General features: G+C 38.8%; 1 protein-coding gene and 1 long non-coding RNA gene across 2 annotated transcripts in view; both read right to left on the reverse strand.

Moving 5' to 3' along the window:
• Positions 1–30,902: 30,902 nt before the first annotated feature.
• ST18 (ST18 C2H2C-type zinc finger transcription factor) lies at positions 30,903–90,986 on the reverse strand. The gene is made up of 18 exons (XM_058529005.1): positions 90,797–90,986; positions 83,566–84,360; positions 78,548–78,682; positions 76,772–76,862; positions 75,612–75,716; positions 73,368–73,561; positions 70,678–70,889; positions 62,180–62,425; positions 55,425–55,540; positions 49,670–49,732; positions 48,786–48,854; positions 46,213–46,275; positions 46,031–46,111; positions 44,859–45,080; positions 42,414–42,502; positions 35,593–35,696; positions 33,518–33,661; positions 30,903–31,282 (listed from the first exon to the last, which is right to left on the reverse strand). Exons 1-18 carry the CDS (start codon positions 90,972–90,974, stop codon positions 31,142–31,144), a joined length of 3,048 nt encoding a protein of 1,015 aa, XP_058384988.1. The 5' UTR covers positions 90,975–90,986; the 3' UTR covers positions 30,903–31,141.
• A 26,615-nt stretch (positions 90,987–117,601) lies between these two features.
• Positions 117,602–144,179, reverse strand: part of LOC131396652 (uncharacterized) — a 130,959-nt gene continuing 104,381 nt past the window's right edge. The window contains exons 3-7 of the long non-coding RNA XR_009216605.1: positions 135,437–135,482; positions 126,666–126,816; positions 125,839–125,942; positions 119,719–119,773; positions 117,602–117,632 (exon numbers count right to left, since the gene is read on the reverse strand). This is a non-coding gene — a long non-coding RNA (uncharacterized LOC131396652). The remainder of the gene's footprint in view (positions 117,633–119,718; positions 119,774–125,838; positions 125,943–126,665; positions 126,817–135,436; positions 135,483–144,179) is intronic.

The following is a 144,179-nucleotide window of genomic DNA, read 5'->3' on the forward strand; positions in this document are numbered from 1 at the left end:
AAACAGATTGTCCTCCTATTATTAGATTGGTGTTAATAAGTATCCAGGCGCCAAATGGCAGTTTGGAGAATTGCTGAAAGGAGACTTTCAGACCAGTTCTTCCATTTGAGGCATTCTGGGACTAAAGAAATGTGTGGAATTGAATTAAAAGACTGGTAAAGCAACTTGTTTTCTCTTCTCTGTTACAAATAAGTTTATCTAGCCTTCTGATTGAATCTCAGAGCTGGAGGGGAGGGGAGAAAAGGAAGTGACATTTACCAAGGCCAAGGGGGCTGGGGTCCTAGTCAGTCAATAGGGATTTAAGGGAGTTAAGACGCTGTTCCTGCCCTCAAGGAGCTCGGTGGCTGCTTCACGTCGCAGCAGTGCCCAGAGAGATATAATTGTTTTATTGGATGAGGACATGGGGCTGAGCGAGAGGGGTTGAGAGCATGAAGGGAAGTTGCCCACGGTCTCCCCCCCAGTGTGTGGTGTGGGGTCCCCACCCAACTTGGCTGGAGGGAGCACAGGATCAGACGCAGCAGAAACCGAAGTTTGTAAATATGTTTTAATGGGTGGAAGAACATCAACAAGGCATTTGTTATTCATTGATTCATTCATTTAACAAATACAGTGTACTGCCAACGTAGCCATACTAGGCATATGGAGGGAAACGGAAATATAATAGTGAGAAGAACAGATGTGTCCTTTCTCTTAAGAGTTTACCATCTAAGAGGAGATAATAATTATGAAGGTAAAATGCAGTGTGGAAAATACTGTGACCAGAAATACTATGGGGGTCTTCACTCCTTAACAACTTACTCCAGTAACTTAGCCCAGCAAAATCCCTGAGCCTCTCAATCTCTTTTTTTTTTTAATTTTTTGTTTATTGCAGTAACATTGGTTTATAACATTGTATAAATTTCAGGTGTACATCATTATACTTCTATTTCTGCGTAGATTACGTCATGTTCACCACCCAAATACTAATTACAACCCATCACCACACACATGTTCCAAATTATCCCTTTCGCCCTCCTCTCTCCCCCCTTCCCCTCTGGTAACCACCAATCCAATCTCTGTCTCTATGTGTTTGTTTATTGTTGTTATTATCTACTACTTAATGAAGGAAATCATACGGTATTTGACCTTCTCCCTCTGACTTATTTCACTTTGCATAATATCCTCAATATCCATCCATGTTGTCACAAATGGCTGGATTTCATCGTTTCTTATGGCTGAGTAGTATTCCATTGTGTATATATACCACAGCTTCTTTATCCATTCGTCCCTTGATGGGCACTTAGGTTGCTTCCAAGTCTTGGCTATTGTGAATAATGCTGCAATGAACACAGGGGTGCATGTATCTTTATGCAATGGTGCTTTCAAGTTCTTTGGATAAATACCCAGCAGTGGAATAGCTGGATCATATGGTAGTTCTATCCTTGATTTTTTGAGGAATCTCCATACTGTTTTCCATAGTGGCTGCACCAGTTTGCACTCCCACCAGCAGTGTATGAGAGTTCCCTTCTCTCCACATCCTCTCCAACACGTGTTGTTTCCTGTCTTGTTAATTATAGCCGTTCTGACAGGCGTGAGGTAATATCTCATTGTAGTTTTGATTTGCATTTCCCTGATAGTTAGGGATTTTGAACATCTTTTCATGTGTCTGTTGGCCATCTGTACATCTTCTTTGGAGAAATGTCTGTTCAGGTCTTTTGCCCATTTTTTAATTGGATTGGTAGTTTTTTTGTTGTTGAGATGCATGAGTTCTTTATATATTTTGGAGATTAAGCCCTTATCAGATGTATGGTTTGCAAATATCTTCTCCCAATTGTTAGGTTGTCTTTTCGTTTTGTTGATGGTTTCCTTTGCTGTGCAGAAGCTTTTTAGTTTGATGTAGTCCCATTTGCTTATTTTTTCTATTGTTTCTCTTGCCTGGTCAGACATGGTGCTTGAAAATATGTTGCTAAGACCGATGTCGAAGAGCGTACTGCCTGTGTTTTCTTCTAGAAGTTTAATAGTTTCAGGTCTTACATTCAAGTCTTTAATCCATTTGGAGTTAATTTTTGTGTATGGTGTAAGGTAAGGGTCTACTTTCATTTTTTTGCATGTGGCTATCCAGTTTTCCCAACACAATTTGTTGAAGAGACTTTCTTTTCTCCATGTATGTTCTTGGCTCCTTTGTCAAAGATTAGCTGTCCATAGATGTGTGGATTTATTTCTGGGCTTTCGATTCTATTCCATTGATCTGTGTGTCTGTTTTTGTGCCAGTACCATCCTGTTTTGGTTACTATAGCTTTGTAGTATATTTTGAAATCAGGGAGTGTGATACCTCCAGCTTTGTTCTTTTTTCTCAGGATTGCTTTAGCTATTCGGGGTCTTTTGTTGTTCCATATAAATTTTAGGATTCTTTGTTCTATTTCTGTGAAAAATGTTGTTGGAACTTTGATAGGGATTGCATTGAATCTATAGATGGCTTTAGGAAGTATGGACATCTTAACTATGTTAATTCTTCCAATCCAAGAGCACAGAATATCTTTCCATTTCTTTGTGTCAATCTCCTTTGATTAATATGAATGTTGATTATCAAGGGCTGATAGCCAATCTCGACCAAATCAATAGGTCAAAAAATGCGTGATTGCTGGGTTATCTTGGGGGCATATATGATTCTTCTTGTTCTAGTTCACTCATCATAACTCTCCAGTTCTGTCAGGGAACACAAGAAATTGCTGAAACTAGACTTGGTAACTGATTTTCTTATCTGCATGTTTGTTTAAAGAGAGAAAATATGAAAATAAGTTTCAAACTATCTGTGTATTTCAATTATTCATGTCTTTTTTGGCTGCTCTTTTTGTTTCTGAAGAGGTTTATCTGCCTTTCCAATAATTTGTCTCAATATTATTATGGAGTAGGTATATTAACAGTCCTGATGTCTTTTAAAATTGGAATTAACTTGAAAGTTTTAAAAATTAATCTTGAAAAATATACAAATATAAGTTTATAGTAGTAAAATTTAAAAGTCCATATTAAAGAAAAAGAAGCATAAATATATTTCAACAGTAATTTTATTAACCAGAGGTAATCATTGGTTACCTTTTAAGTTTACAATTTTTTTCTTAAAAGTATATCAGAAAAATTTTTTCTGGATTAGTGCATATAATTCTAAATTACCTCTTAAGAGTTATAGCATTCTATCATATGAATATGCCATAACTGACTAAACTATCCTTTTATTTGACAATGACGATATTTCTATATTTTCCTTATAAACAATGCTGCAATTAAAATCTTTGCATGCATATTTATTTTATTAGGTCTCATTTTTAGAAGTAAAATTGCTAGGTCCAAGATACTAACATTCTTAAGGTTTTTGACACATCTTGCCAAATTTTCCTCCAGAAATGTAGCAATTTATGCTTCTGACAGCAGTGTAATAGAAGGTTTATTTCCTAAAACCCTTGTCAAGACTACTTTTATTTCTTTTTTATCTTTAGCAATTTGACGAATAGTAACTCATTTTTAATTTAAAATATTTTGAATACTAGTATGTTTTATTTTAAAGTATAATCTTTTGATTTTTTCTTTTTAGTTTTATGCAGATAAGCACAAAACAGGGGAAATTAAACACACACTATAAGTACTGAGCATGCATGGATTTAAATAATGACTTGAAGGAAAGCTTTTTTTGGTTTCACACCAGATACGAGGTGAGAAATGCTACAAATTAGGCTCACCAAGGTTAAGAAGAGGCAGTGAAGGGACCCCAGCCTTGGTCATTATCAAAATTGGGCCTGTTTAACAAGGAATTTGTGAGAATAAGTGAAACCTTTGGCAAACTCCAGTATGAACTGTCAGAAGATGCCTGGGGAAGAAGAATGAAAGTGAGCCGAGGCAGAAACACTGGGACAGAAAAACGTTAGGAAATTATTACATGAGGCAAATTAGGATGCTATGATAACTCTCAGAAGTTAAAAGAAAAGTGAACTGGAGTCTACTGTTTTGGTCCTTTCATAGTTCTAACCACGATCTTCCTACCTTCTTCATGGATCTCCACCCCTGAAATCTGTGCAGGAAGGACTCACCGACAACTTATTGTTTTCTGCTTATTTCAAAAATGCCTTTATATAAGTATCTTTATGTTGCCATTAATACAGGTTTCAGTCTACATACAATGCACCTAACATAAAGTGGCCATCCCGTCTAAGGTAGGAAAGCAAAAAAGCTGACTAATGAGAATGAAGAATTGTGTGTTTTCATCAGAGGTCCAAAAGACATAAATACCGGAGTTAAATAAACACCTACTGTATCCCTACCAGGCAGTCTAGAGCCTGCACAGAGAGGAGGTCAGTCCAGGGTGACAGAGTGGGGCCTCCCACTAGTCTAAAGCCAGCCTCCACCCTAGAGAGAAAAACACAACTTCCTTTTGGGGAGACTTCTTACTGCAACCCAACTAACAAAGCAACATCCACAAAGAGGCAGTTATGGCTGTTCGCAGATGCGCAGGTGGGAAACACTAGAAAACCCTGGCCGAGAATACAAATAGCTTCACTTCTCTCTCCAGATTCCCCTGCATCGTTTCAATCCACCACCGACAATGCCAGTAAAGTGTATGTTACCAAGATTCATAGAGATGTTCGTGGGGTGTGGTTGTATTCCCTTTCTCATGGGAAACAGTCCTGTGGGGCTGGGAGACCCTGACTGCTGTCTATCGTTTTTAAATTAACCACAGCAAGGTCTGTTAACATCTTTCCCTGAAATATTCATTGTGCGTATTGCAAAAGCAAATTTTGTAATTTTTGTGGCCTTTTAAATGTTATTATTAGATCGGAGAAAGAGATTTGCCTATTGATCACCAATCAAATACAGAATGACCAGTTGTACAGTGGCTCATCATTTCTGTTCCAGGAGAGGTAATATGAGGATGTTCAGAGCACCTAAACTCTCATATGGTTACATGTTAAACCTTCTCTATTTGTTCTCCAAAAGAGAGTATGGCTCAGAACTAGTCTGGACTTTTTTTGAAAAACAGGAAATCTCTCTAGCAGATGGCTTAAATGAGTCTATCAGAATGCTGAAACTAATGTAAATAATATCTAAATATTTAATAGTATTTTGGGTAAAAGATAAATGGGTAATAGAAAATCTTCCACTGTCCTCAGTCTCTCATTGTCACAGAATGTCTATCTCCTTGTTTGTTTTCAAAGAATCAATATTTAGCTTAGCACAGTGAATTTGACCAACACCAAAGGCATCTAGCCATAGCACTTTAAAAACCAAACTTGTGATAGTTGAATTACAATGCAAATATTGCTTTTTGTCTCCATGCATAATGTCACAAAACCTAATTTCTTACTCATGGTATAAATCAGAAGAAATTTACCATTGGTTAAAGTTTATCCATTCTAACATTAGAAAATGCCCATCTTTTAGGAATTTCAACACATATGGCAAGTTTTTTTTATTGTGAATTTGATATTCTAGTATAATCCATCATTACTAGAATGTTAGAGAAGTGGCTGAATATCTAGAATGAAGATGTTGATTTGATCTGTTCCTGTGTAAATAAGCTTTCATGTGGCTCAGCCCCAAATAGAAAATGCTATTAGTGTGGAATTATTAGATTAAATGAGTTTACTAGTTTCAGAAAAATTTTCTTGCTGGACATAGAATTTCTTTTCTTTGTTCCAGTACGTTTTTTAAAGCAAACTCTAACCTTAATTTCACTTTGATCTGTTTTATCCATTATCTGGTGTAGCCTTGACCAGATAACTTCTGTTATGAGTATGACCTTCTGTTACCAGCGCTGGAGTTGAAAAGGAGTGATTTAGCGAGAGACGCAAGAACAAGAGAGTAGCAGTAGATGACTGCAGGGTTGAAATCGTTTCACTAAGAGAATTTTAATAATATGTCCTTAAGAGAAAAAGATATCCAAGAGATCATCTAATCCAACCTCTTATTTTATTGCTGTAGGAAGTTAAGTCAGAGAAAGTAAGTGGCTTATCTGATGTTAGTTGCAGATCCAAGACCAGAATATCTGTCAATTGAGTTTAATTCAGTGTTCTTTCTACCTTGAGTGATATCAATTTCACCTCTCATCTGTCTATCTGTCAATCATCTATCATCTATCTCTATCTATCTATCATCTATCTACATCTACATCTATATCTATGTACTCATAGTTCTCTATGTATGTGTACGTGTGTGTGCACATCTGTGTGTGTGTAATCTTCTCTTCTGAAAGTACTTAAATTTGGAAAAAAGTTTAGAACAGTTTCCCCCAGGCTATGTAACCTAGAGCCTTGAAATAAACTAAGAATTTGAAATAATATAAACATGGCTTACTAAAAAATTAAATTGAATTATTCTGGATATGGGATTTAAATTACATATCACTCACATCAAAATATTTTATCACCTATATGTCATAATTAATTTTCTATTAATTTAATATTTTGTTGCAAAGTCGCCTAACCTGCCAAAGAAATGAAGTTGTGTTGGCAAGGCTGGCCAAATAAACTACCTGTGGGAAAATTGCTTCAGAAATGAGGCACACTAAAATATTAGGATTTAATAAGCTAATGATAGATTAATAAACCTCTGTTTGGCCCATATGTACATTTCTCTCTGACCTAGGTAAAACATTATTGATATATTTTTACTTTATATGTTGTAGATAAAGAATTTACTTCTCAGATCTATTTCCTGATGACAATAATAATAATAAAATGTTAATAGCCAATCTGCCAAGCACTGTTTTAATTACACAATCAATTAAATTAGGAGTAATAGAGCCTATGTTACTTCTTTTTCTCTCCCAGCTTTATTGAGCTATAATTGACATATAACATTGTTTGAGTTTAAGATGTACAACATGATGGTTTGACGCATGTACATATTGTGAAATGATTACCACGATAAGGTCAATTAACACCTCTATCACCTCACATAATTACATTTTTTTTATGAGGTGAGAACATTTAAGATCTACTTTCTTAGCCACTTTCAAGTATATAATACAGTATTGTTAACTGTAGTCACTATGCTGTACATTAGATACCCAGAACTTACTCATCTTATGACTGAAGTTTGTACCCTTTGACTAGCATCTCCCCATTTCCTCCAACCACCAGCCCCTGGCAACCAACAATCTACACTCTGCTTCTATGAGTTCAAGCCTATGTTACTTCTAAAACTCTGACTCTTAGCCAAACCATTTCCAAAGGTGAGGAGCGATTGATGGAGGAAGTCTGGCTAACTGGGAAGATTCTAATCACTGGAAATGCAGGAGAACATCAGTTTCCATGTTGTACAAGGGCAGAAGGGCTGAGGAGCACTGATTAATTCAAGAAGGTAGAATGTGTCATTCCTGAACAATTCACTTATGCATTATCTCATTCACTTCGACAAAAATTGGGGAGGAAAAAAATCTACTATTTGTCTAGACAACGTGCTCAGCACTTTACATGTTACCTCACACCAACTTTGAGAGGTAAATATTTTTTTGTCCTGTTTTAATAAGAAGGCCATCCACCCTGGGCCTGTACCTTTAAGCCAGTCTAGCACACTCAGGTACCCACTGACAAGCTCCCTTGCTTGTTCCTTCAACCCTTCCCTCTTTTGATCTCATCTTGAAAGCAGGGATAGCTTTCCTTTTATATCCCTACTCTCATGACTTTGGACTTAGTACTGGATCTTCCTGGCTTGCTTTGAAGCTCCTTAAGGATTTTTCTACTGCCTTACAGCTTGCTCAATTTGGTCTGTGAAGAACTGGGCTGGTCAGCTCTGTGCAATTCCTCTTGACAGGATGTTAATTCCAGCAAGAACCCAAGACTTGGATAGATTCAGCTAGTGGGTGGTTGATTAGACAAGATTCTTTTGGTTGAAGTGACAGAATCCCAACTCAAATGAGCTCAAATAAGGATGAAAATTAATGATTGGAGAGAGGGTTCCAGAAATACCACACCCTGAGATCCCCTTTAGCCTCTGTTTGCCATTGAATTGTGCATCTCCTTAGATCTGTGGCTGCTATAACCTGCAAAGTTCTAGGTTTGGGTGAGGTCTTGGGCTCCCCTGAATGCCCCTCAGCAATTAACTCTATAGTGAAGAGCTAGGCAGTCAACTAGCCTGCAGCTTAATGATGGAAACTGAAGGGCAGAAGATGCTGGGAAGATCTTGGAGTTGAGGGATTTGTGGACATGAGGGGGAGACTGACATCAGCCCAGTGTGATAGGTCCAGACTGGTGGATGCCTAGACAGAGAATGCAAAGAAACCAAAGAGCAAGAAGCTGGGGCTCTGGGAGTATCAGGAGGGTAATGACAGTTTGTTCTGCACCCTAAGTCCACAGTGAGAAAGGCAGGGCAGACAGAGAAGTGAGCCCAGTTAATCTCTTGTTCCCCTATCAACAACTGGCTCAGGGAGAAGTCTGTACAGGGCATTCCAGGGAAACCATCCTTGCTCCTAAGGGAGTGTCATAGGAAGAAATGGACTGTCTTCATCCTCCAAATGACATCAGGCCTGGAGCTTTTGAGAATAAAGATGACACTTAGGAGAGAGAGCAGAGAGATGGGAGGAACCCGGCTCCTGGTTGAACTGAGCCAGTAAGCCAACCAGCCTTGAAGCTTGCATGCCTCTAGACGTGGTGTTATGTGAGATAGCACATATCCTGATTGTTTAATATAGGTTATGTGAGATAGCACATGTCCTGATTGTTTAATATAGGTGTATCCAGGGCACAAGAATCTCCTTAATTCAGCCTAAATGATACAACTTGATACTACATGACAAAGCAAATAAGGTAAATGAGATTATTTAACTGTAGAAATGAAAGATGGAGGTAGAGAGAGAGGGTGAGAAAAGGCAGTTATATTGAGAGAGAGAAGGAGAGAAAGATGGAGATGGAGAATCTGTAAGTATCTGTAAAAGGGAAGAAAGTGTTAAGAGCACTCACTTAACAGAAATCATTATGAAGTATATAGTGGAGTTTCGGAAAATGTGTGACCCTAGACTCTAAGCTGTAGAAGTGTGGCCTTCACCAAAGATGTGGGGGAAAGTACAACTCCTCAAATTACTAGTGATGCTCAAATCTCTTTAAGGAACACTTTTACGTATGGCATCTCTTAGTTATTTACTTAATTGAAAATCTGCTTAACATGAAGAATTGTATATTTTTTTAATTGACGGCTTTTTTTAATGAGTTTTTTTTTTTTTTTTGAGGAAGACCAGCCCTGACCTAACATCTGTTGCCAATATTCCTCCTTTTTTCCCTTTTTCTCGCCAAAGCCCCAGTTGATAGCTGTATGTCATAGTTGGCACGTCCTTCTAGTTGCTCTATGTGGGACACCACCTCAGCATGGCTTGGTGAGCCGTGTGTAGGTCTGTGCCCAGGATCCAAACTGGTGAACCCCAGGCCGCTGAAGCAGAGTGCATGAACTTAATAGCTACGACACTGGGCCAGCCCCGAGAATTGTATACTTTTAATAGCAAGGAGATGTGATCACCTATATTTGTTATTATTATTTTAATTGCTTGAAAGTTTACTTCCAAATTCTCCAGGCAGTATTGCCAATTTTCATACCTATGGAATGCCTTTCTTTCCCACCAGTAACCAGCCTTGAGGAAAATGGAATTTGGAAAAATCATAAAACTTTAGCTCCTTAGTAAGTACTTGAGTATTTACTGAAATTCGTCACATTGAGAAGACCTGAGTGAGAATACGACAAATCACAAAATGACAGAAACGTCACTATTTCATATTTTTAGCTAATCTAATAATTTTTAATGCTAGGATGGGCTTTTGAAGGCTGACTTATTTCTCCCACTGCTTTTTAACATGTTTATCAAACAGATTTTTTTTTCTACCAAAAAATGTGTCTTTTGTATCAGGCAAGTTTCCCAAACTTACCCAAAACTGATTAAATTTTCTTTTACTTGGGCTAAGAAAACTTTTTTTGTATGTTAGTTTCAGAACTGGCACACCAGCACTAGTGCAGGGAAAATTAAAAGCACGTGCTGATTGCCTGCTTTCGTGGCTGTAATGCACACTGCAATTATCTCCATGTGGGGATGTTTGTCTCAGCGCCCCACAGCTGCTCGTGGGTGAAACAGCAGCTACACATGAGTAGTGCACAGATGTTCCTCTGAAACATTTAAAAAAAATAGGAGAAGTAACATAATAATTAGTTTATCAGCTTGCTGCTTATATCTCAGTCAGGGTGGACTGTAGATGATGTCAACTTTGGGACTGGCCTAAAGGTTGAATTTTTTAAAGAATTCGATATGATATAAACAGAGTAAGTTATGCATTCTAAAAGTATGTGGGAGACTGTATTGGTCTGCTAAGGCTGCCATAGCAAAGTGCCAAACACTGGGGGGCTTAAACAACAGAAGTTTATTGTCTCACAGTTGTGGAGGCTGGAAGTCTGAGATCAAGGTGTCAGCAGTGCTGGTTCCTTATGAGGGCTGTGAGGGGAGGATCTTGGCTTGTAGAGACATCTTCATGTTCACATGGAATTCTCCCTGTGTAGGTGTCTGTATCCTAATCTCCTCTTCTAAGGACACCAGTCATATTGGATTATGCCCTACCCTAATGATCTCATTTTCACTTAATTATCTTTAAAGGTAATTATCTTTAAAAATTCTATCTCCCAAATAAGGTCACATCTTGAGGTACTGGAGGTTAGAACTGCAACATATGAATTTTGAGGGGGACACAACTCACCCTAGAACAAGGATAAAGTGTTTTTGTTATAAGTAATTTGTATACGAAAGGCCAAAAGCAAAATTACAGTATGTGGGCAATACCAGGTCCCAATTTGTTAGATATAAATGAACTTAGATTTTGTGAAAAAAGAATACTGCTAAAGTCATATGGATATTTTTCAATGATTAAGAACTTATACAAAGTAACAAATGACTTTAGCAGTTTCATCAATAATTCAATATCACAAATGTTTTTCTCCTCGAGGTGTGTAAGAGCAGTTTTCTTTGTTCAGTTTTTCAGTTCTGTTGGCCTGACAGAATTCTCTGCTGAGCTGCACAGCTCCTTTGTAAAGCGGATAACTGTGCATGTTCCCCAGGATGATACATGGGTACCTCAAACTCGGTCCTAACCTGAGTTACAGGTCCAACTATTCGTCTCTGCTTATGTATCTCACTCTCCCTTCAGTAATACAAGACAGAAACCAGTGGTTATCCTAAAGGCAATCTCCCTCACACCACATTTCTGAGATAAGACCCATCTCCATCCTTCCTCGTGACTCCCATCAGACTCTGGGCGAATCTCTTGTCTACTTGCCTCTCTAAAACACCAGGCCCCTTTCCTTTTCTCTGAGATATTCCTTGTTAATGAACATTCTCTCTATTGCAATAGTGTGAGTAAAATCATCTCCTTGACTGTCCGGTGCATTTTGTATCTGACAGCGTGCTGCCATGACTCCATAGCATTGGACCTTGCCTTGGAATCCTGTTCACTCCACCCCAGTGACGAGACCTTCAAAGGGCTCAGTTCCTGATTGGCCATCTGGGGACCCAAAAGCTGACCCGCTTCTGGTCCTGTGCTCTGACTCTCATCAGAACCCCCCACTGGAAGCATTGTAAAGACGTGGTTTTGCTTCCTTTTGTGTACTCACTTGATTTCTGGTGCCGGCTTCTTTTGGTTTTATGGTCTACCCATTTGGTGATCTCTCTAAATGAATTCATGGTTTATAGAGATCTTATGTCTGTTGGGTGAAAGACAATAAAGAATCTGATTTATTAGTCTGTTCTGTTTGCCTATTTTATCTATTTTGAACTCAAATCAATTAAGGATTCATACCCTTTGGGAAGAGAACAGCTCTTTGATATGAACCAGTGAGTCTGTAATTCTGTGTTTACCTTTGACCTCTGGGTGAAATTTTGAATTGAAGGTAAGCTTCCTTTCTCTGTGTCATATGTTTATATGTCTATTATTTGGAAAGGTCTTTATCTCTCATTGTGTGAGCGTGTAGCATTTTTCTACCTCCAGATGGTATTAATAAATTAGATTATAAAGTCTCTTAAATTAAAACAACTATACTCTGATTGGCTTAGAGATAAATAAGCACTTATATAAATTAAGTATTTCTAAAGTTCCCAGAAATTAAAGAAATTTAACTTCCAGTACTCCCAATGTTCTCAAAAAATTGTATTCTTATAGAAACCAACTCAAACAAACATTCTGCCGATTGCAACAGGCTGAATAAGATCATATCTTTAATTGTCTAGTGCATTTTATCCTTGACACCACTGATCTACGTTCTGGCACAATAGGTTAGTTTTTATTTTCTGGAATTTTGTATAAATGGAATCATACAGAATGTACTCTTTCTTTTTTTGTCTGGCTTCCTTTACTCACCATAACGTTGTTATGTGTACCAACAGTTCACTACCTTTTATCACTGAGGAGTATTCTATTGCATGAATATACCACGGTTTGTTTTTCCACTCACTTGTTGCTGGACATTTGGGTTGCTTTCAGTTTGGGACGATTACAAATAAAACTATTATGAACACTCATGTCAAATATTTTTATGGGCATATGCTTCTTTTGGGTCAATACCTAGGAGTGAGAAGGTTGGCACTAAACAAACGTAAATCTTTAGCTCTGTACTAATTCTCCCCTGTTAGAATTTCTTGAAATTGACCCTTCACTGTATGACCAAAGTAATGATTTTAGGTAGAAACTTCCTATAGAGATTTTCCTAGGTTAACAGGATGACCTTAATAATACTTTTGAAAAGAGTTAATGTTACCTGTAACATCTATAAGTTTCAAATAATATTTTCAATAGCATAGAATTATTGTAGTGAGATGCCATTAAGAATTATACTGATTGTAATAAACACAAAATAATAGGTCAAAAACATAATTGATACAGGAAAGTAATATGATGAGGTTGATGGTGGGGGATATGAAATATAGATAGTTGAAAGAAGATAAAAGAGGTTAAAAAAGATCTCAAAGCTGTTTTTCAAGCATATTTCTTTATGGATAGTATCTGTGCCTCTTATCAGTTCCTGCCCATCAGCTTGTAATCACTTTCAAGGCTCTTTCACGAGAAACAGAACAAAAGGACTCCTCTGCACTTACTTGCCTGCCCTTCCAGCTGCTGGCCTGTCTCTTTTCTTGCTCTCTTCTGCCCCTGACACTAACAGTGCTAATGCTCTGGGAAGGTCTTAGATGACCTACAGACGGCCTTATTCAAAGGACAGATATCGATTACCCTCTTATGGGACCTCTGCTACATTCGATATTGTTCATCAAGGTCTTCCTAAAAAATTTCCGCTTTCCTGGCTTCTCTGGTACTGTTTTCCCCTGTGCTTCTGCTACATTTCTGACTGTTAGCTCTTGGTCTTTTTTCATGGACCTCTCCCACGCCCTCTTTAACCATCACATTTCTCCCTGCTCTTTTCTTTCCGTACACTTTTGCTTTAAGGCCATTCCAAGGACTTAGGCTTCCTTTGAGTGAATTACAAGCACAGGAGCCCCTTTAAGTGGACGAATTGGGAAAAGGCAGCCATTTCTTCTCCTGGTTCCTGAGGACTAGACTACACCCTCATTCGTTACCTTGCTGACCACCGAGCCAGGACAGAAACCACACAGCTGTGCAGTGGCCTCCTCTCCGGGCAGTGTTTGTCGTGCTCACGAAGCTTCTCTGCTCCTTGCTTTTCTCACTGTTTTGGGAAATGCAATTTGGGAAATGAGGGAGGGTAAAAATGTTTAGTGACTTTCTTACTTTAACTCACCACCCCTTTGTTCTACTCTGATATATGAGATTGGCATCTATAATTAAAAACAAGACTCATATCCAACTTTCCTATTTTCTGAGAAGAGCATTTGCACAAAAGTACCTAGTGATGTTTGCTAGATAAAATTACAGATTTTTTTTCTTCAAAGTAGCATATCAGAAAGGTTTTAACTGATAAGATTTTTCCACTCATCTCTCCAGTGATAAAATTTTTATAAAAATATATAAGTGTTAGGAAAATTATTGGGGAAATATTGGTGGGACATGAGGGGAAGAGATTTGCTACTATAGGAAATGGCTGCTGATGAAAAATGTGTACATTTAAAGATTAATATTTCATAAAATCTCTTTTTAATATGTCTTTTTATTTCCTAATTTTCGGCGCAATTTTTTTCTATATTAACTTGCTAGTATATTTGTGTGCCAATGAAGAATAATTTGCAAAAAAAAACTACAACCATATATTAAATAATAATGAAAAACATCATCGTTATTTCCACTAGAGGTCAGAAAAAATAAACATGGCAGTGACTTTTTTTCCTGTGTCCTTCATGAAATATAATAAAGCAGAGCTATTTCCAGTGTATAATAAACATAGTCACTTGCCTTGCATTTCTCTCAGCTTTTCTATAGAGCCAAGAGAGAATAAGTCTATTACTGTAAATTATATAGTCAAAATTGTATCGGCTTATTACTCTGACTTTTTAAACAAAATAAATAGTTTATGGATTAGTAACAAAATTGTAAGAATTTATAATGTGATATTGTTTACTCAATTGTTGCTAACATCACTATTATAAAGATAAATGAAGTTTCATATATTTTTAAAAAGACATACAACATGAATCAGAGAAAAGAATTTGTTCAAGAATCTTTTATAATAACAAGACTGCCACACACCATAGTAATGAATATATATTATACATTATATTATCTTATTTGATAGGTATGTTAAACTTTAAAACTCAGTAAAGTCTCTACATAGTACCAGCAGGTCTCCCTCGCTCCCAGGAAGACCTGGCTTTGATTACGGCAGCCATGTGAATTCAAACCAGCTCATTAACTTTTCCGGAGGGCACCACTGTGTTCACAAGTGGAGAAAGTCACACGAAACACGAGCAGCAGCTGCAGCTTCTGTGAGTGGGGACCGGAATTCTTGGAAGCAGGAATTTAGAATGAGAGGCCACCAGAAGAACACAGTCCCTTTGAGAATCTCCATGTGTATTGGAGAAGGTGCTGGAATGCCTGTACGATATGGAGTAGAGACTTGAGTTAAATCACAATTTCCTTTAATATCTGAATGATTCAGAAGCCAGAACTTGAGAACATTTATCATGCTTGTAAGTAATGCTGCCCGGAGCTGTTATTTTATCTTGTGAAAGACAGCTTAGTAAAACAGACCTTAGAGGTTAAATTTCAATCTTATTATTAGCTCATTCAACCTCATTTCCCAAGTGAGTGTCATTGATATGTTCCGATTGCTTATTCTAGACCCCAGACTCTTCCCCTGTTCTTATCCCTCCTCCTTCCTTCTCTCATTTGTCCCATTCTTGTTTACCTACCTTTTTTTCCAGTTACTTTCTCTGTTACCTTTTGCACTAGTTAAATCTGACCAATCAATATTTGCCCCAAAACCTCATCCCGCACTTGGCATATTTTATCCTCTTTTCACTCTGTTTCCTTCACTCAGGATGTCCATCTTCCATCCCTTTTTCCAAAATTCTATCCATTCTTCAAATCCCAGCTCAGATATTCCTGCTTCCATGACACTTTCTTTGACATTTAATCTTTTTGTCTGTTCTCAGAGTATACTGTTTTGCTGTTTTTTCCTCTACCACAGCACTTAATACATTCCGCTTTGCACTGTAGTGATTTAGAAAGAGGGCTTCTAGTTGCATAGAGTGTGGTTGAGGCAGGTGCGGGGGCCCCACCCCGTCTCTCACTACCAGGCTGAAGCACTGACACCCTTCGCTCCGCACCCTTTGGGAGTGTGGGTGGCCAGCAGCTCACAGCTCCAGAAGTGAGTTGCCTTGGCCAGGCCACGCCCTCTCCACAGGGCTACCGACGTCTAAGGACTCATCTATTGGGGATGGGTGGGCTTTAAAGCCCCAGCTGCCTAGCCTCAAAGTGGCACAGCTCTGCAGGGCCAGCGCAGCTCCGGAGCTCCCCTTGGGCTCAGCTAAAGTCTTTGCAGTGACTGTATCACAGTTCAGCTCCTCAGTCTGCCCATTCCTGCCCCCACAGGACTTATAACAAGGGCACTCCCCACTAAATTTCCTCCATGCGAATATTCACTGTCTCTTCCCCGGGGTCTCACTTCTTCCTTGTTGGATGTTGTTGGCAGCACGTGGTGTGTGTCTGTCAGTGGAGGTACTGAGGCCACGTTTGTTGAAATGAACCGAGCAGAGGTTCTTAGTTCTGCCCTCTATCAAAGCTCAGCATCAAAAAGGAATCTAATCTAGGTCTTGCTCTCACGACAGATTAGCTGCGAGTTGTTTAAAGGATTTATATAGGAGACCAGGCCTTTTATTCCTAGGTGGAAACGCAACAAATACTGAATTAAACTAAATCTATACCTTATATATTGGGAGAAACTGATGCCAAGAAGGTTAAGAAACTCATCCTAGATTATACAGCTGGTAAGTAACAGAGCCAGAGCTGTAATCCAGTCCTCTCCTCCTAGAGGACAACCTCCCACCATCTCATAAACAGCTTGTGACTTCAAGTCTCTCAAAGTCTTGATTCCAACGGGATCATTATAGAAATTCATTTTTAAAATATAAAAGAAAATTAATTTTAGCTCTACCTTGGACTTCATGTTTGAAGCCCTTCTTTGCCACCGAGCTAAAATTCTAACATTCCTTGTTAAAGTGGCTGATGGGCTTCTCCTGGTCCTCACTTTGCCTTTAACAGTTCTATAGAGTTCTCTCTGGCATCTGAACCCTTTTGCTGGGTAGTCTCTAGCTGCAGTTTGGAGAATTTCCTTTGAAGCTGGGGCTTGACTGTCTCAGGCATCCCTGCCCTGCATGCTGTGCTAGGATGAGGAGCCAGGAGACGTTGGGAGAAGTGCAGAGTCAGCCTATAGAGTCTAGGTTTCCATTTCCAGAGCTATAACCCAAAGCCATGTTTAGAATTCCTGATGGATCTGCCAAAGCCAGGCAGGGTAACATGGCTGGACCACATCCTGAGTGGATTTAGCATTAGGCATATGCCGAGCGAGTAGCTTCCTGGAACTTACTGTCTCCATCTTCCCTCTGATAGGGCACTGTCATGAGTCCTCTGAAAGGAGGAGGTTACATCCACTTGACAGCTTTGTGGGCCAGCTGCACCGGATGAATTCTCCCCACAGTTCTAGGTGGGAGAGTACAGGCAGGAGATGGCCCTTCCTCCTGGTTTGAGAGGATGCTTGCAGGGGATTATCCTCTGAGGAAGCTGCAGTGAGGTGATATCTGTTGGTGGTCCTTGGGAGAAATGGGACGTGCCACACAATGGCTGTATGTTATGCTTTGTCTGATCACTTCTTTGGATTTCCCAAATCTAATAAAAGTAAACTTTATTATGGGTATTTTTAGAAAAGGCCTGTCAATATTTTAGGGACTATTAAAGGACATTATTAAGAGAAATTGTTCCGGGTCTACAAAACAGAGAGAGGATATCAATTGATTAGAAATCTACTAACCAGAGCTTTTGACTAAATTAAATCAGAGAATAAATTGGACTAATTTTCAAATAGAATATTGTGTAGGCTTGACTGGAAAAGAATTATTAGAGCAAAAGAGATGGAAAAAAAAACAAATTAAAATGAGTAGTTGAAAGGTAATAAAACTGAGTCACTGTTGTCATGGTCTGTGAAATAGACGTAAATCCCCCCTTCCCATTTTAATGAGTTCCTCTCCAAAGAACATGTCAACCAACCCTTTTACTAAAGAGTAAAGCATTTATCTATACATGACATAAGCTTTCCTCACACTGTGTGCCCTAACTAAATCAAGTGTTTGAGGAATCAAATATAGAAACAGCCTCAATATCATAAGGGAACATTCAGAAAATGATACACGCTGTGATAGGAAATGAATTTTGAAATTAAGAGCATCATGGGAAATGTGTATAATTCAGTCATAGGAATAAGCTAAAAAAGGCTATTGAAAAGTTGATTTACTCATTGTTTAGTGCCAGATCCAAATGTAATTGCAGTGGAGAAATTAGCATTAGATTATTGCATAGCAGTTTTGAAAACCGTGTCTTGGCCAATTGTTTTTCTAAATCTATATAACGTTAGCTAACATGAGTCAGGCTGTAACATTTTTCAGGCTTTGCCTACTTAGTGCCAAACCTTTAGATAGAAAGTAAAAAAATAATTCATAGAGATGCCAATATTTTAGCTCTATACCAAATATCTTACCTAAGTACCTTACAGTTTTTGCTAATATAAAACATGATTTTACACATTTTGGGTGAAAAAAACAAAATGATTTGCCTGTTAAGTAGAATTTTGCAGGGTGGAGTGTAGAGGGTGACAATCTTTTAGTTGGGCTGCCTGTGGGTGCCTGGACCCTCTGACATCCTCAAATTAAGATCTGAGTGGACATTTTTCCAAAGAAGATATGCTGATGGCCAACAGGCACATGAAAAGTTGTTTGACATCACTAATTATTAGGGAAATACAAATAAAAACTACAATGAGACATCCCTGACATCCATCAGAATGGCTATTATTAAAAAAACAAGAAATGATAAGTGTTGGAAAGGGTGTGGAGAAAAGCAAACTCCCATGCACTGCTGGTGGGAATGCAAACTGGTGCAGCCACTGTGGAAAACAGTATGGAAAGTCCTCAAAAAATTAAAAATAGAAATACCATATGATCCAGCTATTCCACTTCTGGGTATTTGTCCAAAGAACATAAAAACACTAATTTGAAAAGATATTTGCACCCCTATGTTCATTGCAGCATTGTTCACAATAGCCAAGACTTGGAAACAACCCAACTGCCCATTGGTGGATGAATGGATAAAAAAGACGTGGTGTATATACACAATGGAATACTACTCAGCCATAAAAAAGATGAAATCTTGCCATTTGTGACAACATTGATGGACCTTGAGGGTATTATGCTAAGTGAAATAAGCCAAACAGAGAAAGACAAATACTGTATGATCTCACTCATATGTGGAAGATAAAAACAACAACAACAAACAAACACATAGATGTAGAGATTAGATTGGTGGTTTCCAGTGGGAAGGCAGGAAGGGGTAGGGCGAAATGTGTAAAAGGGCACATGTGTGAGGTGATGGATGGTAATTAGTCTTTGGGTGGTGAACATGATGTAATCTACACAGAAATCAAAATATAATGATGTACACTTGAAATTTATGTAATGTTAAATATATGATTGAGATAACCAGTGTTATCTCAATAAAAAAAAAACGATGGTAGAAATGGAAAGAAAAGCCAGAACTTATGATTATATCACATAACGTATTAGATAAGTTTTTTCAGGACACCTCAAGCCTTTCTAAAACTAAAAAGCATTACTGTACTGAAGATTACTGGTAATCACAATTGATATATAGTATAGTATGGTATAGTATAATATAATATAATATAATACTATATGACTCTACTTTTTAAATTTTCCATGTACTTTCACATCTGTTATCATCCAAGAACCTTGAGAACTGGGTCATATATTATTTTACATTTGGGAAAATAGACGTAGCAAAGATCTAGTCACATTCTAGATGCAACTCACTTACCCAGTTGCTTCCTCCATTTCTTCTTTCATTCAGCTCTACAGACTCTGTGCTGGGGAATATCCTTGGCCCTGGGAAACAATGACCACAGCAGAGATCTGGCCCCACTGCAGCTCACATTTCAGCCAGGACAACAGCCAGAAATTATAAAGTGCTTGGTGTGTCTGGTTCTGCAAAACTTATGCTGATCCCAATGGTGGGACTTTTAGGATCAGTGGAGAATGGAACCCTGTGGGACTGGTGTTTAGGGAAACTGGGCTTTTTAGCCCCCTCAAATTAAGTCATATCAATAAGTGCATATCAAACTTTGGGCATATGCAATCCTCTTAATGAGTGTTCAGTAATTGCAAACTTCCATTTTTTAGGGAGAGAAAAAGATTTATCAGAATTTAAAAAATAATAAATGAAAAGTGTAATTAAAAGCAATGATTTTAAAAATTGCAGTGAATGGAGTGCTATTATTTGAAGAACTTTCATCCCATTCTATCCTGGATAAATGAGCCATAGGTGACGCTCCACATCAAGTTAGCTCAGTGGTAGAGAACTCGAGATGCCTACATCAACATCCTTTCTCTTCCTAGTGAGTAAGAGAAGTCTGAATTCCAGTTCTTAGCTATGTACATTGTTATCCAAAATGAAAGACCTCCTCTAGGATTAGGTAAGTCCCTGTGACTAATTCTGGCCAATGAAAGTAAGTACAAGTGTTATACGTGGTGTATGGGATGGCTGGTTAAAGCAACCTAGCTGAGCTCTGTGGGTTCCTTTTTTTGCTCTTTTGCCTTTTTTGCCATCCTTCTCTTAGTCTCGGATGCAGGTGAGATGGCTGGAGATCTAGAAGCCGTCTTGGCTCCTGTGATAACCTTGAGGATACAACCCAGTGATAGGGTGATGGATGAGAGAGGCAGATGGAACCAGAGCCGCGTTAGACTGCCAACTATCCAACCTTGCGGGAAAGAGAGAGGGAGAAATAACTGTCTATTACTTTAGAGCTACTCTTAATGGGGTTTCACCATTATGGTCAGATGAACTAATCTATCTAAGTTTATTACTCTTTATCTGTATTAAATTGGAAAAGCCTAACATCATTATAAGTCATTAAGATGACAGCAATTGTTTGGTGGCTCTGGTAGGAAGTTCTGGATTTTGAATTGAACATGGACCCAGAAACAACGCTGAGATTTCTCACTCCTTACTAATTTCAGTGCTTCAAAGGTATTAAGGTGACAAATACCTCACACAAACAGAGAGGTTAAATTTTAACTTGGACAATAGCTGTAAATGAATTCTTAATCCATTCCTTGGTTGTATATGTCTCTGGAAGCATCTCGGAATGTATTTGATCTTAGTATAGTTTATAAATATATCCAATAATGAGCCATTAATTTCTTTCTCCAGTGACTGAAAAAACAATCAAGTATTGCGAGAGTATTAAATCCAGATGATTGAACTGTTTGATCCATAGTTTGCTTTATTTGGGAAATTCTGCTATCTTAGCCTCAACATTAAAAATTATGATATTTTGGCTTTAAAGTTGTAAGTTCAGTGTATTTAAGACACTGGATATCTTTGAAATTCAAAATTGACAAAGCTGCCTAAAATCTTAGAGATGGTTTTAATTAGTGTTATCAGGATAACGAAGAAATATATTTCTCTCTTTCTTCATTAAGAAAAAAAAATCTTGACTAGCACCTACACTTTCCCTTTATTAGAGAGCACCCTTCAGGGTAAAAAAGCAAACTCGCTTCCTAGTTCTTCACAAAGAATGCTAAGAATAGGTACTTTCAGTGTCCAGCGATAATTTTTCAGTTTCCACTATCCCTTCAACACAGCACTAAGATCAAGAGGCGTATTGCAGGGCCAGCTGCTCTCCGGGAATGAAGGAGTTTGTGGATTGGCCTTCAGGGTGAACTAGTTTTATTCCAGTACAAACACCTTCCTTTTTTCTTACTTAGCAGGTGCTCCATTACTGCTGATACTAAGTATAAATAATGGCTGAAAAAATCATCAATTCAGAAAAACCCTCAAAGGTTTGGGTGATAACAGAACAAGGCTCCCTCGTTAACTGTGTGGCAGTGTTTCACAGTGCTTACACCTGCGGGCTCCAGACCCACAGCGCCAGAGTTCAAATCCAAGCTCTGCCATTAGGAGCTTTGTCCTCCTAGTGTAAGAGGTCGCTATGTGCCTCAGTTTCCCCATATAGCATGCGGGAGAGTGTGAGTATCTGCCTCACAGGAGTATGTTTTTCTAAGTTGAAATATTTGTGCTGGAATTGCCACCTTTTCATCCTCACTTTAATAAATCAATTTTGAGCCCTTGATTCATCTGTGTATCAACAAGGCAATCAACCTAACCTTAAGGCATACCCGACATGAAAATAATTTGCAGAGAGGAACTGCACTGCATTAACAGAGTGTTAGCCTGTATAAACTAACACAGGCTATTCTATAGCTCATTTGCAATTTTTAAGAACCTAGTGATAAATGAGATTTCTGTAAAGATAATCATTTAGATCATATTTTAAATTTGTAAAATGCATGTGACGGATTTGTTTCTCTCCCTGTTCCTCTGAAGCTGTCACACCTCGCACAGACGGCAGGGCGGCCCCGGCCTCACTGCGGCCTGCTCACCGCACTTAGAGGCCCCAGCGTGCCCGGTCAGCGGACTTCCAGGGCATTTGCTTCCCTGGAGTAAACATCCTGAACGTCAAGTGCACAACGAAACACAGGTGTCAATGTTCTTAGCTCAGCTAAAAGTTATGATAATTCTACTTTTCGAAACGTGTCCTTGAGCTTAGCCTTCCTCTGAATTTCAATGCAATCCCTGCGTTCGGGCCCTCATCATCTCTTCGTCTTTGCAACGGCCTCCTGCCTGGTCTTCCCACTTCGTCTCCACCGTCTACTTCATCCCCCACCCAGTTCCGTATGTTGCTCAGTCAAGGATCAGGCTCAGTATAACGTGGCGGGAGATCTATAATATTTGGAGTCAGACAGACCTGGATTTAAATTTCAGCGATTCCATTTGCCCGCTGGGTGATCTTGGACAGGTTACTTAGCTTTCCTGAGCCGTAGGTAAATAAAAATATGAATATCTGCCTCATGGTGAGAGGCTTTCTAAGATCACACGTGCTCGGCATTTGGCAGGTTTGGTTTCCATTAGACGTTCCTCCTGTAGGTTCTGCCCGGCCTGCTGCTCATCAGTTTCTCTGCACTCGGGGCTTACGCGTCTGTCTGCTAAGGGCAAGGGCAGGGTGCACGCTTTCTAATCAGCCCCTTCCCAGATCCACGCAGTAAAGGAGTGCTGGATCGCCATGTCCAGGCCGATGCTGTTGTCATTGGTAGATGATGGGCTTGCTCCCGCCATGTTTTGAGAATGTGTAGTGTCCCCATGCCCAGGAACTCTTGCTGACTCTGGCTACCTGGTCCCCACACCTTTCCTGAGGCCATGTCTGTCAGCTCGAAGGCCTCAGGATTCCTTAAATTCACAGTAAAATCTCTGCAGATTTACCGTGGAGAGCACCACACAGCTTACTATACAAATTAACATGGCTTTACTGTTGCAGTGTCTCTATCCTCATGACTTTACTACTCCAGGAAATTCTGCCCAGGAAGATAAAGCTGCAAACAACTATACTGTTCATTTCAGGAACTTCCCGCAAATTCATTTAAATGAACATCAGAGCAGGCAACTTTCAATAGATAGCATCAAACAACTGTTTACTCTCCAAGAACTCCCTCCAAAACTCTCACCTCTTAACCGGTGACCACCAATTGTAAGTTGTATCGTGCACCTTACCCAGTGCCAATGAGGCACTGCCATCAAAAGAGTTGTCTCACACCAGAGTCCGAGCTATAAAAGACCCACCTTTGCATTACCCCTTCAAGAAACTATGGTCTCTTCCCATGATGTCAATAAACTCAGATTCCCTGATCCACAAGAGATAGCTGTTGTCTAAAGGAAAAGAAATCCTCTTGACATTTCTTTGGTTCTCTAACTTCTAATACGTTCTTTAAGCTTCTAATTCAGCACCATATGCAGATATGGACCAAAAAAATTAGTCTATTACAGTGATTTTTTAAAACAGAATTTGGTTTTGTAGATTGGTAATTGTTAAAAAAAAAAAAGCTAAAATGAGTATATTTTTCAGGTTGTGCAAGCATGTTTCACATATTTATAGATTTTATGGTGTGGTTAGCCACTTTGTTTCTTTGTCTGAACACATAAAAATTATAATAATTTTCAGATGTGTGCACAGTTTGGTGATTTCTCCCTCAAAAAACACAAAAAAAGGAGGGGCCTACCCGGTGGTGTAGGGGTTAAGTTCACATGCTCCGTTTTGGCGGCCTAGGGATCGCAGGTTCGAATCCTGGGTGTGGACTTACGCACCGCTCATCAAGCCATGTGTGGCGGCGTCCCACATACAGAATAGAGGATGATGGGCATGGATGTTAGCTCAGGGCTAATCTTCCTCAGCAAAAAGAGGAGGATTGGCAACAGATGTTAGCTCAATCTTCCTCACAGAAAAGAAAAAAAAAATGAGAAGAAAAGCCTTGTGATTCCTAAGCTATAGAAAAGGTAAAAAGTAGAATATTTTCTTGGTTTTTCTTTTTGACACTCTTTTGGCTTCTTGCAGAAAGAATGGTTAGACAGGACTGTTCAATAGAAATTGGTTGAGAGCCACACATGTAACTTCACATTTCCAGCAGTTACATTGGAAAATAAATAAAGAAAAGGAAAATTAATTTTAAAACAATATGTTATTCAATGCAATATTCCAACATATTTTTATTTCACCCTGTGGCTCAGCCATGATTCAGTGCTCAGCAGTGGCTGTTATGGACGGTGCGGGCAGTGCAGGAAGGCTCAACCGGCAGGAGGCCGGTGGGGCCAGAGGCTGAGGGAGGTGGGGGGTGGGAAGCGCAGGTACAGATAGACCCCTCCTCGGGGGAAGAGCTGGGAAGGGCAGAAGGTGTGAAGCCGTCCTCAGCTGTGTACAAGTTACTTAGCCACTTTGTGATTCCTTTTCAAAATGTGTGATGATTATAATAATTCATAATTCACAGAATTGTGAGAAATCAATAAGTAAAGCACTTGGGAAATTCCTGGTGAACATTAAGCATTGAATAAACGTTAAAACAGACACACATACACACACACAAACACACACATACACACACGTACACACACATACCTACACACGCATGTACACACACAAACACACACACATACACACACACACACACACACACACACACACACACCTCTTTAACAAATGTCAGGGAGCTTTGCAGTACCTGTGGGTACAGGGATGCTTGTCTCGGCCCATGAATTAACTTCTGCTGTTGCCTGCAAGGAATTTACATTCACTTTTTATTTATTTTTGAAAAACCATATGTTACCAGGGAATGATGATTTTTCTCATTCTTATTTCTTCTCTTTTCCTTCCTCTCTCTCCTCCCTCTTTTCCTTTCCTTCTTCCTCTTCTGGTTCTGTTGATTATTTATATTTTTACTATTGATCTAGACGATTCTCTGGAGATGGAAAGGGCATGTGGGAGAGAGTAAAAACATTCAGTTTTTCTTTATGTTTGCAGAAGTATCCAAGAGGTTGTTAGAAATGTTTAGAGTTAAGCTTTTAGGTTTTTGATGATTCAAAAATTGAGCCGTTTATGTACCCGCTTACTGAAAGCCTCAGGCTATGGATGTATATTCATGGCTTTGTGTAGGAACTACTCGGGTCTGTGGGATGCTGCTCCCACTGAGCACATCCCAAACAATCTGTTGATAAGACAAAGCTTATTTTACCTTGACGGAGTCTTGGCTTCTGAGGAGGGGGCAGGCAAGGGTGGATGTTTATGTGGTTTGGGGGCCCTGGTTTAAGGAGGGTCTTGAATGTGAGATTGTGATTAGAATTAGGCAAGTTTACAACATAACAGTTTAGAAGTGATGCACACAGCTTAACTGGGGTTTCAAAGTGTGTCTCGTAAAGAAAACAATTATTTCAGAGAGCCTGTTGTCCTGAGAAGGGGTATTTACTCTGAGAGAATGTTGACTAGTTCCTGTTCAGATGAACTTATCATTAAGATGTTCCTGGAACAAATAATGAAGATATTTTCAATGTTGCTTCCTGGGCAAGAATTTCCTGGAATAGCAAACTGATGTTAATGGAGATAACCCAGTAGTCAAGGCAGCTATCTGTGTCAAAGAAGACAGCAAACCATGGCCGGGGCACACAGCCAGGGCACCGGGGTGTGGATGCTTCTGGTCCTCGGGGTTTTGGTGGGGCACAAAACTTGGAAGTTCTCTCAAGTACATTGGTCTTGGGATAAATATTTGTGAAGATTTCTAATGGTTAAAAGTTTGAGCCTTTGAAAGCATTATTGGAGTGTCATATCCCCAAAGTGCCACTCTCACTTCAGAATATCTAGTCCAAACATCCGACCTTGGGTTCACTTCAAACTGAATAAGGTAATTGGTCACAGAAGAAAAATGACTGCATTTATATAAGATAATACATATTTGAGTGGAAAATTCTAAAACAACTGCTGTTTCTTACGCGCAGGGAACTTTACATTCTCTTTATCTTTTTAAACGTTTAACAGCTGGTAAAGTCAGTACAAAGTGTCCTTTTACTTGTCGGAGGCCGATCCAAAACTGTCAGGCTTACACAAAGCAGCTAACCACAGAATACAATAATTATGTTGTTCTGTCCTAAAAACAAAACAAAACAAAAGAGTGATTTACATTTTCCTTATTTTTTTGGCTATTACAACTCAATATTAAGATTTTCAATCTCAATTCGTCAAATAAATTATTAAGGTGTCACATTTTCAGGATATGCCTTTACAAGAAAAATACATCATAATAGTGTAGTTTAAATGTGAAAATGATGTTTCTTTGAAAAACTTTATCTGGAGTGGTGATTAAAGTGACCGCCTCTTGCCCAGTGACTGTGACTTGAGGCAGGTCAGGATGATGACCAGTGGGCTAGGGGTTGGCTCAAGGCAGCAATGGTGGCCTGCAGAAGGGACAGGAGCTCCTCTTGGGTCAGAACTGGGTTGAATCCTGACTTTGGTACTTATCTCTGGGGCATCAAGTAAATTCTTTATTCTAAGACTTAGGTTTCCATCAGTACAAGGTTTATCATAATACTCCCATTGCAGTGTGGCCATCAAGCCTGCGAGAGAGAATTCAGAGGCTCAGGGGCTCTCTGAGTCACTCAGTAGTGGTAGACAGGCATTATTTTTGCGTCAAGATTCAAGAATATTGGATATGCCTGGCCCCTAGCATATATCCTAATCTCAACTAATTCCTATTTTCTTTCTTCCAGGTTAGATGGCATCTGACAGGTGACTAGACAGATCCCCATGGGTTAGGTCTTAAAAATAGTGGAAAGAGGTTCAATCCTGGCTGTACTTTTTCCTAATTTTATGATCGTTAAGCAAGTTGCTAACTATTCTGAGCACCAGTTTCCCCATCAGTTTAATTAGGCCGGTGATATTTACTCCATAAATCCGTTTGAAGATTCCATGAGACGAAGTGTACAAGGCATCACTGATGGTATCTGACAGTGTAGACAGTTGTTAGCCAATTAAATCCTTTATAATTATCTGCTGAATGATGAGAGGAAATAACAGGGTACTATTCCCAGACCACACTAAAATGGCCATAATATGTAGGGAGAGACATAGAAAATATTAGTTTTATGAAAATTAACAAAATATTTATGTACCCTAACAAATTATTTTTTAAAACTTTTTCTAAGGAGGCAAATCAAAGAATCATTCACCCCTCTTTTCATTCAGGACATTGGTTCGAGTAGCAGCATTTCAATTCCATCTAAGAGCCCAGCACCTTTCACGGGGTGGTGATAATGGGGTCTGTAGAGCAGCCTGAAAACAAGCAGAGCAAAGCTCATTATCAATTTGATTTTCTGCCATACAGCGGAGGGACAGCACCGAACACAGTTTTGTTGCCTTGATGTAAGAGATATGGTTTGAATTGCTAGAATAAATTGTCTCTAATGCAAATCTGATCCTGTCATTCTCTGGTTTCAAATCTTTCTTTGGCATTCTGAAGTGTGCTTGTGGAAATTTGAACTCTTTAGCATGGCCTTTTATAATACGAGCCCCTCTCCTACTTACCTGGGCTTTCTGTCTGTTATCTTCTTACTTCTCACCAGGTTTTTGTTAATTAGCTTAAGCTGCTTGGTTGATGATTTGTCTCATCACCATGCCTGCAATGTTGTTCCTCAAACTTGTCCGGCTCATCTATAACCAGCACTTTTCCCAGGAAATCAGAATTAGTCAGGTAACCCTCACACTGTTTCCGCAGGAGCCTGTGGGTACCTCATCACAGTCTCTATCATTCATTTCATCTCCCACTAAGGGGAAGTCAGGAAGTGGGTCTGGCATTAACATCTTCTAATTAAGCATCATTCTCTTCTTATTTCCAATAGGACTGGTACTCCTCTTCTGACATGTTGGGTGACAGGGATGCAGACACTACTCATTGATGTAAAATCCTGATCGGGGCAAGATGCACATAATCTGCAAACGGTAAGCCAAGAACCTGGCTGAGCAGAACTGCATCTTGTGATCCATTTTCATAGGATGTCTCATAGGAGCATGTTGCACAAATAAGTTTGGTGACTAAAAGCAAGCTCTATTGTGCGTTAACTGCAGCAGGCCAAGCCCTGCTACGTGACAGTCCCCCCGAGTCCCCTGGCTTTCCTCTGGGGACCCAGACCTCTCCCTTCAGTCAATTTTGCTTCATTACATGGATTACATGGGTTTTACCACATTGAGTATGAATGGCAACCAGTCTTAGAGATCTGTAAATCTGGGCAGAAACTGGAAAATTAAATTAAGCTGTTTGACATTAGATGAGAAAAACACACAAGCAAAAGAGGTGCTGTCAAGAATTAATTATTATTTTTCTTTAATTTGAAAGAAATTCAAACTGACTTGTATGAATATACAGATATATCCGCAGCAATTCTGGATCAGGAGGGTGGGGCCTATATCTTATTGTTCACTAGATCTAGGTGAATTTCCTGGTGCTAGCAAAGGTTTTTCCTTATATCAAAGACATCCATTGTTCTGTAGCAGTGTACTGAACCAAAGGCCGTGACGATTTATCAAATGACAAAAAAATCCTGTCCATTTGGGGTGAAAAAATAAGCCGAGCCTATTGGTTGTCAGAACTGGCCCAGGGCTCAGGTGTCCTCCACCCCAGCCAGGCTCTGCTGGGACAGAGTTTTTCATGGAGTGGTGACAACAGTCTATATAGCAGCTTGAGAAAGATCACAGCAAAGCTCATTATCAATTTTTATTTCCTACCATACACCAAATGTACAGCACTGAACACAATTTTGTTGCTTTGATGTAAGAAATATTAATTGTTTGAAGAAACAGTATACAAACAAACTACTTCAAATTAAAAAAATGCATACATCATTGCCTTCTTGTTGTTTACAAAAGACCCAATTTACAGTATCAATCATTAACGTAGTTGAAAGGAAAAAAATTTCAGTGCACATTACAAAACACATCAAATACAAAGGAGGCAAATAAATACAAACATACTTCACAAAACATCCTGCTCAAACTATGCAAACACAAATAAATTAACCTGAAGTCATAGTAAATTATAGTAATAAATACATAGGTTGGTAAGAGATTTCTTTTAAATTAAATAAAATATATAACGAACTTGTTAAAATATTTAGCAAATTAAACCTTTGTCTTTGTAATAAGTGAACTCATTTGTATGTATCTATCAAGTACTGTATAGCAAAATGTTTGCAAGTACATACCTTTAATAGAAAATTTTGTTTGGTGTCCCATTTATAATAGACAGCACATATGGTAGCTCTTTTTCCTTTTAAATTGATTTTTAAATAAACACCGTTCCTACCTAAGAACAGACATCTCATTTTCACTAAACTAAGATTCAAGGGTTCAAATGAACCCCAAACCAAAGATCAGCCCCACTTAATACATAGCAATGACCACAGTGTCATGGAGTGGAATTACTGTTCATGGGACTTTTAATTTGTGCAGGTTACAGTAACAGCAGTGGAACATATCACGCCTGTGAGTGCCGTCACAGTCAATCTACATCTCCATGAGGCTAATAAAAAATAAACACTTTCGTTATAGCACAGAAAATTAAGCCCACACTAAGTTCAAGTGTCCATTTACACGGAGGCACATTGCACACGAGGTGTGTGTGCACACCAAAAAGGCAGTTTAGCTGGTTGTCTATACCTTTTTCTTAAAAAAAATAAATATAAAAAAACTTTTGAAACAATGCTTAACTACTTTACAATCCCTGAAATAGACATTGCCTTTACTACAGCAACTACTAAACTCTGATCCATCCAGAAATTCAAGATTGCAGCTCAATTTTACATGGGTGTGAGTGTCTGTGAGTGTGTATATGTGGGTGTGTGCCCGTGTGTGAGTGTGTATACTTTGTAGCACTTGTAGTTCTGCAGAAAGATTTTGATCAAATTGAAAGTTGTCTTGTTGCCTAAGGAGGGTGAACAATGTTACCAGTGTTCAAAGTAATTATTCAGATCAGAGTAACATTTTTTCACCTGTTACTATATTTTCCATTCCTTTCCAGTCAACCCAGTAAGATAAATGCTATTTCAGGGGATATGGTATCTACAAAATTTTCGATTTGGATGTGTTTGTATTTGCTCAGTACAAATCTACATCAATATTGTCACTTGTATATTATACCAACATATGGCAAGAAAGCCTGGCTGGTCACATCAAGTCTTATTTCTTGTCTTGGGATAAGAGTTGCCAACTATCTGATATGACTTGAAAAACAAACAGACAAATTTGCATCACTAACAAAGCTTATGTTTTTTAAAACGTTTCAAATAAATAATTCATATTAACTAAAACCGTACAGCTAAGTTGAATACTTTGCTGATTGCTATATTTAATTATTGCTAACAAATTCTGAACAGGCCGTCTCCCAGTGTACTGTGCTTCTGTGAGCGTGTATGCCCGCTAGTGGGCGCCATTTACCTTCTTATGCCTTCCAAACATCTCACCACACGCCGGTTGATAAATACAAAGCCAGTGAAGGGGGAAAGAAGTGTGCAATAAAAATCAAACTGGAGCATAGTGCAGTCCTTAAACAAGGATTTCCTTCATACTTTTTTGTTTTCTCATTTAAACACAGCAAGATACGTCATTTGAGAATAGTATTTCTATTTAAATTCTATTGGAAAATAAATTAATAAACACACGTGTAAAAATATGGCAGACTTCAAAATGCAGTTAAAAGATAAAAAACTCTTTGATTAGAAATAAATAAAATATAAAAATGTCACATTTATTTTACATTACTTTACAAAAAAAAAAAAAACCAAAAGAGTGCAATGAAGAAATAAAAGAAAAACATATGAAAATAAATAAGATCTAATATTTGACTGCATTGCTTTTAATCTACAGAGTCTATCATAGTTTTTCTTTCTTTTTATGTCAGCTGGGGGAAAAAAAATTAGTGCAATGTTGCAATTGTAAATGCGGTACAGCAACCTACGTGCCTTAGCAGCACAGGAGCCCCTGGCAGATCCGTCTGTATCACTGCTGTTGCTGATTTTGGTTGCCCGGCAGCGCTGCACTCCTACACATGGATGCCCTTCACTGCCTGTTTGATACTTTCCAGCAGAGCTTTGCATTCCGGGGAATAGTCCCGTTCCAGATTGCTGTACATGTCTGTGAGTGTATTCACATATGCTTCAAAATTCTGCTCACTGATAGGCCCCTAAATGGAGACAAGACACATTGAACCAATCACAGCAATTCAGGCTGAGGCAAAAGCAGGACCACGTAACACAGCAGAGCACCAGTGACTTCGGAGTCGGGCAGAGGGTGAGGATCCACGTGACTGTGGACTTTGGGCAGATGGAAAGAGGCTGTGTGTGTGTGGACTTCATCTGCTCACTCTTTACTCAATTAACGGTATTAGCTGATCCATCATACAGCATTTTGTGGTCAGCTTGGAGCCACATAAAGTAGATGTCTGGCTGCTGAGCTGGACCCCTCAAACTGCCCCCATTTCTCGAGAGGCAGCGTCAGCTTCAACTGCACGTGCTCAGCACAAAACAGACCTGCTGCTGGCAGCAGGTGAACGTCGAGGAGGCTGGGGAGGAAGGCTTTGCTTGTACCAGATGGTTCCTTTAACAGCACTGGGTTGGAACTTAAGGAATTTAAGATGTGAGCAAGTCGCTCACTAACCAGTTGTCTGGTGAAAAATTGTCCTCTTTCATCCTCAGACACCTCTTTGTCCATTATTCCCTTGCAGCATCATTGTAGTATACTTTTTTACTTCTCTGTGTTTCCAGGGAGAATATCAGATTCACACAATCAGGGTCTGCTCATCCCTTATTCTTTTTGTGTGTTTTGGTCTCTCCTTTGCCTAATGTGGTGCTTCAAAGAGAATAGACATTCTGTATGTGGAAATTGCACGCAAGGGTGAGAGGAAATGAATGACACACAGGGAATGCTACTCATCATTTTTTGGTGCCTCCGTTTTCCCATCTTTTTGAAAACAGATGACATATGCCTTACTTACTTCACAAAATGCTTGGAAGAAAGGACTTGTAAAAGGCCTAAATACTGTAGATATTAAGGATATTATTGTTATTGTTGCTATTTAAGGTAGGATTTCTAAATTTGAAGAGTATCTTGTGCTCAGCAAAGTTCTGATCTAAACTATCAGTGTTGTCTAGCTGTGGTTTTCTGTTCCCTTTTAACTTCTGCCTTTGCTGAGTCACGTGTTTCTTGGAGAGTCACATAACTGGCCAGGACCCAGCTGGCAGAGTGGATAAAGGCCATGCTGTAGAGCCAGCCCCACCTGACTGGTGCTTGCTTTGAGACTTTGATTAAATTGTGTAAACTCCCTGAGCCTCATGTGCCTCACCTGTAGGATGGGAATGCCAATGCTCAGTCTTTGGTGCTTTTGTGAATGTTCAGTGTGATTAGCCCCAGAAATTACCACTAGAGTGCCCTGTATGGTAACTACACAAAGTACAAGTTTTCTTGTAAGGCAACGATTACTTTTATGGCACTGGCGAAGGAAAAAATATTAAGGAAAACAAATTTGAAGTATGAGTTAAACATTAATAAATAATATCACAATAATATCCAATAATTACCTTAATACTGGCCATAAAGTAATAATTTATTTTCCTTTATATTCTTTATTATTACATTATTGATTTTTTAAAATTATTGATTTTCTTTAATGTCAAAAGACACATTTGGAATTGGTTAAGACAAGGGCTCTATGCTGGGAAATTGGGTAAATTGAGGGATTTATTGCTTTCAGGAAAACCAGTTAAATTGCCGCTTCTTTAAACCATTCTTTGTATAAAATACGTAGCTTTAGAAACCTTGTTCTAAAAATGCACACATTAAGGAAATTAAAAGTATTCAACAATGTAGCCCCACTTCCAGATGCTTATTGTGTTTATGAAAATGTAAAGGAAACTAATTTTTTTATGAATTTTAAATAGTTGCCACACCTCAAATATGTGTTTAGATTTTGGAAATAAGGATACCTTGCTCACTTTTGTGCTTTTTATTCCATATGAGGAGAACTGAAGTATGTTCTTCATACTTCAATGTAAAGTATAAAGGAAGCAGCAAGTTAAAAATTTTTTTTTAGTTCTTGAGTTGGGTAGATGATGCAAACAGCCGGGTCTCAGATTTTGTAAACCTGTAAGCTTTCTATCTGGAAACAAATTTTTAGCAAGGGAGCTTTGGCCTCCAACTTTCATATTACACTATAAAACAAGTTTCAAATAAACACTCATCTTTAAATGACTCCTACAGTGTAAAAACCCTTGGCCTTAATGTAATTTAAATGTACCTATCCATCATGTTCCAAGGAGGGAGGTCACTGCAGGTCATACATGATGAGGCGTGGTCCCTGGGATTGCACAGTGACACTGCAAACACTTGCAATGGAGCAGCCACGTTCTGGCCCTGGACTTACCATCTGCGGGAGCTGGATGTCGGCAAGGCTTGAAATGAGAGCTTGGCTCAGACCCGCCAGCTCCTTCAGCAGGCTCTCATTGTTCTGTTCTATAAGTTTGTTCTCCTCCTCTATCGTCTTTAAGTTGCTCTCCATAGATGTGATCTGAAGTGGAAATAACTTGGGAATATGAGAAGTAGGGTTTGGAAGGAGTACAAAGGGTTTGCCTCTGAAGGAAAATGTATCAACTGAATCTAAATGCCAAGGAATGTATACATTGTAACTTCTCTTCACAAAACTGCAACCCCATCATATTGCTCTAAGTTTGGGAATCACATTTCCAAATTTATTTCTTTAGCCCACACTTCTCTCATGAATTGCAGATTCCACGTCTCCACATGGCTATTTGATGGATATCTTAAGCTCAGTATGTTCAAGAGCAAACCTTTGCTATTTCCCTCAAACCTCCTCCATACACAGTCCTCTCCTTCCCAGTTGATAGCAACTTCAATGTTGCTCAGGCCCTCGAGGTATCCCTGATGGCTGTCCTTCTCTCACACTTCAAGTCCACTGAGTTCCTCCTTCAAAATGTCCAGGATGGGATGACTATACCCACCTATACTGCTGCCCCCTGGGCCCAGCTGCCAGAGTGACTGTGACTGCCTTTTCATGGGCGGCCCTGTGTCTGGCTTTGCCCCATGCAATCTCTTCTTGGCCTATTCTCAACACAGCTACCAATTTTAGTCTCTTAAAATGTAAGCCAGAATGTAGGTCAAAAGTGATCATGTTAACCATTGACTCAAAACCCAATAATGGTTCATTCAGAATAAAAACCAAGGTCTCTAAAATAGCCTAGCAGGCTCCGCATGCTACCTCTGGGACTTATCTCCTAGGATTCCCCCAGATCACTCACCTGCAGCCATACTCACTCTGCTATTTTTCAAAACTCTGGGCTTTCTCAAGGTTTGGGGTTTTGCACTTGCTATTTTCACTGTTTGAAATACTCTTCTCCTATACCTGTTTGGCTAACTCCCTCAATTCCTCAAGTCTCTGTCAAAATGTTTCCTTCACCCTGAGGCCTCGCCTGACTATCCTATTTTATATTGAAATCTGGCTGCTTCTCCCCAGCCCTTTCTCTCATACAACGTAATTTACGATTTTTTTGTTATTGTCTGCCCCTCCTTCTAGAATTTAAACTCCATGAGGACAGAGGCCTTTGCTTTCTTCACTAATGGTTCACGAGAGGCGTTCCCGTGGTTTGTAAACCGACGCATCAAGCTGTTTTTGTAGACCTGATGGCTATGAGTAGGCGATTATGACACTGGGCACGCTGGGTAAGGAAACCAAACTTGCATTTCCGGTGGACTAAACCCTCTGTCTTAAGCTGCTGTGAAGGAGGACTTCTGAGAGGCAGTATCACGGTGGTCTCAGAACCCTACGTTTCAAGAGCGGACAGAGGGAGAAAGATACTTCAGCCTGTACTTTGTTTCGCTATTCTTTCCCTTCTGACTTGTTGCAATAGAGTCATTGTCAGTGTTTTAAAAAATCCTAGACTGAACTTTTAATTTCCATTTGGATAAATTTAATCAGGGATGGGGCAGACCTTACATAGGAGAATGCAGAATTGAGAAATTGGTTGGATTTTCAGTAAAGAATCTATTCAGGAAAATCTCCAAAAAAGATCGTTTCTAACAAATATTGACCCATTTAGAGGTGTTCTAGAAAAATTAGATTAAAAAAGTTGCTCTGTTTTACTTGAATTTTGAATAAAACTAAGTACTCTCATATCTTCTCATGACAATTTCTCTAAGGCACCATATGCCCTACAGGACTCTGTAATTATAGAATGATCTGCTCTATTTGCTTATAAAGATGCACCCAATGCAAAAACATGAGTAGCTTTGCCTACAGCTATCAAATTAATGACGCCCCAGGGTGATCCGCTTATTCAAGTTTTTATAATAATTGTCTAATCGAGACATGCTCAGTATCATTGCAAGATAACAGTATACTTTTTACCACAAGGTTTAACAGTCCAGTGTTTTGCCTTCACTAAAGATTATGATTACTGTAAAGATAACTTTCTGCGTTTTTACCTGCGTCTGAAGTTTCATCATATCTGCTTCAATTTTAAGGTTGGATTCGTTCAATTCCTTTATTTCTTCATCCAAATGCCTAATTTCTTCATCACTCTCTAAACCTGTAAAGAATCATACTATCTTAGTTCAAAATGAAAATATAAGACTGTGACAAATCTGAGTCATTTTACATTTAATTTGTGGTTTGTGAAGTGAAAATTAGTTTAATTTGAAATATTGAATTTTTACTGAAATCCATATCCAAGATTCTAAAGAGGTGGGTAAGAGGAGTCGTAGGATTTAATTCCCTTGTAAGAAAAAAGGGTGGATAGATGTACCACCATTTACCGTCGCTTCCTTATGTTCCAGGTATGCTGCTAGACACGTTCATGTTCGTAAATGTTCTCTCACTAAAACTTCACTGCGCCCTGTGGGGCATGTTCCACTATACCCTGTTCACATATGAAGACACTGAGCCTTCGAAAGGCTAAATGAGGCCTCTCTAATCACCGACAGAGGCTATACAACCTGCCTGAGTCCAAAGTAAGAGGCGGAGCTGGGACTGAACTCCAAAGCCCAGGCATTCTCTCACACACAACACTGCAAGGACAGCGAGACGAGAATGATGCGGATCAATCGTATATCTGTCAACTGAGGGGACCTTAGGACCATTATCAGAGGCTGGGGTGCTGGGAGGTGGGGTAGAGTCCGGGCCACACCATTTGAGCTCTCTACATGGACTTGGATAAGGAGCAAATGCGATCTGGAGAAGAAACGTGGGCTTTGGAGTGTGAGTGCTGGCCTTGACTTTTGTTCCTGAACTTGGGCAACTTACTTCTTTGTACTTCAGTTTCTTTGTCTGTAAAATAGGCAGAAAATCTATGTTATGAGGATTAATGCAATAAAATATAAAGTGCTGAACACGGAGTATGCTCTCAATGAACAGGAGTTATTTTCCCATCACTATTTTATAGAAGGACTATGAATACATTTTAAAGATTTTAAAAAGCTGGGACTGGTAGCTAATACTGTGGATGCCAGAAGCAGGATTTAGGTAATCTCAACAGTCCAGAATGATGAATCTAAACCAAAGAGATGACAATTAAGAGGGATAAACTTTGGCATTTAGATTTAGCAATATTGATTTCATGAGAGCAGGATGGGGAGACTTGACAATTTGAAAGAGATCTAGGCTCTTACACTTTCCTGGGGTTACTAATCTGGAAAATAGTTCATTATCTACTGAAGATGCACTTCCCCTGCTCTATGACCCAGCAGTTCCAGTCCTAGGTACACACCGGTTGCACGCGTCTATTAGGAGGCATGCACAAGATGTACAAGGCATACTGTTCACAAAAGCACAACGTGGAACAAAGCCACATGCCCGCCGAAAACGGGGATGGCTCTTAGCAATATAATGGTAAGAGAAGAAAGTAAGCCCTGAAAGGTTACATACAGCATAATAAAACAGGTGGCTGTTTTGTAGGTACTTATTGTTTTATTAAAAGAAACTACCTACCTAAACAAAAGTGGACCAGTCAAGAGAATGTGTCATAAGACTGAACTAAGACTGGGCTCCAAGATTCAACATAAAAGAAAAGCAGACCACCAACAACCAAGATGGAGGTATTTTAGTACCTAGGTCAACTTGAATATGAGGCAACAGTTTGACAGCTACTAAGAAAACAATTACCCAGGACTACACCAAGGGAAGCAGGATTCACTCTGCACCAGCCGGCGGTATCTGGAGAATTGTGTTGCATTCCGAGCACCATATTTTACTGGCTAGTACTCTGGCAGAGGAATCTTCTCTCAGACAACTGGGATTGAAATATTGGTTTTCAACAACTTCAGGGAGCATAGAGTCTCAATTATACAGGTATTTTGAGTGCTATCAGCACTTGAAATTTTTCTGATTTGAGCAAATAAAAACTTCTATTGCTATATTTCTTTGACATATTGTCTTTCCTTTCTGATCTTTGGAATAAAATTCCACTTCAGGGAATGGTATTTTCTTACGTAATATCTGATGAAGCAGACAATAAACAAGGAAACACTCATAAAATATGAAGGGCTATGAAGGAAACAAGCAGGGTGCCATGAGAGCCCTCATTGGAGAAGACTCATTTAATCTGAGACTTTACTGATACGAAAGAGGCAGGCGTGTGAAAAGGTGGAGGAAGCAGAAAGCACAAAGGTGGGGTGGGAAGGAAATGGGAAGCTCTGCTCTGGGACTGTAAGAAGGTGCTCCTGAGTGGAGGCACAGGGAGTGAGGGGAGCTGGTCATGGCGGATCTCACAAGGAGCTTGGGTTTATTCTAAGCGCAATGGGAGCTAGTGAAGGATGTTAAGTAGGAAGTGATGTGATCTGGCTGACTTTTCAAAAGCATAACTGAGATTTTTGAGCAGAGAGTGGATTGAAGGGGAGACAGAGCAGAAGCCAGAAGACCAGTTAGGAGATTATTGCTGGGGTCCTGGCTAGGTCCATAGCAATGGAAGTAGGAGGAATAGAAGTGGACTAAAGATAAAACTTGTAGATAGAATTTGCAACACTTGAGGGATTGGAGGAAGGGGGTGAGACAATGGAAGAACCAAGGATGACTACCCGTTTCTGCTCGAGCAGCTGGGAAACTAGCGGTGCTTCTGGGATAAGGAAGACTCAAGGAGCAGCAGCTTGCAGCAGGAAAATGAAGAGTTCAATTTTGACTAAATTATGGATGCCCATGAGAAGACTCGTTAGGCCAGAGCTTGGGTTCTCGGTACTGAGATCTAGTTAGGATTACATTTCCCTGACGCCCAATGTGAGTGAAGACACTCAAGCCTCTTAATCAAGATGGGACCATTTGGAAGACAATAACAAAAGGCCCCTGGAAGCCTATGGGGGAGGTATGATTACGAGATGGGACCTCAAAAAAGAAACATGATAGAATCTAATATATATCAGGCACTCCATAAATTCTCATGAAATTAATAAATGAATGAACTAATGTTTTCATTATGATTTCTGGTATTTGGGGAGATATTTTAGCCCAGGAACAAATTCAGTCAATCTCTTTGAAATTTTTTTCCATGAATACATTACCTTATCTATTTCCACTGAGACACTCATCTGCCAACCTCGTCTCCATACATACAGTCTTTAAGAGCCTTCACCATTTAGTGGAGCTGAGAGGATGCCACAGATTGTGAATTTCACACTGCACTTGCAAATGCTAACTCATTTGATTCTCTTGAGGATCCCGTGAGGTAGATACACTTATTACCTCATCTGTGGATGGCAAAACCAAAGCATGAAGAGCTGGGATTCAAAGCACAGGCTCTCTGGGTTCCCGAATATGTTCTCTTAGCCATTATAATGCTATCTTTACTCACGGATATTTAATCTGTTTTGAAAGTATCAATAAAATGTGTGCACTGATGTTCCTTCACAGATAGACTTATGAGAGAATATAGAGTAGAATGTAGAGTATTGGATTAGACTAGCTAGGTATTGCTGATCAAGGAAACCATATAAACTTTCCACTGATATTTTACTGAACTAGTCAATGGCCTTGTTTCTTTATAGAGTCTACCTATTTAAAAGCAAGAGAATATGCTTTCTTTACATTCAATAATTCTAATTTTTACTTGGTACAAATCTATGCCTAATTTACATAATTAGGGATTATATAATTGCTAATAATATTTTCTTTATAAATTTATAAGTGATGTATCTCTGATAGATAGCAGGTATACTCAACTTAGAAGGGGCTTAAAGTAGTTATTTTTTTCATATTATACAAATGAAACAATTCTATTATATTTCAAACAAATTAGATTACATTTTGCGAGTGAACCTTTTTTAATACCGTGTTTACAAACTAAAAATTTTACTTTTTTTTTTACTTAGGGGGAAATGAGTTAATGTAAATTTGACTATTTTAGTTCGCAAAGGGGAAAGGAGAGTTAATATCCAGAAAGGAATGATGTATCACTAATTTAGAACATGCTACTTTGCCACAGGAGAAGAACTAGAAGGATCTACTAACTGTAAGAACATATACGCAGGTCGACTATCATAACTTTTACTGGTCCCTACAAAGAATAGAAAGGCAAGCATTTGTTCATGTACGGATGATCTAATTTTATTATCAAAGATAGTAATGGTCTTGGGCCGGTCCTGTGGCTTAGTGGTTAAGTGCGTGCGCTCCGCCGCTGGCGGCCTGGGTTCGGATCCCAGGCACGCACCGACACACCGCTTCTCAGGCCATGCTGAGGCCGCGTCCCACATACAGCAACTAGAAGGATGTGCAGCTATGACATACAACTATCTACTGGGGCTTTGGGGGAAAGATAAGTAAATAAAAAATAAAATTATTAAAAAAAAGATAATAATGGTCTTAAAAAAATTAGTGTGGCAATTTAATTATAGCAAGGATGGAGAAATGAAGATCAAGTCTTCTAAAATTAATGTAAGTATTTTTGGTATAGAACTTCCATGTTTTAACTGGTTTGTAGGTAAGATTCTCCTAACATGTTTCCTAATTCAACAATTGCATGAATGATTTGTACCTAGTTTAAATTAACATAGTACACCAAGAAGTTTAAAGTCGTATGCACTTTGATTTTATTTTTATTGATTGAAGGAATGTTGGGTTACACCTGCTTTATAAGCCATCCAGGGAGCAACTACTGCAGCCAAGCTTTAGGTGGGGGACTAGGGGATGGAGAGTTGTCAGAGCAGACCTTGTATCACTTTAGGTCCTGCGTGACCCTCAAGTGATGACCAGTCTGAACTCAGGTGGGTGTTTCTTCATGCACAAGTTTTTGTAAGTTCTCAAGCCTCTAGCTCCTTAGATTGTGAAAACACATAATTTTCCAGTTTTCTTGCCCACATAGAATCACTGCACTTCAGACCCTTGTCAATGTGTGCCCCCTGTCTCACTGCTGCTCCACATCCTTTGAAAGCTCAACTGAAGATGCTGGACTTCTAAAGGACCCTTCGAAGGGCGTGTGTTCAGTCCAGCTGCTCCTAGATACTGTAACAGTTTCCCAGCGGTTCCGCTAGACCAGCAGAGGTGTGTGGCACAGGCACTCTGTAAGGCTTCATTGTAATTTGCTGTAATGCAACAGCTTACTGTCCTGTTCTGTCTTTATCAAGAGCAGCCTGTGGCATGTGTTACATTTACTATATAGGTGCTGGTGTTCTCACAACGAAGACTCACAGAAAGTATTTCCTTCTCACACTCAGTTCCAAAGAGAGTTTTGCTCTGAATTTACTTACTGACAGTGTGAGTCTTCTAGAGATTACATTTTCCTTTTGCTTTGGCTTCTAGAAAGCTGAAAGTCAAATCTGAGATCCTTTTTCACCCACTGAAAGGGCTCGCTCCACATATTCTTTTACTATCTTCAGGCTTGCCCCATCTTGCTTTCTTATCTTTCATTTTCTTTTGTCTCAATTTTTGAATTAATTTGTGAGTAACTTTCTTTTTTGTAATGTAGCTTTGCACTTCCCACCCTTTAAATATTGCTTGAAATAAGGTGATGTATAAATAAATAAATATTAAATTTTGCCAATTTCACAGAAAATGTGCTGAGGCATTTGAGGAATGAGGAGTATTTCCAAGGAACAAGGAAAGCATCTGGAGAAAGAACTATTACTGAGCCTCTGAATATGGGAAAGAATGGGGAACGCAGCCCCGTCGCTAACAGCCAGCGCTTCTGTTCCTGCTCCGCACTCGTGAGCGCCCGCGGAGGGGAGCAGGCCCTACGGGGCCACTTTAAATAAAGCCTCTGACGGCAGATGAGGCCTCAGAAGGACAACAGCAGGAGGCCTGAGCGATTGCCTCCTCCCTCAGATATTGTATATCTTCTTTTTTTAAAAATCACACACTAATTTAAAAGATTGAGGAATACTTTCAGAGAAGTAAAGCAACAACAGTTAAAAGTCCCCAACTCAATTCTAGTCATGTGCTCAAGACGCCGTCAACCAAAATCTCCAAAGCACAAGAAAAGCTTTGTCATGTTCTCAGACGCTGTAGTGTGGTCTGCAGTGAGAACAACACACGCCTGAGATAAAGCCGACGGCGAGTCTTAGGAAAGTGCTCGAGAATCAAAGGAAAACGGAAGGATGCAAATACGGAGCTTGGAAACCGTATGTTCACGTTGATAAGGAATTGACGCTAAGGAACACGTAGGGAAATATAGACGTAGATGCTAAATTTAAACCTGGATTCACCATAAGAAAACATTTTGAGTATGGGCCAGCCCTGGTGGCCTAGTGGTTAAGTTCCGCACATTCCACTTTGGCGGCACCGGTTGAGTTCCCGGGTGCAGACCTACACCAGTCATCTGTCAGTGGCCATGCTGTGGTAGTGGCCATACAAAAAGAGGAAGATTGTCAGCAGATGTTAGCTCAGGGAGAATCTTCCTCAGCAAAAAAAAAAAAAAAAAAAAAATCATTTTGAGTATACAACAAAATTTAAGGATTCAAATATAGATGCCAGAAACTGTGTTTCTTGAAATCTGATAGAGGGCTTACACCAGGAACACACACATATATACATGCATGTTCAAGTAAAAAACTCTCATTGTGAAGACAAAGGACAGCGTATCTCAACCCATCAAGTATCATTGCTTGATTTTCTCTGTTAGAGATCCTCATTAAAAAGTAAGGAAAATAACCACGAAATTGCTTTTGAGATAAATTATAGTTTTAGCTCAAATTTGAAGAAAGCTTCCTTCTTGCATATGGAAATCACCCTTTCCCTACAGAAGATAATTTGGTATGCAGAACCCTCTGGGGAGCCACACTCTAGACCTCAGTGGGGATGGTCACCTCCAGCCACATGCTCTTCTCACCTCCAGTTGCTTTGAGCTTGATGGTCATTAGCTCTTCTGAGACCTTGCTCTTTTTGAGGGCTTGTGCATTTAGAGGACATCCAGATAAGCTGTGAAAATAGAAATTATACAGATATGTGAAACATATTGTTTCTTATAAAAATTAAAAATATTTATTCACTACTAAGTCTTTGCCTGCCTGCTAATTACATTATAACCTGCAATCTTTCTGTAGAAAGTAACAAGCAAATGTCTATTAAAACAAAAGCAAAAGGCCCTGAAATAATGTAGAAATATTTTGTATTTTTTTTTTCTTAATCAAAATACAAATAGCTACTGCTGATATGGTCATTTAATTAGTTTTGTTTAAATGTTACTATGCTGCATTCATATAAGTGCCTTTCTTTAGTATTGGTTACTTTATTTTCTGTAAAGCTAAAACTGTACATATATATTATGAATAAGAATTGTTCCAATTTAGTCAAAATTCCATGAGTAATAAAGTAGAATCTAGCTCTTCCTGTCTTTATACATGCTATAGTCTGATCTTTGCAGAATGACTCAAATTAATACAAATCCCAAACAATAACCACCCTCCCACGGTAAATTCAGTTTGGGTATGGGAAAGTGTCTAATTTATTCTTTAACTTTTAAAACATTATTTTCATTAGAATAATCTCTACCCTGGAAGGAGAAGGAAGGGAACCGCTGTGGGTGTATTCAGCCGCACCCACTGGCGGCAGGGCATGTCCTGGAGGGGTGCTCGGCACGGCTTCTCTCTCTCAATGTCAACTCTTGTATTTAAATTGCACCAAAATGATAACGACATTGAGCAAAACTTGTTTTCTTTGGTATATGATCAGATGATTTTGTTGTTCTAAGCAGCCATATTCTTCACCAATTTTTGCCACTCAGCATTGTGTTCTGAAATTCACCCCTGCTGGGCCTTCATCTTCACCGATGAGTGGCGGCCCCCCATGTGGATACTCGAATTTATTTACGCACTTGACTATCAGTGGGCACGTGGGCTGTTTCCACTTTGGAGTTAGCAGAGCAGTGCTACCACACACACTCTCAGATGTGTCTCCAGGCTCACTGTACAGGAGATTCTCTGGGGCGTAAGCCTAACAGCTCAGCGGCTAGGTGGCAGGGCACATTCGTTTGCTCATTTTCAACCTGACTCTTCAAAGGCAATTTGCTTCCTCAAATGGCTCTACCAATTACCCTCCCACCTGCAGTGCCTGAGAGGCCCTGTTGCTCCACAGCCTCACCAGGCTTTGGTGTCATCATTTAAAACTTCTACACCAGTTTTAAAGACAATTCTGTTGTTGCTAACTGAGGGATGTGCTCACCATAGTACAGCGCTAATATTTCGTTATCAGTGTTAAAATGGATATTACTGAGTCCAGGATAAGAAAGTAAACTACTGTGCAGTAAATGTGCTATTAGGCACACTTGATTTGTTACTATTGTTCCTGAATATGAAATGACGATTCAAACTCAGAATAAAAGTGTGCGCTACTGTGGATGTGACTATGCATTTGAAAACCATCAAAAAACAAGCCACTTAAAAGTTCAGGTTTTCTACATAAGCAGGTGTTGCTGCATATCCACTTACATCAGTAATTCCTAAAAGCTTTCATTTTCTGATACCATCGATATGTATCTTTAAAACTGCACAAAATGTCAAAATGCCCAGCTTTGCTCATACTTGCTTAGCGCTCATAAGCAAAGCATCAGGGTTCCCTACAGCTTCATAGAATTTCAGTCCGCATTATGCGCAGTGGCCGAGGGCTCCCATTGACTGGAGAACTGTGTAGTGAACCTTCTAGCTCCTTCCTTTAGGTAGAATGTGAACCAAAGAGCTGAGCTAAGATCACTGTTCCCGACAAATGGCTGGGTTGAAATACACGACACTCAGTGACAGAGGAATTAAGTCATTGTGAGACTATAAAGGGTTTTCTAAATCTCTCATCCTGTTGTACACTTAGCAGTCACTGTGTCATTTTCTTTCTGGCTGTTGGGGATGAGTCACATCTTCCCAGCAGCAAAATAACTACAATTTGGCCTGAAATTGAGCCAGTTCACAAGAAGAAGGGAGTGATATAAATATGTAAAGTGAAAGTTTACAATTACACAATATAATAGAGTAGATATCACCACTTGGAACTGAAGGGAACCATTAAAAGACTGAACCATTAAAAAATCGCAGCATAAGCAATATTTTAGAATACAAAAAACAAATGCACAGTTTCTAGAGCACTTGAAAATTGTGTAGTGAATTCTCAGAAATAGAGGAAATAACAGTTTTCATTCCTCAAACTAGTCACAAATCTATCTTGGAAGACTCATTGTTATAACATCTAAAGTGCCATGATATATGGCCTTGAGGAGGGTTCCTCCCCCACAAAGCAACCTAGGTGACAATCACAACAACACAACAACAAGACAGAGAACAAATGTTACCTTCTGTGGGTGACAAAAACATTATTTACATGGCCCAGCCCATTGCAGCCTGGCAAGGGACAGTGTGGTAGTTCTTGTTTGTTCAGTTTCCAGGAGAGGGGGGCCCCATTGAGAGGATTCTCCTTCTGTCTCTTGGCAGCCAGGGGACAGCCAGAAGCTGTGCGGTGGGATGTGTATTTACCTGATATGTGACCTTGGCCGTCACACCCTATCACAGGACATCTAGAGAGACACAGCAGAGACATTACCAGCTGGAAGAGACGTGAAGCGCTGTAACTGAGTGAATAAGGAGGCAGTGGCGGTTCTATACTATCCAGAAGGCAAATGGCGAAATGATAGAGTTTTAAAAGATGCTGTGGTAACAAGCAAAACAGCCATGTACTAGCAGTAATAATAATCCACAGGCTCTGAGCTAAGCAATTTTCATGCATTGTCTCATGTAATCTTCACCACAAACTTCCTGGGCAGAGTGTGTTACTATCCCATTTATTGGTGGGGAAAGTAAGGCTCACAGAGCTTAGGTAACTTGCCACCCAGTTAACAAGAAGTGGAGTCAAGTTCATGCCCAGACTTCTTATCTCCAGCCAACCACATAAGCACTATGTTATGTTGTCTCCTAACAAAGACCAAAGGCATAAAATGTTAACTGCCTTGCCCTATGTCACACAGCACACCGTTCATAGAACTGGAATTTTGGTTTCCAAATGTCTAAATATTGTATTTAGAAATGTTGTAGAGCAAGCAATTTAAATTTCTACATCTACATCTGCATATATCATCTGAGACTTGGTAGTATATTTCTCAGAGAAGGGAATTCAATTCAGATAAAATTTCATCTTGAGCAAAATTAAAGTTTCAGGGGAAAATGCTGCCATATTTGTTATTCTATAGCACTTCCACAATGCTACTTTCCTTTAAAACAATTGGAAAAAGTATGAACTTCCTTCTTTTTCTTTTGCATTGTCAAAGAACTGTGGAAACATAGATAGGAATGGGAAATCCTTCTCGAATTTCCAAACGCTCTAACTGCTGCTTTAAGGGTACTTGGGTTTGATAGGGTACCCCATCCCTGAAACTCAGTTGATGCTCAGTTGCATCCCAACCAACGTTCCACCCAATACACCATAAGCTACAGCTGGCCCTCATGCTGCGGCCTCAGTTGTCGCACTTACTTGAGTTCAGGGTCTTCTTTTTCTTCCTTTGTAGGAGTCATTTTGACACCACCTTTCCTGGCACGAGGGCAGCCGGACAAGCTAAAATATATACCACCAAAGAACAAAACAAAACCACGTGACCTCACTGGCCACTACTTCGGACACTGATTTCCATCTCTCAGAAATGAGATCGAGCCTACCTTCTGTGGGAAGCGTAGTTTCCAGTCACGTGCCCTGAACCGTCACAACCCGGGGTCGGACACCTGAAAACACAGAACAGACTGTGGTGGTGGGTGGTGGGGGGGAGCGGGTCATGACACGTTCAGATAGAACTAAGCAGACGGAGTTGCTTTTTGTGGGACTCTTTTTGCTTAAATATAATTCGTTTTTGGCTAAGAATCCATTTTTAAAGAAAATGTTAAGATATGTAACCATTGGGCGATGCTTGGTAGACAGTGTATTAGTCGTTATCCTATACTCTTTTTTTTCTGTTTTTTTTAAAATCTTATTTTGGAAGGAACCTGAAATTCAGCCCACAACTTATTGCTGGGCTTCTGTCTACATCATGTAAAGTTCTTATTTTTTGCTTAAGAAAAAAGTTTTCCAAATTGTTTTTGCGCATAATTTATTTTCTCTGATATGCTCCACTACCACAATAATCCATCAAATCCAGGTGGACGACGGTGGTACATGTGCCCTCCAGAAACTGACACGTTCATCTAGTTGCCAAAGAATCTAAGTCCTTCGCACCTGGTCTGTTCTGCCTCGTGGCCCAGCTTAAATGGCCTTTTGGAAAGTCAACCATTAAATTTGGAACGGTGAAGGTGAAAGAGGAAAGGGAATCCAATTCTACCTGTAATGCTGATTAGGACGAGGCGTCAAAATACACTGCAGTGCAAAAATTTAGACAGATTCTCACCCTTCTGTTATCTTTTTAAAAAGAATCCCCAATACTAATGAAAACACTGAGGCTGTCATAAAATGTTTGTTATTCTGAAGGTTCTTGTAGACATTATCTTTGTTATTAAAAATTTACTTGTACGCTCATCCTGGTTCAGATTTCTACCCAAACAAGAGTTTAAGAAAAATAATAATCCAAAGAAAAATGTGAATACTATTCCTCTTAAACTCTAACCCACTGAACTTTCATGGAAATGCTTTTATATCTAATCTGAGACAGAAAATAGGGAGTAAATTCTTTTTTGAAAGGAAATATAAAATCAGCCTACATCTCTTCAAGCTACCCAGAGAATCCTGCAGTGGGTCTTTAATCACCATTTAAAGGTATAATATATAGGAATTCTATATCGTAGGAAAGGCTTGACTGCTAGTCTTTTTCTGTTAACATTTTTAGTAAAATAGTAGTTCACTAGCATATTGCAATTATGGAAAAATCTGTGCCAAACAACGTTGTTTTGAAATTCTCCTTGAGTATCTAAACAAGAGGTCAATGAAATGTTCCTTTTTCTTCTTTGTATGGAGAAAACCCAAAGATGTTACTTATTAGGTGGCTGTATAAAACATACAAATACTGAATATTGCCATAGCACCTCTCAATCTACGTTTTCAATATATTATCAATTTTTTTCTAGAAATAATGTTTAGAGAAAATACCTAAGAAAAGTGATAGTTATTATTAAGATATGGCAATGTAGAGGTTTAGAGCAATTGAGTAAGACTGAATAAGTATTGAATAAATAAGATTAAGTATGCCTGGTAGTTCTGTCTTTTCAATCTGTTAATTATTAGTCTCTAGTTAACATTCTTATAGTTCAGTCTAGAAAAATGGCCATCAACAAAATGATTTCCAGAGTCTATAATGACACAATAAATTGTATGTTACCCTTTGAAAGTGAGAAAAGTTGTATATTTCATAGTTCCCTTTATTTCTTGTACTAAAATTCTGAATTTTTATATCTGTTTAATATCATGCCTTCTTTCATAAATTTATTTTTTGTAATTTTTTAAAAAACATCTAAACAAGTTAGAAAATGGAAATACTAACAAAATATTAAGATTTAATATCTGAAATTTTGCCTGTGATTTAGATATCAAACGTTGATTCTATTGTTTATACAAATGTTTTATTAATAGACTTAGTAACACTTGTTTTTCCTAAAATATTATTTGCAAATAAATTTCATTAATTTTGTTTAATGTTATTCTCCTTTCTAAATGTATGCCCTATTATATTTTTTAATGAAATAAGGTGGATTATAACTTTTTATTATTTTATACATAATATAACAAAATATGAAAATAAGTGATAAATTTGGAATAAAAGAAGATGAGAGTGGAAAAAATAAAGTCAATAAGTAAAAAATATACATGTGACTTTGAGATCCTTTAGACTAGGTAGAAATGAACCAAGATTCTGGCTAGCACCCAAGGCAGTCATACAATTCAAAATGCCCATAAGGTAAAATATTATGCAGTTTTCTCCTTGGATGACGAAAATGCTGTGCCATACCTTTACGGGTCTGATTTAGCATATAAATTCTGAAATTAACAGAAAAAGTATCTTGTTTAACTATTACATCATTGTTTTAAAAATTATTGTAAGATACAAAACCCATTAACTAAAACAAGCAAATTAACTAAATTAAGTTACAGTGATTTGGTTTTAGTCATTTGAACTTCTTGATGAGAGACTGTGTTGGTTATAATTTAGTGAGGCACGATTTACCACTCATTAGTGACCACACTGGTCCTGAACCAGGAGAGTCCTACCAGAGGGGACGAAGGGCAAGGAGGTCATGCTTCCAATACTTACTTAAGCTCCTGAGAGTTAGCAGCCATGAGGGATTTTAGAGTCTTATCTGCTAAAGGACATCCAGAAACACTGAAGAGGGATGAGAAAAACAAAAACACACAACACTGACATATACAAATCCAGCTCAAATGGCACCCTGAGTTTGTGGACATACATTATATTTAGTGGTGACTGGGGATTGGGAAAAATAACTAGGTTTGAATCTGGCTTTGCAACTCTAACCAATCTGGACTTGTGGGCACCTCAATTATCTCTCACAGACTAAGGTTTTCTGTTTATCAAATGAAGGGCTTAATCCAATGAGACTTCCCAACTCTAGAATTCAGCAATACAATGATTCCTCACACAGAGTCCATTCCCATTGCATCACCAAGGGATGGTGGCTTAAAGGTTTAAACCAGTGCCCAAAGGGAAAGCAAATCACAGCAATGAAGAAGGTAAGTGGAAAGATTAAACAAGGCCTTTTTGCACTGGTTAGCCTCTCTGACACCTTGACTTGTTATCTGTGCGGCTCTGAGGATGCCGAATCCCACAGGTGAACCATCAACCTGAGTCACTCTGCTGTCTTACCTTGGCTTCACTTGAGTCCCAGAGCTAGACAGAACCGAAGCCCTGACATGGACTCTAACTTTTGGTTTGTAACCTGGACTAAGGATCAGAAAGCCGTTTTTGACCAAAAATCATGATTTCTGTAGCACATAAGTGAAAAGACTAAAGCTTTAATCTAGCTTTATTTCTGAAAAACAGAACAAACGAAAAATCCGCCTAACTCACTCTCCACTTCACGATTCAGATAATATCTTCCTAGATTGGGTGGGAGTAAGTATTTAAATTAGAACAAGATCATGAAAAAGGTGACTGTGCATGACGAGGTCATTAGGTACCTGCGATGGGATGCATAGTTTCCTGTGACATGGCCACTTCCATCACATCCTGGCGTTGGACAGCTGGGTGAATAAAAAATACATAATTAGAATCAAGTGCATTACATGGATTCATTTGCTCTGTCTGATTGGTTATGAGGTAGCTTATCTTTTCAAGACAAGTTAACACAGTACAGGACATGCAGAAGCTAGTGAACTAAATAAGAACCGGTAGGCTAGCTAAAAGAAAACTGGAGTGATCTTCAGCTATTAGTTTTCAGTGTCACATCCAATTCTCTGATTCAAATGATGTAGGGAAGTGATGCTAAAATATATGTCCTAGTGATGTTGTGAGTCAACAAGCAGTGGTGTTTTATTTCTTTGAAAATATAAGTATTATAAGAATAAATATTATAATTCTATGCTTTATAATGATAGTGGCTCTTAGGAATACTGGCACCAATTATATAACAGATTTCAGAAAGGAATTTTTGTGAGTTTTTAAGAGAAAGGCAACATAATAACTTTATAACATTTTGGAAACCATCTGAAAAAGAAGAAAATCTTTGAAAATTCTACATATTACTGGAATGTAAACTGATGTTTTAGATGGGAAAGTTGCTGACAGTACAGAAATAGATAAAAAGTTTTGTTAATAGAGCTTGTGATCAGTTCCATCCAAGGCTTGAACCCAACAAAGACAATTGCTAATTAACCATTAACCTAAGCAGCAGGCTCTCCAGGTGGTCTGCAGAGCACCAGGGTCTGTGCTGGTGCACTTCATTCTATCTCAGAAGCTGGTAAACTCTGTGCATCTTATTCTTATGTATGTTTTAAAAATAATGTTAAGAGGGTAGTTATCCTGAGAAGTTTTGCTTCCATCGTTAATAGAGTCCTTGGTTTCCTAGTCATTTATTCTCCTCGGATGCTTCTCCAAGTTGCTCATTTGGAGTGAGCAGATTGACCCCAGTCAGAGGAAAAATCAGTTACGTCACCCAGGCTTCTGGTTTCCTGTGACATCTTGCCTAAAGCGAAGGCTCATCCATATGTGTGGAATACAGAATTTACCCTTTTGAAGGGACATTTAGGGACAGATTGACAACATCCAACATTTTCTGAAATACCACCTTCTAAGTATTTTTTTTTAAAGCTACTTTGCAATCATTTTGGGGTAATCTAAAGAAACTATAAGAACTAGAACATGTCCATCTCTCAGAGAGATGTCTGATTTTCAGAGCTTGATCCAAGCTGAATCATCTGGCTCTTCTCCCACCACTTTTCCTAGATGGATATCAGAAAGAAAAGTATGGAAGCTATAAATATATGTAAAAAAGTAAAGAAAAAAATGAACCATGATTAACATTTGAGCTGAGTTATCATGCAAGTGCCATTCACCCACTAAATGGAGAAACAATCTTTTCCGAACACTATACAATTAGAATATTCAGTGCGTGAGAGATGTGTTTTAATTGCCTAGGAATTCCCACTTTGGAAATATGTTGCCACCCAGTGTGCCAAAACAGCATTGCATTTATTTTATTTTATTTCTATGTTTTTTAAAAAAAATTACTCCTATTAATACTGCCAAGAGAGGCAAAGAAATGCCAATGATTTTTAAATCAGTCAACTATAAATTACTTAGGAAATATAATAATAAAGTGTGCATTTAATTAGCTGCTAATTAATTGTTTTAAGTTTGGTGTTATAAAGAGGTCAAGGAATACAGAAAGGGTTGGAGACAGCGCTGCAGTGGGAAAAGCTTCTGTTTCAGATTCTAATAGCTGGCTTATGTTACGAATTTCAACAAAAAATTTTACACGATAACACGTGCCATTACCAGTCGGGTGATATACTCTGGGAAGTTTTGCAAATGAAAGTATCAAAATTTAGAGAAAGAAAACTAGCTAGTTCCCTCTGTAAGTGGCACTCAAACTCTAAGCAAATTTATGCTAATCAATGACATCAGAAAAATCCTATTCCCGCCGAACAGTTTTTGTTAAGCAATTAAGGTACATTTATCTGTTAGAAACAAGACACCAAGCATAATAAGGACAGGGTGAAACCATAGAGTAGTGGGACTTTTACAAAACCAGTGTGCTCACACAGATCCATGTAAATCAGTGGAATCCACTGAAGCGCTCACCTGTCTGTAAAACGAGGTGAGAACATGAGGTCTCCAGAGCCTTAATTTTCTAGGAATTCATGATTATATTCCAAAAGTGATTCAAAATCTTTTGAGACCCTTCCTCTCTTGTATTTACCTTTGCACCAAGGAGAAATGCCCACTACAAAATGATCACACTCCATCTTTCTGTCCAAGATGGTAATGCAGGTTAATTATCCATCTTTTACACTACATTTCATTTGGAAAGACTCTGAAAATTTCCAAAAATCTACCTTCAAAGGATAAAAATTTGTCATTTTTGCAGATATTCAAAATAATACGCAGAAACAAAATCCACAAAAAGATTTTAAAAACTTGAATTATAGCTCCATGAGAGAGTAAGTATCTGGCTGACTCCACGTCACCTCTTGGGAAGAAACAGTGTTCAGTGAAATTGAGGTTCTAGTATGTTTAGTAACACCTGTCATGTTGCTTCCGCCACCACACTCTAGGTGAATGTTAAACTCGTAAGACAACGTGATATTTGAGCCAGTAATGTCTGCCTATGAAATCCTTGAAGAACGCAAAGTCTACAACTATTTAGAAATCACTCACACATCAATACAACAAACCGATGCTGGACTAGGAATAATTTTGTTGAATGCCTTCTATGTGGAAGGCCCTGGAACAACATTTGAGATATGGTCCCTGCTCCCAAGTCACCGTCCTTGTGGTTGGGGAAACAAGAGGCAGCACAGTAAATATCACGTACCAACGGTGTGGACATGGAAGAGAACGACATCAACGAAAGAGCACACCCCTGCCCTCCTGGGGCCTCTGTCCTGGGGCTCGGGGGGCGGGGGGAGGCAGACAATACAGGTGAAGCAAAATACAGGTGAAGCAAAATGTATAAGGACGTTAGATGGCGATGATAAATGCTGAAGGAAAAAAGATCTGGAAAAGGGGATGAGAGTATTGGGGCTGGAGGTGGGGGGCGGAGAACTGCAGTAGCCAGGAGACCTCTCAGGTAAGTAATGGTTGAGAGACAGCTGAGGCAGGAGAGGACAGTGCCCTACAGCGATCTGTGGGGAGAGCATTCTGGGCAGAGGGAACAGCCTCTGTGAGGCCCTGAGGCCTCCAGGAAAAGCATGGAGAAGAAGGGGGGGTCTGAAGGAAGGGGAGAGCTCATTGCTGTGTGGACTGTTGGAAATGGGCGGGAGGTGACGCCAGCCTGGGGGTCCTCCACGTGGAGGTGGTTCCAACCCTGAGGACCAGGAGGAGTGAGTGTAGACAGAGGAGAAGAGGTTCCAGGGCTGAGCTCTGAGGCATTCCCATCTTGAGGGGCTGCACAGGAGTCTGAGAAGGGGTAATAGGGGACTGGGGAAGAATGTCCCCAGGTGTGCTGTAGGAGCCAAGTGTAGAAAATTGATGCAGGAGGAGGAAGGGAGGGAGGGATCAGCTGTCACCTCCTGCGGCCCGTCAAGTAGGATCAAGAGGACCGAGAACAAACATCCGGACGGGTCCCTGGAGGACTTAAGGACAGTTTTGGTGGAGCGATGAGAGGGAAAGCCTGTCTGGGGAAGATTCAGGAGGGAAACTGAGTCACACAGTAGAGACAATTTTCTTGAGGAGTTTAGCTGTGACAGGAGGGAGAGACAGGGGGTCTAGGTGGAAGCCCAGTCAGGAGAGGGTTTTAATTTTTTTTATTACAGAAATTTAAACATATTTTTATGCTGAGGGATTCAGAAGAAAGGGTACAGACACTGGTGCCTAAGTGGAAGGACTACTCTTTGATAGAAACTCTCGTTAATTGGCAGCTTTAAATACATTCGAGTATGAGTATACTTTAACATGTAATCATTTACACACGGAAAATGTTTTCCTGCCTTTTGTTCACTCACTCACTCACTCACTCTCTCACGTTAAACACAACCCAGCCAGGACTATACTACCTGCTGAGGATACGAATGCAAAAAACACGATTCCTGCCTGTCTGCCTGAAAGGCCCTCCTCCTCCTTCTCCCCCTCAGGTAACTCTGCCCTGATCTCTCCAGCTCCCTGCAGGACTGCTGGAGGCTGAGGTGGAGAAGGCGCTCAGGACCACTCTGTCCTGGTGATGGCCCAGACAAGCTCCCATCCCTAAGGAAGTTGTGGGACTCACACTCTGAATTCTAAGGACCCCAGTCAGGGATCTTCAGGGTTAAAACAACATGAGGGTGTGTGAGGTGGGCCAAGTCCACAGTCCTCGCTGCTATCTCTGCAGTGATTTGGCGGCTACAGCTCTTCTGTTCCTGGACACACACTTCTCTGTGAATCTCCCCACCCTCTTCTCCCTTCCCTGCCTCCTCGGTTCACCTGCTGGCTGGCCTCCAGGATTTCAGAAGACCTCTTTTCCAAAGATTTGCCCAGCCTTTTCCGATTTAATCTCTTTGAACTTCCAGGGGCCAGTTTTGGAATTTTCTCAGCTTTTAGCTCCCATGGCAATCATTTTCTTAGTTCCCCTCCTCCGTCTCAAAGCGGCCTCATGTCTGTATTCTTTGTGAGCTTTATTCTGTCTCGGGTCCCAGCAGGATGTGTGTCCTCCAATTCTGTGTTGAGCACTCTGTCCTTTTTTATCCATACCCCCTCCCTCTATGTATCATCCGAAACTCCACATCAACATTTTAGATGATCTTCCTGAGTCCAGGCAGTCCCCAAGCCCATCCAGCCTCAGAATAATTCTGCACACTGCTCTTCCTATATACTACATAATTAGTTCAATTTTCTGCTCAAACACGCTGTGGCTTGTTCCCTAGAAACCTGCAACCAGGCCACTCTTCTCAGGGCCTCGTCTGCTCCATTGTGTGACTGCACACTCTCTCTCGAGGTCCCGCTGGTCCTCAGGGCTCAGCTCAGGTCTTCTGTTCCATGAAACTTTGTCCCTGCTCTATGCATCCTGACCTCTGCAACAGAGGTCTCAGAACTCTGCTATGGTTTTTTTTTGTGTGTGTGTGTGTGTGTGTGACGAAGATTGGCCCTGAGCTAACATCTGTGCCAGTCTTCCTCCACTTTATCTGTGGGACACCACCGCAGCATGGCTTGATGAGTGGTGTGTAGGTCCACGCCCAGGATCTGAACCTGCGAACCCCAGGCCACTGAGGTGGAGAGTGTGAACTTAACCACTATGCCACCAGGCTGGCCCCTCTGCTGCAGTTTTTACTAGTACTTATTGCCATCGGGTGCCCTGATCTTTAAACCCTTCTGAGTCACAGAACTCCTTGTGAATGCAATAAAAACCCTTAACTCGAATAACAATTTGCATTCAGTTTTATAAAGTTTGTAGACTTCCTGAAGACTTGACTTGGACCCTCTAGGGTCAGTGGATCTCAGATTAAGAACTTCTGATCAAAACATTAACATTTCCAATTGTTCATATTGTTTTGTTTTTTTAATCAATTAGACTTTTAATTTTTTTAACATGAGATCATGTCATGTACGCTGTTTTTTTCATAATCCTCTTAGTTTTGAGCATAGGTTTAGGTACATATAGAATATTTAACTATTGACGGGTTGAAATTGCCCTAAAACATTCCTAAAGTCAACTACATAAGCGAAGATATAATTATTCCAAATTATGAACTTGAGTCTCCTAATTCCAGAATCTCACAGAATATGCTATTAGAGGTCACTTACGTGATTAGTTCTTTTTTGAGATCTCTTGCATGGAGCTTGGGTTTAGGACTTGGTATGGAGGCCTCTCCAGGAAACTTTTTTTCCTCCAAATTTTCTAGAGAGCTCACTGGCTCTTTCTGGAAAAAGAAATACAGAAGCACAGAAGGCATTAGGGAACACTGGAAAGACAACTGTATTTGAAGTTGTCAGGGTCAAATTTGAGCTTTGGCTTAAAGACTTAGCTGAAATTCTTCATAGGATTTGTACACAAAATAAAATAATGAGTATAAGTTTATATCCAGATTGTTATGGACAGTGAAGAATGAGAAATTATAATTCATGGCAACACCTTTAAAAAGTTCACATTTTGGCAAATATAATTATAGAGGTATTTCTTGAGCTATTAATATTTCAATATATTTCAAGTTTTATTGTATAATGAACCTTTACTAGAGAACACAGGAGTAGTTCTTTATGCACACAGCAGTCATTGGTAAAACAAAAGAAATACTGCAAAAATGAAACACAAATTTTTAAACATAAAAGGAAGAAGTAAACTTAGGTTAACAGAATGTCCTTTCTAATATACAAATAATTAAGATTTAAATTATCTATTTAAATACATAATAACTGAGTACATAATATTTGGGCATTTAGTTTGATTTTTCTGGATAATTGCTTTTATTCTCACAACACTTGCTGTTTTTCTTGTTACCTCTTGCTAAATTATTATCTTGTAACGAACGCTTTTACTCATCGGATGAAATTTATTGCTGGATTACCATTAATTTTCATGGTCTTCTTTTAAGCTCAATACTGATCTTGATTTCATCAGGAAGACTCATTAATTCTTTCAAATCATTTATTTACCATCTGATATATTATCTTATAGAAAATCAATGATGGTTTTCCTCAATCACACAATTAGCTTACTTTCATCATTAAGTTTATATCCAGTAAATATAATACTTTCTGGATTTGATATTAAAATCAGATTAACTAATATAGAAGACTGTATTCTAATTCTCCAAAATACCAATCTATTTAAGGTGAGAAAACTATGTTGAATTATTCAAGGTAAATCTCATTTAAATCAAATGGATATAAAAATGTGATATCAAAGTATAATTTTAATAATCCTGAGTCTGCACTCAAAATTAATGGAAAAACAAAATCCCTGGATTTTCCCAACCAAAGAAAAATTCTAAACCTTGATCTCAGTCATAAAGGCAAATGTAATTTCTTTCATTAATTACTTGGATAACAATTAAATCAATTATTTTACACAAGAACCTACAGTGGTAAACTATCTCAAGTAACATATCTTCACTAAGTTAACAAAATCTGGTTTGGTAAAATTTTTTTCTTCATATTATTTATAGTGTTACATATTCCATTTTATTTTATTGAGAAACGTTTGATAATAGTAGCAGATAATAATACATCATTTCAAAATAAAAAGAAATGGGTGCTTGATAATAGTTGCCTACTAAGTTCTAAAGAGAAGTCTTATTTTAATGCTGCTTCCATGGAATCTATAGCACAATGGGTGAATGAATCTTTCCCTTTTCACGTTTTACAGTGTAAATGCCTAAAGTGAAGCAATTCCTAATCATAACACCTTAAACTTCTGATACTGCCATCCATTCCCTTTGGTACTGGGTAGTATTTTCCACTACAATTTATAAATGTCTTGGCTTTTTGAAAGTAGATATAATGCTAAATGCAATACTGTCAATGTGGAGCAGCCTTTGTTTTTCTGTTTAGGTGCTGATTATTTTTTAAAAAATGGCATAGAGTAAAAAAGAGCCATTTGATTACCTTCTTTATGATAAAGTTAAGAACAAAGTACCTCTCCGAAGGCATGGACATTTATAGACGAACACATAAAGGTTATCAGCTGTTGTCTGACTGCTGAATCTATACATTATGGAAGGCAAGGGAATAAGAGATTTTGAAAGAAACTATCAATCATGAAAGTTTAAGTTATTATTTGACTAAAATGCATACAAAAATAATGCTTGCAAAATATGTGCTGTTTAATCTGGTATAGTAATATGTGGTAATGTTTTAATAGGATAATTTTATTAAATATGACCTTTTAAATATTTTGTAATTTCTTTTTAAAATTATGAACTCTTATGTATGCAATTGCATTGTGAAATAATTGTCTTTTTCCCTTTTCTTTGCTCAGCATACTAGCCCTGGAAACTTGCAGAAAGCACATATATTAAAATACAGGTGACCATCACTAAAAGAATTCTTAATTTGGTTAAATAGCATTTTATATTGGATACATTCCTAAACAGCTACCAGTAAAAAATAAGTCAATATCATTTGTAAGAATTTTTTGAAAATTTAAAGTATCATTTTGAAAATAATTTTATCCTGTGGATATGTAAGAGAAAATGTGGCATATATGTGTATATTTGGAGAGTATATGGGTGCAATGAAATTCCTTTAATGTACAGATGGAAGTTTATATTGATTTCAGTAAAGACCGGAACATAATGGTAACATGAATAACAGATAATAGCATCTGGCATGTTTAACATTTTAAGCCCTGAAATCTTTGGAGAACTGACAGTTGAATGAAACTGACAGCCCTAGTTATTTCTCAGCACTTTCCTTCCGAGATATTTTGAGGTTTTTCCAGATTTAGGATTTTTTTTTTAGAGGGCATCTGGACAGGCTATTTCACTGAGAGAGACAGACAATATTTCCTGAAAATTACCACCAAAATTAAGCAACTGTTGTGCATATGAACCAGATAACAATGAATTAGAAATAACCGCTCAGTTTCGGGTTGTGTGCTTGTACATATGTGAGTGTCTTGTGGGGTGGGGTGCGGGTAGGTGGTAGAGGTGGTGACGCGAACGATGAGGGTGTGGGAGCAGCAACAGACCACGTTCCGGTCTTCGGCACATTGCCTGGGCCTTGTGCAGCCACCCTGGTAAAGCTCACTGGAAGTGACAAGCATGGACCAGTCCCTGTAACTGGTTTGTGTGGTCATATCCTGTAGATCTGGGTCCTGTGTCCTGAGAAGCACCATAGACCATTGTCCTCACCATACCTGCCACATACCATTTCTTCATTATTCTCTTTCCTCTCTAATTTTTCTCATTATTCCCTAGTCATTTCCATTTTTTGGTGTATTTTTTTTTCTTTTCCTTGTCTCCATTTTCTTTGTATCCATTTTCTCCCTTCTCCATTTTCTTCATTGTAGGGAAGTCTAGGCCCATTATTTAATTTTTACATGATCTACGACCAACAACTGTACCTCCTTGAGCCTCAATTTTTTCCTCTACAAACTTTGAGGATAATCCTCCTTTTAAAGATTGTTAGGATAATGAGACACTGGGTCTAAAGATCTCTTCTCTTTTTTCTTACTGAACGTGGTATCCTACTGCTACCTTCACAACAAGGACATTGAATACAGTCTACTTTTTCAAAATAATAATATAAGTATCACATTTCTCATTTTCAAGATTCAGAACAAGATGTGAAAAATACTCTCTCCTAGTAGATGACCTTGGCACGGACGAAGGAAGAAAGAACAAGGAGTGAGAAACTGTACTAGGGAACTACGGTGATTCAGAAGGACTTTTGTGTGTGTATCCCCATCAGCTATAGTGTCCCCAAGCAATGAATCACCCATGTTCAGATAACTATGACAATAAGCATTAAGCTTAAAAAATACTTTGTCAACTCAAACCCAGGGCCAGCACTGTGACTCTAGGAACTCACTTAGCATCTCCCAAGGCCTCTTTGTTATTCTGAGTGACACTGAATTTTCACATAGCTTCTCAATTCCAGATTTCAGAATACCTAGGTTGGAAACTGTAGCAGTAAAAGTCTATTGTCAGACCTGAAGTAAGTAAGCCATTCTGAAAAGAGGAGAAATCTAATCTAAACAAATCCATTTTTCCCATGAGTTTGCTGGGAAATAAAACGCTGTCACAGATATATAAACATTAGACATGAACATACTCCAGTTGAATCCATAAAGCTGCCAAGGTGAATCCAGATGTTTTTTGGAATTTTGCAAAAAATGAGATTGGAAATAAAGATGAAAATATTTGTGATGATACCTCATTTTCTGGCTGAGTGATAAGAAATGTAGCCGAGGAGGTCCCTGAGGTACTAACTAGACCCCCAAATGGGAAGACTCTCTCAGAATATGAGGGAGGCAACGCTGACGTTGTTGCTGAGGGCACAAAATTATAACTGATATCAAACAATACAAGACCCTAAATGGAAATGAGAATCACTTGACACAAATTTCCTTCGTTATTAATCAGGATTGGATCCGAATGTCTGACACTGTGTACAAACAGAAAGATTTCTGGTGGATGTCGACCATGGCCCATTTACAGCATAGCCACAAGGATGAGGTCAGAAAGCCTAAGTCCCACCTGTACATGGTAATGAGATGCTCTCAAACACAGTAGGTTTTATCCTAGCAGGATTCATCCAAGAATAAGGACACAGTTATGCTTACTTTGCAAAGCACTGTCCTTCACGTAACCTATGACTTTTACTGAACCCCCACCAACAGATCTGGTGCCTAGGATTAGGTTTCCCTTTAGTGGTGGGGGGTGGGCTATGCAATCCACTGGCTGGAGATTAAGCAGTCTTGTGAACTGGAGGGTGAATCTCCCTTTTCTAAAACTGACTTGCACGGAGTGGGATTGAATTAACAATCTTGACCTCATCGTGACTGTACTTCCCAACAACCTACCACCGCCTCCTGACTTCCGTTTCAGACCAGTCATGTGGAAGATCAGTTAATGTGAACATCAACAGATTTCTAGATTATAAAAATAGACAGATGGGGCCGGCCCGTTGGCCTAGCGGTTAAGTGCGTGCGCTCCGCTACTGGCGGCCGGGGTTCGGATCCCAGGCGCGCACCGACGCACCACTTCTCCGGCCATGCTGTGCCATGTCCCACGTACAGCAACTAGAAGGATGTGCAACTGTAACATACAACTATCTGCTGGGGTGTTGGGGGGAAAAAAAAGGAGGAGAATTGGCAATAGATGTTAGCTCAGAGCTGGTCTTCCTCAGCAAGAAGAGGAGGATTGGCATGGATGTTAGCTCAGGGCTGATCTTCCTCACAAAAAAAAAAAAAAATAGACAGAAATTGGGTGTAACTCTTGTTCTTTTGCACAAGCCTGAAATGCCAAGGGGAAACGTCGGGGAGGGAAGGGAGACACGTTTGCCAGTTTGTGGTTGTCACAAAAGGTAAAGCAGCTTCTTACACTTTGCATGTTCAGTTTTATATTTATTCGAGTCAACATATATTATTTTAAGGAGTGATTCTTTTAAAATAGTATTATGATAGACTAATTAAGACCATCCTTAAATACTTTAGGTGAATTTTAAAAAGCCAAGCAGAATAAAATGACTCAGACCAGTATGGCAGAATCTAACTAGAAGCTGCTGTTGTGTGATTCCCTCACCCTTCTCCGTGACCGTGTGGGCAGTGGTGACACAGAGCCTGCCTTGGGTCCTAGGAGGCTCCTCCAGGAACCTATCCCTGAGCCCCCAAGTAGAGCTGGCCATTCCTTCCTCTATACATTGTGTGCCTGCTCCTGCTGCGCCGTTTATCAGTGTGTTTGGTCACGTGCCAGTCCTCCTCCCAGACTGACACACGCGTGGCGGAAGCGTGTCCTATTTGGTTCTGCATCCGCAGGACCTATCTTATTGTCTGGACATGGAGATACCAGTCACAGTGTGCTGAAGAAAGGAGGGAGGGAAGGAAGGAAGGAAAGAAACAAGAAGGAAGGGAGGAAGGGAAGCAGGAAGGGGAATTGTAAACAATCCAATCTTGTGATCACTACTGTTTACGTCAACTTATGTTCTGAGTCCTTAAAGCATGTGCTAAAATCACATTAGTCTTCCCCACAAAGTCTCTGAACTTCAAAAAGGTGAAAAAGGTGGTGCACACTTCCAAAGAGAATAGCTATTTCAGATCTTTAAACATATCAACTGACAAGTCTATCAATGACTTTCCTGACAAACAGCAAAACAGAATCACTTACTGTAATAATTAGGGTCTCATTTGCAATTATATAGAGTCTAAACAAAGGAGGGTTCCGGCCATGAATTATTTTGAATGACACTAAGTCATGGCTAATCTGGCAAAGCCAGGTGGCTCAAACTATGGAGAGGAAGGGTAGATGAATTCCCACACAGTCACAATATCTGGCTTTCAGGAGTGAAACCACCTCCAAGGTAACAAAATACACAAACGCATCTCCTTGACTTTGGGATTGATACAACTTAGACATCCAACATTCAAGACTCAACGCCTCAGACAATGACCACACACATAGGTATGCTAACACAGTTCCTTCACGAAAACAATTTTGATGTGATTCTTACTTGTCCCTGATTTGATTTAATTTTCTACCTTCTGGTTCAGAATTAGTAAGTGGCATTTCAGTGTTGAGTGATACATTGTCCCTTACAGGCTGCTGTATCTGAAGGGATAGATAATATAATCTCTCATGCAGTGCACACAATTGAAGCCATAATGGGGATAAAATTCACCATAATGACATATCATTTTAGGCAAGTCACAGGAAAAGTTGGATTCATTTATAAATTTCTTCTGAAATTTAAAACCATCACTTTACCAAAATCTAAAACAAGGTACAGAATTATGTATCATCTAAATAGGAATGTGAAAGATAATTTAGGAGGAAAAAGCTAATCATACTCTCCAATCATGCTCTGTCTTAAACGTATTGATTGACATATCGAAACAATACCTCTTTCTCCTCCTCTGTCTTCCCATGAGTTTTGCTATAGTTGATAGGAGCATCCCAGCCCTCCTGATCACAGAGAGCCTTATAGAAGGCTGCGTTGACCAGAATGCTGCTTGTTTTGAAGGGGGAAGAGGAAGGAGTTGGAACAGAAGTGTTAGAGGACGTTAAGGGTGCAGCTCTGTCCAGGATCCGGTTTTTTTTCATGCTTAAGTCCAATGTGCCATTTTCATCCACTTCTATCTCGGCTCCCTGGTATATAATAGGAAACAGAAAAACATTTAAGCAGTTTGCAGTTATAGCCTAGCCATGTGGGGCTTTTAAGGGATAATTTTAAACGCAAGCTTTTATGTAAGTATATCTGATTTTAAATCTAGCTTTCTGATTTGCTTTGGTTAATGTTCAATTCTTAGGCAGACTTTTAAGAGCAGCCCCATTAGTAAGCCTCCTGTTTCCGGGTTTAAACAAAGTAAGCCTAATATAAATAAGATGTTCCAAATCCTAAATGTATTGGCTAAACCTGTTTTATATACACATATTTTTAAGTTTAGCTTTAAATCTTCTTTCCTAGTTTGCGGAATTATCACTCCCAGTGCATCATTTAAAACATTAATGCTTGATTTTATAAAAAGGCACAACACTATCTCCCAACTCCCCCCCCCAAATCACAATATTAATCTAACACGAGAAATATGCAGAAATAACCAGCTGGAAGAGAATTTTTATTGGACTATTAGATTAGTATGAAAGTGACATTTTACCCTGGGTTACTTGAACCAGAAAAGCTTTGTTAACTTGTGGGGGCATGTCTGGGGAGGCAGACAGGACAAACCAGGGTTCACTCTTCAAATAGCAGCTGCCTGCCTACTTGCAGTTCAAGTTCTACAGTGAAAACTTCAGAATAAAGGTGATTATTTTCCAGATATTTAGTATGAGACTTAAATTATACCTCACAACATTTCTCCTAGGGATATCTTTGGCTAAGTTTTCTTTTAAGGTTCGAGTCCTGACCAACCTGGATCTTCCACAAGACACACACTATAGGATGACTTCTGTGGTGTCATGAATTGTGAACACTGCCATACAATAACTCTCAGAATTTGAGAAGAATAAGCTTGTAATTTTCCTAAGTGGGTCAAATGAATACCTTTCTGGTATTTTCATTATCATCTACCAATTTACAATTAACTTCTGGACAATGTCTCTACTCTTCTTCCTTTTGGCTGGCAAAGCAGGAGTTGTCTTTGAATATGTTAGTAAGATCCCTAATGCTCATGGTAGTCAGTTACTTCCCAGGGGATTTATTTGAACTTCCCGTTTACGCTCTGCCCTCTCCCAGCCCCAACAGTGGCCACTGAAGTGTGGACCACAGTGGCTGGGCTCCAAAGGCCCACGGCTAGCACCTGATTTAGAAAATAAAAACACCACTTCTGTTTGCTTGTTTTACCTGCGAAGTTCCTATTTTCAATCTCTCAGCCTATGAGATAGATATGCTTTATTATATTTGTGGGGGGCAAATACACTTCTAATACGTTTGTGCTAAGATGCTTTGGCCATATCTTTCTGTCCTTTTTAGTAAATAGTTTAATCTCCTGTGATAGTTTTAAACCCTGAATTTGACAGCACAGCTTATCCGGGATAATAACTTAGTAACCACAACATCTTACGCCATCTGTATAATATCAAATACGTTTTTATACCAGCATTAATAAACCTTAGTTACAAAAATCCAAGATATTAACCATATCAGTGCCACATGCTCTCTCCATGATATAACAATGTATTCTGCCATGAACACATCAAAACAATTTTTGGCTTCATAGCTGATATGTAACTATAGCAATGAAACAGAGCTATGGTAATCAAGTTTAATGGCCAATGTAAAGTAAAATGCTAAATGTTGTTGTTGCTGACATTTTTCACAAAAAATAAAAAACTTGGGTTAAAACTGCACAACCAACATTCACATAAAATTCCAGACCTCTGTGACAGATGGCTTAGGAAAAAGAAGCCATGTGACTGGGCTGCAGAGTTTTATAGTGCAAAACCCATAAATAGTGCAGATTCGATCTCGCTGAAAAAACATCAACTATTCCAAGACAACACTGGTATGTATTTTAGTTTTTACAGGAAACAAAAACCAAATAGTAAAATAAAAAAATTAGAGGTTCTCAGAGTTGTTATGATTATGCATCTTGAGTACTCTTGTGCTGATTGAAAAAAACATCACTCCTAATGTTTAAAAGAGGCGCTTTTCTACATCCCGCGCCCCGCCGGCTGCGCCGAGCACCTGACTTGACTGGGAGAGAGCGCAGCAGCACGTCTGGGTAGTAGGGTACAGATGGGCTTTAAGTGAGTTCACAGATGCACTCGACAATTACACACAGTACCAGAGAAGGCCCCTCTCTGCCCAGAGATCGGGGATCACACTTTTACTGCAATATCCATAGACATCACTTCTCTGCGCCTGAAACTCCGAAAGGCAGGACAAAAAGGAGGGGTGTGGGGAGAGGCCGCAGGACAGCTGACATGGAGCGCCCCCAGACTTCGAACATTCTGATTTCTCAAGGTGCTATTTTAATCAGCTAAATTTAAATTTTTTTGAGGGTAAGTATAGGTCCAACACTACTCATGTGCTTTGCAACTTAGGAGCAACATCAAAGACCATCTAGTTCAGCCACTTTTGAGTTACAGATGCTACCAAGGATTTATTTATTCATTAAATTATTGAGAAAGCACTTAATATTTTCAAGCCACTATATTTTGAGGAAAAGAAAATTGAAAAATATATTGTTCCTGCCTTCAAGGAGCTTATTTTATGCATATAGGAGATTGTTAGTGAAAGGTAATTTAATAAATATATTATAAATTATTATTCAACTGAAAGTTGAGATAATTATTCATTATAATCCTTATCTGTACTATAAAATAAGAAGTGACTCAGATGTCTGCCCACAGAGAAATGATTAATGAAATTATGCTATATCGATTTAATGGCACATCAGTGGCCAGTAAAATGATAATTAATAAAATTGATAATTGATAAAATGATAATTATGAAGACTGTGATACACCAAGGAAAAGACTTATATTATTGACAGCAGGAAACAACCTGGCACTCTTCTTATGCTTATAGTTAGGGAAAAAAGATAGAAATTTTTTTTCTGAAGAACAAAAGAGAAAACACAGAAACTATTGTATTAGAGGATAGGCTTACGGCTGTTTTCCTTCAATATTTTACAGGCAAATGATAATATTATGTTGTTTCAACAATTCAAAATTATCATACACTCAAAGGTGGTGGAAGTAAAAGCAAAATTATAATTTTGCCTTAAATGTTTTGATTGTGAAAATTATTAATTTAATGTTCCTAACTTTAAATTTAATGCTCTATTAATTAAGACAGCATTGTTTTCCTTACTTGGAAAGTTTTCTATGAATACAAAATAGGTCACCCACCATCTCTGCCTTTTTGACTTGGTCAGAGGAGGTACAAATGCAGTGTCCCCCAGCCTAGGCATCTGCTGTGAGCAGCTCCTGGCTTTCACCTCCTGACTCATGTTCTTTCATCCTCGCGTCAGGGTGTTTGGTTTGAAGAGTATCTTTTTGGTACTGAAAGCTATCTGAAATATGTTTCAAAGCAGGCAGGGTATTAACAATAAACAAATAAAATGAAAAGATTTTATTCTTATTAAATAGTAATTGAGTATTAAAACTACTAAGTTAGGAGTATAAACTTGAATATACTCAATGTATATAGAATGATGGAATTCAGAGAAGAAATAAGTGACTGATATACAGCATAAAATTAAAATTAAATTTACATCCATTTCCTAAAAATCTTTGTCTGGGACTCGGAATCACAGTCAGTGAAACCTCTTGGGTGGGCCAGTAGTCTATATACCATGTAATGACATGCACTTTCAGAAGAGAAGAAGTTGGATAGGAGTGAATTCAATTTCAGCTCCAATAGGTATATCTGTGCTCCTAGGAGAAAATGATTTAATATCTCTGTACTATTGTTTCTCCATCTGCAAAATGGGATAATAATATCTGCTTTACAGAGTTTCTAGAAGGATTAGAAAGGATTAATGTGGGCAAAGTGCTTATTTACAGTGCCTGGTACATAGTAAGTCTTCAATAAATGACAACTAAAAATAATCGTGGTTTGATTGGGATTTTGAATACCAAAGGAGACACATCCTTACACTACCGTACACAGAGGTAAAGAGACAGTTGTTCAACACCCAGTCTCCCTCCACATGTATCAGTCGGTTCCTTGTGATCCTTGACCCAAGTCCCTCATAACACTCCACTCGCTCATAACACTAACACTAGTCCCTCATAACACTAACACTCATGTGGTATAATCGATCCCGATGTTAAAGTTACTGAAAAAGGCTACTTTTGGATTCTAACCATCCTGAGAACCACCAGGCTATTTCTGATATCAGGAAGCAAGAATGGTGATGTGATATCATGTTGTTTCTAGTCCTTGTTCAAGTACAAAACAGACTTTGAACTTTAAACATTTCAAGCAAGTGTCAATTTTTTGTTTTATTTTAAGGCACACTGTGCATATGTCACTTTGTCTAAACAGGTGGGGAAAACACCAAAACAAACAACAGAATGCTTGGCAAGCAGCAGTGATTAGGATAAAGATAGACTGTGAAGCATGTTCCTACCTCTGCTGATGAGGATGGGAGGAAGGAAGAAAAATGGGGGCTCTCTCTGACACGTGCTGGCACACGTTCTCATGGGACTGGAGAAAAGCACTCAGCAAACTCAACAAACCCAGGATGCTCGCTCCGGGCCTGCTGTCTCGTTTCTACTGAATGCTGTGTTCATATCAGTAGCAACAGGCTCCAGACTAAAAAGGGAGTGTTTGAAGCTGTGGTCCATGGATGTTTTACAAACTCAGATTAATTCCAAATTAAAATGAAGGACATTATACAAATGTTAGAACCAATGAAAGTACTAGTATTCAGAGAGGGCTCAGACTTCAGGCAAAACCATTATGATAACCACTAAGTATTAATAATATTAATTTTTTCTCCTGACTTGATTCCTCAAAGAGATACTTGAAACACATACCAGCGATTTTGATGGTGTAGATGTGTTGCATACATGCTGGATTATATTTTAAGAAATAAAAAGTTCCTCTTAAGATCTACTTTTAGGTATAATGGACTCAAGTCTGGGCAGTGATGGGCAGCGTTAGCACTGATATCCTCGGCACAGTGCTGGAAAAGGGTCTTTGAAGGAAGGGTTTCGGTGTTGGGTAGACAGCTGCTCAGGGCTGAGAGACTTCAGAAGGGGAAGAACAATTTGGAACATCCATATCGTCCTTCTTTGTTTTCAGAGTGTGCAGGAACTCAAAGCTTTCTTGCTTCTCTGAAGACAGCCTCTGCTCATATTATCTTCCATAAGAGTAGGGATTTTGCAAATCATGAATTCAGATCTCCCATGCACATAGCATGAAAAATCCAAATTAGCCCTGACAAGTGGGTATGAAGGCAATTTCAAGGTTAGTGTCCGCTGGCCCAACTTTGAAAAAGTCATGCCCACATGTGACAGCATGATCTGTAATTTGTTCTCCTATTGGGCTCTTTAAGCAACTTCAGAGAAACTCGTTACGTAAATGAAAGGACTGGATGGAGGCAGAAGGAAAATAAGAGATCAGCTGTGGCCCAAGTTCTGATCAAATTCCCTGCAAAGCCACCCATGACTCCCCTGGACATTAGGAACATCCCCTCTGAAAGCCTAGCTCTCTGCATGGAACAACCACTTCTTTCGTCCTGCTTTGTCCATGAACTCCTTGACAGTAGCGTCTGTGATGGAGTCTCACCTGGGGCTTGACCAGTCCAGCACTTACAGACATTTGGTTGGTATAGCTAAGAGCCCATCTGCCAGAATCTCTCTCTAGTACATCAACAATGCTTCTATGCTCAGCTACAGAAGTCAAGAACAGGGAAAAGATGTACATCCCTATGTCCTTCTTTCTAAGTAAGGAACTCAAGAGATGAACAGATTATGGCTAGCAGAAACAAACATGCTAACAACCTGCCATAGAGGAGAAACCAAATCATAGTGGGTAGAGAATCAGGCTGGTATTCAATGCGGAGGGGAAGACTGTTTATACTTAATCTTACATTAAGTAAAGGACACGGAGCCAAGAGCAATGCTGACAACAGAGACGGCCCACACTGGGCACTGCTGATCATAGGCCATTTGTCAAGGTTAATTATTTTGGCTTTTTTTCACTTTTTGCTACAATAATTATTTTTTGTGGCTTCAGGAATTTATGAGGTTCTCTCTTATATTCAGAAAATAGGCTCCAACTAGGACAGAATTCTGCAAATTGCTACAGTTGTGTGCGGCTGCACGCCTGGAAGAAGGATTCTGCACAAAGTGACATTGCAGGGTGCCATATTTATCCTATTCTAACAACCACTATGTCAAATGAGAAAATTTTCATGGGAAAACCGTTTTTAAAACTGTCAGCATAACAAACTTCTAAAAGCCACTAGGTGCACTTTCCGTGTCTTCCCTCCTCCTCATCATGTCGATGGTCTGGCCTCTGCAGCAGAGACAGGGTTGGCAGTTGGGAGGTGAGGCGTGTGGTGGGGTTCCTGTCACCTGGGCAGCGTATCTGCCCCACAGACCATCCCTGGTGCATGGAGTGCTCCCGATAGGAGCGGAACAACACACACAGGAAGTCAATTATTTGAATTTTTGGAAATGTGCTGATTTAACAGCCACTTTTCTGACCAGAAACATGTTCGAAAAAGAGAACAACATATACCGATAAGGAAAAACACCCTTAAACTTCAGTCATCTTTGTTTGATTCATTGTTTGGCTTCAACATTTAATAGAATAGGGAGAATATAAAGGTTAAAGGCAGAATTCTGAGGAACAGAAAAATATCTACACGTGCAGATGGAAAGCATTCATTCTACAACCGTTTACTGAAGTAATTTAAGTAGCATTATTATTATAATCTCGGTACCTTTATTCTCAGAGGACAGCCTAAACAAACAAATAATAAAGCTCTGAAAAGGAAGATATTTTAGTATTTCTCCAACTAGCTGCATACTAGAATACCCCTTTAAAATAGGAGAAATTTATTCAGGTTTTAAAAAATGAGTTTAAATATGACTAAAGGTGCATTTTAAAGTGCTCTAAATCATTCACTTATATAAATAATTTCTAACTCGGATTCCTTTGAATTTGGATAGCTTGGTATTTCCTTTATATTTTTTAGAGGATTTTTCTTTGTTTAAGAACCTCATTTGTTTAAAAATTGTTTTTGAGTGGTTTTTGGCCACCAACTCTTCCTGGGGTTTACTTGGCTCAGATTTGTCCAGAAGCTAATTCTGATTCTTCTGTCGAATGCCTGATGGCCCGGCGTCCCTGCTCTCCTGAAGGCCTGGCACGGCACAGGTGAGCGGCTGACCACACCGGGGATGGGGCTTTGTTTAAAGGGAAAAAGAGAGCTGTATCCTTTATGACCTGTTTCAGGGTGAGTGTTTAACCAGGGAATCTTCCACTTAAAGCCAGGGTCAAATCTCCTTTCCAAATAAGACTGGGCACTTTATTTCCGCTGCCTTCCTCCATCTGGGTAGGAAAATGGTTTCTTTCAACTGAGCCCTTTGTGTAGCCAGGTGCTCCTGGCTCCAGGTGACTTCAAAGCAGCTCCTACACTCCCTCTGGGGATCACGCCCCTCTGCGGCCCACACACCTCTCCTCCTCAGACGGCAAGAGCGGGAAGCTCTTTGCTTTTTGTTTTCGTCAGGTATCATAAACACGGATATCTAGTTCTCATTGTTAGTTGAAAACGAGAGGTTATTAGAGAAATGTGATTAACTTCATGGGCTTCAGAAATGTAGTGTCTTCATAAACTTCACAGAATTTGATTTTGGATTCGAATGCCCTGTGTTCTCAAGCCCCCCAAACCATCTCCTGCTGATTTAATGTATCCAGGTTTTACCAGGTGTCTTTTGAGAATACTCCAGCAACCTAGACTATCTTATGTTTTACAACAGCAACATGTGCAATAAGAAAATTTCTCGAGTCAATTTTGCAAATGTTTTATGAGTCACAGTTTAATCAAACACTTCCTACTATCTTTGATTTGCAGTCAGTGAAAAGCTTCCATTGTCCAGATTGATTTTAATGGCAATCCTCTTTTCTTATGTGCCAAAGACTCCAACACACAAAATGGGTTTGAAATCTATAAATCTCCCAGCCAGTCTCCATAACTCACTTGTCCCCAAACTTTGGTACACCACCTGCAAGGACAGACAGCCACTCTCTCACTCTGCCTTGAACCCACCAAGCTCTTCACTGTCAGTGTTCCTCTGAGTCTCTTCCTAAGGCAAGGAGGGAATGTGCTTTACGGGTGGGGAGCGGCGTGGCAGTGAACATGGTTAGGAACATGCAAGGCAGTTTATTCTCACGGTTCAGTCGCTGGCCCACCCTCCGGGCTCTTGGACTGGCCTACCTTGGCATGCAGACTCTGCGGTTTGTTGGAGAGGAGGTCTGCGGCTTCCCTGCAGCGGGTGGAAAGGTTCAGGATGGCAGCAGCTGCTGCTATGTGGGTGTCTTCACTACGTTGACCGGAGCTGTAAGAGCTGGCATGGCAAGGGCTCTGTGTGTGGGCGCCTGCACTAGGCAGTCGATTAGGAAATTTCCCTGGATTTGAAAAATGCTTTGCTGTTGAAGAGAGATTTGATTAGCAATTGCATGTACGTGGTGTTAGTCATTAAACAGATTTGTTTTAGAGGTATAACTTTTTGCATTAAAAAATATGAAGAATAAATTAAAAGATGATCCATTATCCTTTGGTATGTTAAGTGAAGGTTATTCAGATTGGTTTCCACAGAAGTTCACAGATCAAATGATGTGATTGCTGGGAAAGAATGCCTATTCTCTTAATATTTTTTGTATTTACACTTCTTACGACAGAAACTCCATGACTAATGTTGTACGACAGGTGCACTGGCAGCATTTGTGGCAAAAATTGTGGATTAAAAAACACACTAGCAAAACTCATGAGGGACTACAGAGGCTTAAGGCTAGTACATCTACACACTGTGTATGTGTGAAGACAAGTGATTCCAGCAGAGAGAAATACATCCTTTAAATGTTTGTTTTCACAGTAACACGATTTATACTTAGACATGGAATTGCATTTTTTTTATTTGATATGCAGGTTTGTTCTGTATTTAAACCAGTAGAAGTTATTCTTCCTTTAACTGGATGGAACTAACTAGATGGCGGAAGCTTTACTGAGCTGGCATTCTGCATATTTGGGGACAGCACCATGAGTAAAGGACAGAGAAAGTGTTCTCAAGGTGAACAGAAAGCCAATTTAGTCTTGAGGCTGAGTTTCTAAGTTTCTATTGTGGGTACCAAGGCGTTACTGAGAGAGAGAATTAGCCATAGTTCTCTTGACTCTGCATGTTCATAAACATCACTCAAGGTTACAGAGAAACACCCAAGATTTCATGTGGAATAATAAAAAAGCATTTAGATATTTATTTTGCTGTAAAAATTGTTTCTTTTAAATATTTGATCAATATTTTTCATAAAGTACTTTAAGACATTACTGTTATTCCTATAATTATAAAACTATGAAAATGTCGGGGCCAGCCCAGTGGCACAAACGGTTAAGCGCACACGGTCTGCTGCGGTGGCCCAGGGTTCACCGGTTGGAATCCCAGGCATGCACCGACACACAGCTTGGCAAGCCATGCTATGGTGGCGGCCCATATAAAGTGGAGGAAGATGGGCACAGATGTTAGCCCAGGGCTAGTCTTCCTCAGCAAAAAAAGAGGAGGATTGGCAGATGTTAGCACAGGGCTGATCTTCCTCACCAAAAAAAAAAAAAAAGAAAATGTTTTGCATTTTTAAATCAACATCCATATTATATGAGTATATAGAATGCTTTTATTAACTAGCTTCACCTGAGTTAAACATATATGTATATGAGTATGTGTGTATATTTTGTGTATATATAATAAAACTGGATATATGTATATATATATATATTTGTACAGACAGATAGATAAATTGTGTGTGTGTATAAATTTTTTTCCTGAATCTAACAGGTTGTCAGTGGTTATTTATGTTGGCTGGGCCTTATTTTTGGTAAGAATAGGTAAAATATCTTTTGGAGTATAATGCACTTCTTGTTGATGGGCAACCTCCTTTCAAGTCTGTTTATCCATTGCTGAGTTGTACACGGCATTCTAGTTCTCTGAAAGAGGTGATCAACATCACAGAATGAAGCAAATATTCTGTGTTCCTAGGAACACTCAGTCTAGGTAAGTAGGTATGAGACCAAAGGGACTCCATGGATTTGTAGAACCTTGTAAAAAATTCGTAGTCTATGGAGGTCTCAGATTGGGGAATTATTTTGCTTCTTCCCTTATGATTAAGTTACCTTAATGCAGAAATTATTTCTGGGTTTATTCCCAACAATCACGTTCTGACCTTTTCATTAGAATATTCAAGGACTCCAAACAACTTGAAGAAAATGTGTTAGTAAAAACACAAATTTTATATGTTATAGCATTGCTGAGTTATGATCTTCTATATGGATGTGTTAGCATTAAAGTATTAACACATTTTAAATGTTTCTATATTAATTCTTAAATTGTGGACAAATGTCTCTATAGCCACACCCATTTTTTTCCTAGTAAAATCTTGATTTCTGAATTGTGAGTTTCTTCTTAGACTTTTCATTTTTTCTCCAGTCTGAACACTTCTACTGATTTAAGTAATATTTTAAGTAGTATTTCAACATTTTAACTATTAAATTTCCACAATTTCAATATGAATCAAAATTACCGTTTTATAATAACTATTACAGTTTTCAATATGTTAATCCCAATCTCAGTTAAATGTGAAATAAATATTACTTTAGAGTGACTGTATTTAGATTCAACAATGGCACCATATTTGTAGAATTAATCCAGTAACTATTCACCATATTCAGCGTAACTTCATGTAAAATCAGTAACACCAATCAACTTATTACTGTTTTCCTTATTTTATTTCACTGTACAATATATTTTCTCTCCTCCCAGCAGTAAGTAGCATATTATAAACTTGAGTATACCCTCCCCTCTGACACACACATACAGAAGATGCATTTTTTTGGAATTAGTATTAGAATTTAAAGCTTACATTCAGGAAATGGTGGTGTTTTTCGTCCTAGACCTGTTTGCACAAGGGAGTGTTTACCAAAAACCTGGGCATCGAAACTGGCATAATCAAATGGTACTTTCCCAAACTTCTCCTGCTCTTTTGATGCCATGGCTCTGGGAGAGGTGATGGCTTGTGATCGGAAATTGAATTCAATTTGCTTCACCAAACTTGTCCTGAAGAGAGAGGGGAAGAGTTCAAAAGAAATAGGATGAAACTATTGGTGAGCATATTAGCATCAGAATTTAAAGCAGATCGGATGTGTCATTCCTGTAGGTAGGTACGCACAGAGACACCGCACCCTGGCAAAGAGCTCTGGTCGCACTCCAGCATGGCTGAGCAGAGTGCTCTGCACCTAAAGTGAGAGATGGGTGGCACTTTGGGCTCTAGGTGGCTATGGTGAGGCTGCATATTGTATGTCCGAGTCTCCCCTCGGTAAAAAAGAGGAATGTGCAATCCTCCATCATCTTACGCAGATGCCACGAAGAGCAAGTATTTGATATCTGTTAGCACTCTGAGCTCCTTAAAGCAAAGTGTCACGTAACTGTCAGTAGAGCACTGGCCACGTGTGCACATTCTGCTTGTTAGGACTGTTAACCAGATTAGCAGTGAAAAGTCACAATTGTAACTAGTGAGAAAATGTCATAATATTCTGTTCAGAAGAAGCGATGCTGAGCTCCCCTCTGTTCAGCAGAGCTGGCGGGAGTCTGGCACCTAACAGGGCAGTGTAGGCACCACAAACTTGATTCCTGAATTCTGAGTTTTTTCTTAGGCTTTTCATCTTTTTTCCCACCTTCAGCCTGAATGTTCTTGCTGATTTAAATAGTATTTCAATACTTGATCTATTAAATTGCCATCATTTCCATTGCCATAATATATTACTGTATTATAATAGCTATCACATTTTTCAATAGGATTATCCCAATCCAAGCTAAATGTGAATTAAATATTTCTTTAGAATTACTTGGATTAAACAAGGGCCTCATATTTGTGTAGCAATAATTCCAGCCAAGAAAAACACAAATGTTCTTGTGCTGTGGTCTAATGGTAAAGAATATAAACACATATACCTTTCAGAATTTAGTAATATCGAAAATGGTTTTTTTTTCCCACCAAAACATGCCTGACTTATCAGAATGTCAAATTTTCTTGGATTAGGTAAAAAACTTTTTATCTGCTACATAAAAATATTTGAGTGATTAGTTGATTTTGTTGTGGTATATATAAGCTGGTTTATACCCCTAATGTTGCATAAGTGTTCTAGTCTAAAACAATATTTATCTTTAAAGAAATGAGCAAAATGAAACGTAATGCTGTTTCTATATTTGATAAATAACCTACTCAGGGAGAAACTAGAGAATATAGTAATATCAACAAAGAATCTTGTTATAAGATTTTTAATTGCTAGTTATTCAGTAATTCATGATCTTTGCTTGACCTATGTTCTTCATTCATGTGATATGAATGCCAATTTTGACTCAATTATATCTATGGAAGCAAATAGAGAAGCAATATTTTGAAAATATTCCTAACAACTCTTTTGCATTTCAGCATCTCAGTGACAACAATGAAGATCTGGTTATCTATTTTAATCCTGAAATCACTTTTCCTACATATATGATTTTTGTATTAATAAATGTATAACTTCACATTGTGTCATCATACATAGTTTATTATTTAGGTATAAGTAAGGTCTTGCAAACTACTAGAGATTGTGAAGCACATAGGACCAATACGAGATATTTTATTAGTAGTTATCAACTCATGGAATGAATTTTTGTTTTAAAGAAACTACATGTATATGTGGGACAGGATGAATATATAACATCACATATTTTAAGTGGGTCTGAGTGATTTATGACGGCATTTTCTCCAGGCAGAAAGGTTGAGTCAGCCATGAGGGAGAGCTTACCTGACTAGCGAGATGGGTCGCATTGAGCGACACAGAATTTTGATGAATATATACATGCTGTCATATACTTTATTTCTTTTAGACTCATCCACATTTGTCTTACCTTTGCATACAGATTAATTTCAAGTTAAACTTCTGGAGGGTCTACCAGTTCACTTAAGAAATATTATGATTAACTGGACCAGCCTCTCAAATGGGTATTGGTGGCTGGGAATGAAGGTCAGGCCACAGTGAGTGGGCACGTGGGCGAGAGCCCGCGTTGTGCAGGAGCACAGCGTGAAGAGAGTATCAGGAACATCACGGGAGGGTCATACCTGTGAACCTGGTCAGGACACTGCCCGGTTTTGGGAGAATCAAGCTGATTTTTGTCCTGGGACATTGCCAATTTTTCAGCTGCGGCAATTGGACAACCAGAAAGACTGTTTAAAGAAAAAGTGGGAGGATTTGAGTTAAAATGATAGTGTGAAATCATGTGACATGTCCCTCACAGCATACTTGGCATACACTAAATGTTAAGTCATATTAATAGTTCACTTAGCACTATTCTCATACTAAAATATCCCAAAGGGTTTTGCAAACTATAGTGTCAGTATCTGTCCGCTAACTCCATCTCAGAGGTGAAAGAAAAACTCATTTTTAAAATCAAAATATTACATAAGGGAGAAATAACTAAATTATTCTGAAACTTCATAACATTTTAAGTGGAATGTGCTCCCTCCAATTATAATGCATCCAAATATAGATGTTAGTATGATAATTCCATGATTTACCTTAGGATTTTTAGCAAAATTAGGGACTTAAATTTTATATCTTAGTTTAAATTGGAAGTACAGAATATGAAGTTTTCTGGCAATATGCTTATGAGTCAAATAGAATCTCATGACCACATAATCTATGCATAATATAAAATACACATAAAACAATAAGTATTTTCACCAAAAATATTTACATATACACAAGACATTTGTAAATAAATGCACATACATGTTTTAAGTCAGTTGCAATCTCAATGAAATGAATCTCAATGAAATGAAATGATGTTTACCTTCATCCTGGTTTACAGTCAAAACCAAAGTATATTGAAGCCCTTTTGGTACCTTTTTAATGCTTATTGGATGGGATCCAAGATAACCCCTGAGCATCTCTTTTCAATGTCAAAACGGCCATGGTGGTTCCAGAGGACAATATAACATGTTCTACTTGTGTGACTATATGAATATACAACCCCACTCTTCAAATATGATATTTTTTGTTAGTATAATTGGCTGTGAAATGAAAATTTCTAGGAAAGTAAATAATGAGGTAAAAAATTTTTTTACACACATGGAGGCTATTTCTTATCTATTTCAAGCGGTAAGGAATTTGGTAGTAATCCAGGATTTCGATAACACACAGTTAGTCCCTTGTTTCCTTGGTGGACAGTTTCTCCCACTCCTCTCTGTAATGTAAAGGATCAGCGTCTCATTGCCATTACCTCCTGTGGGTGTTGCGGTTGCTGTTCACATGCCCTCTTCCCGTGCATCCTGGGGTGGGACACTTGAGCACATTTTCATGCATGGCAAGGACTAAGCACAAAATATCACATAAATGAAAAGAATAATATACCATAAATACATAACACACTAACAAATTGATTTCTCAACTTTGCATTTAAATGAATTTAGTTACATAATCCACCATGCTCCCTCCCCATAGAATTGAATTGAAATAAATTGATTAAATAACCTGAATAAATTGAATTGAAATAAATGAGCACTTAAAAACTTCAAAAATTAAATTCAGCAAGCTTGTTCAAGTTTGAGTTTCTCTAAACTTCAGGTCATGGTTAACACTAGCCTTACACAAGACTATTCGGCTTATATTTAACTTAAACTGAAAAGCTCATAACCTTCCTTTTACATTTATGTGCTTTTCCTTGGGGGAGCAGATGGAGAGCATTATTTGTCAGAGGGTTATTTCTATCTTTTTCCCACAGTATGAAGTTCTGAATATAGTCTTCTTTATTTCCTAAGAGATACTATTTTGATTCTTTGTCCACTGCTCCCCACCCCACTGCCTTTTGGTGACTGGTGAAGGGGTACGGTTGAGCGAACCGAACCCTCAGGTAATCAATCTGAGAACTGCTAGTCCAGTAGGACAGTGCCGAACTGACTAGATTCAGTGATTTGCAAGACCATGCTTTTGAGGAGGGTGATGCTGAGGCGTTCTCACTACTGCAGTTTGTATGACCAAGAGGTGTTTCAATAAGTAGGTTCGAAAAGTAGAAGATGTAAGACACAGATACTTCAAAGTATCTTAGAAGGAGGCAGCCTTTTGCTTTTCCTTGTTTCTTAGCTCACAGAGGGGCTGTGGGTGGAGAGACCAACTAAGGTTTTCTCTCACTCAGCACCCTCGGAGGCTGCAGGATGTCCTGGGGCGACATCACAAACATCACATGTCCCTCTGTGCCAAGGGGAGGCCAAGAGGACACCGGCGATGAGATGCACTTCCCATATTTGGCTGATGCGCTGAGGCCAAGACTGCTCATGGGCTTACAGAAGCCATTCCTCCAGGCGAGAAAGGACTGTGCAGTCCACATTGCATTAAGCATGTCTTTTAGTTTCTATATTCTGATGCTTTGACATCTGGGGCCTTGCTAACTCTGGAGAGACTGCACCGCCAGAGCTAGCTAATTCCTGGAAATAGTAAACACTTTTCAAATGCAAACCAATCAATTCCAAGCCCACACCCAACCCCTCCTTTATTGGGCTCTCATACTTCAAGACACTCTCCACCTGTCTAATCCTCCAGGGCCAGTACCAGACAACTACAGACAGTCCACAAGCCCCAGAGCTCACTGAAAAAATTCAAACTAGCCAATCCTAAGCCTGCTTACCATGCTCCTTCCCACAGAAACCACAACAAAGGCTCTTGCCCACAATTCCCACCCCCCTTCTACTCCTGACTGACCCTGGTACCTCCCCATGTGGCACTGCCTGGAATGGCGTGCCCCTCCTCTTGGGAACTGTGAGGAACAAATTTTCTTCTCAATGTCAATCATCTCCTGATCTATTGGCTACACGATACCCTGGTTTTCTATTAATACACTACATTTTAAATATCTAGCTAGACGGAAATTGTCTTGACACAGAGAGAGAAACCTTTATATTTCCATTCCTAAGTCCAAATTGGAGGAGAAAGAGGATAACATTGTGATGCTGTGGCACATATAAGAAGCTGCCCACTTCTTTTAGTGGCAAGCAGTACTCACTTTCCAGGGGAACCCGCACTTTGTGGGGGCACCCCGAAAGGCTGCGGTGGTGGGGGTAGAGGCCTGTCACGTGTCCCGTGCCATCACACCCCGGGATGGGGCACTTGGTTTCTCTCTTTTCAGGCCTCAGTGAATCTACAGAGACATTAAATCAAGAGATTCATTTGGTTATTCTTCTTCCCCTTCCCATTCAGTAGAGTGGCCTTGCAGGGTGACATTCTCACTTTATTCAGTTTCATGATCATAAGCATTCTTCTCACATTGCCTTGAATAAGACCCTCAACCAAGACCTGTGGAAACATAAAAAATGTTTCCAATTTTCTTGGTTTCCTAAGCAAAGGCTGACACAGGGCAAGGGAGCGTTAAAATATAGGGATAGTTTTAAGTTATCATATCACACATTGTAGTTAGCGCCTCGTTATGAAAAATCAACCCTATACCAGAGGATGCACAGGCTCCCGAAAAGATAAAAAAATGACAAAGATAAAGAATTTACTTAAACAAAAACTATCTCCTATTGAAGGAGTCTGGACAAAGCCGGATTCAAATTACAAAGCAAGTACGCCAGCGTATCTGAGAAGGGCCTGTCAGGCCGTGTCCCTGCGGGTCCTGGCAGCATGTGGCCCTAGGATTTTGGGTCCAAGCAGCTGCTCCTAGACACGTGCAGGGCCCGATCTAACAAGAGTTAGAGCAGGGAGTCAGGAATGCCATCTCGTGCCATGCCTGACCGCGTGGCAGTGCTCAGAGGACTGAGATTCCAAAACCCCAGTGGATTGCCACTTTGGATCAATATGCGATAGCCACAGAGAAGAAACTGGTTTTACTCTGAACGCAGAAACTGAAAACTGAGGCCATAGGATGACGGCTTGGCAAGGAAACGTTCTTGCAGTAGTCTTACAGAGAACGGAAATACAGAGAATGGAGGCCACCGTGAGTGGTCTAGAGGGTGTTGCCAAGAACACGGGGTGGCGGTGGGGGGTCACAGGTGCAGCCAGGTGGAGAAAAGGGACACCTTGTGACACAATTTGTCAGGCTGCCATGGGACGGCAGCCTGAAGGGCTGAAGACAAGCCTGGGGTTTTAATTTTCTGGCACACCCATTGCTGAAGGGTAGATAAAGAGTTATATAAATATATAAAATAAATGAGGACTAACATGAATACTGATGAGGTTAGAGCTAACACAGAGGAGGCCTTCTTTAGAAATTTTCATACTGGTGATTGAGATGGTAGATAAAACAGACACGCCTTCTCATAGCCAGAATCTCTCCCCTAACTTGTGCCTGGAATGATAATGCCAACCACTGGGGCAAGCATACCGGGCATTCAGAGGAACCAGAATCAGAACGGGCATGGGAGCCTCAGAGACAGGGCCAGTGTGGAATGGAGGCAGGCTGCAGGCTTCTCGGAACATGAAGCATCAGGAAAAAGGAGCACACTCGATGCTGAGAGCAAAAATAAAGAATCTGTACGATCCTGCTGCAAGAAAGCTGCCGGGATGAAACTCGGGGAAGAGTCCTGCGGTGCGAGGATGCGGAGGACCCATATGTTCCTGCTCCGAGCGTGGGACCGAGAGTAGGGCAATGTCGCGGGATGCGACAGACATCTCCCGGGCGGAATATTGCGATGAGCAGACGTGCCTCCGTGATAACATGCCACCCCAGTCGTTGGATTATAAACGGTCCTGGGCAGATGGGCACAGCAGGTTGTATGTAATGCAATTATTTGGGGACATGGTTTCAGCAAAGGGGGAGGAGCCAAGGATCCTTCAGGTTATCGCATACACTGCCAGGGAGGGGAGGGTCAGCAGAGAGAAAACTGTAAGTTTTAAGTGAGAAATGAACAGCTGAAAGACAGGGATGCCTTGAGTAGCAGGCATTTATGTTTAATGAGAGATGGGATTTAAATGCCATGATGTCGAGACAATGCTCTGTTTTCTGTAAGAGACAAAGGGGCATATTAAGAATTTGGACAAGTTCTATGATTTTGTGGATATATATTTTATTTAATCTAAAAATATTGCCAAATTTCAAGCTGAGTTGGGCATGTAATATCTGTAGACAGCTAGTCAAAACCCTCGAAGTTTGATTAAGCAAAAATAGGAGGGCTGACACCGTCTAAGAGTGAATTAGAAAAAAGGAAATGCAATGTGTATTTTGATGCCCTTCCTCCCTTGAATCTCGTCCAGGTGAGGCCACATTTCTAAGCCACATTGAAAGGTTTGGCGTTGAGCGTTTCTCCTCCTTGCCACACCATTTGTCTACAGGAATCCAGAGAGGGTGTGGGAGATAAGGCAGGGCTGGCACCTGCCCAGGTGTGGTCCACTAACAGTCCATCAGGCCCCTTTGTCTGCAAGCCTCCTCTCTGCAGGGGGACAAAGATGCAGCAGAGACGCTCTAGAGGGCAGAGCCAGTGTGCAGGATAAGGAGCCAGAGCTGGAGCTCTCGGCTCTCTCAGGCCTGGCTCTTCTTCCTCTTATTTTCTTCACTGAATGCTGCATAATGAGGGTGACTTTATACTTGGTGACTGATCATTATACTCTGGTTTGCCTGGGACAGTCCTATTCACATCTGATATACTCATGTGATGGTTCCTATCACCCCCCTTTACTCTAAAAGTCTCATAGGCTGTACAGTAAATGATATGGTGACTCTACTTATATTGCTACCTAATGTCTTACTAAATGCTTAATAGCAACAGTAGAGCAGAACTTTTTTTTTTTTTTTGGTGAGGAAGATTGGCCCTGAGCTAACATCTGTTGCCCATCTTCCTCTTTTTGCTTGAGGAAGATTGTCGCTGAACTAACATCTGTGCCAATCTTCCTCTATTTTGTATGTGGGACACCACTACGGCATGGCTTTGAGGAGCAGTGTGTAGCTCTGTGCGGGATCCGAACCTGCAAAGTCGGGGCCACTGAAACGGAGCGCGTGAACTTAACCACTATGCCACTGGGCCAGCCCCTAGCCAAACTTTTTTATTTTAGAATTGCCTATGCATCTGAAGGCTTGGGTGGAATGATATTTTAAAATCCTAGTGTTTTCTCCTTAATAGCAGAGTCGTATGCCCAAGATGTATGGGAAATTAGGATGGTATTTTGGAGAGCATGGCTATCATTTGGGACGAGTGCTGACTTAGGAGCACAGAGTGCATGCCAGAGCACAAAGGACCTCTTTGCTGCTTGCTCCCACACCTGGAACAAGGAATGGGAAAGTGAATACTTGTCAGACGAAACCTATAGTTCCTCTGCAACATGGGCTTTGCTTTTTTTTGCCTCTGTTTCATACTAGTCTGCTCTGCATCCCCTTGAATATGCTTTTATGTCCCAAGGCAGGACCACACCCTACAAATAGGATATGCTACTGACTCATCCAGCCCATTAGTAATTCTCTAAGTCTCCAAAATGACCCGGGTTTACAAACACAGATTCCATTGCTTTGTTAATTTTTGTAAACAAAAAATACTTTTTAAAGTTCTATAAAAATGACCAAAGGATGGTCAAGTATTTTAAACTATAGCACAAATAATTAAAGTTTCTCGAAATACTGGGTTTCATTGGCTGGAAGATATCATCAATTGTAAGATAAAACATTTTGTGTGCTAGTAAGAAAGAAAAAACTATTGAAAATTAAATTATGGCACACCATTCTGATTTCAGAAATGTTAACAATGGGAAAACTATGTATCTTAAAATGAATAAAATACAGTATACTGAAAATTATGTGTTTTGAGGATTTGAAGTAGATTTCATCTTTTTTTCTGGTTTTGTAGTTCATCAAAAAAACCCCACACGGGTCAGTTCAACAAGTTGCATATTAGTGGAGGGCACAGAGCTAAATGCAGTGTCCTGTCCCAAACCACACACTAGTCCTTTATATTCTGTCCCCATCCCAATCTTGCAGTATGTTTGCAGAGCATTATTATCTTGCTCTTCACTACATGACATTATTTTATTCTTTTTTGTTTTCTCAGCTCTAAGCTGCAAGACATTATTTGACAAGATTGCAGGTGAGTATTAAAATGGACTTAAAATGACAAAATATGCAATTGATTTCTGGATCAGTCTCAGCAATCGGAAACTCTGAACCATGCTAACACATTATTCTTGTAAGCTCTTTGGGCCCACAACCTTGATTTTCTCTAAGATACTCCTCCCCTAATTCTGTGGTTCTCAGACTTCAGGGTGCCCAAGAATCACCTGAGGAACTTGCTTAAAAAAATGCAAGTTCTGGAGCAGCGAGTCTGATGTGACCCTGGAAATCCTCATCTTAAACAAGCCCTCTGGGCACTTAAGGACCACCATCTGGGAAACTTCACGTAACGGCAGGCATCATCACCAGGCCCATCTGGTGCAAGACTGGGGGTGAGAGGGGCGGGGGAGTATCTTTATGGACGCAGGGGACACAAGGTCCCTAAAGTCTGAAGAACAATTTTAAGGTCTCCTCTAAGCACGTATACTCTCTCATTCGGGTTTGGCCCAGATGTTTGTGGACCCTGAGTTAGAGAGCATGTAAAAGCATAGGCTTAGAAAAGCATTAACATCCAGTTTTATCCTAAAAAGGATCAGAGCATCCTGCTTGGCTTGCAAGTAGCTTGACATTATTTTGAAGCGCCAAAGCAGTCAGAAGATCCCAGAAAGAAGGTGGAATAGAAAAATTAAATTTCTGGAATTGATCTGATTAATAAAATGATTTAAAATCCAATAAGTACTAATGTACTTCTAACATGTACAATAAAGTACCTTTTAAAAAGTACTATATATTTTTAAAAAGCAGTCAAATTAAAAGAAATAGAGGCAATGATCTTTTTTTTTTATGTATGAAAACACTGCAAAACTGACCAAGCTTGATCTGAGAACAATCTAGACAGTAGGGGAAAAAAATGTTTATTTTATAATATAAATTAGTTCTTAAATTGCATTAAGTTGTCAAAAAGCTATCTGGAAGAAGTAATCAAATCTTACTAATTTCTTTCTACCCTAAAACAATTTTATTCCTAAAATAAGTGCAAAAATATGTCTTACGTTTATTGTTAAAGATTTGTCTTCCACCGAGGTCAAGAACTTTGGTTTGCCTCCTTTCCCCTGCTAGATGCTCCAGCAGAAACCTGTCCAGCTCTTTGTAGGTGTTATGGAAAACGCAACCTCGCTCAGCCTGCAGAGCAATCGCCCGCTCCAGCAAACTTAAGTTCCCCTTCGCTTTCTGCAGGTCAACAGACTCTTCCGTCATCCCCGCCAGGCACTCAGTATCATCCTCCTCAGCCCCAGGGAACGAGGGCTGGGCTTTGCCATCCAGCGCTTCCGAAATGTGAGCATTCTGTGGGGCTCTCCTTTCTGTTTCAGAATCACACACGTTTTCACAAGAGATAAACTTGTCTCCTTCAGTTTTTATTTCGGGAACTTCCAGGAGGTCTTTTCTATTTTCCACTAAAATATACTTTGGGACTCTGTGTGGTGTGGTTTCTTCTGAGAAGCTGGAGCCACTGTCCCAACCATTTTCTGCACTTCCAGAGTTACTTTCATTGTCGTCAGAGGAGCAGAACTGTAGCTGGACATCATCGATTTTGTCTTTTCCAACATCAGAATGAATCATAAAGCACTCATCTACTTCGTCACTCTCTGCTTTTAGAGACTGGATGCCGCTGTCATTTAAGTTTTCATTTATAGTCTGAACAGATGCATTTTTTTCAAATTTCCCCAAGTGCATTAAAGATTTGACCACGAGCTCTTGATAACAGCCATATCTGTCTTCCTTCCCATTGGAGTTTTCTTGTGCAGTTGAATGAAGGTTCTCATCCATAGGTTTTATCATGATTTCTTCTATGGAAAAAGAAAACCAATATTTGAAAAGAACAAAAAATATTTTAAAGAAGTTGTACATGTATATATATATATACATACACACATATGCACACATAATATGTGCAATATGTGGATATGTGGGCTCTGTCAATTTTATAAACCTTGGGGAGAAAAATATATATCCTCTTAAAACAAAACAAAACAAAACTTAGACCTTAATATTCTGAGAATTACCTTTAAAGAAATGAGCTATTCAAATTTTCAGCACATTAAGAGCTAAGTGCTTCTAGAGTCCTGAAGTAGAGACTTAACAATGACAGTGTCGAATGTGAAATTGTTGTTACTATACTTCATATATTCGCAAATCTTAGCCAACCATAAGGAAATCAAATATACATAATACTATACATCATAAAAGAAATAGTCACCAGATTTTTCTGTTAGCATGGCAATGCATTTTCAAAGCTTATTTGGTTTGTGTTCTCTACCTCCATAGTTTCTCAAACATACTTTCAGATTTTATGGAATGTTAGCTAAAATACAAAATACATCTACATAGAGAGGATCACTAAAAGAATTCTGAAGCTTTCAAAACTTCCTGATCACTATCATAATTGTCAAATGAAAATTCCATGCCGAGAGAAATACAAATAAATGGGAAAATTAGCATGATCAAATAATATCTTAAACAGTAACACATTTTCTGGCCTGGTACTTGCGTGCATTTGTGTAAAAGAAAATGAGACAAGAGGTGGGGATGATTGGAGGATGTTGAACGTTAACTGGTTGTTCTCAGTTCAGGGCCAACTGGAGTCTTGAGAGTCAAGGAGCCCTGCGACTGAGAACAGGCGCCCAAGTGCCAGTCTGCTCAGACAGTGCACTGGGTCTCTGCTGTCCCAGTCCAGTTGTAGTGTCGCCCACTTTCACTCTCAGTAATGGCCCAGTTGGGGTGACAAATTGTATATATACGTATACATATGTATATATATAGTGTCAGCCTACCCAAGCCTCTCCCAGTGCAAACACACCAACTGAGGGTGCAGATTCACTGCTGACCTAGCCCTGGCCCAGCATGAAGAGTGGTCTGGGGAGCACGGTGCCCAGCACACACCAGGCTGTGAAATGCGCCGGACAACCCAGCAATGGCCCTTTGATATTCACTAGGACAAAAAAAAAAAAGAAGCAGGACCATTTCTGTGTCTCAAAAGGCAGGGTGGGAGATGGGAAACCAAAATAATAAGCCCCCTTAAAGACTGTTAAAGACACCAAGTGAAGTGCATTCTGTGTTAACAAACATCTTCGGAGGGAAGAAAGGCTCAGGCATCCAGTGCGGGGCCGCGGGAGAGGGTGTCTGTGCAGAAGACAATGTGCTTTTTGTGTCTCATTTAATTTTTTATAAACATTGTCTCTGACAAGGACACTCAAAAATACATCTCCATCATCTTCCTTTCTGGTAATTATCTCCCTAAATCAACACTGGCCTGCCAGGATCAAGTAAATATTGCCATAGTAACTAAAAGCATTTTTGGATGAAGGGAAGAATTTAGTCACAACACTAGCCCCTTTAAATAATGCTGATTATAGGGTGCAGTCTTTTGTTGGGATCTATTCAACATAAACTGAAAAATTTAACATTTTACTTCCTAGAAAAGAGGCTGGATAAACAAGCACATAATATTTGATAGGACGGTCTATCCTCTCCTGAATTCATATCAGAGGAACTCCAGGTTTAAATAATATATTAAACATAGTCTAAAATGCAAATGAAGTTTTTCTCAATATCACGGTTGGCTATTAAGAGAAAGTGTAAAGGGTTATGATAATTTTAAAGTATTATGAACTACAGAAAACAAATAAAAAGCATTTTCAGTGAATATGCTCAATTCATTGAACTATTCTCTCACTCCACTTAACTACCCACATGTGTACAATAATGATTTATAGACATTATACCTAATTATGCATATTTGGGCTATGTTAGAGTGCTAACAAAAGCTCTCGAAAGCAACAATTACCTCTGTTGCTTAGCTACATAGTTTAAAATATTCCTATTAAGTGCAGATCACCAGAGAGGCGGGAGTGACAAAAACGCACATGTGCACTACAATGCATTTCACTGTGCCGCTGCCAACTGCTAGCATTTTGGGTCATTTCCAGTTTACATAATTGTTTGGTTCAACTGTTTGTTATATGCTAAAAGAAAATATTTATTAATTATTCTTCAGAAAAAGAGGAGTACTGCCTATAGGGGTGCCTCTGTGCATCGCACGCAATGGTTTCCAGGGATGTTCTGCAAACCTGAGAACCAACTTTCTATATACCCACCTCTCTCTGGCTTGCACCATAATTACAAGAAAAAAGAAGTTGAGCTAGCCTTTGAACCTGACAGATCTGTGACGAGGCGCTAGTTTCTTCTAGCTTTGTAACGGGCTGCCTACTTTTTATATGCTGGTGTGTTTTCATTGTCCCTGGTGGCCTGGTGAGGTATTTTGTGCCTTTGCCTGACATAACTAAAAGAGACCTGCCCTTAGAGTCAGAGGGACCTTGGTTTGATTCTGGGCCTGGCGCTCGTCTCTGTGCGAACTCCCACGGGTTCCTTAACTTCTCTGAGCCTGGTGTCCTCCCTTGCACAGTGAGGCACACTGTGGAGGTCACACGTAAATCAGGGGACACACATCATTCAGAAAATGACGGCTCTCTTCTCCCTTCCCAGATACTATTTTAGAAGATAGTAATGGCAGAGGATACATGGGACCCTCCACATGAATAGGGTAGGGCCTATTTTTCATTTAGAATAAATAGTGAAATTGACCCCTGTGAAAGGGCACAGTCTACAGTGCAGAGAAGGTCAGCCCAGTTCACCACCCACACCACACAGGCTATGGCACAGCTCGCCAGCTGCCATGGGAATCTGGAGGGTCAGTACACAACGCACAATGTGGAGGGAAAACTGCTGTAGGTTTGAGGTCCAGAGACTGGTGGTGTCACCTTAGGCAGGCCGATGTCTCCTGAGTCCTGGGTCCTCATCTTTAATATGAGGATGCTTAGGAGAAACCGTTCAGAATACTAATAGCCTATTATTTTCCCAAGTTTGGATATTTTCAAGAGTGAATTTATAGGAAGACAGTAGAATACATTTGTCAATGAAAAAACAATCCCTAAATTATAAATAAAAATATGTAAAAACAAATACAACAACAAAACAAAAACCAACAAATAACCCCACCTCAACTTTCCCAATACCACAACAGAAAATTCCAAGGGTGCACTCTTGGGGGGCAGTCAGAGAGGTGGACAGCTACCAAGGACAGCCCTTCTCTGTTCTGAGGGCACTTCAAAGTACGGGAGACGGAGAGGGGTCGGAGCTGGGACAACACTTTTCTTGCAGAGTAAAAAAAAAATAAACATTTTTACCTGATATGAAAAAGTTCACACTTGTTTATTTGCTTTAAACCAAATTCTCTACTCTGAAGTGTCTGGTAATCCTAGAAGGTACATGCTAGTGGATTCTTGCATATATGTCAGCTGTTCTGCATCAAAACAACTTAAAAGAAATCCTCTAAAAATTACAACACATTTTGAGTTTGATTCCTTTAGTATAATTGGATTTGATTATAGTTGGATTTTAGTTCTGTTTTTGTAACTATTTAAGTTACTTTTGTAGGTAAATTAGTTTTCCAGCTCTCTTGAATAAGTAAAGTTTGCTGGGAATAAAAGCCCTAGAAAAATGAATTTGTCTTTTAAATTTCTAATATTGGAGTGGCTTATCACTTATTTGCTATTTGTTGAGAGCTAATACGTGTTAAAAGCATCATCCCAGCCCCTAGAGCTCCTAATTTCCCCACATCATGGGTATGGTTATAAACTGGGGACTCCACACACTTGGTTAATCTCACTTCGAGGTGACCTTTCTTTTCCTCTTCTGCATTAGGAAAGCATGTGCTCGTCCTACCTCCTGGTAGTACTTCACAAACTTGTCTTCTGTTTGCCCCAGTAAAGAAGGTGTATCTGCACGGTTTTGTCCACATTGTCTTTTACAGCCCTTAATGTCCACCTGCAGCTCTTTGAAAGACAGCCAGTTGAGGGTATGGGATGTAGCTTTGCCATTGAATGGATTCAAGCTCATGACCTGAGCCTTCACAAGCACTCTCTTCATCATCTGAACTGCCCGCTGAAGACACAACTGGGCACACACCTGGCCAGGTAAAAACCTGGTGATACCCAGAGTAAATAAAACCGTAGACGAAAAGCCCTTATGCCAGGCTTGGGCATAACTCAACTCTCTTTCCTTCCAGAAGGTGGGGGATAACTTGCTCAGAGGACTAAAGATAACTTAGAGCTTTGGTCTTTTGACCAGGGATAGGAGCATCTGTGACCTGTCCCTTCTAGAAATGTGACTTTATGATTTGACTTTGTAGAAACTTTGCCCAGTCTGCTTTCTGAAGGTATTCAGAGCATGGTGAGAACTGGATCGTGAAGCATGGTTAGCTGGGAAATAATGATTTTGTTTGTCCTTCAATTGTTTCCTAATTATCTTTTTTCCAAAACCTACAAGCTGCATTACCTTAAGCATTAAATCTCTTTGGTCCTTAACGATCTTATCCGTAAAATTGTGACCATAATCACACATACCTCATATTATTGTTGGGTAGATTAAGTGATATAATTTATGTGCCTGGAATATATTAAGAATTCAAAAATAATGGCCACTACTGCTGTAATTTCAGCATATTCATTATTACTAGTAGTGGTTCTAGGACTAAATACAAAAATAATTAACATTTATGACCCTGCAAATAGATGTCCATCAGTATTTATAACTGAGTGTTTAACTGAGTACATTTTGATAATATATTTTCTTGGTTAATATTAAGCATCTATGATGATCACACAACTACAATAAAAGGCGGGCAGTCAGGAGGCAGATACAGTCCTTGTCCTATGGCACTTCCGAGAATATGCTGGTGTGAAAGATGCCCATGTCCTAAGCATTTGGCAAATTAATGTCAGCCAGATAAATACACCTCAAGTCTAATCACACTGATTCAGACTTTCCCTAATACGAGACTCAACCTCCAATTTTCATGAATCAACAAAAAAACCGACCAGCTCAAGGAAACAAAAAGAGTTAAGGACGACTACAATTTACAGATGAGCCATAAGGCTTTAAGCCATATGCTAAATACAGAAAATCCATAAAATGTACTTAAATACTGTGAAATCAGAATACAATTTTGTTTTAACTACAGAATCTCAAACTACTTGCAAGCCAAGATTACTGGAGATCTGATGATTCTGATCTGAGATATGTGCTCACTCAGTCAATATGCTTTTATGTCTTTTCTATTAACGCCTATTACTGTAATTGTATATGCAATAGATATTTATGACCTAAGAATTTCATTGCCTTTGGTTTGTATAATATATACTTTTTTTCAATAACTTATTTAGTATATTTTGATTCCTTAAAAAGTCACATTCAGAAAAAACGTGCGTTTAAGAGGACATCTGTACGCCTAATTTTATTTCTAATAAGTCAAACTTTAGCTTTCCAGGTATTTATTTTTCTCATAAATTTCTGAGATATTTCACATGCCCTCCAATGTCAGCCTCATGCACCAAGTGGTTAGTGATGTTCCAAGCCCTGGAGACACTGTGACCACCAGGGCTAATGGGAGTAACTGTGACCCGGTGAGAACACATTCTAAAATTTCAAAATAGTAACTACATATTACTTAGCATGCAAACAGCATTTGATGAGTGAGTAAAGAATTGAATTCATGAAATATAATGTGTGCCTAAAGGTAAATTAAAATTATTTTGGAAAAATTGAGCATAGTGATAAATTTTCTATAACACATCATTTTCCTACTGAAGGAGACTCTAGGCTGCCAACTTTAGGTCCCTTCTGCAGTCCATTGCTATAAATACTTATTTAAAAACTGTTGAAAATATTAAGGTCACAGTCCACCTGTGTTGTCCAGGTTGTTATTACCAATTCTATTTTGAGGGTTAAATAATGCTATATATGTTTATAAAACAAAGAATAAATGTTTTGTTTATACATGTCCTATCTCAAATATCTTAAAACTTAAATATGTGATTTTATTTTGAAGGAGTTTCCAGGCATTAGACATCCGACCTATTAGAGAATGAAGGTACTCTTCAACTTTCAGGCTTAGTGTCTTCTGTTTTCTTCAGAAAGAGACAGAGTCCAATCCAGTGCTTTTGAAAATGGACTCAGGGCAGGGACTCTCTTGCTTATTTTTAGACGCTTCACAGTTATTGACACAGAATTAGCCCTCAATAAATGGATGCTACGGGAAATAGATGTTTGATTTCGCTTGCAAATTGGAATATGCTTTACAATCACACAGACTGTATGTTCTAAATAAGTTAAGACTCAGTCTTTGGCGCCATGGAGTAGATAAAGTTTGGGCTGGTCCTTTGCTACCTGATGTAGGGTGATCGTTGGTTTCCAAGAGGCCATCGTCCTCCTCTGCTTCGGTCCTGTTGTCACCTTCTTTGCAGTCCATGTTGGGGCTGTAGTGTCGGGGCTTCATCAGCAGGGATTTTCTCTTGTTGACCGGGACCCCCAAAGCCTGTTCTTCAGCTCTCCTCTTCTTCGCCATGGAGCAATCACATGCAGCACTGTAGTGATTGAGGCAAATTAAGAACATGATAAAATAGTTTACTGTTTACTGCTCTAAACTATTTGCCATTTGACTTTCATGAAGTATAATTCAAAGCCTGTGGAAACTTGGGACAAAAGGTTTAGGGTTAGTTGTTGGCACTAATAAAAACAGCCCATCCATTGAATCCATTGAACTTTGTGGATTCTATTTTACTGCCTATCAGAAGAGTTAAAAAAAAAATCATCCTTAATCCTGAGTAAGCATATGTTAATCTGTGCTTTGCTTGGCACTACACTAAATACCCAGGGAGGGATGAAACAAGATTTGCACTGGTTTGCTAATCCTAAGAAACAGCTAATGTGAAAAATATACCACCAGATACAAAAAACATGCCCAGTATGGATAAATCACAAGGTTTTCCAAATGGTTGTTTGCTACTGAGACTGCTTATCTCTGCCACAGTTGCACCTCAAACTTGAGATGCCATATCCTGGGCTTTGACTTGAAAGAAAGGAGCATAAAGCGAGGGGACAAGCTATGAACATTCAATCAACCCATCTCCAGTCACCATAAAAAAAAGTGAAAGGCTGCTACATGGCATTCTGCCTTTTGATTCTCACCCATTTGGCACACGGAACAAACAAATAAAAAGAGGAGAAATAAGATTGGATTTCACAAAAATGGACAACAGTTTATCCTTACTCCTGTTCTCATATGCTTTTATTTGGAAATGCCCCTGAGGGTGGCCCTTTCAAAATAGATTTTCTACATACAACTCACTCAGAATTAACGTAGATCACTCTATGTGTTGAAGTTAAGACAAACGTTCTCTTGGCAAGATCCAGGAAGACTGGAGGGTTTAGCCAATAGTGACTCTATGAGAGATATTTATTAAATGCTCTTTGAAGAAAAATGCAAGAGCTTTAGATGAAAAGATCCTGAGGAGAGAATCCTAGACTCCAAGTAATAAGACATTACTTACTCCATCTCTAAAAGACGATTAAATACTCAGTAATATTACTAAACAGACAAAAGCCTTAAATTGTTCTCTTAGAAACATCAGTGCAAAGATGGTGGCTCATTCATGAAAATTATTTGATTATAGTCAAATAAATAATATAGTCAAATAAATTCTTGAATTTAGAAGAGTAGATTCAAAAACTTCAAAGGAAAAAAGTATTATTGCTTCTAGGAAAAAAAAGATTCTGGAAGGAGAAATAATTTAAGAGGGTTAGAAATATCTCAGAAAAGATCGAGAATTGGAGAATTGAAAATTATCCTCAGGAAGAGAACAATTGAGTTCCTAAATAAACTAATATGCTTTTGCAAAATTTCTCTGATGAGCCCAAATTTAAAATTACCATGTACAGAAGATGGAGCAAAAGAGAATACAATCAGATGACTATGAGAGCAAAAACATCCATTTATAAGAAGACTGCAGAAAGTGAAGACCTACGGCCTGAACCTGCCAGTTTGTCAAGGAAAACAGTCTGCGACGTGTGGTTATGATGTAACGAGAGCCAGCACAGAGAAACAGAACTGCCTGTACAGCTGCCTTCTTTGTCAAGGAGACCGAGCTTTGAAGGCGGAGAGGCAGGAGACACATACTAAATGGGGATACAGCTCCTAGGTATGTGAAGAGTGTTCAAGAAGTTCCTAAACTAGTTAAAGTCTCCTAAACCAAGTGAATTTCCATCAAAGATGTTCAGAAGATATACAAGTAAGACCACTAAACCACTATCTTGAACCAAGATTTATTGAAAATGAGAGAGGCTCCTGGCAAATGTCATTCAGATATTAAAGCAGAGAAAGAAAGTGGACTCTAAAAACCATTGCAACTTAAGCATACCATTGGCACTGGAAAAAGACTAGGAAAGTTTATGAAAACTAAACTTTGTCAGCACCAGGAAACATTGATCAAAGAGACCTGGGGTGGTGCGTGTGGTTAACAAAGAAGTTGTCAGTCAGAAAAATGTCATTTCTTTCTTCGATGGTTGGGGTGACGAATGAGGCTGAACATCACTGTAACATCCTTACAAACCTTGTCTTGTTAACATTATCATCCACATTTACTTATAAAGAGAACTAACATTGCCCAAATCACACAACCAATAATTGATGGGGCTGATATTTGAATCCCAGTCTGCCAAGCCCCAAAGCTCACGCTATCTCCTACATGTTGCCAAGTCAGAACAACGAATTTGGGTAATTTCTGTATGCATTGGACAACTGAGTGAAGTAGTACTTGAATAAACCAGCCACCTTTCCAAGCGGAAAGAAGCTACTCACAACACAGCTTTGCCCAATCACTAAGGTGCAGATAATACAGGAGATAATACTGGGTTGCAGCAATGAAAAACACGTTGCAAAATGTAATGAAGACCCCTAAAATGTCCATAGTCTGGAGCAATAGAATGAACCTAATAAGATGACATTAATGGTAATAAAAATCAAATTCAGTATTTGGGTCCAAATAATAACTGTGCAAGGATGAAGGGGATATGTAAGCTTTTATGAAAAGTATAGAGAGCTTAAAATAAATTACTGTATTTGATACTGTTTATGAAGTACTTTAAGCAATATTAGCTGTGTAATCTGCAAAAAATAATTGAATCTTTTGGAACACCAAATTCCTCATCCATCAAATAGGGAGAATAATTTCTATATCACATGTTATGGATAGAGAAGATAACATCTGTGCTGGCGGTGACAAAAATAGGTCAAGACAGAGCTGTTCTGACTCCCACCTCAGTGCTCTGTGGACTCCGCCAACATCAGGCTGATGCTGCCGCTATGCAGCATCACCAACTCTCTCCCTGGCACGCTGCACAGATTGATGCATGCTTGTATGTCCACAAACGCATTCTACCTTTTTACATATTATTTATATTTACATAAATTACATTATATTTATACATAACATTTGCTTTAAATCTCACATTCTGTGCATTTCTCCATTGCAAAGTAGCCAGGGCCCAGGCAGCATTTGGAGCTAAAATGAAAGGCTTTATAATAAATATTACCCTTTGTGTGTGCATGGAAAATGGTCCTTTTCCCTAGTTTTCCCTGAGGGCACACTATTTTGGCTTTATTGTGACACTTCACTGTGACACTGCAATGAGGGAAAGCCATGCTTTACATGTCACTGAAAGAAATGCCACAAAATGCTAACATATCTTCTCAAGGTTGCCAGAAATAATTTCCACTGGGTTGTGTTTTCCCATCTGTGGAGCTCTGAAATGTTAAGGAAATAAATGAGCTCTATTATCTATATTTTTCTAGTAGATGAGAAAGAAAGAGAAAAAATACACTCAGCCCTGCATTTATTGTTCTATTCAATCAAACTGTTACTTTAAACATCCAGAGTCCTCCAGGGAACTTTATCAATGCACCAAATACCTTTCAACATCATATTTCATATCTGTGGTTTTGAATTTATTAAAATATCTTTAAAAGATCAGTATTTTTGCCTGAGAGAAATTTTTGGTTACATATTTGAGACATGCATCCATTTATAAACTCAAATTCTAATTTAAAATGGTATTCCCTTTGATTACAACATATGGCTGAAATTTTATTCAAAACATGATTGGGGAAAACAACAATTAGATAACATTAATGATAGACTCAGTGCTGGAATTATGTTTAGAAGTCAAATTCATTGACCTTTCAGAAAAGCGTACAACAAATTAGGGAACTCTGAATCCCCAAAATCTGTCCAATCAGCACTGGGCTCCAGAGCAGTTTTCCAGCTTATTTTCCACAGTAATAAATTCTCAATGCAAATTACTAGAAGATACTTAAATTAAAAAAATGTAGGTTCAGCAATTGATATATTTTGAGTACATCCTCCCAATAGAAAAATAAATGGAAGTTTTGAATCCCTGAGTCCAAGGAAACTATTTACATGCTCCAACATTTCTGTGGAAAATTAATAGTGGGTATTCCTACTGCTTTCTTCTTATTAGGCAGAATAGCATAGACTCATGGAAAGAAGTATGAATTCAAATTACAAAGATTGGCAGAAAAAAGCAAAGGTATGATGATTGAAAAAGAAAAAAATTAGAATATTATTTTCAGAGACACGATTGCATTTGAAGAAAACCCAAAAGAATCTACAGATAAAATATTAAAATAAGGAAGCAAATTTAATGAGGTCTCTATTAAAAATTATTTAAATTTCTATAAACTATCAATAAAATTTTAGAAAAAAATTTAAAAAATAAAACATTTTATAAGGCATAGAAATATGAAATACTTAGGAATAATCTAATAAATCAAAAGATGTTGAAAACCTATACAAAACAAATAACATTTTGATTAAATTGTTAAATTTGATCTCCTAAATAAATGGAGAAATAGAAAATGTTCATGGAATAAAAGACTCAGTATTGCAAGATTTCAATTCTCCCCATATTTATCTACTAGATGCAATGCAATCCCAAACAAAATCCCAAGAAGAATTATTTTTTTTTTTCAGAAATTAACAAGTTAATTCTAAAATTTGTACAGAAATGAAAAGAACCAAGAACAGCAAAGACCATCTTGAAGAAGAATAACAAATTTGGAAGACTTACAGTCTTGGATGTCAAAGTTTATCATAGATCTATAGTATTTGAGATGGAGGGTTACTGGTGCAAGCATAAACAAAAAGACCAATGGAACAAAATAGAGGTTCCACCTATTGGGTCCAGAAATAGACTCACACATACATGGTCAATTTAGGACAAAAGTGTCATTGGGGAAAGGGTTGTTTCTTCAATGCACGGCACTGAGTCAATTGGATATCTATCTGAAAAGAAAAATGTCTTGATTTCTACTTTATGGTATATACAACAAACAATTCCAGAAGGATTATGGATTTAAAACATGCACTGTAAAACAATAAAGCTTCTAGAAAAAAATGTGAGACAACATCTTTGTGACTTTGGCAAAGATTTCTTAAGCAGTTTACAAAAAGCACTAATTTAAAGGAAAAGACAGATAAATTATAACACATTAAAATTAAAAACTTTTATTCATCAAAAGATACCAACCAGCAAGGAGAGCTTCTCATCAATATTCTGTTTCTTGATCTGTTTACACAGCATGTTCAGGTTGTGAAGATTCATTGAGCTTTACTCTTATGATATGTACATGCTTCTAGATGTATATTATACTCTTAAAACAGTTTTTAAAAGACCAATAAGGGCCCTCCTGGTGGCGCAAGCGGTTCAGTGTGTGTGCTCCGCTGCAGCGGCCCGGGGTTCGCCGGTTTGGATCCCGGGCACACACCTACGCACTGCTTGGCAACCCATGCTGTGGCGGCGTCCCATATAAAGTGGAGGAAGATGGGCACGGATGTTAGCCCAGGGCCAGTCTTCCTCAGCAAAAAGAGGAGGACTGGCAGATGTTAGCTCAGGGTTGATCTCCTCACAAAAAAAAAAAAAAGATCAATAAGAATTTGAAAGTAAACCACAGAGTGGGAGAAGGTATTTGCAGTTCGTATATGTGTACATATACGTGTATATATACATAAAAAGTTATATAGAAAATACATAAAGAATTCTTCCAAATAAATAAGAAAATGACAACCAACTTAAAAAGTGGGCAAAAGACGTGGCACATCACAAAAGAACTGATGCACAAATGAAGAGGTGCTCAGGCTCTGTCATTTCCAGGGAAATGCAAAAACGTATATTGGCTTCTTGGCTAACAAAGTGGGAACCATAAGTGGAATCCTCTAAAACTTCTTCCTTCTCATCACCAAAATAGTAAATCTAAAACTTAACAGTCTAGAAGGAATGGCAAACATTAGTGCTGCCCTTAAAGCTTAAAGGATGCGTGATTGGCGGTCCTTATAATTTTTCCATTAAATTCACCTCTGCGGACCCTACTATGACTGATCCTGGTGATTAACAGTGGACTACCACAGACTCAAACCAATACTAGTTCTAACTGCAGCCGCTAAACCAAAATATGGGACCATTGCTTTAGCAGGTTAACACAGACTCAAATATATGTTTTGCAGTCACTGATGGCAAACATGTTCTTTCCCATCTCTATCAGAGAGCAGAATCGGGAGCAGTTGGTATTTCGGTGAAAAGGAAAAGAGTGTAAATCTGTAGTCTTGCTGAGGACTGTGCCGATTCTGCTGCCCTCCATCATAATACAAGTCTGAAGGGACGTGGATAATCCAGACATCCCACAGAATGTCACATTGGTATATTATCCTCATGACATCATATCAATGAGAACAAATAAGCAAGAAGTGGTAAGTATTTTAGAAGGCTTGGCAAGACATCTGTGTCCCAGAGGGTGGAAGATAAACCAACAAAGTATGGCACTGTATCAGTGAAGTTTTTAGGGGCTCAGTGGACTGGGACATTCTGGATGTCCCCATTTATAATAAAGGACACATTATTGCATCGCACACTTTGCACGACTGAGAAAGAAGCACATGCCAGATTGGCCTCTTTAGATTCTGGGTACAACATATGCCACACTTGGGAATACTGCTCTGACCCATGCATTGAGTGACAAGGGAGGTGGCCAGCTTTGGAAGGGCTGAGGAACAGGTCCAGGCTGCACTGAGGATAGCCTCGCTGGTTGGACATAAAACCTGGTAGAGCCTATAAGATGGTAGGAGGTATCTGTGGTAAAAGGAAAAGATGCTAAGTGAGTTTATGGCAAGACCTAATGGAAGAATCACACCACAGACCCACTGGTTTCTGGAACAAGGCCATGTCACTTGCAGCAAAGAATTATACACTACTTGAAAAACAGCCCTAGTAGAGATAGAATCCCCAACCATGAGGCCAGAATTGACCATCATGAACTGGTTTCTGTTAGATCTACCATGATATCAAGCAGGCTAGAGGTAATCCTTCATTAGATGAAAGGTCCAAGATTAGGCTGAAGTCTAGAGGGAACAAGCAAGCTATATGAGCAGACCGCCATGACATCTATCACTATGGGGGCAGTAAGCCACCCTCAACTGCCATAGATGGGGCATATTTAGGGCTCCTGAATATCAGATATAAAGGAAGAAAAAGGATTTATAAGTGGATTGGCTGAGCATCTGAGTGCAATCTGAAAATAGGCTGCTGGTCACCACTTAAGAGTGGTTCTGAAAGGAACAGAGAGAAGAAATCTTCCCAATGGGCAGAGCTACAGGGAAGGCAGAGGTGCAACTGGTCTTCCATTTTGCATGGAGAGAAAAGTTGCCAAAGTAAGAAAATATATGGACCCATAGGCAAAGTGAATAGCTTAGCTAGTCAGGCAGGGACAAGGAGATGAATGGTTTAGCTGGAAGATGAGGGACAAGGAGGTATGAGAAAGAGGCATATGGGTGGACTTACAAGAGTTAGGATGAAATGTGAAAGTCTTTGTCTTGCATGATGTCACCCAGATAGCACATACGAAGGAATAAGCATTTAACCACCATCCAGATAGAATGGCCTGGTCAGGAGAAGTCAGCCAGCCTCTGTCTTCAGCTTTCATATATTGGCACAATGGAGTCATTAACGGAGTAGACTTAGCGGCAGGGATTGAACATTGAATAGGCCCAAGAGCACAGGCTTCCACTAAGACTGATTTAGCAACTCTCACAGCCCCAATGTCCAATCTACCAGCAAGAGAGATAAAGGCCAAGCCCCCAGTATGACACCATTCCTTGAGAAGACCAACCAGCCACTGGACCCTTCTCACTCGAGAAAGGGCAGCAATCAACTTGACTGGAATTGACACATATTCTCGGTATGGATTTGCCTTACTTGCCTTCTGAGCCTCAGACAGGACCGCTGTCTGAGGGCTTATAGAATGTTTGTTCTACCAACAAGAAATTGTCATACATCTCTTTGGACTGAGGGACCCAGTTAGGAAGATGACCATGGGAACAAAATAATTGGACACACTGTTGTTATCACTTACCACACATCTCAGAAATTGCTGGCCTGATGGAGTGATACAATGACCTCTTGAAGGCATAGCTGAGATGCTAACTTGGAGGTGATACTCTGCCAAGATGAGTGCCTTCCTGGGAGGCAGTACACACTCTGAATGATCATTATATAATGCTATGTCCTCGATAGTTTGAATATATGGGTCCAAGAACTAAGAGGTGCAATTAGGAATGGCTTGGTTTACCATGACTCCCAGTGACCAATTTGAAGGATTTGTACATCCCTCACTCCAAATCTAGGCTCAGTGGGTCTAAAGATCCTGGTCCCCAAAGGGAGAATGCTTCCACCAGGGAGCGCAGTAAGAGCCCTATTAATCTTTAAGCTCTGACTGCCTCTCGGTCACTTGGGCTTCTTGTGCTGAGAGATAAGCAGGAAAGGAAAAGAGTCACCATCCTGGCATGAGTAATAGACCCTGATCATTGGCAGTAGTAACACTGCTATTACATTTTGGAGGCACAGGAGACTACATTTAGCACCCAAGTGATCCACTGAGGTGTCCCCTGGTTCTTCCTGGCCCAAACTTGACAGCAAATCAACATGTGCAGCAGCTAGAGAATCTGAAGATCATGGTGACCAGGGGCTCAGATCACTTAGGGATGAGCTCGGAGTCATTCTACCAAGTAAGCCATCTAGATCAGCAGAGGTACTCGGCAAAGATGAAGGGAATGGGTAGAAGAGTAAGTAGATAATGAATTTAATATACAAAGCAAGTGGATTTGAACTATGAAGGAGCTGACTATAGTGGATACTGTGGTATATCACTACCCTCTCCTCACATCAGGACTAAGGTATTCATTTCCCCCAGCCAGTGAGAGTGTTGGAAGCTCATGGATCTTAGTGAATCCATCTCTGGAAACCGCCCTCAGTCAGAGAACCATCTGACCCCAAATCACATCCCCCTGGGGGCAGCGCATATTCTTACTTACCTTAAGGCGAGACACGCTCTGAAGAGCGATCCCAGCACCAGAGCTCTCAGTAGGAAAGGCTGAGGCTTCTGCGGCAACTTCATTGCAGTTCAACTTCTCCCTCTGCCTAGTCCTGCTTCCCTTTCCTCTAACAAGTGTTGTTCCCATGAGCACGCCCCCCTAAAACACTGTTACAAATTCCTGCCTCAGTCTGTTTCCTAGGGAAACTAACCCGGGGTGAGGGCGTGATGAGGGTAGCCCCGGGGCTGAGGGCAGGCACTGGCGGCTGGGCTAGAAGTGCTGGCACGTGTGGAGCTTGCTCTTGACCTACAGAACGTGGAGATAGTCCCTCTGGCAGTCTTTGTTCTGGTTGTCTAGAGGACACATGCTCTTGGCTGCAGTATGTGGGTTTGCTCTTGACTCTGCTTGAAGCAAGAATGTGAAGACAGAATTTATTATTATCTGTTTAGAAAACCAAAAGATATTGATGCTTTTGACTTAAAAGACCAATGGTGGAGAAACATGCCAGTTTATTTGACCATACAGTCTATTGTTTCGACATGTGGTTTTCATGTTGCTTCATTGGGATATCCATTCATGGTGAGTCTTTACCATTATATATTCGATTTTAAAATCTGAAAAAATTGACATATTTCAGTGACTTTTCCAAGGAGCTTGTTATCAGCTCAGTATAATAAAAAATATAAAAGTATGAGACATGGTCTCTATTTGCTAAGAACTCATAATCTAACTAGGAGAGAAAGTAAACCCATGAGACAACAATAACTGACAAGAGAGAATATGCAGTTGACTTTAAGATGAATGAGTCAAACAATATGTGAGCGAAAACTCAAAGAGGAGACAGATAGGAGGGTGCTCTTCTCCCTGTGTTTTAACAGATAAGCTTCCTTTTAATGATCTAAAATACCACCTACTGAAATCTAAATCTCATTTTTTAAAAAAGAAAATGTAATCTTAATGTTATGCCTTAAAAGAAGTTGAGATTCCAATATTTTCCCACTGTATTTTACACAAAATGAACAGATTATCCTAAATGTCTAAATCATTTCTGGTAAGAATTTAGGCAAATGTGTAGTCATTTTTCCCCCCGACAGGATGTCGCGTTTGATGCAATGCTATATTCCCTCTGCAGTTTCTTTTCTTTTTTCAATTTGGGAAGGTGGTCACTTTCTTTCCTGAAACCTTCTGGCCCAGCACTCTGTGCTACGGACACCCAGACAATCAGTAACGGTTACTTGACTATACTTAGGAAATCAGGAGGAAAAGTCCACGTCCCAGGTTGATTTGAAATGGGCCTCATGATTCCAAAGAGAGTTAAAGGGCACCATAAATGACAAATTTACTTTTACACAGTGAGGACTATAGAGATATCGTTCATTCTGTGAGGACAGTCCCTGAAATTCATGAGCCAGCTCTCAGCTATGTCTTAGAAACTTGTGACCACGCTCATGTTTACAGAGCTATGTCAAGTTATAGTGTGCCCAGCAGTAAACCTATAATTTAAGCTTCTCCTATTACTCATGTCATAAATTCAGCATCTAAGTTGTTACTGTTTATCAATGGTTGGTTTGCTGTCACGGAACACTGATTCCATTGGCAAGGTTATTTGATAATATCAGGTTTATAAGAGGAGAGAATTTTTTTCCCATAAGGCCAGAGCTAATAGTTGCTTTTTCCTCATTCAATTGGGATTAAGTTTTATGAATGATAAATTAATTGCATAATATTCACAACAGTTTTTTTTCATAAAATAGTCAAGACATTAAAAGCCACATTGCAATAATAATAATAACAATAACTTGCTCTGAATCATGAGGTAATAGGTAAGGGGAGCTAAGAAGTCTCCCCACAAACCTCCTGCTGTCCTTTCATTCTGGATGAGCACAGCCTCCTTTGAGATGTCATTCCAGCAACATTGTCCAAACACATTGATTCTATGCCACCACAGTGTTTGGTATTTACCATGATGATAAAATTTAACCCTCTGAAGTGGTTGGAAACAGGAAAGAGACGATACTAGTACAAAGGCCCCCAAGGAAGGTCAGGGCTCAAAGCACAGGTGGAGGGTCCAGCTTTTAATAGGAGGGCCTCTTCTTCCCTTTCTGCAACAGCAGAGAACAAGGAGAGAGGTTCAGTTACAAGTAGGAGGTGGGAAGTGAAAGTTTCCACTTGATGGCTTTTCATCTTTCAAAAAAGGTGTATAATAAATATTTATTAAATCAAAGTATATATATAAATGCGATTAATATGAAAAAAAAGTAACCCTCTGAATTGCAATTGTCTCTCCCAGTAACCTGGAAACATCTACAGGAGAACAGAGACTGTTTCTTTTCATGTTTATATTTCTTGTGTGTAATATAAGGCTTGTGTCTTCTTAGTAACATGCTCAGTAAATGTTCATTAAACTTGAACTCTCCCCAGATGTAAGCATATAAAAATGACTTTGGTGCAAACATGAACCTAAGGAATTGCCTTTCTCCAGGAGGTGCATCAAAAAGCTACCCACTGAATGGACAGATGATGTGGCTGGCCCACCTTCCTTGGAACAAAAGTTCATTGATCCATGCAAGCTTTTGTTCCTAGTTCCCCTCACCACGGAGGGTGTGCTTTTGCAAGACAGCCAAAAAAGAGACAGAAAGTAAGTTAACAGTAGCAGGTAAGTCAAGAAATCCTAGTTGGTCCACACAAAGATTGACCAAATGATCATGACATTATGAACTGATCAGTCGCAAACTCTGCTCTCCAAGAATGCAGAACAATCACGTAGTTTTAAAGATAATTCAATCCTTGCATGAACCAAAGTTTTTAAAGAAACAACTATTTAATCATTAACTAAAACACAAAATAATATATCAAAATTTGGAATACAGTCTAACATAAAATATAAATTTCATTCAATTTATACCCAAAGACAAATGGTGTATCTCAGTTCAGTAATGTGGGTACCACCAAACTCCTTTGAATTGCCTATAGATTGACTAAACAATTCAGTTAATATATAGCCACAGCACAGCCATGCAAAATATAAATAGTTCACTGGCCTCTTCGGAAACATAATATGATGGATCATAGGGATTTCCCCAAAAGAATAGAAGTTGGATATTTAGAAAATTAAAGACAGCAAGAGAGGATTATTTTGTGGATTTTAGAATCAGGAGACAAAGAATTCAGAAAGAACTTAAATACAAGGGAAGATTTGTTGTTGTTTGCTGGTAAATTTGGCTTCATTAAAATCAGACTGTTGGTTATTTTAATTTATTGAGTAATACTTCCAAGTACTTTCTCTTAAGCAAATAAAATAGTAAAATATACGTGGTTTTATATCAATTTTGTCAAATAGCAGTATAAAACTAAAAGTATTAAGAAGAGTTAAACATAAACGATCTTATTTTGATTTTGAAGAACTATAAAAATGAATTCACATGGTTCATGAATGTTTGCCTTATCAAAATAATTATTATATATTTAAGAGAAGATATTTAAAATAAGCCTTACTTAAAAAAAACTTAAAAAGAAGATTATTACATCATCTTAGTTGATTTATGATAAGCATTTTAATATAAATTGTATTTGCTAAAAAATTAAATGTGATTGAGTACTAATAGCCTCTTGACAATTCAAGTTAAATGCATTTGTAGGATTGAGATCAAAGTGACTCTTTTTACTTTAACTAATTAGTTAATAATCTGAATTCTTTCTTTTTTTCTTGAAGCTTATATTCCTAATAAAAAATAAAATAAAATATGAGAGCTGTGAAATTTCATGATAATTGGGATAAAAATACTGTATTTTTGTGTATTTGGTTAGTATAAGACCATATATATTCATTTTTTGTGCATTCACACTTAGTTTTAGAAGAAAATAAAATGTGCCCTCCTTTAATTTCCCGAGCACAGTATTTTATATAATTTTATATAGCAATTGTGCTACCAGCAGAAATTTTGATAGCAGAACATGCTTGCAAAAATGGTTAAATTAAAAAAGCAAAAGACTTAGGCACTGCTTAGGTAGGGTGTTGGAAGGCAGCCTCCCCTCCCTGGGAGGGTCTACAAGAAAACGCCTGCCAGCGTTCCCGGCGCTTTCTGTGGGAAGCAGCCATGGTGGCTCAGCTTCTGCCTGGGGGAAGCGCTTTGAGCCCCAAATCTCAAACTTGAAAGAAAAAGAGATCTTAAATACAAGTATCTTCATATTATTTTCAAATCATGCCCATGAATGATGCAGAAAAGCTTCATTCATCCTGCTGTTTAATCAATATCTTATTTTATTTTGTTCAGTGAATGTCTGTGTTAGTTTTGTGAGGACTGACATCCTGTATGTCTTTTCCATGACTTTATACCTTATTTATACTTATTTATACTTTATATGTGTGTGCACACAGTGCCTGGGACTTCTTGGAGGTCACAGATATTTGTTATGATCATTCAGACGCCGTGGGAGTACTTTCTGTAGTTGGAGGAGAAACAGAACCCTTCCATGCACACTTCTAAGGAAAGAAGAAACAGTTAACTTTGTCGTAAAAGTTGGAGTTCAAAATGAATTGCAGTTATTTAATAATCAGAACGAGAACTTTAAGTTTTTATGGAGGTTGTTGAATAGAATGAAAACCAGTATCCAGGCACTGGCAAAATTCCATTTGAGCTCTCATTTTTGAATGGGAACATTAGAATGGAGTGACAGTGATTGTAAAATACATATAGAAAAAATATTTGCTCTCAAGTTACTCGAACAAAAATAACAAAGGTAATTAATATTTATTTAATTCATGATTATGTGAATAAACTCAAAATCCAGTGAATTAGCCAGACAACACAGAGGGGAAAAAAAGAGTTTACTGTGGACAACTTATAAAGAAATGATCTCTGTTATGCACCATGTTTAAATCTATCAAATACCAAGTTCCTATTCATGTGTGATGCAAACACATCCTTATTAATGAAGTGGTCTCATTTATTCACAAAGTAACAATCATTAACTAATGATAGGGTACGGAGCTTATTCGTTACTGTGCTCAGTCACTCCCAGAACCACTCAAACCAGGCCACATAAGTAAAATCGAGTTAATTTAGTAGGGCTTTAAAAGAAGATCAGGAAACACAAAGGTCTAATTAGTACTGTAATGAATAAAGTATAGATATCCTTCTGTTCTCTAGTAGGAACATTTATTTCTTGTTTTCCCAAGATACGCATACATGAACTCTTTCTAGGGAGCAGGCTCTGAATTGTTATCGAGAATGACAGAGAATGAAGCTTCATATCGTTTTAAAAATTTGATGTAAGGATGAAATGTTTTTACTTGCGATAGATAATTATAACCATATCTTGGGTTTTAGAAACTAAGGTAGTGGTTTCTTTCTTTTTGAAATATAATTAATTCATTACTTCCAGATGAAATGAATGTATGAATAGTTTTATCAGGTACTATTTATATTTGTATTATTTTGTGGTAAGAAGGAGAATTGCATTACTTTTGTCTTCTAGAACAGAGTTTATCAATGGTAACCTTTTCATTATTCACTGATTTCTTTTTCTGGGAATTCCTGTTGTGGTTACTACTATAGCTATTTCTCAAGGTTCAAAAGAATGGTTTTCTCAATTTCAAGTAGGGTGGGTCTAGTATGAATATTTAGAGTAGAAATTTGCAGAAGAAGCAAAGACAATATGAAAAGAAGGACAGATGAAAGAGAGAGGAGAGTGTGTATGAGATGGAAGGTGTAGAATGGAGGAAGGTGGAAGCCTGGACAGAAGGAAGAAAACTAAGAGTGTGTTTGGGGGGAGGTGGTGCAGGGACACAGTTAGACAGTCAAACGCTAGCAGAAATGAAGACACTGAGGGCAACCTAGAGAGGGAAAGACAAGGAGACACGACATACCAACAGGAGGTGAAGATACACCCACTGAGGGAGAACGAAACAAAACAGGCACATCCACAAACACCAAAACAGAACTTCACGTCATGTGAGGACTATGGTAATTTTTTGGCTTTTAAAATTACTATGACGAAAGACTTTTTGAGAGCATGTGGCTGTTTTATGACTACTATCATAAATGCCAATTTTATTTCTTGACATTTACCTGAATGCAGAGATTTGGTCCGTAAATCTAGGTTCCTTTCTTAGCTCCCTGAACCAAAAAACTAGAAACCTGTAGATATATACAAGGTCTTTGCTGTGAAAAAGAATTCTCTGATATCTGGACTGCTTCTATTTATTCTTCTCAACTTTACACAAACGTATTATGAATCATTTCACAGAACTTGCTGCCATGCTGGAGTAATATTTAAAAGAAGGATCAAGTGTTAAAATAGTCAAGTGAATACTGAATTAGTAGGGATCACTTACTTTGATATAGTATTATAAGCCTGTGTATATAAATGTATGTGTACTCTCTCTATATATATGTGTGAGTATGTTTAAGTCTATATAAGTACACACACAAATCTGTGAAATGTTTTAGCAGCCAAGTATCCTATTGAATCAGAAGTAACTTGCTTTTAAACGCTGTCCCTGATTTAGAAGTACTCAACTAAAAATGAAGCCTACAGGTTTCACATTTCACTTCCTGTAACCCAACCCCTTCTGTGCTTGCTTGTGTCTTCCCACCCACCACCAGAGCTTCGGAGGACGCAGCCCTCCTGACCCACGTCTGACCCCCACGAGGTCAGATAGGCTTGGCCCCAGCACGGTTCTGCCGTCTCCCACCCAGCAGGCTGGCCCTCCCAGGCGCTCACGGGGTGCCCCGGATCTCCATTCACCAGTCGGGGGGGTGGTGAGGGACTGTTTTGCCAGTGCCTGCATCCTAGTGTGATATTCCATCATGTAACTTCTGTTTTTCAATTCACATTTTCATTTAGAATATTACACAACTGTGCTTCCCTGAGAACGCCAAAGCAACTTGGACCCCAGTTCTGCGCCCGAGTTTGCTCATCTAGACAATGTGGACAGTAGCACCTGTCCACATCCTATAAAACAGGATATTAAAAGGTGTTTGCACAGTTCCTGGACACATGAGAGGGCCCAGGATACTCATTTTACCATTTGCTCCACACATTGGTTAGATGAACTTCTGGGAGCTATCCTGTAAATCATTATTTATAAGGATGTTTCCATGGTTAATAGGGATCATAGGTTAAAAACCTGTTTGCAGGCCTGGTCTACAGAGTTGTCAAAAAATCATCCTACCTCTGTTTTAGATATAGAAATAAACTGAACATCACAGCTTAATTCATTAAAGCATAAAATCATAGAAATTGAAGACATTTGATTCTTAGAGTATAAGCTTTTTTTTTGATACATGATTTTTCCTTGCTTTTAAAAATACGGAACAATCTTGTTAAGGATGGGCAAGTGGAAGTGGGTTTGAAGTAATGGAGAGAATTGGCCCTCATATACACTCAAGGGACAGTCTCTGTTCTCACCTGTCCTTCCTCCTTTGACCCCTCAGCCACCCAAACCCATAGCAGGCCAAGTACCAGGCTGCTGGAATAGTTTGCCATTCAATCTAATTTAACTCATCTTTGCAGAGCACCTGCTTTCTGCCCATAGGAGTTCCCAGGGCGGATACATTCCCATCTTTCCAGCTCAAGTCAAACCCCCAGCCAGAACTAACCGCTCATTCTATTGTGCTCCCCGTCATAAATCTATTTTATAGGAATTATTACACTATTTTCACGACCTTTAGACTGTTACCTTTCAAAAATTGTGAGTTCCTGTCTTACTCCAGTGTCTTCTACAGTACTCAGAACCTATGTATGCAAATTTTTTCACTAGTACCTTAATGCATCAGGCACTATTCTAGATATGGGGAATATTATCAATGAAATAAAAGATAACAATTCCTGCTCTCAGAAAACTTACATTGTCATGAAAGGAACAGCTTAGAAACAAGGTAATAAGTAGTCATACTACATGTTAAAAGATGATCAATGTTTTTTCACTAAAAATAAAACAGGGAAGGGCAATAGAGAAAGCTGAGGAATGAAGGCTTGGTATTTTACAGGCTAAGGTCAGGGAAGGCCTTGCTGACAAGGAGGCATTTGAGAAAGACCTGAAGCAAGTGAGGGAGGGAGACATGCAGCTATGCAGGGAACAGCATTCTAGGCAGAGGGAAGAGTGTGTAAAGGCCTGAGGCATCAGCAGGTCTGATCAGGGAGTGGCCCGGGCATGCAAGGGGCAATGGAGAGGTTGGAGAGACCAGGCCAGAGTAAGGATTTTGTTTTTTCCTTTGAGAAAAGGGAAACCCATTGGAGGGTTTTGAGAAGAGGGGTGACATGATCTGACTTTCACTTTAACAAGATCATTTGGCTGCCTTGAGGACTGGACGACGACGGGCAAAGGACAGAGGCAGGAAATCAGTGAGGAGGTCACTGCAATAATTCAGGCGAGCAATGATGGTTTGGGAGCCTCGTAATAGCAGTGGAGCAGTGGAGTAACAGCAATAGAAATAGCCAGATTGTGGATTTATCTTGAAATGTGAGCTATACATAAGACTGCTCAGAGCGATTGTAAATGGAGTACGAAGAGAGGCGTTGAGGATGGCTCCAAGGCTTCCGTACTTCCGTGTACTGACATGGGGAAGGCTGTGGTGTGCCCAATTCACAGTAGACTGTGATTTCAACTTTGGATGTGTTAAGTTTGAGATACACATTAGGGATCCATGTGGACATGTTGACTCCAGAGTTGGAGATAGGATTTTGAAGTTCAGGGAAGAGAGGATTTATTTAAATGTAGATGTATTGAAAGCCTGAATGAGATCACCAAGGTATCACTAGCAAAAAGGGTCAAGGATGCACCCTGGGGGGTCCCGTGTTTAGAGCCGGGGGTGTTGAGGAGAGCTAGTAGTGAGAACTAAAGATACAGTCAGTGAGGTAGGAGGAAGTCAGGGGGCATGTCCTGTCAGGAAGTCAAGCTTCTTTGAAAGTGACCATGGAGAGTGACCCTGCCAGCCCTTCCTTCAAGGAATCCAGCGCTTAGTGACCCTACAGGACAGACTGTGGGCTTTGTGTCATCTTCCACCACAAGGACACGGGGCCCTTAAAGTCTCTGAAGCAATTACCACAGACACTTCGAGGAGTCTAGGAGTCTCAATACTCTCTATTCGCACAGGGGCAACCGGGAAGAACAGTCTACTCTGTGATTCCCACGGGGGGAGGCAGGAAGCATGCCTCCGGGGCATATTGCAGTCATTTCCCTGCACAAGTTCCACTCCCCTGGCCTGATTTTGAAATGAGTCCTGGAGATACGTTCCCCACCTCCCTTTGGGAATTGTCCCCATGTGTACCTCCCCCACAGGTGGGAGTGCGTTTCGGTGCCTCAGGCTGAGAACCACTGTGAGCATCTCGACAGAAAACCGTGCTCGAAAGCTATTCTCCCTCTTCTGCTCTGTTCCGTGCCTGGCTGGCCCAGCCTTCGGTTTCTTCTAAGTGTTCACACGTCCAGCAGCGGCTTTCCTCTCTGACCCTGTGGCATCTGGGCACGCCTGTCTGCAGACTAACCTGGCTGATTCCTCCATACAAGCAACTCAGAAATGGGCAATATGCACTTCTATTCCAGTTTTGTTTTCTCTTCCTGACTGAAAATGATCAAATGAGACCAAGGGAGAAGTGAACAGATCTAAGAGCACCTTAGTTTTATATTTGAAACTTTCATAAAATGTATTTGTAGAGGAAGGCATTTACTGACAATAAGAAAATGAATTAGAAATGATTATAGCTAAAGTAGGCTGGTTTGTAGTTAAGGGGCCAGTGGAAGCTTTGCCAGCTAAACAGTCTTGACTTTAAAGGGACAGAAATAGGGAAAGAATCTAAGAATTTGGAAGCAAAGAAGTTGTAGGCATTTTAAAGATAGTTTATAGAGAATCAATATATTAAATAGAAATTCCTTTACAATAAATTACTGACTACATTATTCTCAAAAGAAACACTGGTAGACAACGTAAAATAAAATATTTCTAAAGTAATGTCATGTACAATAGCGAGTAAAATAAATTTATAGTCCTTAAAAAGTCGATAGTGTATCAAAAAAGCAAAATTATATATGAATAATTAAAGTTTTTTTATAGTTTATTCCTTTTTATTGTCTCCTCAACCTAACTGTAAACTTGAAGGCAAGGGATCTGCTTTCTTTTCAATGGGTGGACAGATGGATGAATGAATAATAAAATAGCTATGATTCAAAGTAATAAGTGCTTTAAAACAGACAAGAAAAGAAGTGCTTTGGGAATACAATGGAAAAAAGTATCAGTCAGCCTGGAGGGTCACGGGGAGATGGAGGAGATGACATTAGTCATTAGCCTTAAAGGACGAGTACAAATCACATATGGGAAAGATGAAGGAAAGAACTTTGCCAGGAATAGCCTGTAACAGAATTGAGGCGGAAAGAGCGTTTTAGAAAAGAAAACTAAAAGGTAGCTTTAGGCGTAGGATTTCCTTTAGAAAACAGTATGGTGATGAGCTCGGACGAACAAAATTTGGAGGTGGGAGGGATTAGAAAAAAGTGCCTTCTCCTTCAAGGTGGAGAAAATACACAAGCAGAAAGATCATGGAAGGAAAAGGTGGCAAAGGAGAGGGTCAAAGACAAAGATGAATTCAGAAGATACGTCTGAATAAAGCAAGAGGTTAAATTTAACTATGCTTTGAGATGGGGGGAGGGGGATAGGTGAATCCAGAGGCCAGGACTGAAAGAGCTACATAGAAAACAGTTTCATTAGTCAAGAAGGCAGCAAGACTTGACATCCGAACACTTCTCCAAAGTGAAACAGCCCCCAGAACCCAGGAGGCTGCTGTTAACCCATTGTTCTTTCCACTACATGAACTAGTCAAATTCTAAGAGAAGGTCTGCATTAGCTATGAGAAGTCACCCATTGAGAGGAAATATTGAAAACTAAAGCACACCATGTTTTGGTTGTAGGGAGTTGATTTGTCAACATTGTGGAACACATTTATTTCAGTTCACACTTTAAGCAGGAAAAAAATTACAAGATGTCAGAAACATTATGTTTGCAAACACATAATGTAATTGCAATGGGACTTCAAATGGGTATAGTTTACTTAAAAGATAAAAGCAAAAAATGAAGTGCTGTACCTGAGGATTACAGTTAATGCATTCCTCCAAGGAGGACTGAGAAGAAACAAAAAACAGTGTTAAATAATTGTGTGCTGCATTAAGAGATGCTCAAGAGAAACATTAGGATGAGAAGATACTGACCAAAAGGAACAAAGAAACTGCGAAATGCCTGAGCAAGTTGAAAGGAGCCTTTAGCATATTAGTTACCGGTATATCAAAGTGGCAAGAGAGTCCTGTGACATACGGAAGTTGACAGAAATTATGGACTTTGTTTGAGGCCCAATAAATAAATGCTGTGAGAAGACACTCTAGATGACTACGGAGTCAGCTGTGGAGGCATGTAAGATGGTGTTTAAAATTCTGTTTCTAATGGTCTGTGAGAAATGTTTAAGGAAGATCTGGTTGATTTGAAGCACTACCAAGAGGTAAAAACAAGGAATTATAGGATACCAAGGCTTGTGCTTCTTGCTGCATGGCTGTCAACCACTTCGTTCAGTATTCTGCTGTTCTGCATCAAGTGGAAATGCAGTCACTAACATTAACCCAAGAATCCAGAGACCAAGAAAATTCCAAAGAAACCCAGACACTTGACCCTTCTGCCAACCCAACTAACCATTCAAAATTAGCAATGAAGAGAAGAGCTTCTCCAAGTAAACAGTAAAGTCTAAGTTAGTGTTTCTCAAACTTTAATGTGCATATTAACAGCCTAGCGATCTTATAACGCGGGTTCAGTAGGCTGGGGTGGGCCTGAGAGTCTGCATTTCTAATAGGCTCCCAGGGGATGCCGGCCATCCTGACACTCAGCAGCCAGGCTCCAGGGTTACAAGTGATCCCTGAGCTGGACATGATCTCGCCCTCTGAATGCCTGTAGCACTTTCTTGTATCACGCACAGTGACACTATTACGTAATTCCCTGAGTTTATTACATCGATGCCGTTTATTTTGTCTCCACCACAATACCTAGTACTATACTGGGGCAGAAGAAGCATAGAACAAAAAACTATCTAAGGAAATATTCATTCCTCAATCAAGAGTGGCAAATTCTGCTGTGTAAAAAGATGTATGTTTCAAGAAAAGAAAAGCTAAATGCATGAAAAAATTATCTCAGTGGGCGAGCTCTGCAAATCCAGAAGCCACGATGAAGTAGATCTTCACCTGCAGCCCACGGTGGTGGCATTTTGTCACAGATTTAGAAAACGTCTGATTCTAGAGATATTAGTGCCTTGCCTCCCATAACCCATTGGTTGTCATAGGCCACCAATATCCTTGTGATAATATTTGAACATAGAAAAAAAAGGTAAAGTAAATAAAGCACATTTTCCTGTTCTTATTTTTTTCTGAGAAACTTCACTCTGGATATTTACTTATAAGCCCCATAGTATTTTTCTGAAGCATAGACATTACAATTTAAAATAGAACATAGACAATTAAGCTGGGGAGTGCCCTGTCCAGTGTAATCATAATTTTGTATATATAGACATACACATATATGATATACATAGCGCACCTGTGTGTTTGTGCAAACTGGAAAACACATAGCCATTTAGTCTCTAAGTTCAATGTGCTGTGAAGGGACAGGACCCCACTGTTGGCCCATTTCTAAATGTCTGTCACTGGCCTCAGGTGGACTTTAAGTGACACACACCTCCCACACTGTAAAATCAGGCTCATGATAGCTCACCAGCTGGGAGGCAGCATTTTGAAAGGAAAAGCAAATAGAACGAACAGATATTTGTATCATCTCCAGACCCTTCAACATAGACTTAAAATCACATAATCAATTCTTAGGAAAAAAATCTAGAAGGAAAGGACAGTGGCCTCTTTATAATTAGCAGTGCAGTGAATAAAGAAAACGTGGTGGGGTTAGTTTGTAGCTCTGATATACTTCAACTTGATTTATTAATGCATTAATAAAGTTGAAATTAATATTTCCCCAAAGTGTGGATGATCAAATGGAATGCTGTTGTGTCAATGTAGGTTCAACTGTAACAAATGTACCACTCTGGTGGGGATGTTGATGATGGGGGAAGAGGAGCAGGGAGTATATGGGAAATCTCTATCTTCTGCTCAGTTTTGCTGTGAACCTAAAACTGCTCTGAAAAGTGAAGTCTATGGAAAAAACAAAAGGAATCCTGGGGCCTGCAGTTACGGAGAACAATACAGTGACTACAGTGGGTGCGGGGAGGCATGGGATGCACGCTAGACCACAGATGGGACCTAAGTTCTGCCTCTGGTCCAGTCGCTTATTAGTCAAAGACCGTGTATAAAGCACTTAATTTCCCTGAACTTGGCTTGTGAGTTAAATGTGGAAAATGTCATCTGTCTTGGCTACCCTATAGGCTTGTTGTATGGATCCAGTTAGACACTGGGTTTTATTTCGACAATTCACTCAATAGGCACCTGTTGAAGGCCCACTCAAAAGCAGGGTCAATGCTAAATGCTACAAAAGGCTATGTAAGTACATAAATATATGATAGTGTTATAGTTAATGGAACTTTCTCGTTAAACAACAAATCCTTTTTTAATTTTTATTCTTGTTGAAAGCATCCCTCATATATTTTAAGACACTTTCTCACCCTAGTAAGAACAGCACAGTAAATAAAATAATCTCTCCGGAATGATGAAGTCATCTCATGGCTCCAAGTGGATGTTCAACAGCAGCCTGCCTGGCACACAGAGGTGTGGGTGAGGAAGATGGAGGAGCATGGGCGAATGGACAGTGGTGCCTCGGGCATCCCTCCTTGGGTATTTCTCTTCTAAATTAAATCCTTATCATCACCGCCTTTGGTTATCGGTCTCACTTCCCCTCAAAGTGGCTCATAGAAAAATGGGTTTTCTTTAAGGTGTCAGTTTTTTGGATTCTAATTTATAGGTTTGGCCATAATATTTAGAAAGACACATTGCTAACATGGATATAGTAGATGTTATTAAATATTCAAAACATGAACTGAGCCCCGCATTTGGAAATCATAGCAATGAAAGGAAAGAAGAGGTCTCTCCCTTCTTTTATCCAACCTCGTGATTAAAACTACTTATTTCCTTTAACCTGGATGATAGATTTATGGAACACTTAATTTTAAAAATCAGTTTCTGTTCATTTTATTTCCTTTATCTCCAGAAATCTCTGTGCAACAAGTAGTTCCAATAAAATCATGACTATTAAAGGAAATTTTATTCTCAAAAAAAAAAAAAAAAGAAATTGGAAAGAAAACTATTAAGTATTAAGTAAAATGTGTAACTGATAAAAAGACTGGAGTAAATGAAATAAGATAGACGAAAAAAAAGAAAGCTTTCTAAATCTGTAAGTCACAAAATTTTTTCATGTTGATTAAATATTATTACATCTATAGCTTATTGATTACAGAGCTCATAAAATATTTAACATTTTAAAACTTATAAGAAAATGCCAAATGATAAAGTTTTAAATGAAGGAAGAAATTATATAAAATGAAATAAAGTAATGAGACAACTAAATTAAAATTTTTATTATAAAACTTAAGCCAACAATTGGTAATCAGTAATAAGACCATGAAAGGACAGTAGGATTTGACTCTAATACACTTAAGAGCCTTGAATTCATTTGTGTCTCTAAGTAGTCACATAGGAAAACTATTTCAGAGGCTAGAATATATTTTCCTAATTAGAGGAAGGGGGCTGGACTGGTGTAAAACACTTTACCAATGCATGAGACAATTACCAATATTAGTAGATGCAATTGCATGAGGATCAGATTAAGGATAGTAATAATAAAAGAAAAGAGCAGAGAAATATAATGGTCATGATTTAGAAAGACACGAGAGCCTTCTCGACACCACCTGTAACCTGAATTGTGCTGGAGGAAAGACTGGAAATGCTAATAAGGAATATGATTAAAGGTGGGCCTGTGGTTATAAATTGCTTTTTTAATGGTGATGATAGTAGCTGACATAGAGCATAATAAGAAGATGAGAATGTCAGTATCGATTTTGATTAGTGTCGTGAACAGTATACAGCATATTTAAATTAGCCTCACTTGTATGGGTATTTTGTAAGCAGTAGCTGTGGAAGCAATAGCACGTCCAATGCGTTCTAAAAAGAAGAACTGAATAAAGTTGCCAATGTTCTCTGTAAAATAGCCATAACTTTTATGCTGGGGAAAACCTGACAAATCTCCTAAGATGCTCAGAATTCAGGTGCACAACAAATTCTGGATTCTGGAGCACAAGTCTGTGGAAGAAATCGGAGGAGCAATCGCAAAAACTGGATAAAGCTGCAAAAATTAAAAAGACACTAAAAATATAACCTCCATATAAGTCAGAATTTTTTTCCAAGATTTATATAGAATGATAATTGGGGTCTATATCTGGGTCAACGTAAACCATTTAAGAAACAACTTAGGACCTATTCAGCCTAAGCATGATTGTTCTGTTGAAAAGAAGTAATTATAAAGTTAATAACAATCAGCTAGTAATTTTTATAAACTGGTTTTTACTAAATAAAAATAGGTGAATTTGTTTTGTTTATGAATTTTCCCAGCAGTTATCACCAGCTTTCTGAGTTGATCCAATGACAAGTTAGGTAAAATTGAATATCTGACAAAAAATAATTTTTAGAGAGTTAGTAGAATAGGAAACACTATTATTTTTAATTAAAATGTATTCTTTGTTTGAATTTCAGAAAATGAGGCTTTGAAAAATAAACCATAAGAGTTAAAATATAGCATTTTAAAAATCCAGCTGCTGAGCATATGAACACGTCATTTCTTTTTGATTTATATTCTGGACAGTTAATATTAATTGTATAAGAGAGAAAGCATAGCCTGGTGATTGAGAAGCTGGCCTCCAAGTCAGAAGTCTGGATTATTTACTAGTTGTGTAATCTTGGGCTATTCACATAAACTATTTTCATTTTCTTTATCTGATAAACGGGAAATATCATAATTTCTACCTTGTAAGGTTCTTGTGAGGATTAAAGAGATAGAGTGAAGAGAATGCTCAAGAGTGCCTGGCACACAATAAGACTTTAATAAATACTAGTTTTATTATCATGATTAATGCTAATAAAGTGCTTAAATAGTAATTTTTATTTCTCCAGAAAGGTTATATGAAATATTTTTCCCCATCAAAGTCGCTTCTCCCTGCTAATTCCTTCTTTTTTCTCTATGAATTCTATATCTCTCCTTAGGCCAAAGCACACACTAAAATTCTCTTTTCTTTTTAAGTTATTTTTCAAGACATATCACTCAAAAGGCCCTTTTTCCCCCTCTAAATAGTTTGATTTCCTAAAAAGACTCTGATTGAGAAGTCACTTCAGCAGGTGAGACAACCCTGAGTCCCCGGCACCCCGCCCTGCTGTAGACCGCTAGGAAACCGCTCCCTGGCACGGCAAACTGCTCACGCACTTTGAGCCTTGGATCGTTTTAAACTTCTCTTGATCCTTCTGCAGGGGACATAAAGTCTCTAAACAGACAGGAAGTTTAAATGAAAGCAGACTTAAAAAGCAAGACTCTAAGTGAGACAGACAATTCAGTCACTTAGTCCCAACGTGTGGGTGTACTATGTGTTCTGCTCCTATACAAGTGGTTTAAAATGTAAAATTCTCAATGATGAAATCGACAGCACAGGCAGGGCCATGGATTCCCCACCAGCAAACTTCCACAGAGAAGAGCATCAGCGTGACAGCTTATACTCAGTTCAGATAGATACGTGTTCCACTAGACAGGTGAACCAGAACTGACAGAGTGCATCCTGAGCAACAGGGAGGTAACTAAGATAGCTCTTGCTTCAGGAAATCAGAGCACAGTTGCCTGGAAAAGTAACTACGTAAACTGTCAATGCATACATTATAAATTTCAAGGTGCATCAGACACTGTTATACAACCTCCTGTTTTCAAACATTTCCCTGAGGAACATATATATACACCATTGTTTTCAGAAACGTGGATTAGATAGTGGGGTTGGGACTTTTTGGGTCTGTAATAGCAAACCGAGAGAAGAGACAGGGGATTCATCTTGTTCCTGAGAAAATTTTGCTATAAAATACCACCAGTACAGAAAACGTATCTTCAACATGTGTTTCTTTTTAAACATGTATCTTTTTTTTTTCTAACTACACCTCACAAAGACTCTGAAAGAAAATCTAATTAGAGTTTATTTTGCAAAACCTATTAAGGTAGAATTTTCAGAATGTTGCCTGAGGTACATTCACAGTATCTAAGGTGAAAATGCTTGGATATACCCCAAAACCTAGCAGTCACGTTATCTTCAAATGTCTACACTAAAAACAATCATGTGGTTACCTGATAGAATTATCTACTGATTAAAAAAAAAGTGGAGCATTTAGGACCTGCGCTATCTGTTAATTAGGTTCACGGATGAAGGCTCGGTTCTTCACTTATCATCAGTGCAATAACATACCCCGTGCAAGATGTGTACACAGAGGCAGCACACACTCCATGGATAGAAGTGGGAAATTACTCACATTATGGCAAAAGGTTGTTGTGCTTTGTTATCAAAATATTAGCTTGAATTGTTTTCGATCAATTATCAGTAGTTTTTCCCTTTCCCTGCTTCTTTGGTGAATAGACAGAGGCTATGTGAGCTATCCTTTTGGCTTACTCCTCACACTAAAATAGGGATTCTGAAGCTTGAAAACTACAAAAAATTCTAATAATTAAAGCCAATCTATATTAGAAAAGTAACGTAGGGCAAATCTTACCTAAGCTCCTGAATTAGAGAGTCCATTGGTACTGTTGACAAAAAGAAAGCAAAAGAAAATCAGTTTATAATTTTGAAAACTGTATAACTTAAATTTTTAGCCACCTCGAGATGATGACCACTAAGCGCCAGTACAGACCCCGCCTTATTTGCAAGCAGGTGGACTGATCGTGTCCCGTTCTGGTTCTTCGGAGACAAGACGACAGATGAATGTGGCCCAGAACAGAGGATTCCGGGTTTAGTGCCTTAGGTGACCCTGGGACCTTGCAGGCATGGATTGGACTTTCCAAATACCTGCCCTTAGGGATTCAATGAAAGATTACAGGAGCACGAAGGACTTGAGTTATTTTTTAAATCAATTTTATTGTTCATAGGAAATTTTTCAAAAGAATCCTGTTTATATTTTCATTGACATTAAACAAGTATTTAAGTAAAACTGGCAATGTTTTACTAGTGAAGATGTCCCAAGATTTTGTTCCATGAATTTCATATGTCTAGAAAGAGGAGGATAAGCTTCAGCCATGTTAATATCAACATCCTTTTAAAAATAAGAAATTTATAGAAAAAAGAGCTTTGATTTTTCTGACTGAAATGATGGGAACTAAAGAAGTTCATGTTTATAAATACCTGCCTACACAAGGATAAGCAGCATATTGAGAGAGACAACAGGTGGTTTTAAAGATTACTCATGCTACACAAGAAACAGTTGTTTCATTTCTTGAAGAACATTTTGGATCTATTTAAGGGTGTATATGTATGTGCCAAAAGAATTCAAAGTCCAAAAAGAATTGCAAATTAAAGGACCACATTTCCAAAGTATGATAGAGTAATGCATTTTAGAAATCAAAACAAGAGATTCAAATAATCCAAATAGTCCCTCGAAAGCTGATATTTATGGCAGATGTGAGCTTATCCTACATAACGATACAAAGTGTTTTTCTTAAACTCGTATTCTATTGAGAAGTTTACTGCATAAAAATTTGACGTTTAGAAATATTGCATTCCAAATATTAGGATATATGATGTGATTACTTTAAAAGTAATTTAAACGAAAACTGGAAATCTATACAGTGCAAAACTTCTGTTTGGGCAGAAAAAAGTCCCATATCTTGTACCGCATTGTTCTGCATTTTGGTTATCATGGCTAATGATAACTATGGTTACATTTTAACTCGAAAAAAATCATCTTGGAATTTATTAAAAATTTGAGGATCCTGCACTGTACTCAAACAGGAATTATTTACCTTGACTACATATGTAAACATAGTTAATGAAAGAATTCCATTTGATTAGCCACTTTCAACTGTAAATGTCAAAACCCTTCCAAATGATTGCATGATGGCTGCCCGACTCATCTCTTCCTCAGCAAGGCCGACCGTGAGAAGAGTGGGGTGGGGAACAGCTACCCAGAGTGTTTTCAGAGGCCATGGTGAACCTACAGTTTTCCATTTAGAATTAAGGGTCACAAAAATATAGCTAATTATAATAAAAGTTATTTTCCTTAAGGGGTATTATTGCCAGTAAATCCTGTTTTCCAGATGTTTAGATCATCAAGGGCCTGTTTATATTTCAATATTACATTACCATCTGTTGGTTACAAAAAGAGAGGGATAACCAGCAAGTTAAACCTTTCAAACATTACTTTGCAGAGCTGCTGGAAATTCCCAGCAGGGGCCGTCAAAAAACAAACATCATCATTTTACTTGAACTAAGTTTAGATTGGGAGCCACTAAACTAGATAATATAAAAATCAAAACCCGCTTTGGCAATAAACTAACAATTCAGTCTTTTGCCTTGGCCATTAAAGGCCATTTCAATAATTTGAAGCCTTCTTCCCTTGCTGACCCTTACGTTGTCTTGCATGATGTTCAAATCTCCTTATGACTGCATTTTGAAAAATCAGCATCGTATGTCATTCGGACTTGTCTGAGTCCTTCAACTCCTGCTTCATAATATTTTGCCTTTCAATGCTGTGACCCAGTGTCCCAGCTTGATTTTAAAAAAGAAGCCCTGAGGAAGTTGTAATCATTCCTACTACACATTAGGGACTAAGCATTGGAACTCGCATATTTCATGGTGTGGCGGGCACGGTTTTGTGGCACCTGCTTGCTAACTCACCCTTGGTTCCCTTAGAGCGGGTATGCAGTGTTTTATCTTCAGTCTCTGCATCCATCTGTAACATGAACACAAAGTCCTGAGGTCACTTCTTTGACGTTGACCAAAATATGAAAACATGTCTTTAAAAGTCCTGAAGGTCAATGAAAAACAGAGTAGCCTTGATGCTCCTGAATAGCATTCTGAGTCCACAGGGATAGAGCTAGGACTGCCCTGGCATTCCACAAGTTTTAGAAATACTTCTATAGATGCTGGAACCAGAGGAAACAGTGACAAGAGGGCAGACGTCCATAAGCGTTTGCTAGTGATTCAAATACTTCTGGCATTACAAAGATAGAAAAAAGGATTGTCTGATTAACAGTGGTTGTGAAGGAGATGAAACCTCAAACGCCAAACCAAAAGGTTTCAGGCTAATTTACTAAAACCTGATTCCTTTGCATTTCTAGACCCTTTCTGATACATACCTCTTTCTAAATCAGAAAAAATAATTCCCTGTATATAAAAAAGCAACAAGAAAGCAAACCTCTGAAATGCCCCCACTTCAAAATACCATTGGAAATGCTGATCATCAACGACATACATTTACTCCCAGAATTCCATAATAAATATTGGTTATAATCATCCAAATCCATAAGGAAGGTGAAATTTGAGTGTTGTGTGTGTCAGTAGCAAATTCCCTAAAACACCACTACTAAATATTTTAAATGTAATCAAATAAATTATCAAAGGGATGCAAAGTCTTTAAAAGCCTGTTGTTTTTGTCCACATGAGATAGATTCTGACCTGACTACACTCATCCATTTCACTAGAATCCTCTAATTATCTCTTAGTTTAATTCACTTTTGCATGTGATCAGAAGCAATTCTTAAATAGAAAGAAGTTGTTTTGCTGGTTGAAAATCAGAGGCAGGCAGAAGGTGCTCTCCATGGCTGCCATCCTTGAATCCCGACACTAGCGTGGATGCGGTGTGGCTGCAATGATAATGGGAGACGCATCTCTGCTCTCCGAGGCTGAGTTGTGATTGAAGGCACTGACCTGCCATAGACTTATAATAGGGGAGCAGGTGTGGCAATGATGGACTTTAATTTCCTTTAATAAACCTTTTATGTGCCACACTTTTACTGCCATTCGACGCTCTCCAAGGTCCTGCACATAATAGGTTCATTACTTTTGATTACTATAGTCTATTGAGACAAACAACTCCAGAACACACTATATATTATGTTCAGTTAAACCAATATAGACTATTTATCCATTGTGCATTTTTTCACCTGCAACACTACAAACAAAATTAACGACATCTCTCGTAAGCTAAAACTATTAAAACCACCAGTACTCTTTTGTTATCATTTCATAATAAACACCACACCAATCATTGGACTGTTTTTTAAATTAGCAAACAAAAAGTGTTCACTGCTTTTACTGAGCAGCAGTTGCTTCAGTCTGAATAAAATGGTTCTTTGTTATGAATATTTTAAAACTACATAAGAGAAAACAACAATAAAACAGAGGTGATCTTTTTTTTCCGTAGATTTTCTTTCTTTTAAAACCACATGAGTTTATGACAGATGTGACACTGCCTAGGATTAAAATGGCTCAGTTTACTCAGGATGGTGAGCACTGCATTGTGAAATCCTCCTCCTCCATGAGCATCTCTGTTGCATATAAAGTGGCCCAACTCATGCAAACTCCCCCTCATGTGCTAAACAAATAACTCGATTAAAAGAGATCAGTAGCATGAGGGTTAAAGCGATGAAAACCATCAACTATTCCCAAGGTAGCTACTCCTGTAGTCTGTTAGCCCGCCACACAGGTGCTATCAGCCCTCCCCAACCATTCTGAAGAATTCCTCCCAAAAGCAAGTGCAGGTTGAACTCCACGAGTTTCTTTACCAAAACAGAAACTCAGACTGCAAAGAGTGCCAGCAGATACATGTAAAAGTTTCAGAAAGCTACTTAAAGGTAACCTCCCTCAAAGCAGGTTTAAGACTAATTCTATGTTACAGTTCAGCTATCCAGGGACCTGACAGTTCCGTCACCACACCATGCAGCCGCCTCCCCATTACAGTCATTGGGAGGAATACATGAATATTCATGGACATTTGCTTGATTGTACTTAGAATGTTGGCCTCCTAATTGCATTTTGTATGGCTATTGTCCTCTTGTTGGCGTAGCCTCTATGTCCTCTATAAACATTTTAAAAACTAGTTTCAGAATTTAACTTGTGGGGCAAGTTGTAGGAGTGAAATAGACCAAGGCCATAATATACAACCCATCTATTTCACCTTCTTTCTCTCCTTCACACCTGAAGAACAATAAAAGTTACTAAGTTCAGTATCTAGTTGTGTGTTAATAGCTTGTTGGGGAATAGGAACACCAGAAACCTACAGCACGTTTGCTTTTCTTGTTAGGGGCGGGAGGTTTTAACATTTATGAGATGGCTCGTTCTCCTCATAGATCTCAATTTGAAAATAAGTTTTGTTCTTTAAAACCTTGTATATGGGAGTAGAAATTTCTAAGTATTCTTCATTTGGATCATTCTCCCAGACTTTAATATATCGCCAATGGGTAGACAACTTTTGTAAAATCAAACCTCATATTCAGTGGGTACCTCATTCGGGTAATGGTTGATTAAAGGTGGAAAGAGATTTCTGCCTCAATGCATGTGAGACCTGGGTGGAGAGAGGGGGATCACCATCCTTCCAAATTCTCCCAGAGTTATAGAAGAGGCACAGAATTATGCTATGATTCAGGACATTGACCTAAATAACATGTGCTGCAATGTTGAAAACCACACTTATCACTGGGAACGTTGGTTTTCTCTACCAGAAAAGTAGACTTGATCATCTTTACTGCTTAAGTCCCAAATGCTATTGACAAATCTGCAATCAATTTTGTAAAACTTAAGGAGTCATTTCTTTTCTCAAAGCAGAGATCTGAATTTCTAAAAAGCTGTCCATCTCCAGGTTTCTCAGGGCCTTTACTACCTCATTCTATTGTTATGGATAGGAATAAGAGAAAATATTTTCAGAGATTCCTATAACGGCTCCTGGCTTTGACAATCTGCTTCTCAATAGTGAAGAATATTAAAGTAGGCTTTGCCACTCTTATTTTTCCTGATTTAAAACTAAAGAAAAGTTCATTTAAGCTAGAAGTATGGATATGTTATGTATATATTTATATGGAAACGGGCAAACAGTGGTTCTTGCTTGGTATCTAATTTATAATAAAACTATGAAGAAAACTTTAAAAAGATTTCATTCCCCAGTTCTCTGGGGAGAGGAGTCAATACAAAGAGAAATGGCAAGAGAGAAAGACATTTATAAAATAAAGAAGGCAAAGAAGCAAAACTTGGAGGAAGGATATGCAAGAACAAACAATGGAAATAAGCAGACAGTCAATAAAGAAGAAAAATGACCATCAAATAAAATTTCACTACTTAGTTGAATTTGGGAAGCTCTCATTTAACATCTTTATGTACTTACAAACCTATATACAGATATTTACAGTAATTTCCTAGTAACTTGTACTTGACTGTCTCATCTTACTGGCGTTTAAATCAGGGGCACTCAGCACATCTCCCATCTACATCACCACAGTGCACAGATCTGGTGCCTGCCTTTGGGCTGAACAGGGAGTCCTGGAATTGCTGGTTTGTGGGAGGGAGAGATTCGAGGAGCAGGACCAGAACTCATAAACTCAATTTTGCTTTCATTCACGCAAGCAAATTACTTGTATGTGAGGAGATTTAGTTCCCTTTGATTTTATTTTCCACTCAAAATTCTATTTTAACCTCACGGTAAAGAAAAAACAAACAACCAAAAACACCCTCCAAGTAGATATTTAGCCACTTCATAAGAATTGGATAAAACAAATCTATTGGTAAGGTTTAAGTCTGATTTCTCCTTTCAACAGAATTCTAGACACTGATATCCCCAATATATATTTATAAATAGTCTTGAGTTAATAGAAAAAGCCTTGGTGATCATAATGTTTTGTAGACACTTTCTCAAAATCCTTATACAATTAATCTTAACACTGTCTAGTTATATATAACCTCATGCAGGTAGCCACTTTTAATTTGAGAAGTCCTTCATATACATTCAACAATAATTTCCACTTTTAGCAGGATTTCATTGTGTTCCTCTCCTGAGATTTTTGAACTGGCAATGCAGTTTTGAATGTTGTGTCACATTACTCTTGTGCAATGTCATTTCTATCCTGGGGACTCACGGCCACGGTGAGAGGAAGTCCTGCGGCTGCTGAGAAGAGGTCCTGGGGTCCTCTCTATGAGGAGCCCTTTATCATCAGTGGATGCTTCTTTTACAAAAATTAATTTTAAAAAAACGACAAAGAGAATTCAGGAAGTTGGAAAGGGCTAAACCCAGAAAATGAAATAACTAGATGATGCCAGTACCTTGGAATGAAATTTAGCCAGATTGAAAAACAAAGAGCCCTACATTGAGTGCCCTTTCTTTTGATGATTCTGGCATCATTTTGTTTTAAACGTAGCTTTGGATCGGCTCAAAACGTCAGTAAAAGATGTTTCCCTGTTACACGGGGAAAATAAGTTGTGATACTAAAAGAATAACTGACTTATTGAGAAGAATACTAAGTTAGAATGTTCAAGTATGTTTTTCTCTGTTCTTACCCTCTTTTTATTTTTCCAGTTTTCTTTTCATACATGTATTAATTACTCAGGAAGAGTAATTCAGAAAATAAACTTTAAAAAAAATCTAAACTAATAAAAACAGGGGTTTTTACATCATCTGTGATGACATACTAATAATTTTCTGAACTTCTTCTGAATCTTTCATCTGAAAATAAATAAACATTTTCAGAATCCTTTATTTAGGGCACACTATCGCTGATTTCAACTCTCCGTTCCTATCTGTCTTTTATTGTATTGTCTTTGATTCTACATAGAAAGCTGGAGAATTAAATGATGTCTACCATTTAAACTTAGGATACCTCTCCTTGTCTCCCCTAATCCCTCCCACTCCCAACATACACCATACCTAAAGGAAGAAGCAGATTCAGTCAGCTATCAGATTAAGCACAGTTCTGTGGAAATAGCTCTCTTCCTGAGGTCCAACTGCATGCACATCCCTCATAGATGAGGTGATTTTCAAAGGGAATTTTCTAGAGTCACTTGGAAATGCACTGCAATGAAAGAAATCTTAGACCTGAGACAAGCTTGGATAGCTTTAGAAGGATGCTAATCTGTTTTGATTCCCACTTCTTATTTCTGAGTTGTCACTGCTGGTGTAGACTTCATCCTGTAACTTCACACAACTGGCAATGCGGAATATAAACCAAAGCCATATGTTTGCATCCTTTTGCCAAATGACTCCAGCAAATAGTTCTATTATTCCCTCAGGTAGCCAACATGTGCCAAGGATTTCTATTAGTCGCCATACCACGGCCTCTGAGTCACAGCTTTGTGACATAAGGGGGCAATCGCCGGCTTTATGTTTTAGGAGACTTTTTAAAAGATTTCTTTTAATATGCCCTGTTTAAAGATACTTCAGTGTAAATAACAGCCTAAAAGGGCCTTAAATTTTAATTTTTCTTGCTGATATTTTGAGATGCATGTGTTTCAAAATACGTAAATGTTAGAAAACAAGCTCCTTCATATAGGGATAAATTATTCAAGTAGATCTTTCCCAAGGACAACCTAATTCCTTACTTTTCAGTGTTTGTAGGAATTAACTCTAGAAGTCATTTACAGTGCTTTAAAAAATATGCTTTTAAAACATCTCACTTATTTACTCTTAATCCTTAAGTAAAGTAATTTCTAATACAAATGAATTCAAATTGGATTTTTAAAACTATGTTAATGCTGAACCTTTCTTTATAAGGGCAAACACATGTGAACAAATAACACATACCAATCAATATGCAAAAGGTTTATAGGCTCAGAGGATTTTATCTGTTTAATATTTTTAAATATTCAAGTGACAATGCTTCTGACAAAAATCACAATTCTAAATTCAGATAAATTTCTTTCAAAGCAAATCCACAGAGATAAAACACTGTTGTGGAGGAGAGTCTTTATAGAAATGCTTTGATTGGATTCATTTTCTTTCAATATATTCTGCTTTTTAATAAAATGTTGCCCTACCTCTCTCTTTCTCCAGGTGACTTGTGTGCCAACTCAGTTTGTCCCGCCCCGTCAGAGTGACTAAAGGTCTTTGTCCACTTCAGTGAGAAATCCTGAAATTCATTCTGTTAAGATAAAATATAAAAGGAAAGCATATCAGGTAGGACAAATAAATCAAGGAGCAGTAATAAACACTGAAGTGAACAATAGATAACGCATTGATACTTTTACCCAGAATTCGGCTGGACTGTGCTCTAAACAGAATGAAAAATTTTATACTACATCTCAATGGGAACAAGATTTTTACATTTTTTAAGGTAAGCCACATTCATTTTGGTCTTTATCACCAAACTAAGTATATTATGTCTTCAATTTCGTAGGGAAATTGGATAAAAGGGACCCTCATTTATTATCACTGATATTTTTACTTTTAACCATCAAAAGAAAAAGTTCAGACAAGATTTGGAATGTGCTACACTCAAGAAGTCACAAAAGACAGATTCCGATTCATCCCTTTGTTATTTAGGGCTCTCTTTAATGAGGCTGTCATAAAATGCTACTCATGCTTTTTGCCAATGTTTGAACCTGCTTTCCATGAAAGAAATTTGCCCTTGGTTTACTTTGCATTCAGACATAATACACAGAGCTGCATCACCTCTGTTTGGTCCCAGGGATGGGAACAGAATCCGTCTTCAGGTCATTTGGCCCTTGAGAGAAAACTCTGAAATTCAGTGTAGTACACTCAGCAGACTAGAGAGGGGCTATTGATACAAACACCACGTATATCAATGCACATTTACAATGTTTATATATAGTGGTTCTGGTATTTTAAAACACAAGCCACCAACCTCCCTTGCAGATTCCTCTTGTCCTGTGTTTTACCCTTTGCAGGAGACTGAAGCGCTGGCTTTTTAATCATAGATTTCTGTATTTCTACTTGTAAGCTTTGACCAAACATTAAGCAGTTGCTTCCTCAACTCAAGTCAGCAACTGTAGTTCCTGGGGAAAAACAGGGATAAAACTAACTGATAGAGTAGATTACTGTACAGGATGTAAGAACTGACAAGTAGCACAGGAGCTTGGGAATTCTTAGTTTGTGTTTGATTGTAATTGAAAAAAAAAAAAAAAGCCTCTCTCTACAAATGTGTTTGGCTTATTCTACTCCAACCTCGGTTCAGAAAGAGTTCTGAAGCTTTCCACCTGCCTGTCCCCTTTGTTTGCCATACTCAAACCTAAAACAAAAGATCCTGGAAAACAGTCACACTGGTGAGCAAAGCTCTTTCTAAATCCTGAAAGTAATGGCTTTTTGTCTAATACCCTATCGTGTTATGTATTTATTAGCAATACGTTTTCCACTTATTTTCTCAAAGATTGCCAATAAAGAACTGAATCACATAAGGGAGTAGCTGTAAACCCTCTGAGTTCCCTAATGTCAAACTCATTAGCATCCGAATAAGCACACAGCAGCACATCATCTGCACAATTGCAATTTTTTACTACTTTTAATAGCGTTTCTCAAAGGGCTCATTTTCAACTTTCTTCAGTGGTTAGTTGGTTCTCAGGGGAAAAGTAGCTTCCTGACGCTTGCAGCTTCCACTCAACAGCCAGGCCGTTTGCTGTCAGATGCATCAGCCCTCTGCCCTAACCCCATCTGCCGGCTCTCCCCTCCCGGGGGAGGAGAGTTAGGGCAGCACAGCTGAGATCAACTTGGAGAAGTGCACAGAGGGCGCCAACAAAGGATAAGTTTAGAAATGTGATTTGACACAAAAGGGCTCAAGAAGTCCAAGTACAGCAAAATACAAATGGGAAATCTGAGCCCTTCAGAGGTTCCTCATTCCATTCCTGTATCATTAATAACTCCACCCACCTGCTTTTTGGAAACATCCTTGGCTGACACCAAAAGGAATCTTCCATTGAAATCGATTTCCTCCATTCCCTGTATGTGCCCTATCATTATATCAAGGAGATACCTTTAAAAACCCATTTTTATTAATTGCCATACTTTCATCTCTTTTGCTGATCTTAAACCATTTTTATAAAACTTAAGGACTTCACTACAATATTCATAGAAAATACACATTTTGGAAGACAACCTGAGACTTGGAATCCTTTTTTTTTTAATAATTTTTTCATTTTTTGGTGAGGAAGATTGTCCCTGAGCTAACATCTGTGCCAATCTTCCTCTATTTTGTATATGGGATACCACCACAGCATGGCTTGACGAGTGCTGTGTAGGCCTGCGCCCGGGATCCGAACCTGTGAACTCCAGATCCCTCGAACCCTGGGTCGCTGAAGCAGAGTGTGCTAACTTAACCACTATGCCACCGAGCCAGCCCCTGGAATCTTTTTTATTTTTTAGTACAATTTTATCGTCTATATTCAATATACTGTGCATTAGATCTCTATGGCTTATTTAGTACTTGTTACAAGTTTGTACCTTTAAACACCATCAATCTTAACCTCCCACACCCCATCCTTTGGTAACCACCCTTTTACTCTCTGCTTTTTACAGATTTGACTTTTTTGGATTTCACATGTAAGTGATATCCTACAGTACTTGTCCCTCTAAGACTTGGAAACTTGACCAAGCTCCCACACTTGCAGCAGAGTCAGTTCTATTCCCACCTACTAGGATGAACACTTTTCCACTGAAGCTCGTATTTTTATGAAACAGCAATCTTAAAAGATAAAACTATATGACAACCAAGGTGTTAGTAACCTAATGGGCTACACAGTCCTTAAGTGTGCTCTCTAATTAAGACATAGCTTTACATGTTAACGGAATCATCACCAAGTACTCCATTTATCTGCTTTACTCTATGCCAATAATTAGGGACTCTCAGTTCTTTACAGCTGCTTCACGGGTGAGTACCTGCTTGCGAAAAAGACAGTCCTTTAAACCTATGATACAATGTAATGAATCTATTGTGTTATTAAAAGAAGAGTATATCAGATTATATTTTATTGGTTGGGGTAGGGGGTGGTGAATGACATAAAATGGTATGATGCATATGTCAACTGTTTCCTTAAAGCAGAGAACCACAGATTTACAGCTGGCTCAAAAAAATCCTCCAAACTAAACTCAAAGTGAAAACCTTGGTGATAGGGCAAATAAATTTAATATGAAATGTATGTAGCACTTGTAGCCCTGTAATACAACTAATATGAGCGAACCATGACTACCGATTTCTTTTTGGAATTTGCTTACCAATGGATCCAGACAGTTCTATTTCAGAATGGAAATGCACCGCATGATCCTGTCAGAAGTTTGGAATGTTAACACAAGCCCCAAAGACTACTCTCAGGCTGTTTCTTAATGAGTGAAATAAAAACAGGAATGGGAGCATATTTACCTTAGCACTGCTATTCCTTGAGGCCCTGTCTCCACAACTTCTAACAGTTTGAATCTCTTAATCACTCTTCTAACTTTAATGTCTTCACCAATTGTTCATTAGTTGGAATGATGAAAAAGGGGGGTTATCCTTGCCCGGTTTATTTTTTTGAATGGTAAAGCAAGTCCTTTACAGTTCTAAGTTTCCAGATTTATTTTTATATTATTCAGCATGATAATTTAAGTTTGAGTCAAATTTCACATAAACCTTAATGATACCTTTGCCTGCACAGACAATCGAATTCTTTGGTTTTCCATTTGCCATGTTGCTCCATTAAATTTCTAATGAAAATTTAAACTCTTTATTTTGGATTTTCTAACCAATGAGCTATAGAATTGGTTTTCCCATCATAGCAAGAGAGTCTATATTTAAAAATTGATGCATAAAAATTGTTAGCCTATTGCCACTTCATATTTATGCTGTCGGAGATGACTTTACTCTGCTCAGATCTCCAGGTAGATATTAGGCGATATGCTTCATTGGTTGGAGCAAATAAAGAGAAGTAGTGAGTTTCATTTAAGTTATTTTAGGCGAATAAAGATAGTGTTTATTTGCTGCAAGCTTTCCTTTTACCATCAGCCTATAATTAGGCTCCTGATCAAGTAGGAGTAGGAAAAAGAGCTTCATCAAAGCTGGAACTACTCTGCAGGAAAACCAGCTCCCATTGCAAAGCGGGTCTGTGGCATCGCTGACTTTTAAGGGAGGATGTTTTGGATTTTAAATCATTACATATTCAACAAGACTAATTCTTTGTTATTAGTAATCAGATTGCTTTTTATGATCCATTTTGAACATCTGTTGTTTCCCCAAGTGATCACTGAAGTTCAAATATAAACAAAACTTCTTGTTATTCAGTATTGTTTGTCATTTTAAAGAAGAATAAGATTTGTCAATGGACAAAATTTCCATTGATGGATTTAATTGATTTTTACTGGTTTGCCTGGCTTTTTGAAATCTCTGCCCTATAGAATCTTCCAAGGAATTTTAAGTACAAGGAGCGCTATTGCAACTCTGATCTCCTCCCAGAAAATGCAATTTTTGCTTTGCAAAGTCATGCAGAGCATCAAAATAACTTCTGGTTTCCACTGTGACGGGTATGAAGCTATTGTACTTGTACTAGCAGGCTTTATACTATTTGTGTTTGTCCTTCCAGTACCTGCAAAAATAAAAACCAGGCCTCTTCTCCTTAAACTTGGAAGCAATGCCAGTAATTTGTGCAAGACCCATATTTCTCCCTGCAAGATGATCTAACTTTCACCTGATTTAAGTAACAAAATAGCCCTCAAAGATACTTAAAGCCTTGCTGCAATTAACATAACTGCATTTAGATGTCATTCATGACTGATAATTCCAACACCTTGTGGGAAAAAAAGTTGCATGCTGTAAACATTATAAACATATTCAAATAAGCTTAACACAATCTGCCATGCTTATTTCTGCCTAGATCATGGACCAGCGAAATGGTTAATGCAAATGGATTTATAATTTGCTTTGGGGGGCCAGTTTCTTCTCCTTATTTATTAGCCCAGCTGATGGGGCAGATTTGATGAGGCACTTCTGGAATAATTGAGTCATCACACAAAGAAGGCTGCTAGCATTCAGAGTGGTTTTATCAGCAGCAAGCAGGCCTGATTACTGACAATTACACTCTGATCCGGTGATGGAGGAGAAAGAGCCAACGAGTGGGAAATGTCCGTGTTTCTATCCAGGAATAATTTCTACATTCATTTTACATGCTAAGTGTTTCCTATCTCTGCATAATAAACTGTAAACAGGAATAGATGGCACAATGTCCCTTAATATTTCCTGGTAATGAAGACACAAATGTACAGTGAGTGCTGATAAATATAGATGAAACATAAGCTATTCTCCTAGTCTGTATTGTTACCTTTAAAACAAATGCATTTTTGTGGTAAAAGCATAATCATAGCTAATGCAAAAAAATGACAGAAGATTGAAACTGTCCTTGTAACTACATAGAAACTTTGTAAAAGTCCTGTTAATCACTGCTGCTTTAAAGGCTCACGAGCTGAAGGTGAGAATACTAGAAGCCACATCATTTTGTTTCTCAACAGTCAACTGTGAAGAACTCCTTGGGTTAGATACAGCAAAGGACAACGCCGAAAGTGACCTCCATTAACACCCAGAGAGCAAATCTCAACACCAGACAGAGAGAGCAGTGAAGCTGGCACAAGGAGACTGCTTCACCAGTATGGATTTCCATTTCTCTTCCATCAGGCCTTTCAACAAAATGTTGATCATGGTTAGTAAAGTTAGACCTAAGATCGCATGATCTGTCACATAGAGCAAGGCATTGGTCTCTTCAGTGTGGCATTTTTAACCACTTGTTTGTGACATGGTTTATTAACAAAACACTATGAGCAAGAATGCATCTCACGGAGATATCTTATTAAACTAGCTTTCCCCCTGACTCAGAATCCAGTTTGAAACGCCCAGAGAAAGAGAATGTTAAGATTTCTTAATGTGCTGCTATAGATTTTAAAGGAAAAAACTTTAATTTCCTGTAATACCAAGAGTTTCCTCTTTTAAAAAGCCAATCAGGTGTGAAGCCCCATATAATGAACCTGCTTGGGTCTATTTGCTTAATCTTTTCTCTAAAGCCCCTTCCTGGCTTCGAAAGAAATAAAAGTTATCCTCTGTTCTCCTGTGGTAACTATGGAAACTCTGTTTTATTAAACTAACCACTTAACTTCAAGGCTTGTGTTGCAACTAAATGTGTTGTTTTCAGTAAATCTATACTAAACAACCATATAACGTCAAAACATTTTTAATAAAGTTCAAAGAGCACTTGTTGATTCAAAAATGAGGCTTTTTATTATGTAAAGGGAATTTTCTCTACTTAAGCTATTCTTTTTTGCTGAGGAAGATTCACCCTGAGCTAACATCCATTGTCAATCTTCCTCTTTTTTTATGTAAGCCGCCACCACAGCATGGCCACTGACAGACAAGTGGTGTGGTTCCAAGCCCGGGAACCTGAGCCGCCGAACTTCAACCACTAGGCCATCGGGGCTGGCCCTCAAGCTATTTTATTATATAGATTGTTACACAAATGCTTGATATCCTTAGACATTTTCTATTTTTCTTATCCATTTTTAAGAAATTTTTTGGAATTTTTTTCAACAAAGTCTGCTGTTTTTCCCAACAGTAACTGTTTGTTTTTCATTAAAATCTTCATGATATTCTATAAATTTGGATTAAGATAAAAGAATAGAGTAATTTATCTTCATTATCTATGAAATATGGAATGGGAGAATTTACTGAAATTTACAAAAAAAATGGCGTGACTCTCAATTGTTGAGGCCAATGGGGCACTGGATTTTTGCAGAATGATCCTTAGATTTTATTTTCACTACAGTGTTTAATTTAATATGGATTCTTTTAATATGAGTACCTTTATCCTAAAAAATTTACTATTATTGGTTCAATACACATTTATCTAGCATGGATTGCTCCATGCTAGACAGTGGGCATTAAAAGGGATATAAAGCACATCTCTTGTCCTCACGAGTACAAACCAGCAAATGGAGGATTCCAACACGATGTGGAAAGTATGATAATGGAGAAAGGCAGAAGGAGCAATGGAAATGCAGGCCTGTACCAAACTGGAAAAGCTTCCAGAAAATGATGATTCCTGAAGAATTCATTCCTAGAGAGATTCAGAGGACTTTGACTAAAATAAATAAATGTCCCCAAAGACCAATTGAAAAGATACAAATAGTTAAAAGTGTACTAGGCTTGGTAAAACAATGTATTAAAGCCATATTTTTATATAGTTACACAAGGGTCAAAAGAGACTAGATGGTCAAAATTAAATAGCTAAAATTAAATGTTTGGAATTTGTTGATTTCATTTGTAACTTGCAAAGGAACTTTTCTCTTTGGTGTCAGAACTGCAAAATCCATCTGCTGAAATGTTATTTGTCATTCACGTTGTGGTTCAAGTGGCAGCATCTCACAGCATTCTGTGTCCCAACAGTGTTTTGATGGCACCTCCATCTTGATTACTATGCTCTCCCTGATGGTATACTCACTTGTGTCCATTTTATCTTCCCTGTGCTGGTATAAGCTCACGGAAGCGAGGGGCTGTGTCCTGTTGACTTTCACTGCAACAGAATGTGGCCAGAGTAGGTGCTCAATAGGTTGTTATTGAATTGAGTTGAAATAAGCCAAAAACAATACTCTTCGGATGCTTGAGATATTATTTTATTAATTCTATTTCAATATAAAACATCCCAGACACACAGCATCTGGGCCTCTCTAGATTTTGTCTGTTTGCTGTGCCAGTTAAGGAGAATTTACAATTTTGTCTTCCCTTATGTTGAAAACGTCAGCTTCCAAAATGCAAAGAAGAGCAAGCATGAAGTGTAACATATTTTATGGTCAGATTCTCCCTAATGTTTACTTTTATCTAATTTATATGAAAAATTACAGGTTATGACTTAAATTGGTCCTTTCGTGGGAATAAAAGCCAAAGGTAAAATAGAAATATGGATGGTCTTATTTTTCCAAATTTGGCATGAAAACAATCTAGGAAGATCTCCAACTTATTTAAACTGTATCTGGTTCCCAGTTTTTATACCTCACTTTTCTTACTCATACTGTGTCAGCATGTCCTGACTTTTATGAATTTATATTTTATTTTAAACCATGTATATCTATATACTTCAAACTGATGACTTTTATTTTGGAGTTAAAATGGCACTAACTATGAGGAAAGACAAAGGTAATCTATTATTTTTATCAAAATAGAAAAATGACACTGTTTTCTAAATAAATACAGCTCACCCTTACTGAACTCTTATCAAGTGATAGAAACTCTGGTAAGTACTTACATGTGCTCTCTTTCTGGGTCATCACGACATGCCTATGGGAGGCACCATCAATTTTACAACGAAGAAAGGGAACAAAGTGAGCTCACTGCCTTACCCAGAGCTCACACAGGTTGCAAGAGGTAGAAGCAGGTGCTGCCTGACAACCGTCTGCATTTAAACCCTAGGCTCAGCAGTTTTCCCTGCAGCAGGGACCTCACCTTTCATCCACTGACATTCCATTCCTCTCACCCAGGCTCAGTTAAACAGAGATTTGCTAACATTCCCAACAAAGCGTGTACTCATTTGCACCTTGGATGATACAGACACTGTGTTTCCAAAACTATCATGCGGAGAATTTTTTTGGTGTGGGGAAGGGGTATTACAAAGCAGAAGACAGAAATCTCAGAGCTGGTGATAACCATCATTTGGATCCATAAAATGAATATTCCAATTTCTAAAGACTACTTATCAGTCTCGGCCTCTCAAGAAAATTTTTTCCTCTTCATTCAAATACTGGAAATTCTTCATAGGATTTATATTGCCAGCTGTAAAATATATCCCATCTATTGCTTGGCTTATCTTCTGTATTAGTTTTCTATTGCTGGGGTAACAAATTTTCACAAGATTAATGGCTTAAAACAACACAAATATGTTATCTTACCGCTCTGGAGGTCCAAAGTCTGGTACGGTCTCACCAGGCTAAAATCAAGTCAGGCCACATACCTTTCTAGAGACTCTAGGGGAGAATTCATCTCCTTGCTTATCTGGGCTGCTGGTAGACTCCAGTTCCTCGCTGTTATAGGACTGAGGTACTTGTTTCCTTGCTGGCTATAAACTGAGACCTGTTCTCAGCTTCTAGAGGCCACTGCATTTCTTGGCTCCTGGCTCCCTTCCTCTGTCTTCCAAGCCAGCAATGGTGGGTTGAGTTGAGTCCTTCTTAGGTTGCATTTCCCTGATTCATTTTTCTGCCTTTCTCTTAAGAACCGTGTGATCAACTGGACCTACTCATCTCAAGGCTCTTAATTTAATCACACTTCTTTTGCTATATATGGTAACATATCCACAGGTTTTGGGAGTTAGGACATAGATACCTTTGGGGGCCATTTTTCTGTCTACCACATTCTTTAGCTACATATGTGAAACCTGATTGTGTGAATGCTCCTCATATGAGACAAGTGAAGTCATAAATTAAGATGAACATGTGTATGCACTCCTCAAAGAAATATATGAACATAACCCAAATAACCATGACAATACCAACATTAACAAAATCAAGTATCTTTGGTTGTTCCCTAAAACTAAGTTCCTTAACTTCTCAAGTTTTTGAAGGCCATTGAAAAATAAGGAATTACTTCTCTTTGGAGGAAAAGTTTATTTTTAAATAGTCTTCACTTACCTTCCCTAATATACATTGGATTTGAACTGGAGAGTTTCCATTGGTACTGATGAGAAGCATCATCAGAGGAAAAATGGAAAGAAAAAAAGAGAAAACTTAATTAAATGGTAATTATCTACAGCTTATTAACTATATAAAACAATCTTTTCAAGTAATTTACAGATTGACTATTAGAGTTTGGGTTGGGGTACCACCAATCTTCAATAGTCAAACCGAATATTCATTTGAAAGAACTCTCCTTCAACAAGAAAAACAGGTGTCTACTGTTACCAGAAAATGCTTTTTAGATTTGAGCCCTTTTGTGTTTAAGTACATTTGAGAACCTTTTCTAGGGACACACCTGAGAGTGAAAGTGAATTATCAATGACAGTCTTTTTTTAAAAAAAAAAGAATCAGTGGTTTAACACTAATTTCTAATCAGATCCTACAGAAAGGAACAGCCCGCACGGCAGCTGTACTTTTCCCAGGGTTAATTACCTTTCACTGCTCTCTGCTAATGAGTCAGCTGTTCCTGTCATCGCACACTACACTGGTTCATCTGGAGCTCGGGCTGTGGACAAACACCGATTGACAGTCCTATTTACATACGGGGGGGTTTGTTGTGCAAAGATTTCAAAAGGATTTTTTTCAAATCCTTTAATTTTCATGTATTTCTATGCTAAAAATATTTTTACAAACAAGATTTTACTTGGTCAACTATTCTTTTCCACCCAGGCCACTGGATTCACCCCTCAGTAGATGTAAAATGCCAAATCCTCGGAAAGAGGCAAACTTCATCCCCTCCACAGAAACCTTTGTCTTACTGATGCCTTAGCATCATAACGATTACCCTATTGGGATGAGACAGACCCTTGAAAGTCTGCAACTTCCTTCACTGGTAAAAAGACTTTCTAAGAGGATTCACTACAGAAAATTAAATTCAAAGGTAGAAAATAACCTAAGATAAAAAGACAAAATATATCTTAGATTTATTTGTACATAAAAAGTAAATTAGAAAATTGAATTTTAGAAAAAATTTAAACTTGAAAACTATGCTTTCACCTAACACGTCTAGATCATTGTGGTATATATATATATGATATATATATATCAATCATATAAACACACACATATGATTTATTACCCAGATAATGGCTCTGACTTCCATCTCATAATGTAGACACAGTGTGCCTTTATGTGTTTTGGAACACTGCAGCCAAGAGGTTTACACATCTCTTCCCTTTTTTTATTCCAGAAGGAACTGAGGGGGATATACAAACAGTAAAGTATCCACTGAGTTCCACGTTGACAACCTCCAAAGTGCCTCTCAATAGAGGATACTCTCCCATAGTAATTTTCCTGCTCCAAACCTGAGATCGGTGGCTCTCAGATTTTACTATGCATCAGGATCACCTGAGTATCTTGTTACATTGCGGGCCTGATTCCAACACCCTGGGGGTCACCATGTCTAGTAAGGCTCCAGGTGTTCCTGCTGTTCCGTGAACCACACCTGGAATAGCCAAGTGTCAGAGCAGTGGTTCTCAAACTTGAGCCAGTGTCAGAATCTCCTGGAGGGCTTGTGGAAGCACAGATTACTGATTCGGTAGTCTGGAGTGGGATCTGAGAATGTACATTTCTAACAAGTTCCCAGATGACGCAGGTCCTGATGGTCGGGGAACCACACTTTGAGAACCGTTTCCTTAGACATGCACTAATAAACACAGTGAAGAATCTCAGTCCCTAAAGTCTAAATACCCCACATCCACATGGAACGGAAGCACTTCCACTTTATTCTAGAGCTATTTACTTGCTCTGTTTTTAATATTTTATGATAGAAAGGTACAGATAAAAAGCGAATGTTCTGGCCCATTATTGAAGTACATTCTGAGAACCACTTTATAGCTTATTGAACTTGATCTTCCCTTCAGATGAAGCCATTCATATCAAGAAAGAAACAGCAATTATGTACTTCTTCATTACAGGTGCCATGATCAAATGTAAGCTCACAAATTACAAATCTAAGACTGCACAATATTTAAACTTGCCAAAAGCAAATAAAATTTGGGAATGAATTAAAAATTATATCATGAAAACAAATTTCAATGTCAAGCAATGATGCAAATTTCCTTGAGACGTTCTATGTTTTACCAGCCCTCATAAATTCTGACTTATTTTCTAAATGGTACAACAAGTTTCTCATATACATTGTAAGTGTTCTTTTTCAAACATTGCTATTTTGAACACATTACCCTAGAAACTTTGTGAAGGATGAAAAACCTTTTAGTCTAATACTAAAAGTATATTTGCATTGCTGTTCATGTAAATATCTCAGTGATGAAACTCTTACAAGGGCATTTTGCAACGTTGTTCATAGGAATACATATTTTAGAAAGAGGAGAGTACAACCAGTTGGTAATGAGATAAATTATAGAACGAAACATGTTGAGTGTGATTTAGTAAAGACATGAAGGGTGATTCTCCAAACAGCAAGTTGCTCACTGAGTGGAAGTTAGGTATGTTAGCATTGATCTGCTCAGGGCAGGGAGAACCACTGAGTGTTCTGAAACAGGAACTTATTAAAGCATACTCCAGTTAAGCTGGGAGAATATGGCTCAGTGTGAGAAATATCAGTAAACAAATGAGAAAGGATTTTAAAGGAATCAATGCTGCTTCCAAATTTTTGCTGCCACTTTTTTGGTTTTGCTATCCCACTGATATTTATTTAATAAAACTATTTTTAAAGTATCAATCTCATCTAAATACAAGAAGATGATAATGTCACAAATAAGGAATTTGATTAATACCATTATAAGCAACCCTCTTGGTATAGAACAGTATTATATAATGAACTCATTAACTTATTTACTCAAATCTCCATTAAGCACCTATTCTTCTGGAGAAGAGGGGAAGCTGTTTATATAAACAGGTGGAGTCCTAGTGAGTGGAGAGGGTTGCATGGTGTGCGCTACACACTAATAGTACAGATATTTCTGTTGTACAAATCGAAGAGGCAATGAAACGAAAATCTTGGAGGAGATGTGGGTGCCAAATTTATTTTTTGGTAACTTGGGAGAACAACCTGATGGGTTTGATGAGAATTATTCTCCAGAAGTACAAACATCAGGGCATTTAGTTTGAGTACAGAAGAACTCATAATCATACAAATTTAGAATGGAAATACACATTGTTGTCATGGGCTAAGACAACATGTGAATGTCAGGATCCTAACCGATCTCTCTCCTTGGATGGTTTTTAAAACTTACAATGAATCAGATTAAATAATTGCCTCTGGTCATTTGAACATCTGGTTTTCTCCAGTTGTCTCCTGTGATTAATCAGAGGTCAGTACAGTTCACATCAGGCATTTTGTCCTATGCTTATCCAATGCCAGTCTATTATTTTTATTGGTTTTCATTGGCCAATTGGTTTCCCTCTCTCTCACACAGCGTTTCATTAGCTGTGGCAGATTACTGAGGGAAGCTGACCTTAGTTTTTTGTCAGAGGTAACAGACTACATATTTTTTGGCTACATTAAATTTTTCCAAAGAAGTGTGTGCCCGAAAAAAATGCCTAGGAGGGCAGGCCCAGTGGTGTGGTGGTTGAATTCATGCACTCCACTTCAGCAGCCCGGGGTTCACAGGTTCAGATCCTGGGCAAGGACCTGCACGCCGCTCATCAAGCCATGCTGTGGCAGCATCCCATATACCAAATGGAGAAAAATCGGCATGGATGTTAGCTCAGGGACAATCTTCCTCAGGCAAAAAGAGGAGGATTGGCAACAGATGTTATCTCAGGGCCAATCCTCCTCACCAAAAAAAAAAAAAAAAAAGAAGAAAAGAAAATGCCTTGGAAGAATTATGGAATCCCTGCTTTTAAAGACCTAATTTATACAATGTGTTTTCAAAGTGAATGACAAGAATGCTCATGAAATGGAGACTTTCCCTCAGAGTAATCTGGATAGATTTCCTTTCATCTTGTTCCCTCCTCCTGCCCCAAGTCTGGGTTCTGTGTTCCCACAGGAAGCTATGCTTATGCCTATCATAGAACCTGGCCCACCATAATGAACCACTGTTGACATGTTCATCATCTGCTCTAGATTGAAAGCTCCTGCAAGACAAGGACAATCTCCTCTCCGCTTCCCTTCAGAGTCAAGGTACTCAGTGAGAGTGTTGACTCTCTGAGTATCAGTTATTAAGAAAATAGGGAACTATGATGAGGTCACTGCCTCTGTGATATGAGTTTTAGGAAAACAATGGATCAAATATTTAGAGATAAAACATGAAAATATTCATAGCACGTAGCAAAAAGTTATACTTGTGAAAACATACAGTTTAGATTACCTTATAAAAATGTAATGGTTAAAGTAGATTATTGTATTATTGATGTTATATTTGAAAACTAGTGAAGCAGAAAAAAAAATCTTATGAACAGTTTACTTGTAAATTGAGATTAATTTTACAAATAAAAAATAGACAAAAAGTATATGTAATACTACTATATCCTTAACACATATAATGATCAACTTTAATTCAAAGGGAGGGGGTGTTAAAACTTAAGGACTTTCATTGCCAGCTCAATCACATGTTAAAATCAAAAGAGTGACTGGCATGTTACAAATGCCTAAAGAAACCAAATTGGGAATTCTTAAAATACCATGAAATAAAATAAACAGATAATAGAAGAAACATAATTTATCATGAAACTATAAATGAACATGCTGAGAGACTGATCTCACATTGGGTAGTGGTAGTGGTGAGGAATGAACTAGCAGACGATGCTATAAGTGATCGGAAGGAGGCAGAAGGTAAAAACAAAATCAGAGGAGGCTTTCAGCAGTAGCTGCTGTTAATTGAGCACCGACGCTGACTCACCCACTGGATTAGGCATTTTGTGGTTCTATTATCTTATTTAAGTCTCGAAACAACCTAAGGAGGTTCACATTATTATTCCCAATTTAAGTTGAGCAAACATGGGTCACACTGTTAGTAAGAGCTAGTATTCGAAGTCATGTCTGATGCCAATGTTTTTCCTGCTACGTAGCACTGGCTGAAATGGCTGTATGAAGCTACACAACTGCGTGTCTTTCTTTGATCAAACCACAGAAAGACCCACAACGATAGAGTGGGAGCTTGAGGAATGTGACCTTTTGTGTTGCAGTTAGACTGGATACAGACTGGATAGAGTGTTTAGAAAACCAGCAATAAATGCGAAGATAATGGAGTCACTGAAGTATGGTAAAAATCAGAAAACTGATACGTGGGAAGACGGTGACAGATGACCTGGGAAATGCTTTGTTGATGACTGAACACCCTGAGCACTGGCCCAAGGCAGCAGATTTAGAGTGGTGGCACGCTTTGTCTCCACTAACACCAACCCAAATTTGAACCTAACTCTGACAGTGGCTAGTTTTGTGGTCTCGGAACTGTATGCAACCTCCCTAATCTTCAGGTTCTTCATCTTCCTCCCTCCTCATGTGAGGATTAGATGAGATGTCACAAATAAAAGGCATAGCACACCGTAGAAATTCTGTAAAATTCCATGATCCAAAAACAAATCATTTCTTATGCAAAACCTACAGGTAGGTAGTACCTAATTAATAACCCTGTGTAGTCATGGTGAGGACATGTGTTGATGAGACTGATTAAATCTTTGGAAATTAAATAGTCCATTTTCTTCAAGAGAATACGTACTTAGGAAAATTCATTAAGTATTCATTCAAAAATATTTATTGACTTTTTTTATTCTTTCTCTGTATGAGCTACTGTTATAAATGTTATATATATATTATACATTAACTCAATCCACACAAGAACTATATGAATCAGGAGTTATTGATTATTCCTATCCTTCAAATGAGGAGATTAAAACACAGAGAAGTTAAGCACTTGCCCAGAGTCCCACAGCTAGTGAGGAGCAGCACAGGAATTGACTCCACAGCATATGTTTAAGCACAGCAGTCTCTCCTCACCAGAAGGTGGGGGATGAAGCAGCAGGAACGGACAACACAGATACTATATTTCAGTGTGGGAGCCAAACCAAAAGGCAAGGAACAATAAGCATACAATGCAATTTAAAGCAGGGATAAGCGCTAAGGAAAATAATGGAGGCTAGAAGATGGGGGGTATTTTGAACTGAGGTAGGAATAATCTTTGTTCATTTGAGAAGGAGTATAAGAACCGTGTGCCCAAGGTGAAAACAGTTAGAGCTCTTGCATCTAGAATATATAAAGAATGATTGCGACTCAATAATAGAAAGACAAATTATCTGATTAAAAATGGGCAAAGGGCACAGAATAGACATTTCTCCAAAGAAGGTACACAAATCGCTGATAAGCACATGAAAAGATGCTCAGTATCATTCGTCTTTAGGGAAATGCAAACCAAAACCACCATGAGATAGCCCTTCACACCACTAGGATGGCTGCAATGAAGAAGACAAGGTGCCAGCCTGGTGGCGTTGTGGCTAGGTTCTTGCACTTCGCTTCGGTGGCCTGGGGTTTGCAGGTTTGGATCCTGGGCACGGACCTACGCACCACTCATCAGGCCATGCCGTGGCGGCATCCCACATATGAAATAGAGGAAGATGGGCACAGATGGGCACAGATGTTAGCTTAGAGTCAATCTTCCTCATCAAAAAAAAAAAAAAAAGACAAGAATAAGTGTTGGTGAGGATGTGAAAAAATCAGACCATCATACAGTATTGATGGGAAAGTAACATGGTGCAGCCACATTGGAAAATAGTCTGTCAGTTCCTCAAATGGTTAAACATAGACTTACCATATAATCTAGCAATTCAACTCCTAGGTACATACCCAAGAGAAATGAAAACACATATGTCCACAAAAAAAATTGTACATGAATGTTCATGGTAGCATTATTCATAATAGTGGAAAAGTAGAAACAACCCAAATGTCCATAAACTAATGAATGGATAAATGAAATGTGGTATATCCAATCAATGGAATATTATTCAGTGATGAAAAGGAACCAAATACTGATAAATGCTAAAACATGGATAAGCTTTGAAAACATTATGCTAAGTGAAAGAAGCCAGTCATAAAAGACCACATATTGTGTAATTCCATTTATATGAAATTTCCACAATAGGTATATCTACAGAAACATAAAATAGATTAGTAGCTGCCTACAGCTTGGGGTAGAGAAAGGACTGGAGAGTGATGGCTAAGGTGTGCAGAGTTTCCTTTTTGGGAAGAAAATGTTCTAAAACCAATTTCAGTGATGAATGTATAACTCTGAATATACTAAAGACCATTGAACCGGACACTTTAAATGGGTAAATTGTACAGCATGTGAACTACATCTCAATAAAGATGTTTTTAAAAAGCAGGTAGAGCCATAGAAACCCTAGTCAGGAGTTTGCATTTTATTTTCAGTGTGATAGGACACTCGTGGACAGCTTTGAGCAAAGGAGTGAAAGTGGGGAAATCAGTTTCTAGGTCATGGTGGTCCTCTGGGTGTGAGACGCTGGTAAAGGTAGAGAGGAGGCTAACAGTTGAAGCTCTATCCCTAGTATAAAACAAGGAAAAACACAAAAAGAAGAGATAGTAAGAGCAGAAATGTTATCTGCTGCCCGCTCTGATCCAAAGTCATTACTCCCGACTGTCCGACACGTGTCACCCATGGAGAGAAGCCAATCTCCCCCTCTCCCACTCTTTGTACTCCTTGCTCCCTACAGCTCCAGATGGAAGGATGCTCTCCACCTCCCCTCAACACTTCCCAACTGTGTACACCTTTTAAGACAACTCAAATCCAAGAGGAAAATCCTTATCTCTTCTGGTTCTCCTTAGTCTTCTGAGTTTCTATGCCAATATCAATTATAAATGACATTTAGGAGTTAGAATCTTTTGTTTTTAATAATATGACATAAATATAATAATTAATAAAAACTATCATGTTAAAGGCACTTGCAGTTTAAAACCATTTCACACAGAGTTAGTATAGAATTTTGCTGCCTAACTTTACAGAAAATTTTGAGGCTATCAGCTCTGAATGGTCCTAACATCTCATCTTTACACGTACAAACATATTTCTATCCGCATCGACTCCCATCTCCTAGCTCTGCTCTTAGAGGCAGAGGCTCTCTCCTTCTTTCTAAGATAGGCTCTCCAGTGGGCTCTATGATGTTTGCTTCCTACTTCATCTCGTTTGTTTTTCTTCCATATCTTCAAACTTTTCAGATGTCTTATCTCTTCTGATTCCTTCTCTTCAGTATATAAACATATTTCTCCTCTATATATTGCTCTTTCTGTTCTTCAGCGTCAAACTCCTTAAGATTCCCAGAGACTTTTTTTTCTCATGTTACCTTCCCTACATAGCTCACAGCATTCTGGCTTCCAACCTCTGATTCCACGGAACTTTCTCTGGCTAAGATAACCAGTGCCCTCCTATTTGGTATATCTAATCGGGTATTTTCAGTCTATTTGCTGAGCAATTAACACTATCGCTCGATCTTTCCTTGAGAAACAGTTTATGTCTTTGTTTTCTGTCATTCCTGGGTTTTTTCAGCCTTCTCTAAGTTCCTTTTTTGTTAGTTTTCCAATTAAATAGGAGTATTCCCCGAGGGTCCTAATTTTGGTCCTTTTCTCACTCTATATATTTTCCTTGGAAACTACATCTTTCCATCCCAGATCTCGCTCTTGAATTTCAGATCCATTGATCAACTGTACACTCAGCATCACCGCCTGGTTGTTTCGCACTCAACATATACATCATCTTTTCCTCCAAATACCCTCTTCCTTCTGAAT

The sequence above is a fragment of the Diceros bicornis genome, chromosome 33, assembly GCF_020826845.1.
Source record: "Diceros bicornis minor isolate mBicDic1 chromosome 33, mDicBic1.mat.cur, whole genome shotgun sequence".
NCBI classification, from domain to species: Eukaryota; Metazoa; Chordata; class Mammalia; order Perissodactyla; family Rhinocerotidae; genus Diceros; species Diceros bicornis.

Coding starts and splice junctions, on each gene's coding strand:
- ST18 (XM_058529005.1), bottom strand. CDS start 90,974: ATGGCGAAGAAGAGGAGAGCTGAAGAACAGGCTTTGGGGGTCCCGGTC. Junction 73,562..75,611: donor TGTCCTGACCAGGTTCACAG/GTATGACCCTCC, acceptor CTCTCTCTTCAG/GACAAGTTTGGTGAAGCAAA. Junction 31,283..33,517: donor ACATCCAGCTCCCGCAGATG/GTAAGTCCAGGG, acceptor GTCTCCATTTAG/GGGCCTATCAGTGAGCAGAA.